Below are 142,187 nucleotides of genomic sequence, written 5' to 3'. Positions count from 1 at the left end.
ACTGCTCTTCCAGGAAGGGGAGTGGGGGACGTCTGCAGGTTCTTTGCTGACTTTATAAAACAGCATAGGTAAGGTTCCTGCGTTTGCAAGTTATTCTTAAATCAGCTTCCCCAAGAGTCTTATGGGGTGTTGGCAGATTTTGGAGAGAGGGGGTCAGTGTCCAGGTGGGCCACTCTTCTCTCAGTGCCAGCACCACACAAGAAGGCCACCAGAAGGGAGGGAAGTATCCCCTATTTATAGAGTGGAAGCATTTTGCTGTGGACAGAATGGACTCCCTCCTGGTGGCCACACCTAGGGTGCCTGCTGGAACACCCTTGAACGGAAAGTTCTGCTGTCACTTTTGACACCGCAGCGTCTGAGCCCTGCAGCCAAGCCCTCATGGTGTCCACAGCCTGCACAAGGGGGCCACTTCCTGATGTCTTCCTCCTCCGTTCTGAGGTGGGACTCCAGGGTCCCACAGTGAGTGCCTCTGCCTCACCGTCCTCTGGGGACAGCACGCTTGCCTTGAGGACACCTGGGCCACAAGACGAAGCTCTGCAGTTGTGACTGAAACAATAGCCCTATTTCCTCAGGTGCTGGGGCCCAGGGCCAGACACAGCCCTCGCTGCCTCCAAAGGCTCGGGACCCCCCACCTCACGGGGCTTCTGGCGCAGTGGCTGTCCTTGGTGTCCTTGGCTATGCCCACGTCCCTCCCCACAGCCTCCATTGTCACGTGGCCGACTTCCCCCTTATGAGGACGCGGATATCCTACAGGAAACCTCCCTGTCTCCCCAGAGCACCACGTCCATGGAAACAGGGCTGGAGCGGTCTGGAAGGTGCTCTCAGCTGGAGGAGACAGGATGTCTAGACAGACTGCACCCAGGGGGTCCAGCACAGAGGCGCAGGGGACCCAGGGGTTTCTGATCTTCCCTAAACTTGATGAAATCTTGAAAAGTAACAACAAACAACCAAAACCTCACCCCGCCCCGAGGACTCCATCGGGAAGGGAGCCTGTTTCCTCGCAGAGCCACTTGGCTGGTGCTCAGGAGGCCTGCCTGGGCAGCCATCCCTGCCTGGCCACTGGAAACACGCCTGCGCCGTCCAGTGTCAGCACACCTTGGCGCCCCGTCCACCCCTAAGGCTGCCCGTGATCCGGCTTCCCGTGGGTGGAATGAGTGCGTTCCACTCCAGTCCCTCCTGGGAAGAGCTGGCTTTGGATCCGCCAGGAGCCCTCCCACGTCTCCACCTTCACGTGGACATGGCCAGCGCCTCTCAGTGCCCTCTGCAGGCACTTCCCATGGTGGAGCTGGTGGCTCACACCCCGCCATGCTTTACAGGGGAGGAGCCGGAGGAGGCCTTGCCTGAGATGGACAGCAAAACATGGCGAACCCTGCCAAGGGCGGGTGGGCTGCTGGAGCAGCTGGTGGTGGGGGGGAGCAGCTGCTGGGGTCATGGGTCGGGTGCAGGGAGTGGTGGCTGCACAGGATGCAGCTGTGGGCGTGGCTGGGGGTGTGGCTGGAGTGTCCCTGGTGGTGTGGCTGTTTGTAGCTGATGGGCGTGGCTGGTGGGTGTGACTGAAGTGTAACTGGTGGGGGCTGTGGGCGTGGCTGTGGGCGTGGCTGTGGGCGTGGCTGTGGGCGTGGCTGTGGGCGTGGCTGTGGGCGTGGCTGTGGGCGTGGCTGGAGTGTCCCTGGTGGTGTGGCTGTTTGTAGCTGATGGGCGTGGCTGGTGGGTGTGACTGAAGTGTAACTGGTGGGGGCTGTGGGCGTGGCTGTGGGTGTGGCTGTGGGTGTGGCGGGGGTGTGGCTGATGGGTGTGGCTGGTGGGTGTGACTGAAGGGGGGCTGGGGGTGTGTCTGTGGGGGTGTGGCTGGAGTGTGGCTGGCAGGGGTGACTGGTGGGGCATGGCTGCCGGGGTGTGGCTGGTCAACCTGGCTGGGGGTGCGGGTGGTGGGGTGTGGTGTCCACCCAATAGTTCTTTCAGCTTTTCTGTGTTTACCCCCCACCCCCTTTTTTCCCCCAAGGAGAAAGCGCTGCAGGAATACAGGGCCAAGCCAAGAGGCGCGACGGAGCCGGAGCCCAGGCAGCCTCGCTCGGTGCAGTTCTTGTTCACCGTGCAAGGTGCCAAGGTGGCTTTTAAGACTGAACCAAATCCATGCTGCAAAACGTCGGCAGCCCACGGGAACTGAGGAGCCGCCGTCGACCACCAGCCAAGTGGCTCTGCGAGGAAACAGGCTCCGCTTCTAGGTGAGCAAGGAGGCACTCGGTGGCCCTGTCCGGGAAGGGTGGCCCAGCCCCCGCTGCCTGTGCCAGCTGTGTCCACGGTAGGCCTCCTCTCCCACAGCTCCTTGGCTACCGCCCGAGCCCACTGTCCTCCCTCTTGCACTCTCCAGCCCCCGCCGGCACCTCCTTTCCCTCGCCCCGCTGCAGGCCACGCGCTGCGGGAAAAGTGACCCTGGGTCTGCACGTCTCCTGGGTTCACTTCTGGTTTTAATTCCTTGGATTCACAGAGCACTTTCCTGCGATGAGGGCAGGCACCTCACAGACACCGTCTAATGGATCTTCCTGGGTGATGGGCGTCAGTGGGGAGGCCCCAGCCACCTGGGAGAAAGCAAATGACTTGCATGTGCTTGAGGGGTGGGTGAGGGGCCAGAGAGAGAGCCAGCCACTCCCTGAGAGAGCATCTACCCCCTGAGTCCTCCTGCGTACCAGGTGCAGCTGAGCAGGGACTTAGAGCCTTCTGGCCTGGGAGGACCTCGCAGCTCCCACTGCAGCTCCACCCTGCGCAGAGGAGAGCCCAGGTAGGGTCACGTCCTGCCCCAAAGCTGATCAGGTGGTCAGGCTGTGCCTGGCGAGGCCCTTGTGCCCAGCCTTGGGCCCCAGAGCGTGCTGTGGGCAGGTGCTGTGGGCCTCTGGAGGCTGGGCCTGGTAGGAGGTCCTAGGTTCCTGGGGGCGTGACCTCAGTGGACCCAGCCCCTTCTCCCTCTCACTTCTGGCTGTGGAGTGATGGTTCCGCACCACCCGGCTCCCACCCTGAAGAGCTGCCTCGCCAGGCACAGACTGGAGCCTGCACACCTTTTCTTCTTGCATTAATTCTCTCTGGTATTTCGCTGTGGTGACAGAAACTAATACAGTACTACTCCAACACAGTCCTGTGTGCCACTTTTGGATGAGCCATTTATTTCCTACTAACTAATTTAAAAAGGCACAGCCAGCCGGGCGCGGTGGCACACACCTCTAGTCCCAGCTCTCTGGGAGGCTGAGACAGAAAGATCACAAGTTTGAGACCAGCCTCAACAACTCAGCCAGGGGCTTTCCTTAGCTCAGGGCAATTCTGCCTTTCAAGAAAATTAACTTGGAAAATTTACTTAGAGCCTAAAAGCCCAGGGAACCTGAGCTCACATCCCTTTCCAGAAATATCAGCACAGACAGAACTCATCCTGGGGACATGGACCCTGTCCTGCCACCCAGAGCACAAGAGTGTCCTCAGAAGCTGAGCACAGCACCGTGGGGGCCTGAGCTGCCGCCAGGGGCCTGGGTACCTGGCCTGCGCTTCCCCCGCAGGGCACCTTGAGCGCCACAGGACCTTGCCAGGCCTGAGTGAACACCGAAAGGGTCCTTTCCAGGCTCCCTCAGCCTCTTGGGGACTTCAGGGTCGGCCCAAGAAGCCGGCTGGTTGCTGTCCTGGAACTCCTGCTGGGCGGCACAGGCCAAGCTCACAACACCCAGAGGGGCTGGAAGGACATCTTTGGGTTCCCTAGCAGAAGGCACCGACCAGGGGGTCCGTGCAGAGACACTGTGACTCCACCCTGGCGCACAGGTGTTCCCAGAGCATTTCCCGCTTCATCTTTCAGAATGAAGATCGAGGAAGGGTTCCTGTGGGACGCTCCCTTTGTCAACGTCCCCTCACCCCTCCGTCTACCCCTCTCTGTCTTCAGGTGCACGAGGGGACATGACCTCTGCACACCCACACACCAGTCCTGGAGCTCCTGTGTCACCAGCCTCCCCTCCTCTGTGGTTCCACCAACTGCCCCTTGCAGGCCCCGCCTCTTCTCAGCCGGCTGACCATCCCAAGTCCCGGGTTGCTGTTCCCTTGCTTCATTTTATGTAATTCTGCACTCATGCACACTCCCGAGGAGCCTGTGTGTCATCGTGTCTGACGCCCTGGGAATGGTCTGCGCTCTCAGGGGTGCAGATTCACCCTGGCCTGCCCTGCTGCAGGGCCTCCATCCCCCACTGCACAGTGCCCCTGTGCGAATAGAGGGTTAGGAATCCAGGTGGACAGCGCTTTATCTTCTGCAAGCAGACCCCTCAGCCGGCCAGTGTCACGGGTGCTGGCGGCAAGTGGGACCTGAGTGGAGTGAAGGGCCCCGCTTCACGGGCTTCAGCACTCTTGCCCCCGAGGCCACGGGGAGTGTGGCTGCCAGGTGAGTGCCTGCACACAGGGGCCATCGAGGGAGGGGCCTGCCCCGAGGCCACGGGGAGTGTGGCTGCCAGGTGAGTGCCTGCACACAGGGGCCATCCAGGGAGGGGCCTGCCCCGAGGCCACGGGGAGTGTGGCTGCCAGGTGAGTGCCTGCACACAGGGGCCATCGAGGGAGGGCCCTGCCCCGAGGCCACGGGGAGTGTGGCTGCCAGGTGAGTGCCTGCACACAGGGGGCCATCGAGGGAGGGCCCTGCCCCGAGGGCCCTTGACTCTTCTAATAGGCGAAAGCATGGCCACTGTGTTAGTCAGCTTCTCAGCACGTGACCAACCACCGGACAAGAGCAACTTAGAGGAGAAGACATTTACCTGGGCTCATAGTTTGGAGGCTAAGGTGAGGCAGAACCCGTGGGCATCCTGGAGGAAAGCTGCTCACCTCAAGACAGAGAGGAGGAGCCAGGAAGACAAGATACTGTCCCAAAGGACACACCCCCAGTGACCCACTTCCTCTGCCACACCCCACCTGTCTGGAGTTGCCCTCCAGTAAGTTTCCTTCCACATCATTAATCCATTGGCCCCTGATTAGGTGAGGCTCTCCCAATCTGATCGCTTCGCCTCTGTACATTTCTGCATCGACACAGGAGCTTTTGCAGGACAGAGGTTTTCCTGCCCAGACCCTAACAGCCACCCTTTGCTCCAGGGGGAGAGGCATCTCTGTCTTCCAAGGCTGTGTTCCCTGTGGACGCTCTGTAAGTCAGCCTGGGGCACAGGGAAGTCCGGGCCTGGCCTGAGACCTGCAGGAACTTGAGGGGCTGTGGGAAGTCGTCTTCAGCATCACCACTGATGGTTCTTGCTCTTCACTGAGGCGGGCAGAGCCACCGGGAGAGAAGCAGGGCTCGGAAGACAGATGTCCATTCAGGGCTAGAGGATATCAGTCATCTGGCTCTCACCACTGTGAGGGTGGAGGAGCTCTGGTGTGGGCAGGAAGGAGGAAGCCGTGGGCTCCTGGGTTAGGGGATGAGGGCACAGAGGTTGCCAGGGTGACGGGCTGGGCTGGCCTAACGTCTGCCCACTGGGCAACTTTGTCCTGAGGCAGCTGTGCCACATATCTGATGGGACGGAGGCCTGCCCATGTGGCCAGGCTGCAGAGTAGCAATTAACTGATGTGACAGCATTTCATGCTGTGCTGGCTCAGCCGCAAAGAGGGGCCCGGCTTTGGGAGTGAAGTTCTCGGAAGAGAATGCTGGCTTGGGGTGCCAGGGTGGGGGGGTCACCATCCCTGAGCCAAGGCAGCTTGGATGTTCAAACTCTGTCTTGCAGGTGGAGATCCCTCCGTTAACAGTGCCCTTATTTCTGGGTGGCTGAGCAGGCAGATACCCAGGAGCCCTCCTGGTGTATCCCGCAGGCACGGTGCTTCTTGGCCTTGGCTGGCCCTGAAGTTACTGGGGCGGTATTGTAATCCCTGCGCCCATACAGATGTGCTCTACAGCAGAGGGCTTTACAGAACCAGTGCCAAGCGAGCAGAGGCTTTGCCCCAAACTGCAGACAGAGCTCTACAGCAGAGCTCTCCACCCAGCCGCCCGCAGGCAGAGTCACCAGAGACGCTCACCCCAAACTCCACGTCAGGCCGCCCCCGAGGGGTGGCATCAGAGGGCCTGGGGGTGGAGTTCTGGAGAGGCTGGTTTCAAAGCTCCCCGTGAGTACCACAGCTCTCACTTGCTGTCGGCTCAGGGCACAGCCCTGGCTGCATGGGCAGGGGAGGGCGCGGGGAGGGTGGGGGAGCAGAGCCATCTGTCAACCTACTCTCCAGCCAGTTGGCTCTCCAGCCCCCTCCTTATTGCTGTAGGCAAATTAGGGTCCTGAGGTCCCCAGAGCTAACTCCCTGCCAGGAGCCAACCCCCTGCCAGTCTCCTCAGTATTCAGCAGGCAGCTCAGGCTCCTCTGCAGCGTGGTCCGCGGTCGGTCTAGAGGGTGTGAGCTGCACTGAGGAAACTTAGACTTGGCCGCATCTCCAAGAATCAGCCCTGGGGTCTTGAGGCCCCCTCCCCCGCTGCAGTTTCGGAGGAGGACGCCTGGGCCTCTTCCCCTGCCTCTGTCCTCCTCAGTTGTGAAGCTCTCAGTCTAGCTCCTCCTTCCCGCATCGTGGCCTTTCCTGGGGTGTACTGTGGCGTCTCAGCTACTGGGGGACGGGCGGTCCCGGGTCCCTTCCATCTTCCTCAAGGTGATGCTGCTCACATCTGCAAACACCAGGAGATGTACCCAGCCGGGTCCTGATCAGTCACACACAGTTCTTGCTGCTGTAGGCAGCTCCACGCCTGTGTCCACCCTGCAGAACAGTGGCAGCTCTGGGATCCTGGGCTGGGACCTCAAGGAGGATGGTGCACTTGGGGATGGAGGCATTTGTCATCCACAGCCCCAAGCCATTGCCCTTTGGCCTCCTTGTGCCCCACCTGGCAAGCTGGGGCCATGATGGTGCTCAGGAAACTGGCAGGACAGTGGTCCCCCTTACTTGGACCAGTGCTGTGCCACACAGGGCTGTGTGCGGCTTGCATTGGGGTGTGTGGAACTGGACAGTTACCTGCGAGGTGTAGACAGGGTTGCTGTTGGCAAAGCAAGGAGACTGCAGATCCAGGCTGCTGGGTGTGCACGCCCTGCCACACGTGAGCTGTGTGACCTCAGGTGGCCCCAGATGCCTCTGGCTCCCAGCATTGTCATCTGTAACTGCATACTGGGCGGCTGTTGTGGTGCTGGCTGTGTGGGAGCAGAGTCTTGCTCTTTCACTGAGCAGAGAAGACAAGATCTGCTTGTGCGGTGCTCACTCACCCACAGCCAGAGAGGCAGAGCAGAGCCGCTCCCTGAGCTCCTCTGCCTACCCGGGGGGAGCTGTGGTGGTGAGGCTGGCTCTGTCCCCCTGAGACAGCCCATCCTCCTGACCGGACAGGGAAGCCACCTTGGCTGGGGCTTCTGCTCAGGCGGCTGGAAGCATGTGACAGGGAGCTGGTTTCCTCTGCCTCATCAAGATCTTAAAGCATAAAGGGAAACCCGGTTCTCCTGATTCTGCACTGCAACTTGGCTCATTTGCATAAGTAACTGAGAACCATTGAGCACCACTTGACAGAAATGGCTGGCCGAGGGCTGCAGGAGGAACAGAGCCCTGGTGGGTGAAGAGGAAACCGTCGATAGGAAGGACGGCCACTAAAGGCTGAATCGGGGAGACAAGCCTGAGCTGCAGGGGTGCCGGCCTTCCCGCTGGAGAAGCACAGCTGCAGACTGCCTTGGAATCCACCAAGGGACTGCAGCGGCGTCCCGCGGGCTCTCCTCTGAGGGTGCTATTTCCTGAAGGTTCTTGCCTTTGGAGTCACCTGTGCTCTGTTAAGGCCACCATGCTTCCAGGCTTTCCGTTTTCCTGTGCAGATCCCCAAATCTGGGATAGCTGGGTTGAGCCTGGGGTTCAGTCCAGCTGAGTTCTTAGACGTCGCTTAAGCACTGGCTTGGACATTTTGTCCAGCGGGACACCCACATTGTGCCTGGCTCTTGCAGAGACACCCAGGAGCTGGTCTGAATCCCAGTCGCCCTCAGAGTCGGAGACAGGTGGCTGCAGGTCTCAGAGAAGTCACCACCAGCTCGCAGCAAGGCCCAGGACACCTTAGCTGTTGGAAGGACCTTGTTGAGTCCTGCCTCCTCAGAGCCTGGGGTAAGGGACTTGGGGTCCCTGAACCTCAGAGAGAGGTTGTCCAGGAATGAGACCAGCATTGGGCCTGCAGCCAGGCTCCTGCGGGTTCTGTGCCGGGAAACGACCTGCAGATCTTCAGGAAAGAGCAAGAGAAGAGATACCGGAGGGGCCTGCTGATGCTCAGGTCTCCTCCTCGAGGGTGGGCCAGCCTCAGCAGGCCACGTCCACTCCATCCAAAGCCTCTGCAGCTTTGACTGCAGCTCTCTGCTCACCAGAACCAGAGCTGCAGAGTCATGGGCATGTTCTCGATGATACTCAAGCAAGCACTTCGTCAATGTCATCAAAGATGGAGAAGAGCTGAAGGCTTAGAGACAAGGAGACTGAAGCAATGTAGGAGCCCAGAATAGATCCCATACCAGAGGACAGACAGCAAAGGACACCATGGGGTGAATGAGAAAAGTGGGACACGCCCAGCAGATTAGATGGAGACACTGTATCACGCGACATCACTGAACCTGACACTGCACTGTGGCTATGTTGGGGAATATCTGTGGTCATATGAAATACGTACTGAAATAATCAGAAGGCAAATGTTTACAGGTAAATGAGGTATTCAGAGGCCACAGGTACGTAACTTGCTCTCAGACAGAGGTCATGGGGACATAGATATATTTATATATACGAGGTTCAAGAGAAAGAACCCAGATGCCAAAGCAGACAGGGCACATGTTAACTGTGGGTGAATCTGAGCAGAGGGTATTTGGACATTCCTCCCGCTTTCCCTGAAAACTCTCGGTAAGGCTGCAAGTTTTCCAGATAATAAGCTCCAGACTGAATCGTGACCTGCCCATCGAGCACCCTCTTTCCCAGTTGCACCCACAGATGCACTTCTTTCTCGTATTTTCGGGTTTCATCTCAAACACAGAGCAAGGCTGGTGCTCTTGTCCCATTGCAAAGTTAGCTTGGGGTAGGATCTGGTGACAGAACAAGAAACACATGTTGGTTGCTGCCCCTGGCTCCTGACAGCATCCGCATGCCCTGGACTTTCCCAGGTGACTGCAGCCCGTGTTGTTTTAATGAGGTGGGTTTCACTGGGCTCCTGGTGGGGGCCGGTCACCAAAACCAGCTCACGATTAGCAGCTCAGCTTCTGCGCCGCCCCATCCTCTGGGGAGTGGGGGTGAGGTGCTGGAGCTGGAGCTGATCTTCATGCCCATGTGGTGAGGCCTCCGTGGAGGTGTCTGAGCTGCAGAGTTTGTAGAGCACTTCCCAGTGCTTCCACAGGGACCTCTGTCCTGTGACCATTGGACCTCACCCTGTGATTTCCTCACCTGGCCATCCATCCTCACAACAAAGCAGCGATTGTAAGAGTATCCCTGAGTTCCGTGAGCAACACAGAAAAATGCCAAACCCGAGGAGGGGGCCAGGGGCCCCCCATTTGTAGCCCTGTGGGAGTAAGCTGAGGCCCTCGATGTGGCGGGCCTTGGAAGCAGGGCCTCTGGTAGGGCTGAGCCCTTGCCCATGGGGGTCTGCACTAACTCCAGGCAGCTACTGTCCTGCTCCAGTGGGGCCCTGGGTGCAGGGTCAGTGTGAGGAGACCCACACCTGGTTCCATGGGTTCTGTGAGAGCCGGAGAAGCCAGGAGTGTGGACACAATAATGTAGAGGGCTCAAGGGGGTGAACTGAGGGTCTGGCATAGTTCAGTCTTTTAGTTATTTATTTTTTTGATTTCTCTAGTTGTTGATGGGCCTTTATTTTAGTTATATGTGGTGCTGGGAATCGAGCTCAGTGCCTCCCACATGCTAGGCAAGTGCTCTAGCACTGAGCCCCGCCCCAGCCCCTAGTTCAGTCTTGTCGAGGGGTCTCTTTAATGAGCCAGGTGACCTGGCAAGGGAATCGGGTAAGAGCTCGGTGTGGTCTTCCAGAGTTGCACTTGGGGTAAAGATGGCAAAGGTTGTGCTTGCTTTTGAGGTCCATTCTGACAAACTTTGCCTTTTAGTTAAATGGATTAGTACATTAATATTTATAATATTGTCATGGAGAGAGTTAGGATTCATCATCTGTGTGTTTTGTTGTGTTTGGTACCAGGGATTGAACCCAGGGGCACTTGATCACTGAGCCACATCCCCAGCCCTTTTTATTTTGATTTCGAGACAAGGCCTCACTAACTCACCTAGGACCTTGCTAGATTGCTGAGGCTGAGATCCTCCTGCCTCAGCCTCCTGAGTCTCTGGGATTACAGATGGCTCCTGGCTCATTGTTTGTGTTTTGGTGGTTTTTTCCTGTTTTTTCTTTTCTACCTTCTTTTGTATTATTTGAACACATTAAGGAATCTCATTTAAATCACCTATTAACTCTCTATTCACATCTGAATCTTAATTGTTGTGGTTGCTTTAAGGGTTAAATGATACTCAGCTTCCATGCTCTTTACCTGGGCCTGGGCTCGGGCCTCTGGGCTGTGAGAGGTCGAGCTGTGCCAGAGCTGCTGCTGCTCCAGGTGCTGCGCACCTGCCCGTGCTGCTCCTGCCTGGGGCCACCCTGCACACTCCGCCGGGGCCGCCTCCTCTTTCCTGAGGGTCTAGTTACTTCCTGCCAGTGGGCTGGCCTGGCCACAGCTCAGGCCGGCCCAGGGAGCAGCTCTTCACAGTCATATGGACTGAGGGTATGGACAGTGGTCACCTGCACGTTCTAGCAGTAGACACTTGGATATTCGCGTGCAAAATCAGTTCTCCTGTGAATGATGATGGTTTTATCTCTTCACTTCCAGTTTTCAATTTATCATCATTGTTATATTTTTGGCCTTCCTGCCAAAAGCCAAGTGGAAATAGTAATTGTAGACATACTCTGGTCTCAGAGTAAAGGCTTTTAAAAAAATTTTATTATTAAGTAATGGATTTGCTACGTTTGTTCTTTAAATTATTCTTTCTGATTAAAATGTTCCCTTCTATTTTTAATTGCTGAGAATTTTTTATCACAAGTAGATGTTGAAGATTGTCAGATATCTGCTCCTTTGGAGATGATTGCTAAGTTTGACACCTTTATTCCATTACTGTTGTGAATTATATTATTGATTTACAATGTTGAACTTGCATTCCCAGGATTAATCCAGGAACTTATCACGAGGTTTTATTACCTTACAAGAACCGCTGTGCATGGCTTACCCTCTTAAAAGGCTTTGGATCTAAGGGTGTCAGGGGGATCTGCCCGGGTGCCTGTACTTGGCAACGTCCTTCAGAGGCTCGGTGCAGAGGACATGGGTTCCCAGGTGAGTGGGTGCCAGTTCCCTCCTCTCCTCTCTCAATGGGCACATGAACAATTGTTTTGAGTCCTTAAATTTGTGGAAGAATCCATGGAGAAATCATAATATTTGGACTTGGTTTTGTGAGCAGTTTTTTAGATCATGATGTCAATTTTTAATAGAAAAAGGCTGTTGGGTTTTCCTTTGTCCTCTGTCTGTTTGTAAACTGCTCTGGATCAGGTTGTATGTTGGTGAAGTCGTCGGGTGTGCTGCAGGCAGTGGTCGACAGCCCCTCTGCTCCTGCTCCTGCCTTCTGGGAGCTGTGGCCAGGTTCCATTGTTCAGTTCTGACGTTGGTGATTTCTGTTTTATTTGAACTATTTATTTTTATCCATCTTGCCAATTTCTCATGTTTGCTTTTTACAATCACGTCAAAGAAACAGTCTTCTCTTGCTGATTCTCTTTATTTTGCTCACAACATTGATTTGTGCTCTGGTTTCACGTTTTCTTTTCTTTTTTGTGGGGGTTGGGGTGCAGGGTTGGGTACTAGGGATTGAACCCAGGGACTCAGCCACTGAGCTCCATCTCAGCCCTATTTTGTATTTTATTTAGAGACAGGGTCTCTCTGAGTTGCTTAGTACCACGCTGTTTCTGAGGCTGGCTCTGAACCCACAATCCCCTTGCCTCAGCCTCCCGAGTCACTGGGATTCTAGCATGTGCCACCGCGCCCAGCAGGAGCTGGTGTTTATTATTATTTTTAGGGGCGATTGAACCCAGGGGTGCTCTACCACAAAGCTACACCCACAGGAGTTTTTAAACTGTTTAAATTCTGAGACAGGGTAAGTTACCGAGGCGGGCCTTGAACTTGGGGCTCCCTTCTGCAGCTTCACAGGTGCTGGATGACAGGCGTGGCCTCATGCCCTGCCTGCCCTGAAGTCATCTTGCTGTTGCTTGCTCCTGTGGCTTACAGCATCCATCCTTGACACCTGACCACTAAGGAGAATGAACGAGGCCCTGTCCCAGACAGTGCAAGGGGCTGAGATGCTCCTCCAGGGGACACACTGCCCACACAGCACATGGTCTTCCTGCGTCCACCTCACACATCCTGAACGCCATGCTGCAGCTGGCCCTGTGGTCCCTCGTCCAGGCTCCACACAGGGACAGGCTCTCCCTGCGTCCACCTCACACACCCTGAACGCCATGCTGCAGTTGTCCCTGTGGTCCCTCGTCCAGGCTCCACACAGGGACAGGCTCTCCCTGCGTCCACCTCACACACCCTGAACGCCATGCTGCTGCTCGTCCATTCCCAGAGGCCCGGGTCCTAATGCCACCCTGTGCGAGTGGGCTGACTTTGGGTTCCTCCTCTGTGGTGGGCACTCTGGAGTGTGTTGAGCTGTGGCACAGGCTTGGGGCCCATGCCCACTCCCACAGGGTGGTGTCTGTCTCTAGCAGGGTAGGGAGCCGCTGCCCAGTCTGGGCTGCAGGGGCTCTGGCCCTCGTGGTACTCGGGCTCCTTTGCCGTGTCTCAAGGCTGGTGCCCTCGCAGGAGACCCAAGGCTGAAATCTAGTTTTCCTTCTCGCTTTGCTCTCTGCCGCTGACCCTGGGCCTGATGTTCTGCATAGTCTGTCCTTGGGAGGTGAAGCCCTCCAAACCTGTCTTGGGAGCCTCCTGACTTTCCGGTGGCCTTGAGCGGAGGTTGGCTGACTTGAGCTCCTTGTTTCCTTTCAGGGCTTCTAAAACCAGCCGACAGCACACCCTCCACAAGTGCTATTTCCACCATTCCATTCAAAACCACAGTGACCGCGGAAGCTAGTGCCTGCTCCTCGCCCCACACAGCCCTGGGAGAACCATGGTGCATCCCTGCCAGAGAACACAGCCACCTGTCGTGGGCTGAAGGCCCCCCATATCCACACTCCTTTGGGAAGTAATTAGGGATACAGGGGTTGTGACAGTGGGATTAGTGTCCCTGTAAGCAGAGGAAGGGAACCCAGAGTGTGTTCTCTCTTGACTATATGAGGACACAGAGAGATGCCACTGCCTGTAAGCCAGGAAGGGGCCTCACCATGAAGACTGGCACCTTGATCTTGGGCTCCCTGAGTCCAGGACAGTGAGAAATAAATTGAGCTGTGGTGTCTGTTGGGCCAGCCTGAGCTAAGACACCACTGCACCTGGGCACTAGCCTGAGACCCACAGGTGCAGGCTGAGTTAAGGGTGGGAGCAAGATTCCTGGGGGTGGAGACAGGGAACAGGGAAAGGGGACTGGCCCGGGAGAACAGGAGAAGGGCCTGGGGAGAAGAGGGGAGGGGCCTGGGGAGAACAGAGGAGGGGCCTGGGGAAGAACAGGAGAAGGGCCTGGGGAGAAGAGGGGAGGGGCCTGGGGAGAAGAGGGGAGGGGCCTGGGGAAGAACAGGAGAAGAGCCTGGGGAGAAGAGGGGAGGGGCCTGGGGAAGAACAGGAGAAGAGCCTGGGGAGAAGAGGGGAGGGGCCTGGGGAGAACAGGGGTGGGGCCTGGGGAAGAACAGGGGAGGGGCCTGGGGAGAAGAGGGGAGGGGCCTGGGGAGAAGAGGGGAGGGGCCTGGGGAGAACAGAGGAGGGGCCTGGGGAGAAGAGGGGAGGGGCCTGGGGAGAACAGAGGAGGAGCCTGGGGAGAACAGGGGAGGGGCCTGGGGAGAAGAGGGGAGGGACCTGGGGAGAAGAGGGGAGGGGCCTGGGGAGAAGAGGGGAGGGGCCTGTGGAGAACAGAGGAGGGGCCTGGGGAGAAGAGGGGAGGGGCCTGGGGAGAACAGAGGAGGGGCCTGGGGAGAAGAGGGGAGGGGCCTGGGGAGAACAGAGGAGGAGCCTGGGGAGAACAGGGGAGGGGCCTGGGGAGAAGAGGGGAGGGACCTGGGGAGAAGAGGGGAGGGGCCTGGGGAGAAGAGGGGAGGGGCCTGGGGAAGAACAGGAGAAGAGCCTGGGGAGAAGAGGGGAGGGGCCTGGGGAAGAACAGGAGAAGAGCCTGGGGAGAAGAGGGGAGGGGCCTGGGGAAGAACAGGAGAAGAGCCTGGGGAGAAGAGGGGAGGGGCCTGGGGAGAAGAGGGGAGGGGCCTGGGGAGAACAGAGGAGGAGCTTGGGGAAGAACAGGGGAGGGGCCTGGGGAGAAGAGGGGAGGGGCCTGGGGAGAAGAGGGGAGGGGCCTGGGGAGAACAGAGGAGGGGCCTGGGGAGAAGAGGGGAGGGGCCTGGGGAGAACAGAGGAGGAGCCTGGGGAAGAACAGGGGAGGGGCCTGGGAAGAAGAGGGGAGGGGCCTGGGGAGAAGAGGGGAGGGGCCTGGGGAGAACAGAGGAGGAGCCTGGGGAGAACAGGGGAGGGGCCTGGGGAGAAGAGGGGAGGGACCTGGGGAGAAGAGGGGAGGGGCCTGGGGAGAAGAGGGGAGGGGCCTGGGGAGAAGAGGGGAGGGGCCTGGGGAGAAGAGGGGAGGGGCCTGGGGAGAAGAGGGGAGGGGCCTGGGGAGAAGAGGGGAGGGGCCTGGGGAAGAACAGGAGAAGAGGCTGGGGAGAAGAGGGGAGTGGACTATGGAGAACAGGGGAGGGGGCTGGAGGGAACAGGGGATGGGCGTGGGGAAAACAGGGGAGGGGCTTGGGGGAACAGGGGAGGGGCCTGGGGAAAACAGGGGAGAAGCCTGGGGACGACAGGGGAGGGGCCTGGGGGGAACAGGGGAGGGGCCTGGGGACGACAGAGGAGGGGCCTGGGGAGAAAGGGGAGTGGACTGAGGAGAACAGGGGATGGGCCTGGAGGGAACAGGGGAGGGGCCTGGGGGGAACAGGGGAGGGACCTGGAGGGAACAGGGGAGGGGCCTGGGGACGACAGGGGAGGGGCCTGGGGACGACAGGGGAGGGGCCTGGGGACGACAGGGGAGGGGCCTGGGGAGAAAGAAGCAGCAGGTTAGCTGCCAGCCCTACAGAACGTGGCGGGCTCCTGAGATCAGCCTCCATCCCCTGGTGGCAACGGTCATGTGGGGAGTGCTGGCCCTCAGGGGTCCAGGTCCATACTCCATGGCTCTGCATCAGGAGGGCCTGGAGGAAAGAGGGAGAGTGCAGGGTGTCTGGGGTGGGTAGGGGACTCATGACAATGACTTCAGAGCCAGGATGAGAACCCAGAGAGAGTGGAGGGGAGGCAGGGGCAGCACAGGTGACCTGCCATGGCCTTTAAGATGTGGCCCTGGTTCCTGTCCCCTTGGGTCTCAGAGTTTACCACCCAGCTCTGCTGGGGCCCAGCATTCTCAGGAGAACTTTCTTTGTAGCATTCTTCATAACTGGTGGCCTGTTCACTGTCAGCTGCTTCCTTATCTCGAGTTCAGGGAGCCAGAGACGGGCTGGTATTGTCCACCAGGCACAGGCGGGCGCTCGTGTGCTGAATGGCGAGGTTCCAGCTCCTGACTCCTGCCCCCCTGCCCCCGGCCCACCAACACCTGTGGGAGGCTCGACCCCCTCTTCTGTGTGCTCCCCACCTGGTGCTCATGTTTCCCTGCCCCACATGGGAATGGGCCTCTTCCTCCAGCAGACCAGGTGTGAGGACCAGACTGCCCGGGGGTGCTCATGCTCCTGGGCGTCCCTGCCCGGGCTCTGATGTGCACCTGCTTCCTGACCTATGCACCATGTTGACACCGTGTGCCTGTCAGCGTGCCTGGAGCTAAGCATGAGCACATGTTGATGCCTGGGGCTAGTCAGCACCTCCGATCCTTCCGGTGTGTTCTCCCTGGTTACTGCAGCCCCACTCTCCATCTGTGAGAACCCGCTCCACGGTCCCCAGGCATGGTGACTTCAACCCCAGTGCAGGTGCTGAGCCATCTCAGAGCTGTTCACACACATCCGTGAGGAGCAAGGGACCAACCCCCTGGAGCTGTGCTCCCTTCCTTGACTCTGCTCTTGTGACTTTGTCAGACCCTCTCCCCAGGTCCCGCCTGCTATGTCCCCTCAGTGCAGCCAGGCTCCCCGTCGTGACGCATGCCATCCTCTCCCGCATCCTGGTTTCCCCTTACTCTTTGCTGACCTTAACGCATTCCACCAGGGCTCAGTGCACGAGTTGGCCATGCCTTAGGGTGTGTTGGGTGTGGAGAGCTCACGCCCAGGGCTCATCTGACCTCAGCACCACTCCCAGATGGTGGGAGGAGTGTGGCTTCGCGTCCCACTCGGTGTTTGGAAATATAAACAGTGTGCTTGTCACAGCACAGGAAGGAGCAGCCGTAAGGAGGGACAGAGCCCAGTTCCTTTGTGCTTCCTGGATGTGTCCTGCTGTTCAGAGTGGACCACAGCAAAGCGAGGGAAAGGGTGCATGGCAGATCTCCTGACGTGCTCAGGAGAGGTGCCAGCCATGCTTCCTGAAGGCGTCCTTTCCCAGCACCTCCAATGCTCGGAATCGAAAACGACCTTTCGATGAGACAGGGATGGCAAAAGCATCACATCACATCACAGTGCTTCTAAATGCTAGCGTTTGGGGGTTTTTGCAGACTAGATATTTGACAGGTATTTGGCTGGCAGAGGTGGGCAGCGCAGGGCCACCAGGGCTAACTCCAGGCCCAGAGGAGGCCTGAGGCCAAAAGGGATGGATGCCCTGAGACACGGCCACCTGGCTGCCCTGCAGCCCGGGGCCAGGGCCATCTTCCTTGTGCACCCATTAGCACCTCTGCTCCTCCTTCCACCTCTAGGGTGCAGCCATGTGAAGAAGTCCCAAGGCAACTGGGAGCCCAGCCTTCTCCTGCTGCCCTCCCACACTTGGACAGAGGTCACCTCCAGAGTATGGTCTCTAAACTGCTGGGTCATGTGGCTGAGCAATGACACCAGAGGTGTGTGACATGGCGCTGGCCGAGCTCGCTCACCCCTGGCAGGACATGTACAAAGCTGCATGCTGGCAGCCGAGCCCTGAGAGGCCATGCAGAGCCTGCGGACACTTGCGACCCATTCTCTTCCCAAACAAGCAAAGTGCAGGTTGGCTTTTGTCCAGAGGGTGTGTTCCGAGGCCAGGCTTATCTGATCCATCAGAAATGACAGCTGGTCCCCGAGCAGGGCACCAGCAGTCGGGAGCCGGGCACAAGCACCTTTTCTTCCCCACCTATTGTTTTGCGGCCTGTTTGGTCTCAGGCTCCATTTTCCCCACAGCAGTTGGGCATCCACTGAGTAGGCTGCTTCCTAAGGCAGGCAAGTCCCTGGAACTCGCCACTTCCCGTACCAAGGCGCCTCAGCACAAGGAAGATGGCCCTGGCCTCGTGCCCTCCTACTGTCCCTTGTGATTACCCGCAGTTCTGCTGTCTCCCAGTGGCATTGTTTGGTGAAAACACTCCTAGAGTCCTCTCTCAGCTCTGGGAAGTGGGACAAGAGCTCCACTTGAATTCCTCGTGATAAATGCTCCGTTGGATATTAGCAAATGTCTCCTCCAATGAAGGCTGGTGGTAACAGTTCTTTAAACACAAGTGTTTACAGTAACACCCAGAAATCCATAAGATGGAAGCAGTTGTCTCATTAATAGTTGGTTTTCGAAAATTATTTCAAGATGTAATCTAATATAAAATTTATCTTCTTTAGAGCTAGGGTGACCCCTTGCTGGAATATCTTTTCTTCACAAAGTGATCTTGATTTCACAAATCAACAGCAGTAGCTCAGCTTTGAAGTTCAGCTCCCCTCAGGACAGGTCTCAAAGCCAGAGGCACTGGCTTCCTACAGCTAACAAAACATTCCTGGAGCAGGGGCTTCATGCCGAGATGCCCCCCTGCCCCCCCCCCCCCCCCGCCGTGACACCATCAGCAGGACTGATGGCTGGTGTGGCCAGTGTGGCTGTAAACAGGTTTTCAGTCTGCTCCGGTGGGTGCGTTCTGCATGGGGGCAGGTTGCCTGGGAAGTCCCTGGTGCTGCTGGGGGTCTGGGTGCCTGTGAGTGCTCCTACCTGCTTGTTCTGAGTTGTCTGAGTGAGCTGCAGTCCTGTCACTCCCTGGTCACTGCCCTGACACCACCACTAGATTTGTTAACGTGGCATAGACCATGGCAGGAAGGACCCATGGTGCCATCCACCCAAGCTCTCCTGTAGCAGCAGGAAGATGGAGAGTGACTTCCAGACCATCTTCTCGCTGTGCTGGTGGAGCAGCCTGAGATCTCCGCCAGGTGGGCCTGGGCTCCAGTCTCAACCCAGCTATGCACAGGGTTGCCGGCTGGTCAGACCCCTTGTCAAGTCCGACCTCTTCATCCACAAGTGGGAAACATCGTGTGCACTCGCAGGTGACGTGAGGGACAGAGGGTGCATGTGAAGTCTGCAGGCAGAGTCTGCAGGACCCAGCAGGCACTCGCACGGCCAAGGTGGCCAGGCGGCTCAGTGCCGTAGACAGGCGGGGAATGGACAGGCAGGGGAGGCGTGCGAGGAGTAGCTTCGGACCATGAGCCCTCGTCATTCCCTTTGCCAGGGGAACATCAAAGGCTCCTTAGGTCTTCTGTGTCCCTGTGAAACTCTGCATGTTCTTGGTCCTATGTCCCCAGAAAGAGAGGGCACCCCCAGACGACAGCAGTGGCTAGGGGTATGGGGTGCCCTCTTAGGTCCGGATTGAGACACTGACACATGCTCTTCCATTCGACTTGCTCCAGATGCACCAGGTGAGAGCCATTATGTCTGGGTTTGCAGGTGAGGTGAGTGTGCAGGGGTTTCTGACTCTGTATCTGAGCTCTTCACCTTCTCTCCCCTGAAGGTCCCTGATACTGGTCAGTTAGAACCCCAAGTAGGCATCAACTGTTCTGGGAAGGATACTTTAAACAGGCCAAATGAGGGACCTTCTTAGCAAGGTGGGGCAGCAGGGCACTCAAGGTAGACCACATCCAGTGCTCAGGAGCTGTTGCTGTGCTGCTGGGCTTAGCTTGTGGGTGACTGGAGGACAGGACCAAGCCTGGGCTCTCTTTGGAGTCCTAGCTCCGGCACAGGGTCTGGTGTATTGTAGGAGTCAATAGACAGACCAGTACAGGAAAGGGCGGTTTGGAGGGAACTCGGGGAAGGGTGGGTAACCTGGCCAACAGCAATCAGGGGAGGAGTCGTCAAAGTGAACCCAGGATTTCTGGAATGATGAGGGAAGGAGGCAGGCACAGGAGGCAGGCAGAGGGGCCGTGGGGCTGGTGCAGAGAGGTTGAGCTTGAGGTTGACAGCAGCCTCGGAGAGAGCGTTCCAACTCAGGAAGATGGAATTGGAACCCAGTGTCCTGCTGCGGTCAACAGAACGCCAGCAGAATATTGCTGAGCTTCAGCAGGAAGGACGTCGCGAACAGCAGAAAACATCATCACACCAATTTCTGCACCCGGAAATCTATATATCCTTTGATTGCCAAGCTTGAGAGATAGATAATAAAGCCAGGAAACGTCTAGAAGGCAATTAACTCTCAGGCACAGAGAGGTCCTTCACAAAAAGATTAATAGAGGAAAAATTCGACTTTTCAGCCTGAAAATAGAATAAAAAAGTGTTTTAGGGAAACGTGGAGGCTGGTGGATCAGACACGGCTGCTGCTCACTCCTGAGCAGGCGGGCGCACCCCTGACGTCTGCAGTTAGGCTCCCAGGAGAGGATGCCACCTGCCTCTCCCTGCTGACACAGGTCCCAGGAGACCCCACAGGCGCCCCCCCACACCACGCCAGGCGCTTGCAGCCTCCATAGTGTGCCCTTGCGGTCCGCACGTTGCCCTCGAGCAGACCTGGAGGGACCGCTGCATCTGTCACCCATCAGTGGCAGTCACATTCTGAAATAAAAGGTGTATCACGTGATGCACTCATCAATCAAAATGTGAAGTGTGTCACCCCAAAGACAGAGTGGAACCAACACCTCAAACATTTACCTGTAGGCACATGTTCAGACACTGTTGACCAAACAAGAACATGGATCCCTCTTGAAGGGCCAGTAACGCGACTATCAGTAAAGCGCATTCAGACTGCCGATACCCTAATGCGCATAAGTGGAAACTAAAGTGGGAACAGCCTGTGTTTACGACAGGTCGACTAGGTAAAATCCAGATTGCGTCCTTCTTCAGATAGCAGGTGGTTCTGGCTTCTCTGAAGTGCTGATGGCCTGCGTTTTGAGCTTCGCTGGTCCCAATACTTCTTGGGACACACAATGCACTGTCTCTTCATCATCACGAGAGTGTTTCTTTTATTTTCAACAAACTCATTTTAACTATGGATTTGTTATTTAGATGAGCTAATCAACTTGATGATGTGTCATCAAAACACAGTGTTGAAAAATGAAAAGAGAAACAAAAAGAATGGCCGCCTTGGATCTCAGTACACACAAGGCATCTAATTGAAAAATCAAGGGGCAGCTTTCCACAATGTTACTGGGCCCGTCTGTCAGCAACAGAACAATCTAACTCCCTCCTGGAATTCCGGAAGCTCTTTCTGACATTGCTCCTCCAGCCTGGCTGCAGGCTCCCATTTGCCGGTGGCTCCCTTTTGTTGTCCCTCAGCATTTAGAGGGATCCTACTCCATCGTACGGCATGGGCTCCGTGGCGCCAACCAGAGTTGGTAGCTCAATGGAGACAGTCTGGTCTTTCCAGGAAAATGTCTTTCAGCCGCAAAAACGAGCTTTGAGCCCATGACTAGTCAGAGACACTCCCTCCTAGGACAGCCCCGTCTGGGATCAGGAGGCACCACCTGGAGGAGGAGCAAACCTACTTGCTCCATGGAGGTCCAGCTGAGTCTGTCCCGGGCAAGGTGGACAAGAAGCACACGCAGAACTCTTGGGCCCTGGAGGATACAGTACTCCTCTCTCTGCCTCTTCCATCGCCCATACCGAAGCTAAGAATTTGGAGAACTTTATTAGGAGTGGGCCTCGCTCCAGGAAGGACCCACAACATCTAATTACCACCAGGGACTAGGCCAGCTGCCCAGCATTGGCTCTTCTGGCCATCTGAACCTGGGCATGCGTTTAACCTTTTTGGGCCAGAGGCCCGCATCTTTACAGTGGGGACAAAAACAGTATTCACCTCATGGGATTTCGGTGAGGTGAAATAGAGAAGACAGGCAAAGCAATCAGAGCGCAGCAGGTGAGACACCCAGTTAGGACTGTACGTGCATTCTCCCAAGTAAGAACCGTGATTCTTGACTTTTTAGCAATAAAGAATACAGCATCACTTACACAAATAGAGTTCTTAAAACGGCTTTTAGAAAAATATGGACATGGCAGAATGTTATATTTATTATTTTTATAAAATTCAATGAATCTAAGTTATTTTATAAGGCAGCTCAATAACCACCAGCCCTGAAGATTTAGAAAAATCAGGGCTGACATTGAAGGTGCATCAGAAAGACAATCCCAGTGCTCAGCCCAACTGACCAAGACCATGGTGCCAAACAGCATTGAAAGGAACCTTTGAATGATGGCAACAGAGACCACAGTCATGGCCCTGTGACATTGAGCTTTTTGGTTGATGGCGTGCAAGTTCAGGACGATAGAGTAACTCAGGCAGTGGGTGTGGAAATCACACCACCAAGTGTCTGATGGCAGGAGCTTGCTCTTTCATTCCATGCCCTCCAAGGACCAAAGGTGGAGAGAGGTGATCAAGGGCTCCGTCCTTGGATTCCAGGCTCCAGAGCGGCAGGGCGAGGGTGGGGGCTGGAGGACTTGCCTGTTTTGCACATAGGAGCATCCTCAGGGCAAGCCCCAAGATAAGAGGAACCTTCCCAGGGCTCTAACCAAACCAAGCTCCTCACAGTGAGGACCTGGGGCAGGAGCGCTGGCTGATGCATGTCTTAGCAGGTGACCTGCTCTTTCTCCTCCTGCCATGGAGGTCACGCAGAAGGTCACAGTCCTCCAGGACTCTCTTTTCCACCTTGGCCTGCAGCAGGGCTGTGTTCACACAGTCTGCAGTGGCATGACTTCCAGCAAGACAGACAGTGGGATCCCGCCAACAGGAGTGGACTCAGCCTCTGGACTGGATAAAGCCACCGCCCAGAGATGGCAGGAGAGTGTGGCTCCCTACTCAGCAAAGAGTAAAGGAGTGAGCAGGCGGGGTCGGACCACAGCTGGGGAGACATTCCTGGCACCACTGATCCTTCAGGGAGTTGAGGTACTCAGGTCACTCAGAGGAGATGGCCAGTGGACTTGACTCCTGCCTGTGAGTTCAGTAAGTCCTGCCTGAAGTGATGGGAGAGCATGAACATCAGGGTCCCTCCTCACCCTGGACGGTGGTTTCTCTACCCTTGAGTAGGAAGGTCCACTCGGAAGGCATCTGGGAAAACTTTGGCAAGGTAGCTGGGCTTTGCCAAGACTCCTCTGTAGTCTGTTTGCACGAGTCGAGGAGGCAATTCAGATGACAAAGTGCTCACATTTGGTCTCTTACAGACTGCAGTTTATGAGTAAAGCAAGATGCTTTAGGTCATGCAGAGGGACATTAAAGGTAAAATGTCACACTTCAGCACACTCCAGCAGAAACCATCGTTGGTTGCTTCTGGCATGTCAGGGTCCACCCCAGACAGCAGCCCTATAGCCCCGAGGAAATGGTGAGAAGACCCTAGAAGTAGTCTCTGCTGAAAAAAAAAAGGAGACCAGAAAGACAGAGCTATTGGTGGCAAGTGGCAAGTCCGAGGGCAGGACTGCGGCCTGCGGAGTCATAAGACGGGGCAGAGTGGCTGGTGGTGGGGATCCCAGACTCCAGGCCTTCACTCAGGTTTGAGGAGGTGATTTATGACTTTTTAAAGAAAGCAAGCATGCACTGTCCACAGTAAGCAGATCCACGCAACTCCTTGCCCTGCAATTAGTAACAGGAAGTGGTAAGAGGATTAAGTAAATTAATTGGTGATTGACAGACAAAATACCATCAAGGAGAGCTGGGATTTTGACCCTTCGAGATCAGCAGAGAGAGCAGCTGAGCCCCATGGTGTACTGCTCATGACCTCATCCAAAGAACAGAGCCCCGTGCTGGCTGGACCCTGGGTGCTACAGAGATGACCTGTGGGACCTCGCAGGGGAGGCCACCTCCATCCCCATGGAAACGGTGTGCCTCTAGACAGCTGTTCTTTTCAATGTGAAGAAATAGCCATTTGCAAGCTTTTGGTTTCATGCCAAGCAGATATCCCACATCACTTATGTATCTTTACAAGGCCAAAATCTGGGGTAAAAGTATCCCTTCTTAGCCTTGCAAAGTGCTTAAGAATGCTTTTATTAGGCCTTTTAGACAACTGTATTTCTAATTTCCCCCAAGTGCGTTTTGAATCACATTTGATAAGACCTCATTAACTTATCCACAGCAAACCCTTATTGAAGAGCAATAGATCAATCCTGGGGTTGGTGTCAATAAAACATGGCCTCTGCCCCCGAGGAGCTCACAGTTGAATGGGCAAATTGCACCAAGAGAGACGAGGCTTGCAGGGAGGGCACACCCAGCCTGCCTCAGAGGAGGAGCCTGGGCAGCCTTGAGCTACTGCAGACCCCAAGGCTTCCCCCGAGGGCCCCCAGCCGTGGAGGCTGCCCACCGTCAGCGGATGACCGCCCCAGCGTCCTCATAACGCCATGGGTTGGGGGAATACAGGAACACAAACAGTTAAGTGATGGCCTGGGGTGAAAATCTGAGAAACCCTAGTACTTGGGGAATGGTCAGCAGAAGAAGGAACCGTTGGTCACTGGGTCCACAGAACCAGGACGCTTGGATCCCCGCACCAAGAGATATCAAGTGGCTGCACACAGTCCAGGGCTGGGGTGCTCGAGGTGGAGGCAGGCTTTCCACCGGGCACTAGGCACTCCTGGTGAGCCCGGGAAGGCCAGCAGGGCAGCTGCTTGAGAACAGGAGAGGAGAAGGGGCCGGGCAGGGTCCCCATGGCACCGTGGGCAGCGAGTCTGTCCATCCGCCTGGCGGAGACTTGACCCCTCAGCACCCCTGCCCTTGCAGAGGTGGCACTCACTGTGGCACTCACTCACCCTGCCCCCTGGAGTGGACAGGACGCTGCTCTGGGTGGGGGTTGATCTGCTGGCCTATTTAGGGGTGAGACCCTTGAGGTTTGCTTCTGAGTCACTGTGGCGAGGTGGTAGGCCTCAGGTGGAGCAAGGACTGGGGACGAGGTTCAGTGTTAAGACCCAGGGCTGGCCCCTGGTGACACTGCCCAGCAGGTGCATGCTGAGAAGCATCAGGCACCTCTTCAATGAAACACAAGTCAGGACAGAGACAGGAAACACAGGCTGTGGAGAGCAAGCCAGCAAAGAAGGGGGCGGGAATGGGATGCTTGGTCCCCGGTAGGGGACAAGGTGGAGAGAGGGTAGACTGTATGCCATCCCAAGAGGCAAAACTGGGTGCACACTGAGACCCCTTGAGGAGTTTTCCAGAATGATTCTCCTGGGCCCAGCTCCCAGGGATCCAGACAGTGCTTTAAAAAATGGAAGATTCCCAGGGGCCTGGCCACCTCCAAGTGGCTCTGCAGCTGGTCAGTGTGGCCAGCTCTTCCCCCTAGGAGTGCTCGGAAGGGGGTGCCTGTGAAGTGCTGGTGCTTAGTAGGCACACAGGGTTTCCTCTCCATCTCTTCTCCCCCTTCCACATTGTTTAAATATCTTTTCTTTTCAGCTGCCTCCCCTCAATTCTACAAGCCTTGCAATACATTTGTCCTTGTTTTTCAATGTTGTGTCCTATGAGATCATTGAAAAAGAAAATCATTTTTTAACCATCATTTTATTTATTTTGCCAAAATTGCACTTTTGAGTCTATTGTTGGCAGGACGGCAGCCTCGTTTCTGAGCATCACCGCACACTTGACGTTCGCGTTGAGGAAACCTGATATGAACCTCATTCCACCCTGCTCGGATATTGATTTCATATCAGAGGACCATTTTCTCTTCATCTCAACCAGATGCTAAAAGGAACTTGAGGTGGATAGCAAGGACATGCCCTGAGCCAGCTGCCGCTCCCTAACTTAAAAAATGGGCAACTTTTCCTTCCTTTGAAATATCTTGTTGCCAAATATATGTGCATGTAACTGCTAAGGGACAGCAGGATGCTGAATGATAAGAGTGGATCAAAGGGCACCTTTCAGCTATTTATTGCATGTGTATCCTCCAGGGATGTGTCCTTCAAGCAGGAGCAGAGGACCAAGGTCGCCGTCCATCAGTAGGTGGAGCCATCGGCGCTGGTCCAGGCAAGACCCCCGTGAGCACCGACAGCTGGAAACACATGAGCGGCTCTGCTTCTTTCCTTCTGAGTCTCCACGTCTTACTTGTTTTCTTTTTCTGGCATTGTCGAGGGCCTCCAGGGCCACCCCGTTCAACAGCAGTGACGATGGAGAACGTCTTGACTTAATCCCCTTGAAGAGGGTGTCCCGTGAGTGTTGCGTCCTCTGCATCAGGGCTCCCTTTAGGACTGTGTCTAACACGATGTCAAACATTGGCTCTGGAGTTGAGGTAAGATTCGTGCCCTGTGCTGTGAGCTGGAGAAGCTTCCTCTTCCTTCTGTGGACCAAGGTGTGTCCCAGGAAAACAGTTCTGAGTCAGAGGTGGGCCTTGGTCCCCACAAAGCCCCCCTGCTTGCTGTCATCAAACCAGCCTCCGTCGACATCCACAGTTCCAATTTCCATTGTCACTGATGAAATCTGTGCCATGTGCAACTTCAATAAGAGCAGCTGCCTCTGCTGAGTCTGCTGCTCGGCTCTGGGTAAAGTGTTTGAGCTCATCCATATTTAAAAAATTTTTAGTTGTAGATGGACACAGTACCTTTATCATATTATCTCTTTATTTATTTTTGGTTGGAGCTGAGGCTCAAACCCAAGGCTCACATGTGCGAGGCCAGCCTCTACCACCGAGCCACAACCCCAGGCCCCATCCACATGGTTCTATGTTGGTGGTTCTGTCTTCCTGATGGCCGAGGAGAATGCCATTAATCGACCACACCACAGCATGTTTACCTGCCGTCCTCTGTGGGTACTTGGACGGCTTTCCCAGTGAGGAAAGCCACTGTACATGTTGTTAGTCTGTGTTCTCACTTCTCCAGGAGCAAGTAGCAGGGTCATGGGGCGGTGGGGACGGCGGGGGTGGGAGGGGGTACAGTGTTTTGCTTTATGAAAAACTGACCCATTTTTGAGGTTCCTGCACCATTTCACAATCCCAGTAAGACAGGGCTCCAGCTGCTTCGCATGCTTGGCAGCACCCCGTGCTGTCCATCTCGCAAGCCTGGCCATTCTCCTGGGTGTAAGTCACACCACATTTCTGTCTTTATCGCCTGGCCTCAAAGATGAGGGATCTCCAGCCAGCTCCATGCACTTGTGCGCCTGAGTGTGAGTGGTCTGCCCTGGCCTTTACTCTGGCTGCCGGGGTCTGTGTATGTTTGTGTTTTGTGTGTAATGCCGGTGGCCCTGTCCCTGTCCTGGCCCTGAAAACACACAACAGCTTTCCCGATGGCTTTCTGTTCTAGGTTAAGCTGGTGTCTGCCTGGTCTCAGGATTTCCTCTCCCTTTCTGCCTTGGGTTACTGTGGCCTTCTTTTTCCAGCTCCTTCACTGGGAACCAACGCTGCACCCTTGACTTCTTGAGGGCTGAGAACCCAGGCTGCCAGCCTCTGGTCCCCGCTGCTGAAGCTGCGCCCTGCAGGTTCCTCACTGCACTTTCACTTTAAGGCCGTTGGTGTGTTTCGAATTTCCCTGGGCGATTTCGCCTGCCCTCGGGTTTTTAGTTTCACAAGGTGGAGAGCTGTCTTCTGGTTGATCGGGCTCCACTGAATTCACAAGGGTGGGTTGTGATCCTCCTGCTGGTTCCCGCGGCATGTGGTCAGACTGTGCTTGGGAAGGACCCACCTCTGTTGTGAGGCACGGCCACGCGACACCTGTTGGGACCCGTGGCGTTGGTTCCTCGGCGTCTGGCTGGTTTCCTGTCCACGAGGTCTGCCCCTGCCGGGGAGCAGTGCTGAGCTCTCCACCTGCCATTCGGATCTGGCTCTGTCCTTTCCAGCTCCATGGGTTTGGTTCCCAGCGTTCTGACGCTGTTTTCTGCCATGCGTGTGTTCAGGATCACGTCTTCTCGTGGACTCAGGATCAGGCACACACCCTCCTCCCCTAGTCGCTCCTTTGCTCCGCAGTCTCCTTGCTCTAACATGACCACAGCCTGGACTCTCGCCCTCGGGATGTTTCTGGACATCTCTTTTTCTGTCCTACTCTCTCAATCTCCCCAGCCATTACGTGTGGAGTGAGTTTCCTACAGACAGCGTGCAGTGGGGCTGTGCCTCTCCCTCCTCTGCCCACCTCTGTCTTTTGGCTGGTGTATCTAGGTCACTTACACCTGAGGTGACTGCTGATCCATCAGGGCCTCCATCCATTTTCCTTATCTGTGTCACTGTCCTCTCTTTCTTGCCTCGGGCCATCTGATCATTTTTAGAAACCCACCTTATTTATTATAACATCTTTCCAGCACGCTGCTGCTGTGGCTGGCTAGTGGCTGCTCTGGTGTCGGGTGTGTGTGTGTCTCTGTGGGCTGCTGAGTGCCCGTCTCACCACTGCAAGGCTGGTGGGACTCTGGCTGTCCCTCATGCCTTTTACCAGTGCACTTTACATGCTATCGTCCACGTGCTCACATGTGTCACACACCCTATCTGATGGAGTCGCAACTGCTGCTTTCACTACAGAGCGTGACTGAAGAGACTCTTGCAAAGGGCCGTTTGTCACTGTCCCCTGGTTTCTGCCACCCGGTTGCCAAGGCCCCCTTCTTCACTCTCCTTCTGTTGGCGTCAGCAAGCCTGGGTGCTGAGACAGCCCTGGTGCCCTGTGCTGGGTGGCACCTCCTCACCCTCATTCCTGGGCTTGCTTTGCCAGGCTTTGGGCTTGTGCTGACGGTTCTTCTGTCTGGAATGAGTTTCCTCCTGGCCCTGGTCTCTGCTGAGGCTCCAGTGTCATCCGAGCTGGTGTCGCCTCCCCGGCCATCAGCCCACGGCTGTTCCTGAGGTTTCATGATGTGTGTTGTTGTGGGCTTGCTGTTGTGGGTTAGGGTTTGGTTTCTTGCTTTATCCTAATGCTGTTCTCTTGGTTTCTTGAGTCTGTGTTTTTGTGACCTTTGCCAAACTTGCTGAGTCCCAGCTGCAGTTTGCTTCCCCCTCTCCTTATGGGACTTGAGTTTATGAACGTAGCTCTTTTGCTTTCCTGCGGCCTAACCCTGAAGCTGTTCAGTTTTGCTTGTTTGTTTTGTAGTCCTGAGGACTGAGACCAGGGTCACCTACCACTGGGTCATATCCCCACTCATTTTATTTTTGTTTTGTTTTGAGACAGCATCTTTGTAAAGTCGCTGAGACTGGCCCTGATCTTGTGATCCTCCTGCTCAGCCCTGAGTTGCTGCATGACAGGTGTGGAAAGCTGTGTCCAGCTCTGTTCATTCTCTTCCAGCTGTTTCTCTCTGCCGAGCACACGGCTGAAGGCTTTTGTCTCCCAGTTTGCTGGTTCTCTTCTCTCCCATCTCCACCATTGAGGGGTCCAGCAAGTTTCCATTCCTGTCATTTTTTCAATGCTAGAGTTTGTACTTGATCTTTTAAAAACAACTTTTTGGCCAAGATGTTCTTTTTTTTTTTTTTTAATTTGTATCAAAAGAATTCCTGATTCTCCGTAGAAGCACATTGGTGGGTGCTTCGGACGCCCTGTGTTTGTCCTGCCCGGGTTCCTTCTGTGGTGTGTGGACTGTCTCCCTGCTGGAGTCGTGCTCCTGCTTCTGCTGTCACTCGGCCCTGTGCACAGCAGATGTGCTGCTTGGAGACAGGCAGAGCTCTGTCTGGGCTTCTGTGGCTGCTGGAGGGACTAAACCAGGGCCTCCACATTGGTGCCTGGTAGGCAGGTGCTCCTGAACCCAGCACCCCTGAAGCCCCTCTGTCTGGGGGTGCGAGGCCTGCCTGCCACTGCATGCCTGCTTGGAAGAGCCACGATGGCAACGACAGGTTTGTTTCCAAGGCCCTTTGTCAGGACGCGCCATGTCACCAACATGGGTGAAGCACGTTTGTGCCCTCACCCGATGTCAGATTCCATGAATAGCAGTGAATTCACAGGCGGCTCTGCTTCCCTCGGGGCAGTTCACTGAACACTAGTGGCTCACCGGCTGTCATAAGCCGACACTCACAAGTTCTTTTATTCCAATCTTAATTTCTAATGCCTAAACACTCGGCTCGCGGGAACTTCACACAACGCTATAGAAAGAGGTCACAGGAAGGCCAGGAAGGGTCAGAGGAGCTGCAGGAGGCTGGGCCCAGAGCACAGCAGAAACCAGAGTGCAGTCAAGGAGTCACGGCAGGTGATCCCATGAGGATTCCGACGACCACTCCTCAGAGTTGTCAAAGCAGTCTGTTTCAGAGTGTCAGCGGGAGCAGCTGTGTGGTCATCACAGGCAGGGAACCTGCACTTGGCTGAAGACCAACAGGACAGGAGATCACAGTTTCTTCTCAGTGGCGATTTCCCTGGGCAAGGCCTGTGATAAGAGAGCAGGTGACAAGGTCAAGGGCTTCTCATCCGGTGAGGTTGGTAAGTTCCCAAGTCTGCTTCTGATATGACGTGACATGTCCACACGTCCAAGTGCTCCTGAGTCAGTTTCATAGGTTGGCAAATGTAAGGTAGTTATCAGCTTGTGCCTTGTGATGCTTACTTACTTATACAAACAGGTGTAGACGGATCACACCTTGGCACTTGGACTCAAAATGGAACAGCTCATGGCAAATTACTCTTTTACAAAAGGGAGTAACTTAGGTTTAGGCAGAGCTGAAAACTGCTATTCTGCACACGATGGAGTCACTAGAGCAGGCACAGCCTGAGAGCTGCTGTTCTACACACCATGGAGTCACTCAGGGCAGGCACAGCCTGAGGACCGCTGTCCTACACACCATGGAGTCACCAGGGCAGGCACAGCCTGAGGACCGCTGTTTTACACACCATGGAGTCACTCAGGGCAGGCACAGCCTGAGGACTGCTGTTCCACACACCATGGAGTCACTAGGGCAGGCACAGCCTGAGGACCGCTGTTTTACACACCATGGAGTCACTAGGGCAGACACAGCCTGAGGACTGCTGTTTTACACACCATGGAGTCACTAGGGCAGACACAGCCTGAGGACTGCTGTTTTACACACCATGGAGTCACTAGGGCAGACACAGCCTGAGAACTGCTGTTCTGCACACCATGGAGTCACTAGGGCAGACACAGCCTGAGGACTGCTGTTCTACACACCATGGAGTCACCAGGGCAGGCACAGCCTGAGGACTACTGTTCTATACACCATGGAGTCACTAGGGCAGGCACAGCCTGAGAACTGCTGTTTTACACACCATGGAGTCACTAGGGCAGACACAGCCTGAGAACTGCTGTTCTGCACACCATGGAGTCACTCAGGGCAGGCACAGCCTGAGGACTGCTGTTCTACACACCATGGAGTCACTAGGGCAGACACAGCCTGAGAACTGCTGTTCTGCACACCATGGAGTCACTAGGGCAGGCACAGCCTGAGGACTACTGTTCTATACACCATGGAGTCACTAGGGCAGGCACAGCCTGAGAACTGCTGTTCTACACACCATGGAGTCACTAGGGCAGGCACAGCCTGAGGACTGGTGTTCTACACACCATGGAGTCACTAGGGCAGGCACAGCCTGAGGACTGCTGTTCTACACACCATGGAGTCACTAGGGCAGACACAGCCTGAGGACTGCTGTTCGACACACCATGGAGTCACTAGGGCAGGCACAGCCTGAGGACTGCTGTTCTACACACCATGGAGTCACCAGGGCAGGCACAGCCTGAGGAATGTTGTTCCCCACACCATGGAGTCACTAGGGCAGGCACAGCCTGAGGACTGCTGTTCGACACACCATGGAGTCACTCAGGGCAGGCGCAGCCTGAGGACTGCTGTTCTGCACACCATGGAGGGACTAGGGCAGACACAGCCTGAGGACTGCTGTTCTACACACCATGGAGTCACCAGGGGAGGCACATCCTGAGGACTGCTGTTCTGCACACCATGGAGTCACTCAGGGCAGGCACAGCCTGAGGACTGCTGTCCTACACACCATGGAGTCACTCAGGGCAGGCACAGCCTGAGGACCGCTGTTTTACACACCATGGAGTCACTCAGGGCAGGCACAGCCTGAGGACTGCTGTTCCACACACCATGGAGTCACTAGGGCAGGCACAGCCTGAGGACCGCTGTTTTACACACCATGGAGTCACTAGGGCAGACACAGCCTGAGGACTGCTGTTTTACACACCATGGAGTCACTAGGGCAGACACAGCCTGAGGACTGCTGTTTTACACACCATGGAGTCACTAGGGCAGACACAGCCTGAGAACTGCTGTTCTGCACACCATGGAGTCACTAGGGCAGACACAGCCTGAGGACTGCTGTTCTACACACCATGGAGTCACCAGGGCAGGCACAGCCTGAGGACTACTGTTCTATACACCATGGAGTCACTAGGGCAGGCACAGCCTGAGAACTGCTGTTTTACACACCATGGAGTCACTAGGGCAGACACAGCCTGAGAACTGCTGTTCTGCACACCATGGAGTCACTCAGGGCAGGCACAGCCTGAGGACTGCTGTTTTACACACCATGGAGTCACTAGGGCAGACACAGCCTGAGAACTGCTGTTCTGCACACCATGGAGTCACTAGGGCAGGCACAGCCTGAGGACTACTGTTCTATACACCATGGAGTCACTAGGGCAGGCACAGCCTGAGAACTGCTGTTCTACACACCATGGAGTCACTAGGGCAGGCACAGCCTGAGGACTGGTGTTCTACACACCATGGAGTCACTAGGGCAGGCACAGCCTGAGGACTGCTGTTCTACACACCATGGAGTCACTAGGGCAGACACAGCCTGAGGACTGCTGTTCGACACACCATGGAGTCACTAGGGCAGGCACAGCCTGAGGACTGCTGTTCTACACACCATGGAGTCACCAGGGCAGGCACAGCCTGAGGAATGTTGTTCCACACACCATGGAGTCACTAGGGCAGGCACAGCCTGAGGACTGCTGTTCGACACACCATGGAGTCACTCAGGGCAGGCGCAGCCTGAGGACTGCTGTTCTGCACACCATGGAGGGACTAGGGCAGACACAGCCTGAGGACTGCTGTTCTACACACCATGGAGTCACCAGGGGAGGCACATCCTGAGGACTGCTGTTCTGCACACCATGGAGTCACTCAGGGCAGGCACAGCCTGAGGACTGCTGTCCTACACACCATGGAGTCACTCAGGGCAGGCACAGCCTGAGGACTGCTGTTCTGCACACCATGGAGTCACTCAGGGCAGGTGCAGCCTGGTCTTTGCACCTCCCAGTGCTAATGTGGTCTGCTTATGATTTCACCTAGATTCAGAATCTTAGTGGATATTTATGTATTTGTAGGTAGAAGAGTGAAAACCCAACATAGACATGTAGTAATATATATATAATGTGTTGGGGGAGACCCCAATTTCTAAGTGAATGCCAGACAAGAAGGAGGCCAAGGGTCCATGCCATGAAAAGAAAAATGAACCTAGTTGTTCTGGGAGGTGGGAGGAGACAGCGTGTGACCGCTCCGTGGTTCTGGGAGGTGGAGGAGACAGCGTGTGATTTCTTCCGGGGCAGCAGTTTGCTGGCACAGTCTGTGCCCCAGCTGTGCTGTCTGTCCAGCTCAAAGACACTGTCCAGCATGTGAGAGGTGCTTGTCCAGAGACTGGGCCCAGAGCCTGTGCTATCTGTGAGAACGTGAGGCCTGGAGGGCACTGGTGACTCCTCGTCTACCGCCACCCCTTTGGGCAAGCGTTACTGGCGCTCGGCCTGCCTCGCCACCCTCGGTCTGCACTCTCGCCTCCCTGCTTCAGGCAGGTGGGTCTTTTGCTGGGCCAGTGGGTCTCTGCCCCTGAACTGTCTCTGCACTCAGGCCTTTGCTACCTCTCCATTCATCTTTGACCGGCTTTCATCCATGAAAGCAGCGGCATATACGTGGCGCTATGTTAGGTGTTTTTAAATCAGGCTCAGTGTAACCAAGTGAATCTCTCTGTTAGTCTTTCAGTTAGTCTTTCCTGTGTGCTCTTTGAGAATTTCATATATTGAAATCTAGTGGACCTTCCGTCACCTCTTACAGCTGCCATTTCCAAGTGCTTGCAGATATTTTTTTGAATATTAACGACAGAGTACCCTCAAAACACTGCGAGGTGAACATAATCATTTCTGTTGTAACAGTTAGAAAACTGAAGTTCAAAGCTGTCACTTCCCGGGACTCACCAGCTGGTGAGTTGAACCCAAGGCTTTCTGGAGGACTTAGCAGGCTACCATCTCCAGCTTTCCCTGGAACAGAGTGGGAGGGTCTTGTAGGATTTCTGAAAACAAGACAGAGGGTCCCAGCAAGGCAAAACTGGGGACCCGTCGGAAGTCTCGTTTCTAGAATGATGAAAACCCTACTAACGGTCTGATTCTTAGTGGGCTTAGTCTCTGAACCAGGTGACCTGCTTTAATTCCAGCTGTCCCTCTTAGGGTAGCAGTTGAGCCCTGCTGGCCAGCAGAGGGCAGCACAGGCTGGCTCACAGAGGAACTGGCTCAGCCACCAGGGTGGAAAATCCCTTGGTGTGCCGGCTGCAGAGCACCTGCTGGCCTTGCCAGGTGAGGGACGCCCAGGTGCTAGGGCTCCGGCTCAGGCATAGGAACAGCCGCTCCTCTCCTCTAGGTTCCCTGGAGAAATAGTTGAGAAAATTCTAGATCAATTGCAGATTGTCTCAAGCACCAGGTTCCACAGCTCCCTGGAGCGTGGGGTGGTTTTCGTCTGCATCAATTGTATCAAATGCCTGCTTCTGAAATATGTCTGACTGTGGCAAGAATCTCAGATGATTTCCTGGAGGCAAAAAAAAATAAATCCAGGGAGCTCTTAACGCCATGCAGCACATGGGGGCTTTGGGAAGACCACACCCCGCTTCTTATAGGACGTAAGACACAATATAAATAGCAGCGTCCCAACACTGTAGAAATTAGCTGGCAAGATGGTTCATATTCAGTTTATGGTGACCGTTATCTCCTAATTTATTAATGAGTGTTAAAATAAGAGGTATTAGTGTATCCTGTGCTCCATCATTATTTAGATAGAGGTTTAGAATTAAATTCCTGTTGGTAATTCTAACTTCCATGAGCCTGTTACTGATGGGTGGGAGCCACAGGGGCAGCGACCACCTGACAGAGGCAGGATTCCAGCTCCCAGGGCCACTTACTACCATGGGGCCATCGGCAAAGCTCTCCCATCCCTGGCCCAGCACAGGGGCCGCGAGGTCTGTGTCCTGGTTTTGCTGAGGACCTGTCTGACTTGGAGCCCCTCTTCACGGGTATGCATACCCCAAAGGTGGACACTGTGTTGTTGAGGCTGGTTGAGACAGCCTCTCAGTGAGTCTGACATGTGCCTTTGTGCACTGGACACCCACTTACTGACCAGTTAGCCATGCTGTGGAGTACTCACACTGCTTTGTGCTGGCCACACAGAAGGGCAGCAGCGGAGCTGGGATCAAAGCTGACATTCTGGCTCCAAACTTCAGGGCCGGGCTGGTTGCATTGGGGGAGGACAGCTTGGAGGCAGGTAAACAGAAGATGTGTCTGAAGCAGAGGGTGGGTGTCCCCACTACCCTGGCTCCTAGACCGGCTGGCAGAGAACGCCATCTTCCTGGAAGCATTCCTGACAGGACCTGGAGTGGGTGGACAGACTCAGGGTCTGACATGGGCTTCGGCCAAGGGCTGGCATCTGGAGCTGCTGTTAGGATGTGTGGTGTTCATTATGCATAATTGAGAAAAGCTTGAAGACAGGCTGGATGTTCAAGAGTGTGAAGAGGGAGTTGGTGGCTCCGTCGTGGTGAGTCACACGACAGGGTGCAGCACAGCCGTCGTCAGGCTCCAGGCTGCTGTTGAGCATAAGGGAGGCTCAATGTTGTGGGCAGGACCACCCCGTGTCTTGTGCACACCGCCCGTGAGAAGGACTGAGTGTGGCTGCAGGGCTTCAGGAGTGCCGTCTGTGGGTGCAGCCAGCCTGACTTGTACCCTTTGGGCTATTTTGTGGTTTCCTAATTTTTTAATGTACAATTATTATCTTGAGAGCAGGAAAAATTACTTTTTAAAGAATTGTGTGTCTATGTTGACAGTAAAATGAAAATAAATTAGTAGGTGAATATTTTAAGATGTCCAAACTAAAAGGTCCTAAAAGAAAATCTTGAAAATACACAAGAATGCATGCATTGAAAGTGATAAAAGGCCATAATATCAAAACGTTAAAGCAAAATGCAGTAGAACCTAATAAGAACCTGGTGGGGAAACTAGATCAAAGGTTTTAAATTTGACTCAATTGTTGTTATGCAGGAAAATGCTGGACCCTGTGAGTTCACCACTGAGACACTTTAAAAATCCTAGAGACAAAACTTGGGCTGTGGCATTTTTCCTGGACCTGTTGTGACATGGCAGGGTGACAGAGAAGGCGGAGGCGCTGCAGGGAGAACCAGGGCACTGGGGCAGCTGCACAGGAAGGTAAGCCCAGTGCAGCCTCTCCTCCCGCAGTCCTCCCTTCCCTCCTCCTGACCACCAGCTCCCTTTCTCCCACACACGAACATGGGTCCCACCCAGTAAGACGGAAGGTCAAGGGCGGTCGGCTTCTGCGATTGCTGTTCAGGATTTTATATTGCATTCTCAATGGCTTCTGAGTTTATAAAACCAAGGAAAGACTCTGCCAATAATTAGAAAATGGATAATTAAGTAAAACTGTCAAAAAAGAACAAAGTTTTATCCAGCTTTAGGTGGAATACGTTGTGTGGAAGAACTCACAGATAACGCAAAGACAGCCCTGAAAACCTCAGAGGAGACCTGAGACACACATTCTGCAAATCCAGGATGGCTGCTGGAGGGCCTGGGCCCTGGGGAGGAGACCACCGCTCTCACTGACGGAGTGCCTGGAGTCTCTCAGGGAAGTGTGTCCACATCTTATGCAATGGATCCTTTAGCCTTTCAATAAGAATATGAAATCCACAGATACCTCAGGCTTGGTTTCCCAGCCGCAAAAGCAGGCTGGAGGGAGTCATGCGATTGCTCTTGTCAAGTAGCAGAGGCACTGAGTGCGGCCTTTGGACTCAGGGTTCTCTCTGTGCTTTAAACTGTGCGTCAGTCAGCTCTCCACCCCTGTGACAAAACACCTGAGCAAGACAAGTGCGAGGAGCCAAGGGTTAGCTCAGGTCACAGAGTGACAGGTCTCAGTCCAGGATCAGTTGGCCCTGTCACTTTGCACCTTTGGTGAGACAGATCATCATGGCAGGGAACAGGTGGTAGACCAGAGCTGCTCACTTCATGGAAGCTGGGAAGAAAAGAGAGAAACAGGAAGAGAAAAGGGGCGCAGGGACAAACCCCTTCCAAGGCACACCCCGACCCGCCATCCAACTAGGCCCCATCCCTAAAGCTCCCAGTAGCAGTGCCCGTGGGGACCAAGCCATCAACACACGAGACTTGGGGTGCATGCTAGGGGACCACTGGCACTCCGGTCCTGCTGGGGAGTCACTCTGGGTGGTGTCACATTTTCATCATGCATCAAATGTTGATGTTAGCCTGGAGTCGTGCAGAAATACTGCTCGTGCCATTTCACAGTGTCACTGTGTGACGCTCACGGTAGGGGCATTTTCTGGGTTCCGATTCTGGGCACCCCCCATGCAGACTCCCCTGCATATTCCAGCTATATCTTTAAACAATCATCTGAGCTAATTCTAAGAAAAAATGAACAAACAGCAGTGGTTTTGTGGGACGGGTCACTAGTCCACCCTGCTGTTTAGTGAGGCATATCAACTGTAAAAACAGGACGGAGCAAATGTTCGTCTCTGCCGTGCAGAGATGAGCTGGGGTCTGCTGCCACCAAGGTGATTCATAATGTATACTCACAGAAACAAACGGAGTACAATACCAGGAGAAGAAAGAGCTTCATTCAGGAGGCTGTGGGGCTGTCTGACCACTGACCGAGGAGTTTGCATCTGAAGGTTCTGCAGTTAAAGAGCCTGACCCTCCTTTATTAACTTGGCTGAAGCACTTGTTCACGCAAAAGGGAAGTAAGCTCTCTAGTCATCCGGAAAACTAATTAGCTTCTTTCTTTCAAATGCCTTATCAGATTTCTCCTTGGAAGCTTTCCTTGACTCCTGAGGACTAAAGGGCTAAAGACCTTTGAGAGTGTTATCAAAACGCATTAAGCAACCACATCTGGAGGAGGCACAGAGCTGGGAGGTGCGACTGGGGGTCTCACCGGGGGTTCGGCCTGGGTCTCCCCGGCCTATGAACATAAGTGTGTTCCTGTGACTTCAGATGGCAGTTTCTCTTCTGTAAAATGGGGAGAGTAAGACTGACCTTAGGAGGCCGTTGCCAAGATGAGGGACGTAACTGGGAAGGGATTGATCCTGTGCAGCAGCGCTCACGATTTCTGCAGAAAGAGAGAATGTGTAAGATGGCTGTGGAGGCACAAGGGAAGGGAGGACCCCGGGCTCCAGGACGCAGCGTCCTCTGAGGTCATGGTCCTGAGGGCCAGGTGGTTTGATCTGGACAATGTCTGCCTCCCAGAGGCCTGACAGACCCCACTAGCCACATAGAATGTTTTGCGGTGAAAATCACACAGTGCTGTGCGACAGGCCTGGTCCAGCAGCAGGCTTTTACAAAGCTTGGTGGGTCCTGAAAGGCGGGAACACTGAAAATCACTGCATGTGCCTGGCCAAGGTGCGGTGAGGGCAGGGTCTGGGGGCCCACCCTGTGGGCATTCTGTGGCCATGGTGGAAAGCCAGTGTGCTCTCTTTAGATGGTACTTTAAAATTAAGGCACCTGCACAACCAGAGAAGCAGAGGTCCAAGTGAGCACTGGGCCTAAGGCCTCAGCCTGCCTGGGGACTGCTCTGGGCCTAAGGCCTCAGCCTGCCTGGGACCTGCACTGGACCTAAGGCCTCGTCCTGCCTGGGGACTGCTCTGGGCCTAAGGCCTCGGCCTGCCTGGGGACTGCTCTGGGCCTAAGGCCTCGGCCTGCCTGGGGACTGCTCTGGGCCTAAGGCCTCGGCCTGCCTGGGGACTGCTCTGGGCCTAAGGCCTCGTCCTGCCTGGTAACTGCTCTGGGCCTAAGGCCTCGGTCTGCCTGGGTTCTGCACTGAGCCTAAGGCCTCAGCCTGCCTGGGGACTGCTCTGGACCTAAGGCCTCGTCCTGCCTGGGGACTGCTCTGGGCCTAAGGCCTCAGCCTGCCTGGGGACTGCTCTGGGCCTAAGGCCTCGGTCTGCCTGGGGACTGCTCTGGGCCTAAGGCCTCGTCCTGCCTGGGGACTGCTCTGGGCCTAAGGCCTCAGCCTGCCTGGGGACTGCTCTGGGCCTAAGGCCTCGTCCTGCCTGGTAACTGCTCTGGGCCTAAGGCCTTGGTCTGCCTGGGTTCTGCACTGAGCCTAAGGCCTCAGCCTGCCTGGGGACTGCTCTGGGCCTAAGGCCTCGGCCTGCCTGGGGACTGCTCTGGGCCTAAGGCCTCGGCCTGCCTGGGGACTGCTCTGGGCCTAAGGCCTCGTCCTGCCTGGGGACTGCTCTGGGCCTAAGGCCTCGTCCTGCCTGGGGACTGCACTGGGCCTAAGGCCTCGGCCCGCCTGGGGACTGCACTGGACCTAAGTGCTCGTCCTGCCTGGGGACTGCTCTGGGCCTAAGGCCTCGTCCTGCCTGTGGACTGCTCTGGGCCTAAGGCCTCGTCCTGCCTGGGGACTGCACTGGGCCTAAGGCCTCGGCCTGCCTAGGGACTGCTCTGGGCCTAAGGCCTCGTCCTGCCTGTGGACTGCTCTGGACCTAAGTGCTCGTCCTGCCTGGGGACTGCTCTGGGCCTAAGGCCTCGTCCTGCCTGTGGACTGCTCTGGGCCTAAGGCCTCGTCCTGCCTGTGGACTGCACTGGGCCTAAGGCCTCGGCCTGCCTAGGGACTGCTCTGGGCCTAAGGCCTCGTCCTGCCTGTGGACTGCTCTGGACCTAAGTGCTCGTCCTGCCTGTGGACTGCACTGGGCCTAAGGCCTCGGCCTGCCTGTGGACTGCTCTGGGCCTAAGGCCTCGTCCTGCCTGTGGACTGCTCTGGGCCTAAGGCCTCGTCCTGCCTGTGGACTGCTCTGGGCCTAAGGCCTCGTCCTGCCTGTGGACTGCACTGGGCCTAAGGCCTCGGCCTGCCTAGGGACTGCTCTGGGCCTAAGGCCTCGTCCTGCCTGTGGACTGCTCTGGACCTAAGTGCTCGTCCTGCCTGTGGACTGCACTGGGCCTAAGGCCTCGGCCTGCCTGTGGACTGCTCTGGGCCTAAGGCCTCGTCCTGCCTGTGGACTGCTCTGGGCCTAAGGCCTCGTCCTGCCTGGGGACTGCTCTGGGCCTAAGGCCTCGTCCTGCCTGGGGACTGCTCTGGGCCTAAGGCCTCGTCCTGCCTGGGGACTGCTCTGGGCCTAAGGCCTTGTCCTGCCTGGGGACTGCACTGGACCCAAGGGCTCCGCCTGCCTGGGAACTGCTTGCCTGCCTGGAAGCCAGAAGGGCAGTGGGGACAGCCCTGAGGGACAGGTGCAGAAGGCCCATCCAGCCAGCCGGCCCTCGGAAGTCAGTGCCAAGGTTTTAAAAGAACACGAGGAAACACCAGGTGCTCACAAGATGAGAGGACAATGGACCAAACGACTCCTTGCCTCCCAATTTGTCCACCTGCTCACGACAACAGTCCCCATAACCACCTTCCAATACCTAATTGAGGTTTTATCCTTTGATCTGATATCAGAACAAGAAATCATCCTAATCTCCAAAAGTTAATATACATTTGTAAACTAATTGTGATTTGAAAGTCCATAAGTCTTAGTCAGTCTATCCTTAGACCCTCTTGACGTTGGTCAAGTTGGGTATTGATCACCAACTAATCACAAAGTTTCCGATTATCCAGGCTAAATGCATTTTTCACTTGCAGGGTTAGACGTGACATCAGAGACAGAACACAGGGAATTCTAGCAGGACGCCATACCAGGCAGAGGACAGAAAGACTAGGGTGAGGAACTGACAGCCAGTCGATGCCATCCACCTGAGACCTCACCTCTGCCTGATGATGGGTCCCCTCTAGGAGGCACCTCCTGCCCACGGACACAGCGAGAGGCCAGCAGGAGAGGAGATGAGAGCGTGGTCCTTGACCAGCCATCCACCCTGGACACTGTACCCGTCATGCCAGCCACAAGGACACATGTCCCCCCCCGTGTCAGTGGGCATCTTGGGGGACAGGCAGTCCACTCAGCGGCTGAGTGGACTCCAATCCCCTGACCCTCATTCCATCAGGCTGCCACACTCCTAGGTAGAGTTATGGGCACATGTCGTGTTCCCAAGGCCATTCGTGAGCCCACAAGCCAATCCAAAGGCCAGCTGACCATTGCATGACCTGCCAGGGGTGCTGGGCCAGAAAGGGCAAAGTGGCCCAAGCACATGCGCACAGACCCTGAGGCTCTGCATGGGCTTTGACTTCTCCCCAACGCTGGGCCCAAAGAGCTGTGCTACCTTCCACTCCATGCCACTTGAAGCTCTTACCCCATCGTACCAAGGCCCAAACCCTGATCATTTGGGCACATTCAGTCCCTAGATGACCCGCATTCCCCTTTCTTTGGGGGTGCCTCACGTTCTCCCTCTTTCCCTCCTGCAATAGCCTGTTCTAATTGCCATCTCCGCCTCGCTGTCGTTGGGTTTCTGAACCAGGGTAACTGCTTGTCTTTGGCCTCACAACCAAGGACCGAGGATCACAGGACCCTCAGCCTCCGGGAACAGAGCCATAGTCCTACACTCTTCCTCTGCCAGAAGACTGGAAGAGCAGGAGCTATAGACATTCGTTAAGAATACTGCATACACATTGTTTCATTAATCATAACGACTATACCACCCTAGCAGGAGGTGGTGTGCTGGGGTGGGAGTAGGGCCCAGATCTATGGGCTCTGTCCCATCTGCCCCAGCTTTCTGTAAATCTAAAATGGCACAAAAAGCACCTATTAATATATGTTGTTGAGGGCCACAGCCAAGTTGGGATGACGCATGGCATTTTTGCCAGAAGTAGAGGTTGAAAGGAGACACTAGCGAGCCATTAAGATGATAACTTTTGAGTTCTGGCGGAGTTCCCGTTGAGTTCTGCTTGAGCTCTCGCGGGGATTCCCGGAGAGTTCCCATTGGTTGGGGAAGTGCCGGAGGAGGGATTTTTCTCGTTGCTGGTTCCTGGAGAAGCTGCGTGGCGTTCGGGAGAATTCCCGGAGAGTGTGTGTGGAGTGTGCTGGTGGAGTTCAGAAATAAAGTTTGTTCCTGCTTCAGTGGCTCCTGATTTGTGCCCAGCCAGACTGCGGCATTCGGCGGCCCGTGCGGGGAACACCTGAAGCTCGGAGGTAAGTGAAATTGCTCGCCCCTAAGGGAAGGCGAGAGAATGGGTGACCATTTCAAAAACCAATGTGTTCTTGTTTTGATTTGTTTTGTTTTTGTTTCAAGCTGCCTATCTCTAGAACTATCTCAAGGAAACTGGGAAAAATGGTTGGCTCAAGGTTTGAAGTTGTTTGCCCCTGAGGAAGAGATAGAAATAGACCACAAATGCACATGTCAAGAAAATAGGAAAATTGACACAACGATTTTTTGTTCCGTTTTTGTTTCATTCTGTTTCAGTTTTGTTTTGTGTTATCTTATTGGGTTGTGTTATCTTTATAGTAGATTAGAGATTAGTAAAAAACCAACTGAAAGAGTGTTAAGTAAATGGTTAGAGGTCCAGACCATGGAGAAAGACATTTTAGATCAAGCAAAAGAGATGGTCTCTAGAGCTAGCCAGACAGAGGAAGAAAATTTAAAGGAAAAGGGGCTATTAGGGAAAAAGCTACAACAGGAGGCTGCTACTAACTCCATTCTATCACCAGAGGGCGTAATTCAACCAACAGCTCCACCTATGGAGACAGCTGAGTGGCCCTCAACCCCTGTAGTTGATAGAAGGGATCCTGAGACAGGACGTCAAAGATTAGCATACCCTGTACTTGAGCAGGCAGGAGGGCAGCAAATTCACCGTGCTTTAGATTTCAAAACAGTGAAGCAGTTACATATGGTCCTCAAGCACCCTTCACTGTAGCATGGTCGAATCCATTACCAACTTGGACATGACGCCAGCAGATTGGGCTAGCATGTGTAAATCTGTCCTAAATGGAGGACAATATTTGTTATGGAAGGTAACCAATGAGGAATTTTGCACAGAGACAGCTAGGCGAAATGCAGCACCCGGTTACCCTCAAAGAAATCTATATATATTGTTAGGAAAAGGAACTTATGAGGGTCAAAGGCAACAAATTGAATATGATCCTGCCATATATTCACAAATTGCTGCAGATGCGGATAGGGCATAGAAGACTTTACAAGGACATGGAGATTTACAAGGTCAATTATCTAAGATAATACAGGGAGCTAATGAACCTTACACTGAATTTGTAGATAGGCTTATTCAAACAGCTACCAGAGTTTTTGGGGATACAGAACAAGCAACACCATTAATAAAAAAAAAACTGGCTTATGAGCAAGCAAATCGTTGGTGCAGAGAGGTCATTAGACCATGGAAACATGGAGATTTAAACACATATATTAAATTTTGTAGAGACATTAATGAACAAGGGCAAATCTTGGCAGCTACAGTACAAGAGGCTTTAGATGCCAGGCCAAAAACATGCTACAATTGTGGACAAACAGGACATTTTAAAAGGAATTGCCCCATAGGAGGAGGGTTTAACAAAGCTAGGTATCAAAGGAGTAGAATACCGGGTATTTGCCCACGATGCCATAGAGGGAGACATTGGGCTAATGAATGCCATTCTCAAACCACCATAGAGGGCACTCCGTTGTCAAAAAACGGACAAGGTCCAGGTATTTATCCACGATATCGTGGAGAAAGGCCTTGGGCTGCATTGCCAAAAAATGGACAGGGGGGCCCAATGCTCCGGGGCCCATGACCACAAATATACAGGGCACTGGAGGAACCCAGAAACACCATGGAAGAACCCAGCGACACCATCAGGGTAGTGTCCAGGACACATTATCCATCAGATCTCTCATCAGACGAACCAGAGGGAGCACAGGGTTGGACATCTGCGCCTCCGCCAGAGCAGTACTAACTCCAGAGATGGGAGTTCAAACCATTCCCACAGGAGTAAAAGGATCTCTTTCCCAAGGAACAGTAGGCTTATTGTTAGGACACAGTTCTTCTACTCTAAGGACTTATGATAAGTCCTGGGGTAATTGATCCCAATTATGAATAAAAATTATAGCTAGTTCTCCAAAGGGTATATCAGTAATTTCACCAGGAGATAGAACAGCACAGTTATTAATATACCCAGCCTACATGATAAATTTTCCAGTAGTAGTATAAAAAGAGGTTCCAGGGGATTAGGCTCCACAGGTGTAGATTGGGCTATGCTTTCTTTAAATTTAGATTCTTGCCCAATGCTAAAACTAAATATTCAAGGACATGAATTTAATGGGCTACTTGATACAGGTGCAGACCTTAGCAACATATCTCATCAAGAATGGCCAAAACATTGGCCATTACAACAAGCCACTCAAATGCTTCGAGGCCTAGGAGTGGCGACTAATCCCCATAGAAGTGCAATGGTATTAGATTGGAAGGATCCTGAAGGATGTGAAGGAACTATACAGCCATATGTATTGGATCATCTTCCTATAAATTTATGGGGACGAGATGTCCTAGATCAATTATGTTTGACATTAACAAATAATATCAATCCAAATGCGCCCACTATTAGGGCTAGACAAGGTTTTAGGAAAGAAAAAGATTAGGAGAACAAGAACTAGGTATAGCAGCACCAATTCAAATAGATCAAGGAATAGATAGACATGGATTGGGTTTTCAGAAGGGGTCAATGAGTCAATAAAAATTACTTGGAAATCATAAAGACCAGTATGGGTTCCTCAATGGGCCCTGATTAAAGAAAAGATACAAGCAGCCCATGACCTGGTCAAACAACAATTAGTGGAGGGACATATACAATCTTCCGTATCTCCCTATAATAATCCCATTTTTGTCATCAAAAAGAAATCTGGTAAATGGAGATTATTGCAAAATTTAAGAGCCATTAATAATGAGATGGTTATTATGGGACCTGCTCAGTCGGGGATTCCTCAATTGTCTGCTTTGCCAAAAACCTGGTACGTTTTAGCTATAGATATTAAAGATTGTTTTTTTTTCAATTCCAATTCATCCTGAGAATAGTCCACGTTTTGAATTTACTATCCCTGCACTAAATCATGAAGGTCCTGATCAGAGATATGTATGGAAAGTACTCCCTCAAGGGATGGCTAACAGCCCAACTATGTGTCAAATATATGTTAACAAAGCAATCCAGCCACTTAGAAATCAAAATCCTGAACTACAAATATTTCACTATATGGATGATGTACTATTAGCACACAAAGATAAAAACACATTGCTAGAATGTTATGCCACACTTAAAAACTTATAATCTAGAGATAGCAATAGATAAAGTACAATTAAATTTTCCAATTAATTATTTAGGAGTTTTATTATCCTCAACCATGGTCCATCCACCAAAAATTCAAATACAAGTAGATCAACTCAAATCTCATAACAACTTTCACAGGTTATTAGGAGACATAAATTGGATAAGGCCTTATCTAGGCATACCAACAGGAGAGTTGGGACGTTTATTTGATATCCTAAAAGGTCCATCAGATCCAAATTCACCCCACATGTTAATGCCTGAAGCAAGAAAGGCATTAAAAATTATTGAATCAAGAACTATGTAATGTTTTGAACAACAAACAATAAAAATTAATTTAAAAAATTATTGAAACATATATGGAAAATATGCATTTGGAGAGAATTGATATAAGTTTGCCTTTATTATTTATTGTACTACCAACAAAAATATTCCTACAGGAGTATTTTGGCAAGAAGGTCCATTATTGTGGATACATTTATCTTATTCTCCTAACACTATTCTTACTAGGTATCCTGAGGCTGTAGGACAATTAATACTCAAAGGAATAAAAGCAGCAAAGGGAGTGTTTGGAATTTCTCCCAATAAAATTATTACTCCATATACTATGGATCAAATTGATGAGTTAGCTAATGAGTTAAATACTTGAGCAATAATCATGTGTAAATCTAATGTTTCATTTGATAACCACTTACCATCTAACCCTTTGTTGTCTTTTTGGTCTTCACATCCTGTAGTTTTTCCAAAAATGACAAGAAAAGCCCCTATCATGAATGCTCCAAATATATACACTGATGGGTCAAATAATGGCACAGCAGCAGTAGTTACCCCTGATCAAACTTTTTCATTTTAATACCCAAACAATCAGCTCAAAAGGTAGAGCTTAATGCAGTATTACAAGCTTTTGTGATGTTTAAAGATTCTGTATTTAATTTATTTTCTGATAGTCAGTATATAGTTAATGCTATAGTATCCCTTGAAGATGCTGGTAGGATTTCCCCTTCCTCTACTGTTTTCTCTTTGTTTTCCACTATACAAAATCTAATCTGGGACAGAAAAGATCCATTCTTTATAGGACATATCAGGGCACATACAGGATTGCCTGGAGCCCTTAGTTTGGGCAATGATTTAGCAGATAAAACTACACATGACATACATATTTTTTCTACACTAGAAGAAGCTACAATTTTTCATAAAAGGTTCCATGTCAATGCTAATACTTTACAAAAGCATTTAAAAATAACTAAGGAACAAGCTAGACAAATAATCAAACAATGTCAAAATTGTGTGACCTTTTTACCACAAGTTAATCTTGGAGTCAATCCTAGACAATTGAAACCTAACCATATCGTCACACACTTGCCAGAATTTGGAAAATTAAAATATTTGCATGTTACAGTTGATACTTCTTCTGGATTTTTGATGGGCTCCCTTCATGCCGGAGAAAAATCTAAAGATATTATAGCTCATTGCTTACAAAATGTTGCCACTGTGGGCGTTCCAAAACAGTTAAAAACAGATAATGGTCCTGGTTATACTTCTACCTCTTTTAAAGAATTTTGCTCATCATTTGGCATTACTCACATAACAGGAATCCCATACAATCCACAGGGACAAGGCATAGTTGAAAGAGCTCATCAAACTATTAAAATGTACTCAGTAAAGCAAAAAGAGGGAATTGGAAAGGGGTATATATCCCCCAAAGATAAACTTAAAATAATCCTTTTTACTCTAAACTTTTTAAATTTGGATTCATCAGGGTTTAGTGCTGCAGAAAGGCACATGTGTCCAAAAAATGTACATAAGCCTAAGGTACTTTGGAGGGATATTCTAAGAGGACAATGGAAAGGACCTGACCCAGTGATTGTCTGGAATAGGGGGTCTGTTTGTGTGTTTCCACAGGGAGAACAGCAGCCGATTAGGATTCCAGAGAGACTAACCAAAGCGATTTCTACAGACCAAAAAGAAGATGATTTGACTCAAATCCATAACAGCTGATATCCAGAGCTCCAGCTTGGCTATTCTTACATCTGCAACAGTGATTAACCAGGATGCTTTTTCAATATCTATTTTATTATTGCCCTTTCCCACATCATGAAGTTCTATTTTATTTTTTGATCTCATAGAGACCTAGGTTAATGTTTTTCTGATCAGTTTTATTTTTTGACTGTGGAATTTTAAAACATTGCAATGGGGATTTCACCTGTGCAAAGCTACAAGGCCTTTACTATTGTCTTATGTGTTGTATGTTATGTGTGCACACTTGTGTTTTGTATTGTATGTCTGTATGTGCGTATGTCCATATATCATATATGAGGAGCGCTCATGAAAAAATGGATCCGATTTTTTTTTATTCATGTGATTTAAATGGTTTAATTTAAATTGGTTAAATAGCTGTTGAGGATTGTTTTAATATGTGAACAAAAAAGGATGTTAACATATCTGTTTGTTTACTTTCACCTTTCCTTTTCATTATATTTAATAATTCTGTTCAGGATAATGTAAATTGTTCAGAAAATTGTTTTCTTAGTATCTGTTGGAATGTTACATAATTTTTTTTTTTAGCCATCATTGCCAGAATTCCTATCTTCATCCCAGTGCTGGTGAAGACAAAGATAAAACCAAACTACAACTTCTTTGATAGTTATCACAACAAACTGTATAAACTGATACATCAATAAATAATAACTCAACAAGTGATGCTCAATCAATGAGTCGATTTACTTTGGGAGGAAATGGACATATTAATGGATTCCTCTGCCTTGAACTGCTGGCAGAACTTGCCTGGACTATGTATCATTTGTATGCATTGTGAACTATCTGTTGATACAACAAATTGTGGTAGTGCTGGTGCATCTTTGCAGATGGTGTCATCGTTGGTACAATTTTTCCAAAAAGAGCTGTTATTTGGCTTGGTGTTGTGGCATTTTGCATCCTACTCCCTTCTGCTAGTGATGGTCTAAAATTTGGGGGCCAACAGAGGTGAAGCAAAGAACCTCACCCCCCACTGGTGCAAAGGCCTATCCACAAGTATGGCTATATGCTGGACTGGTAGTCAGTGACGGGTATGATCCAATTGCAGTGGTACCAACCTAAGACAGGAGGCTGACGCCTTGAGGTTAGCTCATCCTATGACAGGTAAGGACCATATGTAGTATTGGACAGCCTAACAGGCACGGTCCCTAACCACATTGCTTGTTGTTTGATTAAACAGAAGGGGGAGATGTTGAGGGCCACAGCTGAGTCGGGATGATGCATGGCATTTTTGCCAGAAGTAGTGGTTGAGAGGTGATGCTAGCAAGCCATTAAGATGATGACTTTTGAGTTCTGGCGGAGTTCCCGTTGAGTTCTGCTTGAGCTCTCGCGGGGATTCCTGGAGAGTTCCCATTGGTTGGGGAAGTGCCTGAGGAGGGATTTTTCTGGTTGTTGGTTCCTGGAGGAATCGCAGGGCATTCGGGAGAATTCCCGGGGAGCGTGTGTGGAGTGTGCTGGTAGAGTTTAGAAATAAAGTTTGTTCCTGCTTCAGTGGCTCGTGATTTGTGCCTAGCCAGACTGCGGCAGTATGTTTTTAAAACAATGACGAAGAAATGTCAAAGAAAACAATAAAAAGAGTTTAGATGATCAAATCTGGAACAATTTGAGCAGTAAAATAAGGCAGCATTAGATTATAACTCAAAGGGGCTGGGGATATGGCTCAAGCGGTAGCGCACTTGCCTGGCATGCATGCGGCCCGGGTTCGATCCTCAGCACCACATACAAACAAAGATGTTGTGTCCGCCAAATACTAAAAAATAAATATTAAAAAGTTCTCTCTCTCTCTCTCTCTCTCTCTCTCTCTCTCACTCTCTCTTTAAAAAAAAAGATTATATCCCAAAGAATATCATACATATCCCTTAGTACATAGAGACATGAATAAGTCATCAAGTAAATAAATAAGAGAGACTAGAACAGATGTCCCAAGCAGAGAAATTCCAAATACTTGATGTGGACGCTTGGTCTTGAAAGGACAGGTGCACACCCACTCAGGCCTGAGCTTGGGCTGGCTGAAGTGCTTTCCAAAGAGCACAGCACAGACAGGAAGAGAAGTGATGGGTGGTCCCTCCAGCCAGTGGTCAGGAGTCCACAGTGGCCAGTTCTCGGATAGTGCGCACCCTGGACAGGATATGAGGAGGTCCTGTGGTGCCTTAGTGGGTTTGGGACAGCTGCACTCATGTCATTTGTGAGGTATTTTGGCTTACCTACTATCTCAATATTTTTATCTTGTCCATCCTATAAGTTGTTCCTTTTAATTTATTTTTTGAATTGAAGATGCAGTTTATACTTGTGTATTTTACTCTTCACTAAATGTGTAGTTATCAGTATTTTTACTATTCATTGAGTGGCTTCCCTAGAAATTACAGCAAATATTCTTTATGTATTGAAGTATATCATAAATTAGAACTTTTCAGGGCATTTCAGAGACATTGGAAAACTTTAACAGAGTTGAATACTCCAGTTGTAGCGAGTCTGTGTGTGGTGGTGGGGATGGAACCCAGGGTCTGGCCCTGAGCTCCATCTCCCTGAGCTGTGAAATGCTTTTGCTATGCAGTTTGATCTCATGCATGTTAAACCTAAGCACAGGATTGCTCTGCTCATTCACATTCACCATATCTTACACTTTGGACGCTTTGTTCTTTCTTCTGGTGCATTTACTTATGCCGGAGGGATTCACGTTCTTATTTAAGATGGATCTTCTGGTGACAAAATTTACATTTCCATTTTTCTTTATTGGGGGATTGAACCCAGGGCTTTGTGCATGCTAAGGATGCACTAAGCTCCACACCCAGTCTATTTTTCTTGGAAAAATAAAACCTCTTTATTTTTCTTAAACCACTGGGCACAGTGGTGTACACCTGTAATGCAGCCCCTCAAGAGGCTGAGGCAGGAGGATCTCAAGTTTGAGACCAGTTTGTGCAATTTAGCCAGACCCTGTTTAAAAAATAAATAAATAAGCCTAGGGATGTAGCTCAGTGGTAGAGTGCCCCTGGGTTCCATCTCCAGTGTATACATATATAGTGTTTTGCTGAGTGAGGGGGAAGCAGGTTATGTTTTTTTCTGAGTGACTCCAAGTGTGTGGAATAGTAGTCCTCAGGCTGTGCCTGCCCTGAGTGACTCCATGGTGTGTAGAACAGGAGTCCTCAGGCTGCGCCTGCCCTGGTGACTCCATGGTGTGTAGAACAGGAGTCCTCAGGCTGCGCCTGCCCTGAGTGACTGCATGGTGTGTAGAACAGCAGTCCTCAGGCTGCGCCTGCCCTGAGTGACTGCATGGTGTGTAGAACAGCAGTCCTCAGGCTGTGCCTGCCCTGGTGACTCCGTGGTGTGCAGAACAGCAGTCTTCAGGCTGTGCCTGCCCTGAGTGACTCCATGATGTGCAGAACAGCAGTCCTCAGGCTGTGCCTGCCCTGAGTGACTCCATGGTGTGCAGAACAGCAGTCTTCAGGCTGTGCCTGCCCTAGTGACTCCATGGTGTGCAGAACAGCAGTCTTCAGGCTGTGCCTGCCCTGGTGACTCCATGGTGTGCAGAACAGCAGTCCTCAGGCTGTGCCTGCCCTGAGTGACTCCATGGTGTGTAGAACAGCAGTCTTCAGGCTGTGCCTGCCCTGAGTGACTCCATGGTGTGTAGAACAGCAGTCCTTAGGGTGTGCCTGCCCTGAGTGACTCCATGGTGTGTAGAACAGCAGTCCTCAGGCTGTGCCTGCCCTAGTGACTCCATGGTGTGTAGAACAGCAGTCCTCAGGCTGTGCCTGCCCTAGTGACTCCATGGTGTGTAGAACAGCAGTCCTCAGGCTGTGCCTGCCCTAGTGACTCCATGGTGTGCAGAACAGCAGTCCTTAGGGTGTGCCTGCCCTGAGTGACTCCATGGTGTGTAGAACAGCAGTCCTTAGGGTGTGCCTGCCCTGAGTGACTCCATGGTGTGTAGAACAGCAGTCCTCAGGCTGTGCCTGCCCTAGTGACTCCATGGTGTGTAGAACAGCAGTCCTCAGGCTGTGCCTGCCCTAGTGACTCCATGGTGTGCAGAACAGCAGTCCTCAGGCTGTGTCTGCCCTGAGTGACTCCATGGTGTGTAGAACAGCAGTCCTCAGGCTGTGCCTGCCCTAGTGACTCCATGGTGTGCAGAACAGCAATCCTCAGGCTGTGCCTGCCCTCGTGACTCCATGGTGTGTAGAACAGCAGTCCTCAGGCTGTGCCTGCCCTGAGTGACTCCATGGTGTGTAGAACAGCAGGTCTCAGGCTGTGCCTGCCCTGGTGACTCCATGGTGTACAGAACAGCAGTCCTCAGGCTGTGCCTGCCCTAGTGACTCCATGGTGTGTAGAACAGCAGTCCTCAGGCTGTGCCTGCCCTAGTGACTCCATGGTGTGTAGAACAGCAGTCCTCAGGCTGTGCCTGCCCTAGTGACTCCATGGTGTGTAGGACAGCAGTCCTCAGGCTGTGCCTGCCCTGAGTGACTCCATGGTGTGTGGAACAGCAGTCCTCAGGCTGTACCTGCCCTAGTGACTCCATGGTGTGTGGAACAGCAGTCCTCAGGCTGTGCCTGCCCTAGTGACTCCATGGTGTGTGGAACAGCAGTCCTCAGGCTGTGCCTGCCCTAGTGACTCCATGGTGTGTGGAACAGCAGTCCTCAGGCTGTGCCTGCCCTAGTGACTCCATGGTGTGTAGGACAGCAGTCCTCAGGCTGTGTCTGCCCTAGTGACTCCATGGTGTGTAGGACAGCAGTCCTCAGGCTGTGTCTGCCCTAGTGACTCCATGGTGTGTAGAACAGCAGTCCTCAGGCTGTGCCTGCCCTAGTGACTCCATGGTGTGTAGAACAGCAGTCCTCAGGCTGTGCCTGCCCTGAGTGACTCCATGGTGTACAGAACAGCAGTCCTCAGGCTGTGCCTGCCCTAGTGACTCCATGGTGTACAGAACAGCAGTCCTCAGGCTGTGCCTGCCCTAGTGACTCCATGGTGTGTGGAACAGCAGTCCTCAGGCTGTGTCTGCCCTGGTGACTCCATGGTGTGTAGAACAGCAGTCCTCAGGCTGTGCCTGCCCTGAGTGACTCCATGGTGTACAGAACAGCAGTCCTCAGGCTGTGCCTGCCCTGAGTGACTCCATGGTGTGTAGAACAGCAGTCCTCAGGCTGTGCCTGCCCTAGTGACTCCATGGTGTGTAGAACAGCAGTCCTCAGGCTGTGCCTGCCCTAGTGACTCCATGGTGTGTAGAACAGCAGTCCTCAGGCTGTGCCTGCCCTGGTGACTCCATGGTGTGTAGAACAGCAGTCCTCAGGCTGTGCCTGCCCTGGTGACTCCATGGTGTGTAGAACAGCAGTCCTCAGGCTGTGCCTGCCCTGAGTGACTCCATGGTGTACAGAACAGCAGTCCTCAGGCTGTGCCTGCCCTGAGTGACTCCATGGTGTGTAGAACAGCAGTCCTCAGGCTGTGCCTGCCCTGAGTGACTCCATGGTGTACAGAACAGCAGTCCTCAGGCTGTGCCTGCCCTGGTGACTCCATGGTGTGTAGAACAGCAGTCCTCAGGCTGTGCCTGCCCTAGTGACTCCATGGTGTGTAGAACAGCAGTCCTCAGGCTGTGCCTGCCCTAGTGACTCCATGGTGTGTAGAACAGCAGTCCTCAGGCTGTGCCTGCCCTGAGTGACTCCACGGTGTGTAGAACAGCAGTCCTCAGGCTGCGCCTGCCCTGGTGACTCCATGGTGTATAGAACAGCAGTCCTCAGGCTGCGCCTGCCCTGGTGACTCCATGGTGTGTAGGACAGCAGTCCTCAGGCTGTGCCTGCCCTAGTGACTCCATGGTGTGTAGGACAGCAGTCCTCAGGCTGTGCCTGCCCTAGTGACTCCATGGTGTGTAGGACAGCAGTCCTCAGGCTGTGCCTGCCCTAGTGACTCCATGGTGTGTAGGACAGCAGTCCTCAGGCTGTGCCTGCCCTAGTGACTCCATGGTGTGTAGGACAGCAGTCCTCAGGCTGTGTCTGCCCTAGTGACTCCATGGTGTGCAGAACAGCAGTCCTCAGGCTGTGCCTGCCCTGGTGACTCCATGGTGTGTAGAACAGAAGTCCTCAGGCTGTGCCTGCCCTGAGTGACTCCATGGTGTGCAGAACAGCAGTCCTCAGGCTGTGCCTGCCCTGGTGACTCCGTGGTGTGCAGAACAGTAGTCCTCAGGCTCCACCCTGCTCTGAGTGACTCCGTGGTGTGCAGAACAGCAGTCCTCAGGCTGTGCCTGCCCTAGTGACTCCATGGTGTGTAGAACAGCAGTCCTCAGGCTGTGCCTGCCCTGGTGACTCCATGGTGTATGGAACAGCAGTCCTCAGGCTGTGCCTGCCCTGGTGACTCCATGGTGTATAGAACAGCAGTCCTCAGGCTGTGCCTGCCCTGAGTGACTCCATGGTGTGCAGAACAGCAGTCCTCAGGCTGTGCCTGCCCTGGTGACTCCGTGGTGTGCAGAACAGCAGTCCTCAAGCTCCACCCTGCTCTGAGTGACTCCGTGGTGTGCAGAACAGCAGTTCCCAGGCTGCGCCTTCCCCTGGTGACTCCATATTATAAAGCAGTAGTTTGCCATTAGGTACTGACCTCCCTCCCTTCTTTTTTTTTTTTTTTTCTTTTTGTGGTACTAGGGATTAAACCCAGGGGCATTTAACCACTAAGCCACACCTCCAGTCCTTTTAAGTTGTAAATTTTGAGATAGGTTCTCACTAGGTTGCTTACAGTCTCACTAAGTTGCTGAGGCTGGCCTGAAAACTGCCATCCTCCTGCCTCAACTTCCTGAGCCAACAGGATTACAGGCACAGGCCACCGTGCCTGGCTAGCTACTTGCATTTTGAGTTTAAGTGCTGAGGTGGAATGATTCGCCACCTTGTTGTATACCAAAGAATCAGCATCTGCCTGGCCCAACCATAAGGCACACACTGATAAATAAATTGTGTGAATAAAATCACCATGTATGTTCTTACCAATTAATCAGAAGCAAGGAGATGCACGGGCATGTCAAACTCCTATAGGAAAAACCAGACCGTGGGCTCACTGGCTCACCAGACCACCAAATGAAGCAGCTGCACTCGAGGTCCATAAGAGAAGGAGCAGCCCAAGACTGGGCAGGTGCATCTCGACTCCAATAGCTGGTCACTAGTCAAGAGCCTTGCCCAGGAAAATCAACAGAGCAACACACTTCAGCAAAGTGCAGCTTCTCCTGCCCATGATGACCACGCACAGCCGACTCCAAGCTGACTTGTCAAACTGCAGTCCCTCTGCACCCTGGCCTCGAATACACTGTTCCTGAGCCTTGAGACCTTTGCACCCTGAACATGTTCTCTGGCTGGTTCCTCATCGTATCTGACCACCTACAGCGACTCTGCATCCCATCTGCTCTCAGTTCAGCCTCCTGAACCCCTGTGGCTACCTAACCCCTGTCCCAGCTTTTCTGTGACCTATTTATATAATTGACTTAAGTGCAATTTGTGACTTGAGTGCTGCAGATATTCAAAATCAAGCTTGGGATAAAAGAACCCGGGACTGCCTGGCGTACGACGATCAGGTGATACCAGTACTCCACGAACTGCCAGGGGTAAAGGTGCGGCCTGTGGGTCTCTTGCTCTCCTGCAGACCTCCCCCTCATTGCTCAGTGGAGAGGCACAGTGTGCTGGTCTCTATGATGGAAGGCCCCTCCCCTCATTGCTCAGTGGATAGGCACAGTGTGCTGGTCTCTATGATGGAAGGCCCCTCCCCCTCATTGCTAGAGGAGAGGCACAGTGTGCTGGTCTCTATGGTGGAAGGCCCCTCCCCCTCATTGCTGGAGGAGAGGCACAGTGTGCTGGTCTCTATGATGGAAGGCCCCTCCCCTCATTGCTCAGTGGAGAGGCACAGTGTGCTGGTCTCTATGGTGGATGGCCCCTCCCCCTCATTGCTCAGTGGAGAGGCACAGTGTGCTGGTCTCTATGATGGAAGGCCCCTCCCCCTCATTGCTCAGTGGAGAGGCACAGTGTGCTGGTCTCTATGGTGGAAGGCCCCTCCCCCTCATTGCTGGAGGAGAGGCACAGTGTGCTGGTCTCTATGATGGAAGGCCCCTCCCCTCATTGCTCAGTGGAGAGGCACAGTGTGCTGGTCTCTATGATGGAAGGCCCCTCCCCTCATTGCTCAGTGGAGAGGCACAGTGTGCTGGTCTCTATGGTGGAAGGCCCCTCCCCTCATTGCTGGAGGAGAGGCACAGTGTGCTGGTCTCTATGGTGGAAGGCCCCTCCCCCTCATTGCTAGAGGAGAGGCACAGTGTGCTGGTCTCTATGATGGAAGGCCCCTCCCCCTCATTGCTAGAGGAGAGGCACAGTGTGCTGGTCTCTATGGTGGAAGGCCCCTCCCCCTCATTGCTCAGTGGAGAGGCACAGTGTGCTGGTCTCTATGATGGAAGGCCCTCCCCCTCATTGCTCAGTGGAGAGGCACAGTGTGCTGGTCTCTATGGTGGAAGGCCCTCCCCCTCATTGCTCAGTGGAGAGGCACAGTGTGCTGGTCTCTATGGTGGAAGGCCCCTCCCCTCATTGCTGGAGGAGAGGCACAGTGTGCTGGTCTCTATGGTGGAAGGCCCCTCCCCCTCATTGCTAGAGGAGAGGCACAGTGTGCTGGTCTCTATGGTGGAAGGCCCCTCCCCCTCATTGCTGGAGGAGAGGCACAGTGTGCTGGTCTCTATGGTGGAAGGCCCCTCCCCCTCATTGCTGGAGGAGAGGCACAGTGTGCTGGTCGCTATGATGGATGCAGAGAGCTCCACATGGCAGTTATTTTCTTTCAGCACTTCAGAAATAAAATTCCATTTTCTTCTGGCTTCTATTATTATTTGCTGGAACGCTGGCTGTTGGGACAGTCTTGCTCCTTTGAAGGCCATGCTCCTCTCCTGGCAGCTGTGCCCTCTGTGCTCCTGGCTCTTGGGGACTTGTGCAGACCTGCCTGGCAGCCGTGGCACCGCTGGATCGCGTCTGTCTATTGTGGAGCCCTTGGCCATTCTCCTCAGTTAGCTTCTGTCTACTTTCTTCTCCCTCTGAGTCCCAGGTGCACGAAGATGATGCCTCCTTGTCCCCAGGTGTCCTATGCTCTTTTCCCTGTGTGAGACCTCCTCTTCCTTGCTCTGTTTCTCTTCACTTCCTTCTCTTTCTGTTGTTTCTGAACCGCTCTGACGCTCACAGTGTGGTTTCTTATTTCATTTATGTTTTTTCCCAGTTCTGTTCTCTAAATTCTCCATTACAAACTCTCAGTCCTCTGACTTCCCGTGGGCAGCTGTTTATGGTGACCGTGTGGAACATGGCAGTCTACCTGGGTCTGCTTTCCCTTGGTTTTCCACACCACTGCCTGTGCCCTAGAATGCCCAGAGGGCGTTCATCCTGGCCACCAGGAGGCTCCTAGGAAGGCTGCTGATGAGCTGGATGTGTGGTGCCGACTGCTGCAGGATGGCTGCAAGCCCCTCACCCTGAGGGCTGGCCACGCTGACCTTTCCAGACATGCATCTGCCATGTGCAGGTCTTTCGTGGAGCATCCACGGGAGTATCTTGTTCAGGTTTAAATTTTCAGTTGTGTTTGTTGGCCTCGTCATGTACTTGACAACTGATCATTTGTTAACACAATTCCTTTATCCAACACATGCTCTGCAAACGTCTCCAAGCCTGTGGCTTAATTTTCATTCTTTTAACACTGACTTCCAAAAAAGCAAAATTGCTTGATTTTATGAAGTCTAACTTAATTTTTATTTTTATAATCCAGGTCTTTTGTCTGTTATAAAAAACATTCTGGTTAACTCAAGATCACAAATATCTTTGTCCTGTTTTCTAATCTTCATTTAGAGGTCTCTGAATTTTTGTTTTACAGTTAGATCTATGAACATTTTGATTATTTCATGTCTTTTCTTTATCGACTTTGCATCTTCATTGAAAATCAGTTGACTGTGTAGACAACTATTCCATAAACAACTATTCCTTTCCATTGACCTCTTTATCTCGAAGCCAGTATTATACTAGCTCGAGTAGGTAGCTTAATAAATAATAAGCTTTGCATGAAGGTATAATAAGCTTAAATATTCTATATCTAAGTAGCATAGTCTATTCTTCATCCTTTGTATTCTTGTATTAGTCTTATAATCAACTTCAGTTTCTACAAAAAACTCTTCTAGGATTTTGAGTGCAAAAATAATCTCCCTCTCAGACTGGCATGCTGAAGAATTTTACTGCCTTCTGGTCCATGAGTATGGCACATCTTGCCATTCGTTTAGGTCTTCTCTGATTTCTCCTAGGTATTTTCAGTATAGAGTGTACATGTCCTGCACATTTTTGTCAGATTAATCCCTATTTAATGCTTTTGATGTACCTGCAATAGTATTTATGAATTTAAGTTCTTCTGCTGTTTATTAGCATGTAGAAATAGAACTTTAGCTTTGCTATCTCACTAGCTGCCTCCAGAAGCTTTCTGGTAGACTCCACGGGATTTCCAATATAGACTGACGACAAAAAAAGAACAGAACAAGATGCTAGTAATGTCTTCCTTTCCAATATGGAAGCGTTCGGTTTGTTTTTCTTATCTTCACGTCCTGGCTAGAAACTTCTCTGATGGTGGGACAGTGGGACTTTGGGGGAGAGTATTGAGGCTTCCTCTCCTACATACTTTTTAACTTTGCTTTGTAGATGTCCTCACCAGGTTAAGGCACTTACCCTCGATTCATACTTAACTTGGAGGTGTGTGTGTGTGTGCGTGTGTGTCAAGAATGGAGCCAGGTGCAGTGACATCTGTGCTCCCAGCTCCTTGGAAGGCTTAGGCAGGAGGATCCCAAGTTGGAGAACAGGCTGGGCAACTTAGCAAGCCATGCCTCCAGATACAATAAGAAAGGGTTGAGGATGTGCTCAGCAGCTTACACGCAGGTCATCTCTGCGTTCAATACCTAGTACTTCAAAAAAAAAAGGATGGATGTCAGATGTTTGGTAAAGGGTCTGCATTGATTGAGATGATCTAACAGTTTTTCTGTATATTTTTAATAATATTAATTACATTGAGTCTTGAATGTCAGCCTTACGTGGCTGGGTGTATCCATCAATTCAGGCTGCCATAACAAATCACCATGGGCTGAGTGGCTTAAACAACAGAAATTTATTGCTTCCCAGTTGTGGAAGCTGGTAGTTCAAGTTCAAGGTGCGAGCAGGGTTGGGTCTGGGGAGGCCCCGCTTCCTGGCTTGCAGAGAGCCACTATCTCACCTCATCTCCATATCTCATACCCTGTCCTCGGGGTGTGTGGGGCAGAGGTAGAGTGAGCTGTCTGTGCTCTGGTTCTTCTTATGAGGACATCAAGCCTATTGCTACTGTCTTATGGAAATCATAAGGAGATTCTCAAGAAATTAAGCACAGAACCCCTCCCACCCCGTGTGACCTGATGTCCCTCTTCTGGGTCACCACCCACAGGAGGTGACAGCACCAGCTCGTGAAGACCCACACTCCCAGGTTCACTGCAGCTCCAGCCACAAAAGGCAGAAATGGAAACAACCTAACTGCCCCAACGACAGAGATACGTTCCATATGGTGGAACAGAGTCAGCCCCGCAAAGAGCCCTATGTGGCCATTTGCCACAAGTGGCCGAGCCTGTAGGGCATTATTCCAGGTAAAATGAGATAAAGAAAGAGAAGCATTACATGATATTACTTAAATATGAATTCTACAAAGCAAAATTCCAGTATACAGAGATAGTAAACAAACTGTGGCTATCAGAGGTGGGGGGGGGGAGGAAGTGGGAAGGTGTGGGCCAGAGGACACTAAGTGGCAGATGTGTAGGTGACCAAGTCTGTAGGCCCAAGTGCATGGTGAGGAGCACAGGAGGTGAGGCTGCTATACATGGGTTGGACATAACTCTGTTAGCCTGGCTTTTGCATACACGACCACGTGAATCTGCATCATGTGCAACCACGAGAGTAGGATCCTAAATAGAGTTAAACAATTCTATGTACGTAAAATTTACCAAAATACAGTCAATTGTTATGCATTACTAAAAAGAACAAATTAAAAAGATTTTAGCTGCTCTTGCCATAAAAGAAAGAAAACGGGGTAACTACGTGAGCAGATGAGCACGTTGATCTGCATCACCCAAGTAAGCGCTTTACTATCTACAGGTGTCCCTCCCATAATATCATGCAGTCCACCTTAAATATACTCAATAAGCTTTATTTTTAAAAGCCACTAGTTCCATATGATTGGGGCCCCCTCCTATGGCATCGTTTAACCTAATCTCCTTTTTAAAGGCTGCATCTCCCAACACAGCCACATTTAAGGTCAGATTTCAGTGTATAAAGTGAGCGGCACAGTTCAAACCCTAACACTAGCACAGAGCTCACTTGCTCATGTGTTGATCTTTTTACCAATCATTCAATTTGATTGGTTAAAATTTAGTTTAGCATTTTGGCATCTAGGTTAACAGGGAGTGGAGGCTAATTTTCTTTCCTACAATGACTTTTTGGATTTTGGTGTAATTCTGCCCTTGTGGAGTGAGTCAGGGAGCTGTGAGAGTCAGCTCTCCATTGTTGTGACAAAACACCTCAGAAAACTTAAGAGGACGGAAGGTTTCTTTTGGTTTAGGAATTAAACCTGTGGCCCCTGGCCCCTTGCTTTGGGCCTGCAGAGGCAGAGAGCACCAGGAAGTATGTGGTGGGGAGAACGCTCACTTCGTAGCAGCCGGGGAGCAGAGTGAAAGCAAGAGGCCCTTCAAGTGACCTCCCCTCCTCCCACTCATCCAGGTCCTTAAGGTTCCACCACTGTTAGAGTCTGTAAACAAGTCAGGATGGTGCCTGGTATTTTGCCAGGGGGAGTGGTTTGTGAGGTGGCGCCAGGGAGCCATTAAGTGTGGAGACTCCTTATTGGTTGACTGCTGTATCTAGTTTATGTTAATTAAGATAAGCTGTGTGGGATGTATAAATACCTCTGTTGTCCTACAATAAAGGGCTCCCACTCCTGCCGTATCAATGTACACAAGTTCTTCGTCACCCCCTGGTTAGTTTGCTGCAGCCGAACTGCGGCACACCACCCGCCAATGGCACCAGGGACAGGAGACCCAGCCTGTACACCTTGCCTCCAGGGTACATGTGAGCAAACTGCAGCAGGAAACATTCCTCACCTGTAACCTTCTGGGAGAGCCTGTGCGAGCTGGTCCATAGCTGCTGGTTCTCAGCTGCGGGTGAAGGGCCATGCAGCCTGCTGGCCTTTCTTTTGTTAAGCCCCGTGTCCTTGGCAGCTCCAGGGTTGCTCAGGTTATCTTTTAGCTGCAGTAGCCTGTGTCTTGAAGGAGCTGGTGCAGCACAAGGCACTGTCAGCTTTGCCATCACCTCCACTGACACCCTCTGGCACCCCCAGGCCCTGGGGCGACCCGGGCTTTCTCATTGAGTGCGCAGATCGGTGCATGTCCTGGACTCAGGCTGCGGCAGTGGTCTCCCTGTTTGTGTAGCTGCAGATTTTCCTGTTTTTAATTTTCATTTTAATTTTTTAGCCTGGTTTCTTAGCTCTTGTCCCTGTTTTTGCATAACATATGCACAAGCCCCAATTTGGACAAAGCCAGAAAAATTTCATTCTGTTCCTGGATCTGTGTGTGGGCTGGATTGTAGTCACGGCAGTTTCCACATATCCTCTGGGTTTGCTGTTCTGTCAACGTCTCTCACATGGCTTCCTTGTCAGCAAGATATTTATGGGAAGCTTATCTCAGACATTACTCTGTGTGTGTTCATATGTTATGGTTACATGTGAGGCATCCCCCAAAAGCTCGAGTGTGAGTCTATGCAAGGTGTAGAGGTGGAATGGTCAGATTATGAGAGCCTTAACCCGATCAGTACATTAACCCCAGTAGGGATTAGCTGGGTGGTAACTGTACGCAGGTGGGGTGTGGCTGGAGGAGGCAGGTCATTGTGGGTGTGTCTTTGGGGTTTATATTTTGTCCCTGGTGAGTGGAGTTGCTGTTTCCTGATGCCATATTCCCATCTGCTCTCCTCTGCCACACATTTCCATCATAATGTTCTGCCTCACTCCTGCCCAGAGGAATGGAGTCATCCATCTACAGACTGAGAACTCTGAAACTGTGAGCCCCAAATAAGCTTTTCTTCCTCTAATTGTTCTTGTAGGGTCTTTTGGTCACAGCAGCGACAATCTGACCCAAAACACAGAAGACAGAAAGGGGCTGTCTGCACGGTGGTGGGAGCTGGCAAGTCTGAAATCTGCAAGTGGGCTGTCAGGCTGGTCACACGGATCAGCTGCCTGCCACAGAAGCCCTCTTGTTTAGGGGAGGTCAGTCTTTTTGTCTTGTTGAGGCCTTCTGCGGACCAGATTGGGCTCCATCCTGCTAGGGAGGGTGATGTGCTTCATTCCAAACCTGATGCCTTATTCTCACACATGCCCAGAATAAGTCTGAACCAGTATCTGGGCAATGTGGCCCAGGCAGCTGACCCACAAAGTTAGCCATCACAGCATGGAAAGTCTGGCCTGCACTGGTACCCAGTGGGACCCCAGCCTTGGCTAGTGTGCCAGGGTGTTCTCCTGCCCGTTGGCTAACAAACCCTTCCTCTCTGGAAGAGCCATGGGTTTTAATTTCTTGGCCCAGTGGAGCCTGCTCTCTGAGGACCACCATGGTCCTCGCTGACCGTGCTGTGTGCTGGAGCTGGAGTAGGCCAGCCAGAGGCCTGCAAGTGCTCTGGTGGATGGCTTCTCTCAGCATTACCTGTCTGGTAGATTTCTAGGCCCCGACTTGGCTGAATCTACCGCCTCACCCTGCTTTACACCATGTGTGTGCAAAGGCGATGCTTCGGCCTCACTCGCCTCTGGAACTCCCTCTTGCCTCTTGCAGCTTTGCCGTCAGGCACTTACACATTTACAAACTGACCCTTCGGTTATTACAGAACCACCTTCTTTGCCTCTGGTGAGACTGCCCGTCTTGAAGCCTGTTTTGTCCAATGTCAATGTACTGTTTGGCCTTGAGAAACTTGGCTGCTGTCATGGTGCTTCTTTCCTCCGCCCACTTCAGTTCAATGTTTGTCTTTATATTAGGAAATACCTTATATTTAGCACATAACTAGGGCCAACTTTTTAGAATTTTTTTTTGTAGTTGTAGATGGACACAATACCTTTTATTTATTTATCTTTATTTGGTGTTGAGGATTGAACCCAGGACCTCATCCATGTAGGCAAGTGCCCTACCACTGAGCTACAACCCCAGCCCCTAAGGCTAACTTTTTAAAACCTACTCTGACAGTCTCTGCCTTTTTTTTTTTTTTTTTGAACTAGGGACTAAACCCAGGCGTGCTTTACTGAGTCACATCTCCAGCCCTTTTTATTTATTGTTTTGAGACAGGGCCTCACTAAGCTGCTTAAGACCTTGGTAAGTTGCTGTGTCTGACCTTTAATTTGCAATCCTCCTTCCTCACCCTTCTGAGTTGCTGGGATTACAGGTGCACAATGCCCAGCCAGTCTCTGCTTTTAATTGGATGCTTCATTCCATGATTTTTGCTGTAGTTATTAGTATAGTTGGATTTAAATACCATATAAAAATTGGTTTTCTGCTCATCTTCTGGGATTTTTGTCTGCCTGCCCTTTCTTTCTTTCTTTGAAATTTCATTTTAACTTTTACTTATGATGAGAATAGCCATGCTGGTTGTTCCTGGACATCAGAAAAAGGCAGGTCTGTCTCTGTAAAGTGGCTGAGTAGACCACTGAAGATGAGTATTCTGGATTTCATGTTTTAGCCAATGTCTAAATTAATCCTCAGGGTCCCACTTTTCAATTAATCAAGTACTCTTCTTCTTTTTTTTTTTTTTTTGGTGGGGGTGCTGGGGATCGAACCCAGGGCTTTGTGCGTTCGAGGCAAGCACTCTTATCATCTGAGCTATATGCCCAGCCCCCACTTTTCAATTAATGACCTACCTTAATATGAGATGTGGCAGGATTGTGCTCAGTCTGCTTCCTACCCTACTGCCAGGTAGGTTTGGGTCTGTTCCTCAGTTCTGACTACTTTGCAGGTGCAAAAACAAGAGATTCTATTAGAGCTGCTATGGGAGCTCCCTGGCTCTGTGATTGTACCTGGGGTTAGAAATGCAAAGACCAAGACCGGAATGCACTCCTGTACTGTCTGTCCCAACTCAGTCTTTGTAGTCGTGCTGCTACATAAATACCTGGCTGGAGCAGCTACTTAATTTTTCAAGGTCTTCCTATCAACCAGCAGCCACACAAAATAATATAAACCACTTTGACATTCCATGTCATTGATTACCCACGTGTCATTGATTACCTGTCAACACACTGGAGCTTAGACTTGTGAGCAATCCAGTCCTGGAATGCCCTCTTAAGGCTTGTGAATGCTCAGAGTCACTCCTACTACCAAGGACTGTGCTGGGTATCAGCCCAAAGCGGAAACCACACAGGGATTAAACAGAACTGGTTAGGAGGGTGACAGAAGCAGGGGGCTGGGGCTGGTGAGATGAGCAGGCAAAGCCCCTACTGCTCACAGGGCAGGGAAGACAGTGCGAAGAGCTATTAGTCACCATAGTGACATTCTGGAAGCTTCTGATGGAGCAGTCTCCATGCCACGAAGTATAGGCTGACAGTAAGATGTGGCCCGGGAGAAAACATCTCAGCCTCACAAAGACAGTGTGCTATGAGCGGGTCTCTTCTTCCCCCCAGGTTTCCACGGCTGGCTTCCTCTGGTGGAACCCTGCAGGAGGCCAGCGTTCTCTCCCACAGAGCAGGGCAGGGCAGGGCAGCACGGACAGTGGATCTAGAGCAAAAGGCAGACGACGGCATGTCCTCCTCTGCTGCCCCATCCGCCCCACCAGGCAGTGATGATTCGCTCCACCAGGCTGTGACACCATCCCCAGGTTTAATGTCGAGAACACGCGCTCTGTTCGCTGACAACGCTGCCTGGGCTGCAGACCGTGCTTGGCGGGAACGCCGGGGTGACGCCCCAGCTCTTCTCTCGGAAGCGTTCCTGGTCCACGCAGCCCGGTCTCCCGACCTTCCCTCAGGTAGCTGGACTTTAGTGCACTGGCCCCGGGCGCCTAAAAGTGCCAGCGAGGGTAAGCAGCTGGACACACCCCAAACGCCCCGTGGTCACTGCCTGCTCTGCCCCCGTACGGATCCAAGGACAGCAGTTAACTGGGGATGGGGTTCGCGGCTGGTGATTCTACCCCTCAGCTCACGCCCGCGACCCCCGGCCTCTGCTTAGGAGGGGCGCACCCACGGTTAAAGGCCGTGCACTCCTCAAACAGTTTCCATCAGAAGTGTGGAGCCAACCTCCGCCGGCGCAGTTTGACCGCGCACGCAGACTGCGGGCTGCAGCCGGAGACTCGGCGCGCGGGCGGAGGCCCCGGGACCTGCGGCGGGCGAGCAGCGCACGCGCGATGCGGCGGGGCCGCGGGGCATTATGGGAAGCGCGCGCCTTGGGCCGCTTCCGCGAACATGGCGGCGCCGTAGCCGGGGCCCAGGAGCCGGGGGCGCGGGGCTGCCGCCGAGCACAGTACTGGCCGACGATGGCGACCCCCGACCAGAAGTCGCCCAACGTGCTGCTGCAGAACCTGTGCTGCCGGATCCTCGGCCGGAGCGAAGGTACGCGCGTCCGGAGGCCGCGGCGCGCCGCTTGGAGACGACCGGGGTCGCGGGGCAGGGCCGAGCCTGGCGGGGTCGCGGGGCAGGGCCGAGGGGCGTGGGGGCGCGGGGTGCGGGCGGCGGAGCCGGGCCGGGCCGAGGGCCAGGGTCGCAGGGCCGCCTTCGCGCCCACGGCGGCCGGGCGCTCGGCGGAGAGCGCGCTTCCCCGCGCCCGGCTGCTCCCGCCCGGTGGCGCGGGCTCGGCTGTCCCGGGGGTTGTCCGGGCGGAGGCCGCCGAGCACGGCCGACAGGTCCCGGTGCAGCTGCAGACCCGCCCGGCTGAGCGCTCCGGGGGAAGCGCAGGACGTCACCTCCCGGCCCTGTGCGGGGAGACCTCTGGCGCACCGCGAGGGAACGTCACAGGAGTTGAAGCGACGTGCCACTCGGTCCTTAGGCTCCGCGGCGTGGAGATGAGCCGTTCTGAAGGATGGCTAAGCCACCTAGGTTTAAAGACCGAGAATACTCGTTCACCTTCTTTCATGGTCTATGACAACTAACGCGTGTAACTTGTGTAATGCTCTTTGGTGACCCAAGGGACAAAGGATGAATGATTTTGTGTCATTCCTATTTGACTTCATCCGGTTCTTGCTCCACTTGGCGTCTTTCCTGGACAGTACCAGGTGCTGGAGCTACCAGGTTACAGACAGTCAGTCTGGTCACAGGTCCCACTTTCCAGGGAGGCGACTCAGTGTCAAGAAGGGATCAGTGGAAAGTGGCTGCGCAGAGGGGAGGGAAGCCTTCGTGAGGCTGAGGGGAGCACACTGTTCCAGCCCGGAGCCCCTGGTGGTCTTCGGTGCAGAGGCGCATCAGGAGACGTCAGATTACTGAGGTGGCTGCTTATGGCTTTCCCCCTTGAACTCATGTTTTCCTTTTCTGTCAGTGATTCCAAAATGTTTTCTTCCGTGGATAAACCACACATTTATACCTTGTCATCATCACAACTGGATTTTAAAGTTGTTCCTCATGAGCTAGAGTGACATTTCTAAACTTAAAAAGTCTTTATATTGGGACTTTTTGATTGACCTAAAAGTTTCACCCCTTCTAGGAGATGGAAATGCTTCAGTGAAATTCTGCCCTCTTATCTGCTAGTGTAGATTGTGTCTGTGTCAAGAGTCAGTAGGCTCTTCGTGAGATCCAGAGGGGCTCTTGGAATCAGATATTTCAGGAAGCCATTCTCTGCTCTGTCTTGGACATTTTTGATATTGATCATTGCACGGTATGCTACTACTTACTACAACATTTTGTAAATGTATTTAGTAGCTCACCTTATTCTGTCTTTTAAACTTCTCTGTCATTGAGCAAAGAGCAATATTAATTACTGCCTTTATAACTTGACATCTAAAAAATTTAAATTACTGGGCATTTTGTCTGCTAACTCCCCAGAGCATTTAATTGCCTCATTTTCTAATGATATATTGCAAACACTTGGCTTTATGCTCTTGAAATATGTTGCTTTTTAATACAGTGAAATCAAGACATAAGAGATACTTTCTACTTTTAAGGTGAATTTCCTATTAAAGTTTCATAAGGCCTTTTTTTTTTTTTTTTTTTTTTTGCTACTGGGGATTGAAACCAGTGGTGCTCAACCACTGAGCCACATTCCCAGCCCATTTTATTTTTTATTTTGAGACAAGGACTTGCTAAGTTGCTGAGGCTGGCTTTGATCTTGAGATCCTCCTGCCTCAGCCTCCCAAGCCACTGGGATTATAGGCATGAGCCACTGCATCCCTCCATAAGGCATCTTAAAAAAAAAAAATGTGTACTTGGCTTCAATGGACCTTCAGAAGCCAATGTTGCTTAATGATTTTATAAAGTTAACATAATCATTATTTCCCATGTGTCAGTCAGCTTCCTGTTACTATGAGGAATACCCGAGGTAATCGACCTATAAAGAACTTTATTTTGGCTTCAGTTTTGGAGGTTCTAGTCCACGATTGGTTGGTTGTGTTGGTCTGTGGTGAGGCTGCTCATCACTATCCAAATGCGTGCTGGAGCACACTGCTGTCTTCAAGGCTTTTAACATGGGCCTTTTGGGGACATTCAAAATCCAAACTGGACCATCACTTTCCCAACATCTAGCACCTGTGAATTTGCTTGAAACAATGTACTGCCAGTGATGTGAAGACCCTACTTCCACATCCCTGCCCTGCTGGAGTGCATTCTACTTGTGTCTTTGAATAGGCAGTGTTTCTGTCATGGAATCAGTGAGGTTGGTGGTGGCATGCTTCAGCTGTGTCAGAGCAGCTCTTCTCTCATAATGCTGTGTAAGCCTCAGTGCTGCTTACCTTGTACTCTTCAGTTGTCCCATGGGCAAAGAGAAATTTTTGTGGGAAACAGACCCATCTGCCATGTTGCTTGCAACTAAAACAGGGTCACTCTAGGGGAACTGGGTTGTGCGAAATAACCACACAAGAGTCAGAAATACATTTTTCTTTGGGGGTGCTGTGACGGCTTCTCTGTCCTTAAGGGTCCGCAGAAAGAGAGAGAGAGTGATTTCCAGTGCTGACCCCTTTTATTGAGGAGAAGCCATTCAAATGAGGCAAGGGGTCAGGTTTCAGGGGGCTGAGTCTAGCTTCATGATGTCTGCTGTCAGCAGGTTGACTGACATCCAGGTAGACCACACCCAAGGGCAGAGTGAGAGAAGGGGACACACAAAGGGCATTTCCATGGAATATTCTGTCCCAGACAGAGCAAGGGGAACAGGTGGCCATAGCTCGACCCATGGGGCTGTAGGAAGGTACACATGAACACACATTTGGTTGTATTATTTCTACCCTCAAGATCCGGGTCTACCGTCTTCAGCAACTTAAGAGTAGCCAGATCATCGGGGGATGACTGACAGAGCCTCAACCTATCAGGAGGGAAAGTGCTGGCGCGTGACGCGACGGCCTCCCAAACCTGTCTAGAAGCAGCAGCAGCACTGGGAGAGGAGGAGGATTCCAGACCTTATTTTATGCCTGTGGACCTAGAGGAAAACAGAAACTCCAGATTCTGAGCCCTGATCCACAACTTTTCACCATATTTATAGGTTATTTGGCCCATCATCTTAGACTCATCCCATCATTGTGTATTTTTCCTCTTTTTTTTTTTTTTTTAATTCCTATTCTGTGTGGCTGAAGGCCTTGTGCAGGGTCTTTAGCATGAAGGATGCTGACAGAAACAGGTAAGAAGAGAGGCTCTGCCCAGGCACCTGCTATATTTCAAGAGGGAGTAGTCAGATTCCTGGAGTAGTTATTCACAATCCAAAAGACAGGGACCCTTGGTTAATTAGACTTCTTGGAGAGAGGCTGAGAGAGCGGAGTGGAATTGACCTCTTCCCCAGCATTGGTTTCTTACCATAACGTTTTTGTAATTTCATTTCACACGTAGGTTTGGTTTTACTATCACAAAATAAAGGGGAGTTTACCTTAGATTAGCATGGCAACATGAATGTTCAGGTATGACTGTAGTGTACAAAGTATCAAAGTAAGTAAGACCCCTATGAGTCTACTCCCAACTGCAAGGAGTGTTTTCTTGGTGGACCAGTGTCAGGGACAGAGCTGCTGTTGATTTCATGATTTTCTAAAGTGGTAAATGATGTGTAATGCGTAATCTTGCTTTTGAGTAAAACCATGTAATCTTTCTTTTGAGAATATGATAATTATACTCTTGGGAAAATCAGTGAGTGTTAAATGAATGTTGAAACATATATTAAAGGTAAATTGAAATATTTATCAAATGTCTAAATGGTCCTCCGCATCAGTGGGCTTTGGGTCCACAGATTCAACTGATCACTTTGCATTTGTACTGAGTATGTCCAGATCTTTTCATCAATTCCCTAAATAATACACTGTAACAACTGTGTAGAGCATGTGCATTGTTTAGGTTAGTATACATAACCTACAGATTAAAGTATATACATAGAATTATTTAACTATTATGTTGTAAGTTGTTAAAGTAAGTCAATATTTAAAATTGTCATGGCTTATAATATGGTAACCCTGGATAGGTGTGACCTACATAGACAAAAACTCTTCGGGGTCCTGAATCTAGAGATTGTAAAGGGACACTGAACCCAAAAGCTTGGGTACCACAGGTCCAGAGCAGCGTTGTGTGTTAGAGCACTATGTTTCAACCAATGCTGGCACCTCGGATCCCACAGGAGCCTAAGCAGGTTGGTTGGTGTGCGCAAGGGAATGGCAACCAGGCAATTGTGGAGGGCACAAGCATTTTACTGAACTGAACATTTGTTATTTCTTCATCCTGAGCTTTCTATGTGGTCCCTATCAGCTGTCACTGTTGGCCCCCTGCTGGGGACCCTGCTTCTGGGTGTCCCTGCTCCTGGGTGTCTCTGCTCCTGGGTGACCCTGCTCCTGGATGTCCCTGCTCTTGGTTGTCTCTGCTCTGGGTGTCCCTGCTATTGGAGACCCTGCTCCTGGGTGTCCCTGCTCCTGGCTGTCCCTGCTCCTGGCTGTCCCTGTTCCTGGGTGTCCCTGCTGGAGGCAGGTGCACTGTGCGTTTGCATCTGGGGGTGGCTATCGGCCCTCCTCCCACTTGAATCCCCAGTGTCCTCATCGCAGCCCTTCAGACAGGTGTGTGTGCAGAGCAGAGGCCTTGTAATCTTGAAGGTCAGTTTGTCCATTAAAAAAGTCGATCATAACTTTGGTTTATGATCATATAATCTTGATCAAAATTTTGGTAACCTTTGACACATGCTAAAGATTTCTTCTTTTTGTTGCTGTTTGTATTTCTATTTTCCTGAGAGGACTGACACTTTACTCTTACGTGTGGTACATCTGGGTTAATTTTCATATGTGGTGTGTTGTAAGTTGAGGTTTACTTTCTAATTTACGAAAAACTTTAAAAAAATGTTTCAGTTGTTTTATTCTTATCTTTAAGACTAAGGAGTTAAAATGGAGGTTTAAAAAAATATCGACAGCATGGACCCACTCCAGATCGGTGAAGACAGGATTTGTGAACCAAAACCAAAATGCAAACAAACCGCGGCAGCATCGACTTTGTTTTAGAGTGATTTGGGGGTGGATAAATATGACACACGCACAGTTCCCCAACGCCCTGCCGCGCTTCCTGCTTGGACACTGCCAGCAGGGCTGCAGCCTCCAGTCTCAGAGAGCACTTCCACATGAACAAGTCTGTGCTGTGTTTGGGCTGCTTTCTTACCCTCCTGCCGCTGGCATTCCAGCATTCCTTCTCATGGGCCACATGGCTTTCGTCCTCAGGTCTCTCTGCGCTCCTCTGGACTCTGTGGATGCTGGGGTTTCTCAGAATCAGTCTTTCTTTTCTTTCTTTTTTTCTTAAAATAATGATTCTGACAGTATGTATGTATTTATTTATTTATTTATGGTACTGGGAATTGTACTCAGGGGCACTCGACCACTGAACCACATCCCCTGCCCTATTTTTTATTGTTTTATTTAGAGACAAGGTCTTGTGGAGTTGCTTAGTGGCTGGATTTTGTTGAGGCTGACTTTGAACTTGTGATCCTCCTCCTCAGCCTGCTGAATTGCTTGAATTACAGGCTTGAGCCACAGTGCCCAGCTGATTCTGACAGTTTTGAAGGTCAAGGTCATTGCATAGAATGCCTCAGTTCTGGTTTGTCTGATATTTTTCTCCTGGGCTGACTGGGTCATGTATTTTTGGGAGAAAGCCCACAGAGATGAAGTACATTTGTGGTACTTCATCTAGTAGGGGAGACTGTCAGAGGGCCTGAGCATGTTGGTGTCAGCCTTGATCGCTGGGCTGGGCATGCTTCCTCCTTACAGTCCCTCCCGCCTTCTGTCCTGAGCCCTTTGGAAGAAAGTCTTAGGTTCAGCCTGCACCCCCCCCCCCCCCCCCCCAGTGGAGAGAGTTGTGCTTTGCCTTCTTGAGGGTCAGTATCTTCATAAATGATTTAGCCCTCATTACCTCTTGAGTTTCTGTGGGATCAGTGCCAATATTCCTTCCCCTCTTTTGTTTTTGTATTTGCTTCTTGTTTTTCTTGGTCATTCTGGTAGAGGTTTATCAATCCTATCTTATTTTTTCTTTCTTTTTTATAAAGAACCCAACTTTTGGATTTGTTATTTTTTTTCCTTCTACGTTTGTTTTAAATTTGTTTGGTTTTGCTCTAAATTTTAGTATTACCTAATGCATACATTGAGTTTAGTTTGTCCTTTTTTCTGGATTTTATTGTGTAAACTGAGGTCGTTGATTTGAGATCTCTCTTTTATGTCTTCCTTATTCTTTCATGTTGTAAATCTCCCTCTAAGTGCTGTAGTATTATATGTTTAGAACATTTTGTGATACATTGTATTTTCATTTTCTGTGAATTTTCTGATTTCCTTTGAGGCTTTCATTTTGGCCCATATTTCATGTGCTAATTGACCTCCAGATACTTGGAGATTTTTCATATACCATGTTATTCATTTCTAGTTTAATTCTGTTAGTGTTGCAGATTTTGCTTTGAATAATATCTAGTTATTTGGTGTTCTAAAGGTGGTTTTGTGATCCCTAATTTGGTCTGTGCTGACAGATCCTTCCCGTGCACACAGAAGAGCAGTGTACTGTGTCCTTGTCAGAGGCATTGCTCTGAGTCCCTGCTGCTCTGCGTGGTTGTTAGAGCAGTGGGTTTCCTCTCCCCTGTTTGCTCCATCCTGAGGCAGGCCCCAGTCTCTCCAAGCATATTTGAGAATGTGCTTCTCTGTCTCCTCTGTTGCATGTGCCTCCTGCGTCTTATGCTCCCTCCCACTCCCTGGTAGGAGTGTGTACCTTGAAGATGTTGTCCTAGTGAATTGGCTTTTTATTGCTGTGCAGTGTCCTCCTGTGTCCTGATGAACTTTCTGGGTCTAGTTTGCTTTGCCTATTGGTTCCTACCTGGTTCATATTTGTTCTGAACAGAGTTTGAGCGATCTGCCTTTTCTTGTCCTTTTATTTTTAACTGCCTTTATTATGTTCTGGGTGGTTTCTTATAGGTGACATCTAGATCTAATGAGTCCCCTCTGCTGTGTCCTTCCTTCACTCAGGCTCCCGGGATGCTTGGTCATGTAGGTCTAGTAGGGGCACAGCTTTGTCACAGCACTCTGAGGGACTGTGGTGGGTGGGGCATGATGGTGTTGGTTTGCCAACCTCTGCCCTGCTAGCCGCTCCGTCTGCCCTGTGGTGGCCATCTTGAGAGGACAACAAGCTCCTGCCCCTTCGGAGCCTCCCTGGCACTGTGGAGGGCACTGTGTTTCTTCTTGGCATCTGTTCCCAGTCCTGGCTGACCTTGCATTTGACTTCTGCTGCCTTCTTGTCAGTCATGCACCTCTTCACAGTTTGTGAACAGTCTTGGACTTCATTTCTGCCACATTTCTTTGCCCTTGTGGTCTATGCCTTTTTAAATAATTGCCTTATTCTCAGATTAGTGGTATTTCTGAAGGTGGTGGAGGCCAGCGCCATCTTTGTCTAGGGGTGTTGATACAAACGGCTGACTGTTGGTGGGTGAGCTGGCTTTCTCTGTGTGCCACCTGGGCGCTGCTCAGAGGCCTTCTCAGACTTGCTTCCCAGGTCCTGTATCTGGACTGTGGCTTTTTCTGCTACTTTTTCGTGTGATGATCGATCCAGTTTATTTTTTAATCTAGAATTTTTCTGACTCTCTGGTCTGCTGCTGTCTCTCCCCTCTTTTTGATGAAACTCTGGTTTATTCATTCATTCATTTCATTATAATTTAGTAGCTTTTCTGTCTTCTCAGCTAAGATCTTGGGGAAGGTGGAAGGTAGACTTGTGCACCTAGTGTGCTTTCTTGACCTCAAGGCTGGGTGACTGAAACGTGGCCTATTAGTCATAATTGTTGAGAGCCACGGCCAGGTCAAGATGGTGCCCGGCATTTTGCCAGAAGGGGCGGCTCCTGCTGCCCTGGGTGCCCGCTACTTTTGAGTTCTTGTGGAGTTCCTGTTGAGTTCTCGTGGAGTTCGAGTGGAGTTCGCGGGGGTTTGGGGATAAAGTTCCTTCCTGCTTGAATCTACAAGTGACTCGTGACCTCCCGGTTATTTGTGCCCAGCCAGACTGCAGCATTTGGTGGCCTGTACGGGAATGCCTGAAACATGGGGGTAAGTGAAACTACTCGCCCCTGAGGGCAGGGTGAGAGAATGGGTGGCCATTTCAAAAAACAATGTGTTCTTGTTTTGATTTGTTTTGTTTTTGTTTCAAGCTGCCTGTCCCTAGAACTTTCTCAGGCAAACTGAGAAAAATGGGAGGCTCAAGGTTTGAAGTTGTTCGGCTCTGAGGAAGAGATAGAGATAGACCAGAAAATACATTTCAAGAAAATAGGAAAATTGATACAACGAATTTTTGTTCCCTTTTTGTTTCATTTTGTTTTGCGTTATCTTGTTGGGTTGCATTATCTTTATAGCAGAAATATGAAATTAAAAATTAGTAAAAACCAAACCAAAAGGGTGTTAAGTAAATTACTAGAGGAAGGAGGCATCTCAGTAAAATCAAGAACAATTAGGGCATACGTTAAGATGATACAAATGTGTAGCCCATGGTTCATTAAAGAGGGGCTGTTATTTTTGGAACCAACATGGTGAAGATTTAAAAAGGATAGAAAAGGAAAGCCCAGGAACTCTGCCAGTTGGCACATTACCGTTATGGACGTTGGTACAATCTTGTTTGCTTAGTCAAGGAGAAGACATATTAGATCAAGTAAAAGAGGAAGTCTCTTGAGTTAGTCAGACAGGGGAAGAGAGTTTAGAGGAGGAAAGGCTATCAGGGGACAAGTTACAATGGGAGGATGCTATAACACCTTTCTATCACCAGAGGGCATGGGTGTCCAACCAACAGCTCCACCTATGGAGACAACATATGCTGAGTGGCCCTCAACCCCCGTGGTTGATAGATGGGATCCTAAGATAGGACCTCATAGATTAGCATGCCCTGTATTTGAGGAGACAGGAGGGCAGCGACTTCACCATGCTTTAGATTTCAAAATAGTGAAGCAGCTGAAAGAGGCTGTAACAACCTATGGTCCTCAAGCATCCTTCACTGTAAGTATGGTCGAATCCATTGCCAACTTGAACATGAGGCCAGCAGATTGGACTAGTATGTGCAAAGCTGTGCTAAATGGAGGACAATACCTGTTATGGAAGGTTGCCAATCAGGAATTTTGCACGGAGACGGCTAGGCGAAATGCAGCAGCCGGTTATCCTCAGAGAAATCTAGATATGTTGTTAGGAGAGGAACCTTATGAGGGTCAGCTGCAACAAATTGGATATGATCCTGCCATATACTCACAAATCGCTTCAGCCACAGGGCAGGGAAAACATTATAGGGGCATGGAGATTTACAAGGTCAATTATCTAAGGTAATACAAGGAGCTAACAAACCTTACGCTGAATTTGTAGGTAGGCTTATACAAACAGCTACTAGAATCCTTGGGGATGTAGAACAAGCGATGCCATTAATAAAACAACTAGCCTACGAACAAGCAAATAGATGGTGCAGGGAGGCCATTAGACCATGGAAACATGGAGATTTAAACACATATATTAAATTATGTAGAGACATTAATGAACAGGGGCAAGCCTTGGCAGCTGCAGTACAACAGGCTTTAGGTGCCAGGCCAAAAACATGCTACAATTGTGGACAAACAGGACATTTTAGAAGGAGTTGCTCCGTAGGAGGCGGGTTTGACAAAAACTGTATGATCAAAGGGGTAGAATACTGGGTATTTGCCCATGATGCCGAAGAGGGAGACATTGGGCTAATGAATGCCATTCTCAGACTACTGTAGAGGGTATTCCGTTGTCAAAAAACGGACAAGGACCAGGTGTTTACCCATGATATCGTGGAGGGAAACATTGGACTCCATTGCCAAAAAACTGACAGGGGGGCCCAATGCTCCGGGGCCCACGACCACTAATATACAGGGCATTGGAGGAACCCAGCAACACTATCAGGGTAGTGCCCAGGACACATTATCCATTAGATCCCTCGTTGGACAAACCAGAAGGAGCACAGGGTTGGACATCTGTGCCTCCGCCAGAGCAGTACTAACTCCAGAGATGGGAGTTCAAATCATTCCCACAGGAGTAAAAGGACCTCTTCCCCATGGAACAGTAGGCTTATTATTAGGACGCAGTTCTTCTACTCTAAAAGAACTTACGATAAGTCCTGGGGTAATTGATCCCGATTATGAAGGTGAAATAAAAATCATAGCCAGTTCTCCAAGGGGTATATCAGTAATTTCACCAGGAGATAGAATAGCACAGTTATTAATATACCCAGCCTACATGATAAATTTTCCAGTCGTACTATAGAAAGAGGTTCCAGGGGATTAGGCTCCACAGGTGTAGATTGAGCTGTGCTTTCTTTAAATTTAGATTCTTGCCCAATGCTAAAACTAAATATTCAAGGACATGAATTTAATGGGCTACTTGATACAGGTGCAGACCTTAGCATCATCTCTTGTCAAGAATGGCCAAAATATTGGCCATTACAACAAGCCACTCAAACGCTTCGAGGCCTAGGAGTGACGAATAATCCCCATAGAAGTGCAATGGTATTGGATTAGAAGGATCCTGAAGGATGTGAAGGAACTATACAGCCATATGTATTGGACCATCTTCCCATAAATTTATGGGGACGAGATGTCCTAGATCAGTTAGGTTTGACATTAACAAATAACATCAATCCAAATGTGCCCACTGATATGGCTAGACAAGGTTTTAGGAAAGGAAAGAGTTTAGGAGAAAAAGGACAAAAGTATTTAGTGGCACCAATACAGATAGATCAAGAAATAGACAGACATGGATTGGGTTTTCAGGAGGGGTCACTGAGACAATAAAAATTATTTGGAAATCAGAAAGACCAGTATGGGTTCCTCAGTAGCCTGACTAAAGAAAAGATACAAGCAGCCCATGCCCTGGTCAAACAACAATTAGCGGAAGGACATATACAACCTTCCATATCTCCCCATAATACTCGCATTTTTGTCATCAAAAAGAAATCTGGAAAATGGAGATTATTGCCAGATTTAAGAGGCATTAATAATGAGATGGTTATTATGGGACCTGCTCAGTCGGGGATTCCTCAATTGTCTGCTTTGCCAAAAACCTGGTATGTTTTAGCTATAGATATTAAAGATTGCTTTTTCTTTCAATTCCAATTCATCCTGAGGATAGTCCACGTTTTGAATTTACTATCCCTGCACTAAATCATGAAGGTCCTGATCACAGATATGTATGGAAAGTACTCCCTCAAGGGATGGCTAACAGCCCAACTATGTGTCAAATATATGTTAACAAAGCAATCCAGCCACTTAGAAATCAAAATCCTGAACTACAAATATTTCATTATATGGATGATGTACTATTAGCACACAAAGATAAAAACACATTGCTAGAATGTTATCCCCCACTTACAAACTTATTAGAAACTTATAATCTAGAGATAGCAATGGATAAAGTACAATTAAAATTTCTAATTAATTATTTAGGAGTTCTATTATCCTCAACCATGGTCCGTCCACCAAAAATTCAAATACGAGTAGATCAACTCAAATCACTTAAAAATTTTCAATAGTTATTAGGAGACATAAATTGGATAAGGCCTTATCTAGGCATACCAACAGGAGAGTTGGGACGTTTATTTGATATCCTAAAAGGTCCATCAGATCCAAATTCACCCCGCATGTTAACGCCTGAAGCAAGAAAGGCATTAAAAATCATTGAATCATATATGGAAAATATGCATTTGGATAGGATTGATATAAGTTTGCCTTTATTATTTATTGTACTACCAACAAAAAATATTCCTACAGGAGTATTTTGGCAAGAAGGTCCATTATTGTGGATACATTTATCTTATTCTCCTAACACTATTCTTACTAGGTATCCTGAGGCTGTAGGACAATTAATACTCAAAGGAATAAAAGCAGCAAAGGGAGTGTTTGGAATTTCTCCCAATAAAATTATTACTCCATATACTATGGATCAAATTGATGAGCAATAATACTTGAGCAATAATCATGTGTAAATCTAATGTTTCATTTGATAACCACTTACCATCTAACCCTTTGTTGTCTTTTTGGTCTTCACATCCTGTAGTTTTTCCAAAAATGACAAGAAAAGCCCCTATCATGAATGCCCCAAATATATTCACTGATGGGTCAAATAATAGTACAGCAGCAGTAGTTACCCCTGATCAAACTTTTTCATTTTTAGTACCCAAACAATCAGCTCAAAAGGTAGAGCTTAATGCAGTATTATAAGCTTTTGTGATGTTTAAAGATTCTGTATTAATTTATTTTCTGATAGTCAGTATATAGTTAATGCTATAGTATCCCTTGAAGATGCTGGTAGGATTTCCCCTTCCTCTACTGTTTTCTCTTTGTTTTCCACTATACAAAGTCTAATCTGGGACTGAAAAGATCCATTCTTTATAGGACATATCAGGGCACATACAGGATTGCCTGGAGCCCTTAGTTTGGGCAATAATTTAGCAGATAAAACTACACGTGACATACATATTTTTTCTACTCTAGAAGAAGCTACAAATTTTCATAAAAGGTTCCATGTCAATGCTAATACTCTACAAAAGCGTTTTAAAATAACCAAGGAACAAGCTAGACAAATAATAAAACAATATCAAAATTGTGTGATAATTAATCTTGGAGTCAATCCTAGAGGACTGATACCTAACCATATTTGGCAGATGGACGTCACACACTTGCCAGAATTTGGAAAATTAAAATATTTGCATGTTACAGTTGATACTTCTTCTGGATTTTTGATGGGCTCCCTTCATGCCGGAGAAAAAACTAAAGACGTTATAGCTCATTGCTTACAAAATGTTGCCACTGTGGGCGTTCCAAAACAGTTAAAAACAGATAATGGTCCTGGCTATACTTCTACCTCTTTTAAACAATTTTGCTCATCATTTGGCATTACTCATACAATCCACAGGGACAAGGCATAGTTGAAAGAGCTCATCAAACTATTAAAATGTACTTATTAAAGCAAAAAGAGGGAATTCGAAAGGGGTATATATCCCCCAAAGATAAGCTTAAAATAACCCTTTTTACTCTAAACTTTTTAAATTTGGATTCATCAGGGCTTAGTGCTGCAGAAAGGCATATGTGTCCAAAAAATGTACATAAGCCTAAGGTACTTTGGGAGGATATTCTAACAGGACAATGGAAAGGTCCTGACCCAGTGATTGTCTGGAGTCGGGGGTCTGTTTGTGTTTCCACAGGGAGAACAGCAGCCGATTTGGATTCCAGAGAGACTAACCTAAGCGATTTCTACAGACCAAAAAGAAGATTTTTTGGCTCAAATCCATAACAGCTGATATCCAGAACTCTTGTTTGGCTATTCTTACATCTGCGACAGTGGTTTTCCCACAGCAGGAGGCTAATGAATAATGAACACCATTAAGGCCTATTTCAGATGTAAGAAACCTTGGGGCTTGCTTGTGGGAATACCTTCAGACCCATATGCAAGTTACAGGAAGAAGGATGGGATATCAAAAAAAGAGTCAAACCCAGGTGGTAACCAGGATGCTTTTTTCAATATCTATTTTATTATTACCCTTTTCCACATCATGAAGTTTTATTTTGTTTTTTGAGCTCATACAGACCTAGGTTAATGTTTTTCTGATCAGTTTTATATTTTGACTGTGGAGTTTTTAAACATTGCAATGGAGATTTCACCTGTGAAAATCTACAAGGCCTTTACTATTATGTTATGTGTTGTATGTATTGTGTTATGTGTTGTATGTGTGTATGTGCATATGTCCATATATCATATGAGGAGCGCTCATGAAAAAATGGATCCAAATATTTTTTTTTATTCACTGATTTAAACGGTTTAATTTAAATTGGGTAAACAGCTGTTGAGTACTGTTTTAAAATGTGGTTAACAGTTCTGTTTGTTTACTTTCACATTTCCTTTTCATTATATCCAATTGTATTCAGGATACTAAATTGTTTAGAAAATTGCTTTTTTTAGTGCCTGCCAGAATGTTACATAATTTTTTCTTAGCCATCATTGCCAGAATTCCTATCTTCATCCCAGTGCCGGTGAACACAAAGATAGAGCGTGACTTAAAACTAAACTATAGCTTCTGTGATAGCTATCACAACAAACTGTATAAACTGATACATCAGTGAATAATAACTCAACAAGTGATGCTCAATCAAGGAGTCGATTTACTTTGGGAGGAAATGGACATATTAATGGATTCCTCAACTTTGAACTGCTTGCAAAACTTGCCTGGACTATGTATCACTTGTATGCATTGTGAACTATGTGTTGGTGCAGTGAATTGTAGTGCCGGGTATCTTTGCTGATGGTGTCATCGGTGGTACCACATCGGTGGTACATCGGTGGTACACAACACCATCAATTGGCTTGGTGTTGTGGCATTTTGTATCCTCCGCTTTCTGCTTGTAGCAGGTTGTTTATGGTGTTTGTGTAAAAACCACTATCCACAAGTATGGCTAAATGCTGGGCTGGTAGTCAATGACGGGTAAGATCCAATTGCAATGGTACCAACCTAAGACAGGAGGCTGACGTCTGAGGTCAGCTCATCCGATGATGGATAAGGACCATATGTAGTTGGACAGCCTAACAGGCACAGTCCCTAAGCCACATACTTGTTGTTTAATTAAACAAAAGGGGGGAGATGTTGAGAGCCACAGCCAGGTCAAGGTGGTGCCTGGCATTTTGCCAGAAGGGGCGGCTCCTGCTGCCTCAGGTGCCCGCTACTTTTGAGTTCTTGCGGAGTTCCCATTGAGTTCCCGTTGAGTCTCACGGAGTTCGAGTGGAGTTTTCGGGGGTTCGGGAATAAAGTTCGTTCCTGCTTGAATCTACAAGTGGCTTGTGACCTCCTGGTTATTTGTGCTCAGCCAGACTGCGGCAATAATTTGCACCCTTTGGCTTCTGTTTCAGCTGATGTAGCCCAACAGTTCCAGTTTGCTGTGCGAGTTATTGGCAGCAACTTTGCCCCAACTGTTGAAAGAGATGAATTTCTGGTAGCTGAGAAAATCAAGAAAGAACGTAAGTATTTTTTTTTTTTAAGTGTTACATGCTGGCTTTTGAAACCAACATGATCTGAGTTTTGGAACCACAGCCAACCCATGGCTTTTCTCTTCCGGGACAAAACGTGGGGGACTTGTTGCTTGGTGTCCCTCCTTTCACATGATTTATGGGTGTAACTGAATATCTAGATTCATTTATTAATATGAAAATTAACAAGCTGTTTTGATTTTTATTTTAAAAATTGACTATTGTATTTTACTCTAAAATGATGAAATATTGCTGTGTATCTTAACAAAATGTTTTGTAAGGGTAGTTTTTAAGTCAGGTAAACTTGTCATGAATGTTGTACTTTATTGTTCTTAGAATTTAGGATTCCAAGGTATTTTTACTTTCCATCCTTCTTTTCAGGTAGGTATTATTAACTAGTTAAGTTGATGTTTGCCTCACTGTTAATTAATATTTGTAAGTAAATAGACTATAAATGATCCCACTGTTTCTGTTTAGCAATTTTCACATCAATGCTTTGACTCCAGCCTAATATTTTCCATGTTTTATAAGTATCAGAGAGTTTGTCAGAGCTAAAGTATCACTCCTTTGTGTTGTTTTAGCATAGATGAAATAGTGGGTTTTGGTGTGTGATGAACATGCCTGATTTCTTTCCTCTCTTTTCAGTTATTCGGCAAAGGAGAGAGGCAGACGCTGCATTGTTTTCAGAGCTCCACAGGAAACTTCATTCCCAGGTACGCGCACGTGGGAAGAAGCTGCGTTGGCAGGTGTGGCAGACATGGTGAGAGTCAGCCCATGAGTGGGGAGGCCTTCCTAGTGGACGGAAACACTTGGACATTTTGGTGGTATCACAGCAAGCTTTTCTATGATCACTAATGACTTAATTGTAATAATGTTCCCTGTATTTTTTTAAATATTTATTTCTTATCTGTAGTTAGACACAATACCTTTATTTTATTTATTTTTATTTGTTGCTGAGGACGAACCCAGGGCCTTGCATGTGCTAGGCAAGTGCTCTACTGCTGAGCCCTAGCCCCTTTCTAACACCCCCTGAGTGAATTTTAGCTGGGTTTCATGTGAAGTTGCTTATGAAGATGAATGGAGCTGGACTGAAAAGGACTCAGAGGCTCTAGGGTTGTGTCATAGTCTTAATGACACTCTGACTAGGCATGCTGGTCCACACAGCAGTAAAAGCTCACCTCGGATGCGCTTTATTGTGTCCTAATTTGTACCTTTATAGGGAATAATTTAAAAAATTTTGAATGTTTTGTGATTGGGTACTGACTCTTGAAAATTAATGGTTTCTCTCATCTGATATATATATATATATATATATATATATATATATAAATGTTTATTTTTTAGTTTTAGGTGGACACAATATCTTTATTTTTTTATTTTTATTTTTAATGTGATGCTGAGAATCGAACCCAGTACCTCACGCATGTCAGGAAAGCGCGCTATCACTTGAGCCACATCCTCAGCCCCTAACCTGATATTTTTATGAAAGACTTTGCCAGTAAGATGATTGAATGAGAGGACTGGATGTAGCTCAGTGGTAGAACTCTCTCCTACTATGCAAAAGGCCCTGGGTTCAATTTCCAGACCTGCAGGGAAAAAAAATTATAGGTCAGATTTCTGACTATAAAGGAACTGAGTTCACTAGCTTTCTCTGTCCTTTTGTAGAACAAAAAGTGAGTTCAGAGAAGTTTAATGCTTTGTTTCACAAATGTGAAGTTGAAACGACAAATTGTGAAGTTTGGCATAATGTGACTAGTAACTAAACTCTTATTTTTGAATCTTCATCTCTCTACATATATTGTGTCCTAAGACAAGCCTAAATGTATGTGCTGTGTGAGCATTTTAATTCCAAGAGGGTATCTCAGAGAGGCTGGTTGTGCCCTTAGCACTTGGTTTGTTCAGGATAAACAGCGAGACAGTAGGGTGGGAGAGTGTTCTCATTCCTTAATTCAGATCATTTTACTTGGATTCACGGTTTTAAGTGTACTCTTTCATCTTTGATAACATTTACAAAGTGAGAAATAGGAAATATTTTTGTACATGCATTTCTAGACAGATTGTTTCTAGCAGTGATATTATTTGTTTTTCTTAAATCTTTTTTTTTTTTTTTTGTAAAAAATTACTTCTTGGTGTTGGGTGTTAGAAAGATGTACTATCAGGTATCACGTTCCTGAGATGCTTAGCCTTGCTGGGATCCCCACCTGGAGGATCTCATCCTGTGAAACCTGTGTGTCTGTTGATGTAGGCCATTGGAAGAAAACATGTTCAGGAACTTTGTGATTTAAAGTGGTGGTTTTCCGTTAGTTACACATGACAGTAGAATGCATTTTGACATATTATACATAAGTGGAGTATAATTTCTCCTTTTTCTGGTTGCACATGGTGTAGATTCACACTGATTGTGTAGTCATATATGTACCTAGGGTAATAACATCGGATTCATTCTACTGTCCTTCCCATACCCCCTCCCCTACCTTCACTCCCTTCTGTCTAATTCAAAGTCTCTTTACCACCCTCCCCTCCCATTGTAAGTGAGCATCCACATATTCGAGAAAACATTCTACCTTTGGTTTTTGGGATTGTCTTATCTCGCTTAGCATGATATTCTCCAGCTCCATCCGTTACTGGCAAATACCATAATTTCATTTTTCTTTAAGGCTGAGTAATATTCCATTGTGTATATGCAATCTACTGTGTTGTATAACTAATGAGGATAAATTAAAAAGTAAAATAGTTGTTTCCCAGAATTTTGTTTGGATTCGATGTTTGTTTCTTTCTGAGCATCAATATTCTGAAATGGTGACTGCCTTCCTAGGGCTAGCCCAGAAAACTAACTTGGGTGATTTTTTTTTTTTTACATTGTGTGGCTGAAACATAAAAAATACCTGAAGATGGTAGCATAACACTAGTCATTCAAGTGCAAAGTAGCCATCCCATCTTTTTTCTAAAAATATCTGGCTCCAAAGTACAAATGTTGGTATTTTTTTCTGTCCTGTCTTCTCCGTGTGGGACCCTCTTCTGCATTTGCTGTGCCTGCCATGGAAGGAGAGTCTAAGGTACAGCTTGCTGTGGTGGTTTTTTAGCTCTAGATGAAGGAGGTTCCAGGTGTGGTGTGGGGACGTGGGACCCTGAGTGGGTATAGGTGTGACTGGCAAGGAAGGGCTGAAGACAGGGGAGTGGCTTGCTTGGGGAATAGAAGCACACTGCAGCTGGGACCAGGCAGGAGGAGGCCTCGGTGGGGGTGGGCGCTGCCCCGCAGGATGCTGCGCCAGCCATGCTGGTTCTGGTGGGGCAGCTGCTCTGGTGTTCCCAGATCTCGTGGTGTCTGACACATCTCATTTAAAATCTGAAGCTTGATGCCTGAATCGAGGCCTCTTGGATTCTGGAGTCCGCGGTGGCAGGGGTAGTTTAAAACATCCTTCTAGAGCTACGACTGTTTATGTTTGCACCACCAGGTCCCTTGCTTTCTGCCCTCTGGCTCCAGCTGGAGGTGGCTGAGGCCCCAGCCAGAGTGGGGAGGATGGAGGCTGTGCCAAGCTTCCTGGCCCGTGGCTTGGCTGTCTTCCTGCTCCTGTTTCCTAGTTACTGTCTTACTCCGTATACATCAGGTGCTCATTAGGTGCTCCTCAGCAGCTGACCCTGGCTGTTTGACACCTGCTCTTCTCTGTTGAAGCTGTCATTCACGGGTGCAGTGGCACATGCCTGCAGTCCCAGTAGCCCCGGGGGGTGGGGGGGCTGAGGCAGGAGGGTTGCAAGTCCAGGCCAGCCTGGAAACTTAGTGAGACCTGCCTCAAAATACAAAGAGCTGGGTGCAGCTTAGTGCAGCACCCTGCATTCAGTCCCAACACCCCCTCCTGCACTGTGCTTTTCCCCTCTGTTCACGAACCCCTCTTTCTGAGAGCGGGCGTCTGGACCTGCCCTTCGTTGCAGAGGAGGAGCTTTCCTATGGCCATGCCCCACTGGCACCTTCAGTCAGACGTTTCTTAGGAAAGGCCACTGGGACTTGCAGCAGGCATCCTCAGAACGGAGCCGGGCAAGGTTCCTAGTTGTGCCTCTGGGCATCCCTGCGCTTTCTCTTTTGTGTCCCCTCTCTGGTGTGTGCTAACTGTTAGGCTACTGCCATCTTGACTCCCGAGGCTTGTGGGCTGTTCCTCTCAAGTCATCCTCTTTTGGAGTCGGGCAGACCTTGGTTTGAATCCTGGCATGCAGCATTGTGATGTAGGTGGATTATGTGGGCTTGCTGTCTGTGTTTCTCTCATTTGTGGAATGAAGTGAGTACATTCTGTTGTGGCAGGAGGTGTTGTAGGTGAAGGACCTGCCTCCTGTGGACCACCTCTAAATGGCAACTGCTGCTATTGTCTGACTGCTCCGGAATCTTTAGAGAAGTGGGATCTGGGGGAGAGGTGGCCTGAGTGCTAGTGTTGGCCTGAGCAAGCCCCTGAGCCCCAGGTCAGGTGCCCTTCAGGGGGTAGTGTGTTCCCAGGTGGCTGCGGTCTTCCTGCTGCCTCTAGCACCTTGTGCACCTCTCCGTGAAGCAGGGTGTGCTCCCTATAGGAGGCCTCCGCAGGCTCCTGTGTCCTGCTCAGAACTCTTCACCCCTTCCAGCTTGCACTCTGACTACCTTCCTGTCTTTCCTGTGTGGCCGCCTTTTTGAGAGCCCTGGGTGCTGTTGTGTAACCCGCCTGCTTGCTGTAACACAGGCTGAGACTCCATCAGGGCTGGGGCTCTTTCTTTTTCTTGTTGCTCAACTGGGGAATTGGTTCAGTTTCTGGAAAATGTTTATGTAAATCAGTTTTATAAGTTAGTAATTTTAATACCTGGGATGAGCTTATTCTTCAAATAAACTTTCGGGAATGTTTTATATAACAAAGAGTCTGCATGGTCTGGCAGTGGGTCCCGTAGATGAAGGTGTCTGTGTCTAGCCTGTGTGTCCAGACGTGAGGCTCTGGAACAGAGGAGGTGCTGTGCACATTTGAGGTGAAGCAGGTTGAGGTTTGGCTGCCAACGGGGTTGAGGATCAGGATGAGTGGAGCAGGACTAGAGAAGAACGGGGCCCAAGGGCCAGCCCTTGTGCGGACACGGGGCCAGTGATCCTAGCAGCCAGGTGCTGCGCACAAGGTCCGCATGCTCCCGAGGCTTCTCACACTTCAGACCTAAGCGAGACGTTAATAAAGAAAAAACAACGCGTATCGATGGCATTTGTCCTATGATCACTGTTTGGGAGGTTCTTCAGATTTTTTCAGAGGAGACAATACTGCTATTCAGAAGTAGGGTAATGTCAAGATTCGTTCTTATTGGGAACTTTGGAGTTTGTTAACATGGTTAACATGGACCCAAGGATGTGATTTGGGAACATTATCTCCAGTTTCTGATGGTAGCTGTACTGATGACATGTGAAATGAGTACAGAGTGATGTCACCAGGGGAATTTTAAAATGCTTTTCTATTTTGGAAATATATTTAGGAGAGAGGAAAATGAAACTGAAAATTATATGAAATAGTTCTTTTAGTATTAATTTTTTTCTTAACAGGGAGTTTTGAAAAATAAATGGTCAATACTCTACCTCTTGCTGAACCTCAGTGAAGACCCGCGCAGGCAGGCAAACAAGGTGAGTGGCCCTGGTGTTGTGACGGTCTGTCAGGTTCGGAAGGAATCAGCCTCTACAGCTGAGAAGATAGCAGAGAACAGGGAGCTGGCTTGGCCATTGAGGTCAGGCAGTTTCTTTTTTAAGGGCCTTTTTAGTCAGTGTGCAGTTTCCTTAAGCTCTATTTTAGGATTATGTTCTTCTCCTGTAACAGTGTGTGGCGAGCTTAAGTTGTGGTTTTAAGATTGGGCTTTGTGAGTTACCACTTCAGCACAGATGCATGGAAGGCCCAGGGGGGTTCCTTGTGCCTTTCTTCAGGTGTTGGGCATACTCCTCTTGACGTCCCAGTGGGCTTCATGCTGTCACACGGCTCCGTCATGCCTGTGCTGTATGTGAGAGTGCCCTGGTCCAGGCCAGAAAAACTCGTCCTGCAGACGTGAGAGTGCCCAGGCTGAGGAACGGGGTGGGGTGGCTGCACGTCTCTCTAAAGCCTCGCTGGGCACTGTGGGATCTTCACCAAGTGAGGTCCAGACTGCAGCCTGGCTCACGTTTTGCTCAGCCTGGAGTGGGATTGAAGTGTTTGGTCATCAGACGTTGTGGTGGTTGTGGGGCTTTAGAAACTTGTAAAGCTTTGTTAGTTCTGGCTATTAAAAAGCATCTTGCTTAAATTATTTAATAAATGTGAAATTCAAATCTAATTTCAGCAATGGAGGAAGGGGCATGCCAATGCCCTTTCAGGTTTGGGAGAACCCATCTGTGGTCGCACATCCCCTCATCTCAGTGCACTTCCGTTTCAGGTGTCCAGCTATGCCTCGTTGTTTGCACAGGCATTGCCGAGAGATGCTCATTCCACTCCCTACTACTGCGCCAGGCCTCAGTCCCTGCCCCTGAATTACCAGGACCGGGGCACCCAGGCGGCACAGAGCTCTGGCAGCCTGGGCAGCAGTGGCATCAGCAGCATCAGCGTGTGTGCCCTCAGTGGCCCTGCACCTGCGCCCCAGCCTCTCCTCCCAGGGTAAAGCATGCTTGCACGCACACTCTCCTGGTGTAGGAGAGCTGGAGGTGTCCCGGGCTTTCAACCAAGCCTGATATTGCACCATAGGCTGCGTCTTCAGGTCGTCACCCTGGCCAGTTGTGTCGGGCTGGTGATGAGTAATACTCAGCAATAATTAATACCGTTGAATTATCCTCAGGCAGATGGTTCTGGCCAAGGTAGTGCCTAGGATCGGGGAACCTTGGCCCCCCGGGGCTGCACAGCTGTGAGGTAGCCTCTGGAGTGGAACATGCCATCCACTCTGGTTATGTTTTGAGGGAGTGTGAGCTCATGACTGAGAATGAGGAAGGTACCAGTGTCTTTAATGTGCCTTAAGAGCTTTGTTAAGATCCAGTCTTAAGGTTGTTTCTTGTGCAAGTAATCAGATGGCTTTGCTTTTTGCTATTGTTCATTTCTGGAAATCTCAGTAAAACAGATGGTCAGAAGTGGGTAATTTTCTAGAACAGTGATCAGGAATTAATATCAGATATATGGCGTTTCCCACATGGGCACAGTAGAGTCATAAATTGTTTTGTAAGATGAAAAGTCATGTCCAAGGATTCAGAAGACGGAACATATGCAGCACATGGGTCACACGTGAGCAGTGTTCTCTAGGGGCTTGCTCCACATCTACACACAGCCCGCAAGAGAGTGAATCTGAAGTTCTGGTCTGGCCCAGAGAGTAAGCTGACACTCTCATTTGTGTCTCAGGATGTGGAGTGGTTATTGTGATGATTCAGAAAGTCATACAGCTAACTTTTAGAATTAGTCTGCTAAGTCTGCAGCTGTGTTCACAGACACAGTCTGAGTGAGTGTTGTTGGCTTCCCCCCTTGAGGACAGGATCAAGCACAGCTGTTCCGGGACTGCCCTCCCCTGTCTGCTTCGAGCAGCCTGCAGGGCTGTGGACCTCCATCAAGGGCAGCGGAGCTGCTCGTGTCTTGCAGCCCTGGTAGGGGCACTTTTGTTGGGAGTGTCCGAGTGCATGTCGTTGGAAACTTCTGTCAGGTCCTTGGATTTCTAGGAAGCAGCTGTGAAGTGTTCTCAAGTCACTTTGCTACCTTGACCTTTGCAGCTTGCCCTCCATTTCTGCATTTTCCCATCTTCCAAGTTGATTGAAATTGTAAGGTCTTTTCCCAGGGAGCACCTTGAGGGCGGGAGGTGATTGGGGCAGGCAGATGGGCAGGTTCCAGGTGTTTAAACCCCTCTGCTCAGGAACTGTCGAGTGAGTGAAAGGTGGTGATCTTGAAGTAAAATTGGTTGAGAATTCCAAAGTGGTAATTCGTGGGTAATGTGTTTCAGGTAGTTTTAAAGAGAAGTGGTTGGGGAAGAAAGGTGTGTGTGCAGGGGTGGGTCCAAGTGTCCATGGGCTGGGACTGGTTGTGGTGATGTTCGATTGGGTGAAGTCATGGGGTCTCCCATCTCATAAAAGGGTTAATGTGATTCAGTGTAGCAACTGAAAGGGAATTTCTGGGATGCTTTTCTCCTCGGTGAGTTGCATGGTCACTTCAAGATATAAACCTTACTTTCTTTTTTCTAGACAGTCTCATCAAACTCTGGGAGTCGGGGATTGCCTTCGACAGCAGCTGGGGTCACGTCTTGCATGGACTTTAACTGCAAACCAGCCATCTTCGCAAACCCCTCCCTCAAAGGGTATCTCTAGTGCTGTTTCTCGCAACCTGACGAGGTCGAGGAGAGAAGGAGAGACGGGCGGTGAGTGAGGCGTCTAGCAGCTCTCTTCCCTCCCTCAGCACCTCTGTTCCCAGGGGTCTTTCCTTTGTGTCGTGAAGGTGCCTGATCGGGCCCAGCATCTTAGGGTGTCACCTCATGTCCCCTTTTTTGTCCTGCAACCCTCTGCTTCTCAGCCAGTGGTCACAGTCCTTTCTCATCCTGCTATCCCTCCTGGGAAGCCTCATCAGAGCTCTTTTCCTGTCTCATTCTGTTTCTCCTGGGCTGGCTACTCGGACCTCCACGTCTGAGATACATGAAGGTTGTCTGTCTCTGTCACAGTGCCAGTGCTTAGTGCAGTGCCTAGAGGGTGGAAGAAACTCGGTGATAGTTTGCTGGATGGTGAAAGGAATATCAGTGTCCTTCTTGAGGCACTACATAGAGCGGGCTTCCCCTCTGGTCTGCAGCCTGCTGCCTCTGAGGTTGCACAGAAGGCAGGGAAAGGACTACCTTGGAGCTGTGAGGATGTCCAGGAGCCTGTGGCCTTTGCAGTAGGCTCAGCCCCAAAGAGGTCTGCTGTTTAACAGCAGCTTGCACAGGCATGTTGCTGGTGCTTAGTATGCCAGCGTCTTGACCTAGTCAGTGCTGCTTTCCACTCCTGACCCCTGGCCAGTGCCTTTAGCCTGTGTTCTTGACAAAGCCAAGAGTGGAAGTGGACTTGCGAGGTTTCCTTGATTAATCCAAGAGAATTAGGAGATGGTCAAAAGAAGAAAGGGCAGGGGATGGGTGGAGACCGCCTACTCTAAACCCCGACCTGGGGGTAACTGCATTGAATGCATAGCATTTGGTTGAAGAGAGAGTTGTTTTTAAAAGAATCCTGTTCAGACTGTGTGTTGCTTGTGAGAGACACAGTGGACTCAGGGTGGAGGGTTGAAGTAAGTGGATGGGAGGCACCCATCTCATGGACACAAGCCGCACAGACGTGTGCCTGTGTCTCTGTCTTGGACTTCACTGGGCAGGACCGGAGCTGAGGCAGAGGGCCTTTTCCTCCTAAGGAAGACATGGGGTCCCAGTCCTGTGTCGTCCTCCCCCTGCACCCCCTCCCCGCGCAGCTTCATGTGCACAGAGCGTGATGGCAGAAGCAGAGAGAAGAGAGACTGACCTGCAGTTACTGCTGGAGAGGACTGACAGGTGGCCCGGGTAGCAGCCGCGTGCGGTTCAGATAGGACTTGAACTCAGCTTGCTGCAGGTGGTATTCGTAGCACATCCCACCCACTCTTGGACGCACGCCCTGTGCTCTGTTGGGCTGGCTCTGGGAACACTGATCCCAGGTTGTGTCTCTAGGCCTCTTTCTCCTGCACCGGTTATCTTGGACTGTGGGTGCCTCTGCCTCCTTGTCCTTATTTTGGCCCTGTCCCCCAGTTTGACTTATGTTTGTTCAAAGGAGTCACGGCGAGCAGAGGCTTGTTTGCACTGAGAGCTACTTTTCAGTGGTCTGGCAGGACCCAGGCTGGAGTGCGTGTTGTGCAGGGGACCTGCGTGGTAGAGGTCACCTCTGTTGGTTGTCTCCTCTGGTTGGCTTATGCTGCTGGCCTGTTGGTCACATGGAGCTTTGTCCTTTAAAGTGGGCACTTCATGGAAGAGGGGCTCTGTTGCCTTTCAGAAGGCCTATTTTTCCTAAACTCACACCTTTTCATCTTAAGCTTGTTTATTGAGTTTGTAAATGTCCTGGTGGCAAATATGTAACCCAGAGCTAATCATGTCATGAAATTTATTTCATCTTAAAATGTGTCTGTTAGTGATTACTGTCTTTAAAAAATCATTTTACAGGTGCTATGGAAATTACTGAAGCAGCTCTCGTGAGAGACATTTTATACGTCTTCCAGGGCATAGATGGCAAAAATATCAAAATGAGCAACACTGAAAATTGTTATAAAGTGGAAGGAAAGGTACGGTAATGAGTGATCTAGTTTAAATATTCAAAAAGAAAAAAAGTGTCATAAGTCCAAATAGTAAGCTGTTTCCCTTCCAGGGTGCTCCTGGGGCTTTATGGAATTGGTGCACCAGGCCGGTCGCACCGGGAGGCCCTGGCCTTTTCCCTGTCCCATCCGGCTCCAGCTTTGGGCAGTGCTTTCTTCCTTTCCTTGGGTTGGCCATGTGGCTGCAGCAGTGCAGTCAGAGGTGCTTGAAGGACAGAGGGTCAGCTTGGCACTTTGCCGTTGACACAGGATTCTCAGAGGATCAGTCATGGCCACAGACAGGCACCGCACAGGGTGACGCCACAGCTTCATACTCCCTCCAGGGCTCCCCGTTCCCTGCTGGCCCTGTGCTGTCCTTGCCCTCTGTGATGGTGCGTTAGTACTGTTCGCTTTCACATGCTGAAGCCTGAGAATCATACTGTTAAGAGTACAAGTGGTCGAGGAGAGTGATAATGAAGACTCCAGTATTGGTTCTTCATTTTTAACTTCTGATGTGTTTCCTTTTCAGGCAAACCTAAGTAAATCTTTGAGGGACACGGCAGTCAGACTTGCTGAGTTGGGATGGTTACATAATAAAATCAGAAAGTACACTGACCAGAGGAGTCTGGACCGTTCCTTTGGACTTGTAGGTCAGGTATGTTCATTACTGTTAGCTTTGAAAATGCTTAAATCTACTTAAGGTCTGACTGTGGAAATGGCTACGAGGAGAACCCTTTTCGAGGACAGCCCCCCTGGTGGTCGGTGATGGCATCAGTCAGGGTGCATGTGCTCAGGGAGTGGAAAGCATGCCAGGCGTACACAGAAGGACCAGCCGCTGCTGTAAAGGGCCCACAAGTGGTAGGCCTGCGAGCAGGGAGCCTGGGAGGAGGGCCTGCCCCGTTGCTGCTGCCACTGCTGAGCAGCAGCTCCCAGGACACGGCTGACGTGACGTGCAGTTGTTCTGGGCAGCACCTGCGTCCATGTCTGCGTGCTGCAGATTCTGGTGCTGGGAGCCCATGGTGCCACCTGGGACTATGGTTGGACTCTGCAGAGGAATACCAGCTGCCTCCCCCTGCCGCCCACAGGAACCTGGCAGGAAGCAGCAAGTGTTTTCTTACTTGTAATTGGACACAATGTCTTTATTTTGTCTATTTATTTTTATGTGCTGCTGAGGATCGAACCCAGCGCCTCGCACGTGCTAGGCAAGCGCTCTACCACTGAGCCCTAGCCCCAGCCCCAGCCCCAGGCCCAGGAAGCAGCAAGTTTGAGCATGTTTCCACAGGCCCTCCTACTCTCAGTGGTTTAGCAGAAAAGATTTTGCCTATAACTTGATTCTTGGGTAGTGATCATTACCAGTATTACCTCCAAAAATTTACTGAGAGAATCACAAGGCGGCTGTGTACTGTAAGCCTAGAGTGGCACCGTAGCACAGGTGGTGAGGAGCAGCATGGCAGGGTGGCATGGCTGGTACTCGAGATTGACTGTGCTCAAGAAGTAGTGACTGATCTGGTTAGAAGAATGGTTGATGCTCTGGTTAGGGTGATCTTATGTGCCAGTTGGGGGGTCCTTGTTATGTGGTTAGTACCCCTTTTGAGTCTAGAAGTGTCTGGCTCTCCCACACAGGAACCTTAGGACTCTGGCAAAGGGGCCTCAGCTGGCTGCAGGCTGCCCTCTGAACATGTGGTGCTGAAGCACTCCTGGGCTTCACAGTTAACTTATGTGATCCTGTTCATACTCTTCATGACTGGTGGTGATTGGATGGTTTCTTGTGGTCAGGATTTTTTTCTCTATTTCTTAAACTTTTGGGTGTGTGTATGTGTGCCTGCCCTGAGGTGCTAGGTGTCGCCTTCCTCGCTACAAAAACACTCAGGGTCACTCCAGGGGAACTGGGCTGCACAAAATAACCACACAGGAGACAGAGATACCTTTTTCTTTGGGGTCTTGTGACGGCTCCTCTGACCTTAAGGGTCTGCAGAAAGAGAGAGAGAGCATGTGCTGAACCCTTTTATTGAGGAGAAGCCATTCAGTGAGGCAAGGGGTCAGGTTTCAGGGGGCTGAGTCTAGCTACGTGATGTCAGTAGGTTAACATCTAGGAAGGCCACACCCAAAGGCAGAGCAAGAGAAGGGGACACACAAAGGGCGTTTCCATGGAACATTCTATCCCATGCAGGGCAGAGGGGTAATATCACAAAAGAACAGGTGAGCGTAGCTCAATCCATGGGGTGACACGCCTATGTCTGAAGATGCGTCCTCAACCTTTGGGACCAGGGCAGTGCAGGGTCACTGTGAGATGTAGTGACGGTCAAAGCCTCTTCACTCCAGGATGGAAGGCGCGAATCATTCCGAGTGGCTCCCACAGCTAGGGCAGGGTTTTGTACCATGTAGTTCTGGGCCTGAGTAAATGACATGACTTTTCCTTTGTGGACATTGCCCAAGGAGATGGACCCTCAGTTCAGTAAGCACCCGGTGCCCACCCTGCATCCGGTGCTTCCTTCCTGATCTCATTTGCCTCCAAGGAACTGATGCCACCCAGGCTTGGGACAGTGGGGTCTGGCCTTAGTTGGGAGCCAGGACTTAACCCTAAGGTCTGTGATTCCCCAAACTGGAGCATTTATCTTGAAAGTCTCTTTTGAAATGTTTTGTGTTTTTAAAATCAGTATTTTAATGTTTGTTTTTAGAGCTACAGACATGAAAGTATTCTTAGCAGTTCCCAACCCACAAAGCATAAATATAGCAAAATAAACCCTATTTTGTGTGATTATAATTGTTTTAAAATATGCAGGGATATAAGGAGCCTGTGTGTTCAAGAGAACAGGCTCTTATCTGTTGCAGACTGTGTCTGGTGGGCCGCTGTGGGAGGTAGAACTGCCCCAGGGTGTGCTCTGTCGTAGCCTGCAGTTTGTGCCCATGGTCTGCTCGCAGATTGTGTGCGGGTGCAGGGAGCCTTCCTTGCAGCGCTGACAGTGCCGTCTTGCTGTGGCCCCTTGCCAGCCATCAGTGGGACAGAGGTTCAGAGCTGTGGGTGGGGAGTGAGCAGTGCAGGCCAGAGCACAGCTGGGTCAGTACTGAGTTACCACTCTTTAAATTTTGCCAATTAAGAAACTTAAAGTTAGGTTTCAACGCTAAAAATCTGAGGGGACATGGCCTAAAGCAAAGGCTCTTTGAAGTGACTGCCCCTTCAGCTTCTTGAAGGCCATGCTGCAAAGTCCACGCTGTCTTACTAAGGGCTACCACTTTCCTGACATGTGGAAGGGCTCACTATGGGGTCAGAACTGTGTGAGGACATTGGCAGAAGCAGCATTGAGGTAGAACTGCCCCAGTGTGTGCTCGCTGCCTCTGCTCTGGCCCTGGCCTCTCCAGGGCCAGGGTGGGGGTGGGGGCAGGGGCGGGGCACCTTGGTGACTCTCTGCTCCCCACAGAGCTTCTGTGCCGCTCTGCACCAAGAGCTCAAGGAGTACTACCGCCTGCTCTCTGTTTTACATTCCCAGGTAAGCTGTTTAAAAATTTTTTGATTTCTTCCTGATTTGAAGAGTTAGAAAATTAAAAACACATAGACAGTTTTTTAAGTTACTTTATACAATACTTTTAATGATTGCATTTTGTTTCATAATATGATTTGTTAGGTCCAAATGGCTATAAAGTCTCTTTGTATTCTAGAGCTCATTAATTGTTAATTTTCAGGGTCTTGTCTATCATTTAAAGACCCTCTGTCCTTGAAAGTACTATCATTTTTTCAAAGGGGACCTTTGGTTTCATCACAAGTGTAGTTTCTTTGTGTTCACTTTGTACTGTTTAGAATTAACTTAGAATTTGTGCCTAAACTTTTCCATGTTGTCTTTCAGCTACAGCTAGAGGATGATCAGGGGGTGAATTTGGGACTCGAGAGTAGCCTAACACTACGGCGCCTCCTGGTTTGGACATATGATCCTAAAATAAGACTGAAGACCCTTGCAGCCCTGGTGGATCACTGCCAAGGTGCTTCTGTGTCTGTGTGTGCCTAGATGTGTTCTAGTGGAAGATCGTCTGCAGGGCAAGCCATCGGTGTGCTTTAGTACCCTGACCCTTTGCATCCTAAGCTGCCAAGAGTACCTTCATTGAATGCAGATTAATAGACATGGTGCCTACAGGGAGGGCGACTCGTGGCCCGTGTGGTCCCTGTGTGTCCTTGTGGAGGCTTAGGATGTCCCCGAGGTGAAGGCCAGGAGGAGAGGTGTCACTGCATGTGTTCTGGATGCCAGGACCCTCCTTTGCTCCTCTCTGCCTGGCCTCTTGTTGGTCAGCCTCCCTGCCTCTCCCTCGTCCTCATTCCTCTGAGGCAGGGTTCTGCCCTGTTCTCCACCTGTATGGTGGCGTTCTTGTGTATGTGTCCAGCCGAGGCCCTCCCAAGCTCTAGCCTCTGTAGTTTTGGCTGCCTGCTGGACATTTTCCCCTCACAGTTTGTCCCAGATTGGCCAAGACCCTCTCCTTTCTCTTTTGTGATGTTGGGATCCTGGTAGTTGTTACATCCTAGGCTTCTTAGGACTTGATGGGATGTGAAGAGCCAGCCATCTGCCCCTGGTAGGAGCTCCCCACACTCCACCATCTTCTGCTATATAGCTTTCAGGACCTGAGCTTACATGTCTGAGTCCAGGTTTATCACCATGCAGTCTGTGCCCGCCTCCCTCACCTCCTGGCACTTCTCAAAAAGGTTTTTGAGCACAACAAGTAAAACTCTGCTGTTGGTCCAGTTACTGCATACCTCCATGGCTGGGTCTCTGCAGCATCCTCCTTTCTCTTGCAGTCCCCCATCTCTTCTAGTATCAGTCGGTCACCTAAGTCCTGCTGCTGTTCTCTACCTGTCTGACCTGCCCTCTTCCCATCTTGGTGGCACTGCTGCTGTGAGAACCACTGACAGATCCTGGGTCCCAGGCTCACCACCCCTGGTGCACACTGCAGAGCAGTCTGCCCACAGCAGTGACGCAGGGCAACATGAGCCGCTGTGTCACTTGGGAAGCTTCCTGCGCCTTTGCTTCTGGACCTGAGTTTGCCACTTGCCTGCTTCAGCCTGCGCTCAGGGCTGCTTTGTCTGCATGGAACAGGGTCTTAGATGGTGCTGCTGCTGGTTAAGGTGAAGAAAGTGAATTGAGACTAGCGTAGTGAACTCCAAAACAGTGTAGAACGTTAGTTTCTTAGAACTTTACATCATGCTGAATTACAATACGATGTGTGAATCTTAGTGTGGCTCAGTCAAGAAGGCATGAAAAGCCATGTAAGATCTAGATTTTGTCACCAGTCACTTGTTGCTACTTTCTGAATTGAAACACTTGTTAGCAGTCAAAAAGAGGGAAACCACTGATGTTGGGTGAAGCCCTGGGCAGGGTCTTGATGTCTTGGCCTGACGCATTGCTTATTGCTGCTGTGTCTAGGAACCAAAGTGGTGTAGACCGAAGAAAGCAGACACGCTTTATCTCAGTTACTTGGCCATCTTTGGTTAATGTTGAGTGACAGGTTTTTCTGTGAAGTAAACTTGGGTGTTGTGTTTTCCCAGGAAGGAAAGGAGGTGAGCTGGCCTCTGCTGTCCATGCCTACACGAGAACGGGAGACCCCTATATGAGGTCCTTGGTGCAGCACATTCTGAGCCTGGTGTCTCATCCCGTGCTCAGCTTCCTCTACCGCTGGATCTATGATGGGGAGCTTGAGGACACTTACCACGAAGTAAGGAGGGGTGTTTGGTGCCGAGGCTGGGGGCGAAGGGTACGGATGCTCGGGGCGAAGGGTGCGGATGCTCGGTGACTCCTCCTGGTTCCCCACCATTTCCACTCCCTCTGAGTGGGACACACCATACTTCACTCAAGTGCCATGAGCATTTTGTGCTGTGCCGAAAAGATAGTCTTGCTGAGCAGCAGAGCTGAGTGTGGTTGGTGGGAAACTGCTCTCCAGCTCCAGGAGTGAGAGACTCAGTGAGTCGGCCCACTTGCCTAGGCTTCTGTCGTGTGTCTGAGTGGTGCAGCCTCCCGTGTCTATTCACTGTTCCAGGAGACCCCTGGGTGCACTCACTTTGCCCACCTGTGGTGGGCTCTGCAGCATCCTCCTTTCTCTTGCATCCCCTATCTCTTCTAGTATCAGTCGGTCACCTAAGTTCTGCTGTTTGAAGGAAGCAAATTAATTGTATAGTGTATATTTTACCTTTTGGAACTATTGTCAATTCTGCTATAATGCAGCATGTGAATTCTTAAAAATCACTACTGTGCAGCTAGGCATGGTGGCTGAGGCGGGAGGATAGGCAGTTCAGAGCCAGCCTTAGCAACTTGGCCAGACCCTAAGCAACTCAGTGAGACCCTGTCTCTAAATAAAATAAAATAAGGGCTTGGATGAAGCTCAGTGGTAAAGTGCCGCTGGGTTCAATCCCTGGTACCAGAAAAAAAAAAAAAATCATTGCTATGCAAAGCCACACGATAAAAACCAAAGGGCTTTGTGGGAAAATAGGGTGAGGATTGTCACACTCAAAAACGTTTTCAGGAACATTAAGAAAGCAAAAGCAGGAACCTAAAAATAATTTACACCTGTTAAATGGTTAAGAGATACATGAACCTGCAGTAAGTACGGCATTCACCTTGGAACAGCTCTGATGTTTGCTGTGGAAGAGGGCATAGGGCTTGGATCCATCTGTTCTGTGAAGTGTTGGGGGCTTTCTGACACACAGTGCACCTAGGAGGAAGGAAGGGGGCCGAGGGCTGTCTGTTTGTCCTGTGGCTCTGGCTCTGCCTTTGGCTGCCATCCTCATGGCACGAGGTGCCCGTGAGCAGATGTGAAGCTGTGCCGCCATTGCCGTTGTTTTTAAGACACGTTCTAGAGCAGAACCAGTGGTAGATGGAGCTCTGTGCTTTGGAAGCCTGTGGTGGGCAGTACGTGGGGGTGTGTGGTGCCAGTGGTCAGTATGCCTCAGCTCTCTGATAACGCCGGGAGGGCCTTTGTATTACCATGTGTTACTCTACCACATGAACAGACCAGTATTTACTCAGTAGCTCTCCTGTTGATGGAAATTGTGTTTTTTATAGCTTTTAATCTTAGGAACATTATTCAAATGAATGTCCTTTTTTGTGTCTCCCACATTTCTTGGAAGTAGGTGTGGAGGTGGAACTCTGGCTGGTGAGGATGCATGCCTTAGGTTTTGATTCTGCCCTTTTAAGCCCTCAAGTGAGTGTATCTCAGGTTCAGCATCCCTAATTTGAACGTTCCAAATCTGAAATCTGAAACTGAGTGCTCTCATGATGCCACCAATGGAAAATTCCTCACCTGGCCACGTAACAGTTCACATGAAACAGGCACTCTGTATGCTGTCGACAACGACCTTCATACTGTCCGCACAATGCATAGGAAACATAAATGAAGTTAGGTGACACTGGAGTCCCATCCCAAGGTACCTTATGTATATGTAGACATTCCAGAGTCCAAAACAGATCCAGTGTTCTAAACGCTTCTGTTCACAGGCACTTCAAACCAGGGCCCCTGGGCTTCCTATTATTAGCTTACATAGGTGTTTCTGAGTGCAGTTAGGCCGGTTGGCTGTGCAGGGAGTGTGTTTTGTATTTATAGTGAACTTTAAATCCTTTTTGGGTCTGTTCTGGAAAATGTTATGAAGTTGTTTGTTTAGTTAAGAGTTTCAAGTGAGACTTAAGCTTTCAGGATTAAAGGGGTCTTATATTCTTGGGCTGTTCAGTTCTTATCCAGTAAGTTGGGAGGTAGGGAGGAACTTGCAAGTGTCTGCCTTTGCTTTGTTTTTGGTAGAGTTAATGCATTTGAATTCCTTTATTCTCCAGTTACAGGATGAAGTGAGTTTTGGATGGTGTTTTCTATGTAGTTGAGGTGGTGCATACCTGTAATCTCAGTGACTTGGGAGGCTCAGACAGGAGAATCATGAGTTTGAGGCTAGCCTCAGCAATGTACCAAGGCCCAAAACAACTTATAAAAAGGGCTGAGGATGTGGCTCTGTAGCAAAGTAACCCCCCCACCCCCCACCACAAATACCCCTGAAACCAAAAGAAGCCCTGTATAGTTGATTATTTAAAATGCTTGTTAAATCTTCTGACCATGATCACAAAACAAATTATCTATACTTTAAAAGTATGTCATTTTTGAGTTTAGGTTAAGAAAATGAAAAAATGAGTTTCTTTTTAAGGTGTATATATGTGCAGGGCCCAGGTTCAATCCCCAGCACCAAAGAAAAAAGTTCTGTGTGTTCAGTTTTGAGGCTAGCTTTTTATTACCCATTAAAATTGTACCTTACAGAACTAAGAGGTTATTTTTTAGAGCAATCTTTAAAAAGATTATGAAAAAACTTGAGAATTTTACGACTATTTATTGAAGAGTCTCTATCTAGTGATTAATACATGGATTCTAACCCAGCTCCGGGCGATTTCTGCTCTCCCGAGCCCTTGAGGTGCAGTGCCTGGGTTCCTTGCTGAGGCCTGCCCTGCCCAGCCCTGCAGGCCATGGACGTGCTGCTCCCTGCTTGTCCTGCTGCCTGCCAGGCAGGCCGTGCTGGGCTCTGGCCTGGCCGCCCTCCTCATGGCTCTGTGCCCTTCAGCCTCCCTTCCGTCTCCAGAGGGGTGTGGTGGCCACCCTTCTGGGGTTCCATGTGGACGAGGTTTGAGCAGACAAGTGGTGAGCGTGTAGATGTCACCTGAGTGAGGCAGCCCCAGCAGAATGGTGGGTTCCCCGAGTCTCTCTTGTCCCTAAGTCGGCGGCCTTTCTCTTTTCTGTTTGTACATCTCCATCACCCTGAATTTCTGGAGAACACTACGTTGATACATGTTCATTTAAACTTTTGATGAGCTTTGGAAACATTCTCTTTAGTTGACTCTGATGTACTCACTGAATGAAACTGGTAGTTTGTAGAGGGTGTGTTTGATGGTTATGTGGCTAAAATCTGAGAATTCTCCTTCATTTCCAGCATAGGTTAGTATGTCCTCAGTCTGGCTACTGTGAGGTTGAATTTCTGTAGTCTACAATTGACCCTGATGGTGATACAGGAGCTTATAATCTTTTATTTCCTGGTAGATTATTGGATGTCTGCATAAAGAAATGCTACTTTTTGTAATCAAAAGAAAGATAAAGACATCAAGAAAGAACTTGAAAAAAGGGAGTAGGTGTAGAGGTGGAAGCCGGAGCTGATCAGGGCATTACTGCAGTGAGAAGAATCGCTAGCTGCCCTGCTCAGCAGGGAGGTCAGGTGAGGCCATCCAGCTGGGGGACCAGAGGAGAAAGAAGGAAGGAATGTGAGCGGTGCCCAGGAGACTGCGGTGCGCAGATCTCACGCTCTGCTTTGCACATCCCGAGTCGGCACTCTCAGTGGAACAGGGAGGGTTTTTAGGTCATTTTAAGAGGCTGCTGTAAGACAGCGTGGGAAAACGGTATGCCAATGTCTTATAAATGAAGATACGAAGATCCCCAAGAGAATACTGGAAAATGGAACTCATGGCATATATCAAAAGGACCGTACCCCTCAGCCAAGTGGGGTTTACCCCAGGAATGCAAGGGTCCGGCCTAGAGCCGACTGTGTGACACCACACTCAGAGGATGATCAGAGAAGACAGAAAACACCCCCCGCCCCACCACCATTGGGGCTAAAGGACCAATTGAAGAAATCCAACATTCTTCACCTTAGGAACGCACACACTAACTAGAAAGGAGCTCAGCCAGCAAAGGGCGTCTATGAACTGTCACAGACCACGAGCCTCTGGGATCAGGAACAAGACGGGGTGTCTGCTCCCACCACTCCTGTTAGCATTGTGCTTCAGGTGGGGGGAACAAAACATCCAGGTCGGAAAGGAACCAGTAAGTGCTCTCTGTCCCTGATGGCAAGGTCTTGTAGATGCCAGCCCCACACTGTGAGGGTACCTGGGCGAAGGAGCCTGAACCTCTCATCTAATTGCTCCCAGCAGCAGGTGTGAGATCAGTAGCAGGAACCAGCTGTACTCCTGTGCCCCAGCAGTGCACGTCCACATGGGAGACTGAGAAGATAGTCACACGCAGTAGGACCCCAACAGGCAGGAGGCCTGGGGTCAGTTTAGCCAAGGAAGTGCGTGTCTTGAGCCTGTGCATGCTGTGTCTGTGAGTTTGCCGCCTCCAGGACTTTTGTTGCACGAGTGTCTGGGTGTGTGTGTGGGTGTCCCCTGGCATGGTCACTGTGGTGTCTCCGACGGGTGTCCTGAGAAGCAGTCTCACCCTGGCCTTGGCCTGCATGACTGGTGAGTGAATCTTCAGAGGTCTGTATTGATGGATCTGATTCCTAGAAATCAGTTGCTTACTGAGAAAATCTCCCTCTTTGTTTCTGTGTTTAGTAGGGGAGCCTTGGTGTTTCTCCAGCAGCGAACGACATACCTTGGTATAGTTAGCTTTATTTTCCCTTGATTCTGTTAGGTTTAATAGTGAAAATTCAAGACCTTGAGTGGAAAAATGCATCAGTAAAGTAAAAGCTTTGTATCTGTATTCTGACCTTGTTTTTCCTCCCTTGCTGCATCTCTCTCTCACAGGGTTAATTATGTTCTGAAGGGCCCCGTCTTTGTGTTCATACTGGCTGTTTGCCGGTAGAGTGACTGCGTGTTCCTTTGCCCCCAGAGGAAGCAATGCGTTCATGACTTCTGAAGATGACCGGATTGTCTGAGCTTTTTATAGCTGAAATTAAATTTTCTTATTGTTCACGCTGATAAAAATCCGGTTGCACTCCAGCTACTAGGATGAATTAGTGTGTTGTCCATAAAAGCTAGCTCTTCTGTTCAGGTGAAGAGCAGAGAAATACAATTTATGCAATTAATCTAATCTGTTGAATGGCAGGCTACAGAGCATGCACAGCACAGTGATTGGGTAACCCTGGAGATTATTCATGGTGGATTTTTAAATTTCCAGTGGAGATAATTTAAGTATATGTTAAGGTGATGATAGTCCACATTAGAGAACTGTTTATTTCTCAAAGCAGTTATGAGTTGTGTTTTAAATTAGAAAGGTAATGTAAATCAAAAAGTCTAAAATGGAAAGGTCCACGAATGCTTAATCGTTCAAGTTGTGCTAAAGATAGGAAGTCTTAGCTGACTCAGTGGGGTGGCCCTGCTCTGCAGTCAGGGAAGCCTTGGTCTCGTCCTGCACCTGCGTGCAGAGGGCTGGCTGTGTGCGGCCGTCGCCATCACACCTCTCCTACCAGGACCTTGGCATTGCTGGAGTTCTATCCCCTGGGTCTTCTCCCTTGGTGTTCCTGCCAGAGACAAAAAAGCCTTTGACCTAATTGCCTTGAGAAAATGATGTTATTAAAAAAAATACTGGAAAATGTGTTCAGTATTGGATGGAATTACTTCTTTAATTAAACAGTATTTTTTCCTGATTTAAAAATATTCTCAATTTTAAAAATCTGGGTTATATAAATAGAGATACAATAGATTATATAAATAGGTAAATGGAGGTAGTTAAAAATTCATTAGTAATCTCATGTACAAATATGTAGGAATATGCCATTTTTACTGTGTATTTGTGTACCATATCACAATTCATGTTTTATAACTTGTTATTTTTTCCTTGTAGTAAATAATGTTATTTTATGCCAGTAAATATTATTTTTTCATACCATGGCTGCTTAGAATGATCTCTGAAATTCCTGAACAGTATACCAAACGGTATTGTGACAGGTACATTTTTTCCCTGGGACAAAGGTCTGTACTTTTCCTTAGATTCTTGGAAGGTCAGTGATAGATAGTTAAGAACAAACTGTTTTAAATCACTACATGATAGCTTTTTGTAATTCCTTTATGTTTTGCTTTCAGTTGTGTTTAGACATTTAGTGCCATACTGAACAGTGATATACCCTGACCAAGAATACTTTTTTAAAGTAATATAAGGATAATATTTTATTCAGAATTCATTTTTCTATTTTCATAGATGAAACTGGCTTATAATGTTAAGTTTTGATACTCTTTGTAAGGTGTGCTAGCGTCAGGCTAATGTCATGAAGTAAACTCAGGCATTCTGTATATTTTCTGTGGTCTCGAACATTTTCAGAGCATAAGAATGGTGGTTTTTAGCCAGGTGTGGTGGCACATGCCTGTAATCCCAGCAGCTTGAGAGGCTGAGACAGGAGGGTCATGAGTTCAAAGCCAGCCTCAGTGACCTAGCACAAGGCCCTAACCAATCCAGCGAGACCCTGTCCTGTCCCTAAATAAAATATATCAAAAGGACTTGGATGTGGCCCAGTGCCTCTGGGTTTAATCCCTGGTACCAAAAAAAAAAAAGAAAAGCCACCTTTTTTTTTTTTTTTTTTTTTAAAGTTAAGCAGGCCCTGGACCTTGCTCACAGCATCTTAACATTTCCAATTTCTTCTAATGAAATTGGGTCTCCTCTCTTGGTTTATTTTTGGTCCTTGCATTTTGTTAGAAGATCATTGCTCTATAATTGCTGATATTCCTTGGATCCATTTTGTGCCTGTGGACTCACTGTCCAGTCGGGGGTGTCATTCACAGGGCACTTTGGGATGGGTAGGCACTTGTGTGTTTCTGCCTGTGTGGGTTTCTGGTCTGACACCATGCAGCTGCTGTGTGTGGTTCAGCTGGTGCTGGGACTAAGTCCTCTGGGTCCTGTGCACACCACCACGGGTGCTGAGGTCGTGGTCCTGACTTCCCTCTTAGAGCAGAGTGGGCTCGAGGGGAGGCAGCACAATCTAGGTCCCAGGAGGAACCGAGGTGAGCCCAGAGGCCCTTCTGTGCCAGGAGGCCAGCAGGACTCCTAGAGCCCATCCAGCGTTAAGGACCAGGGTGTGGTCCTGGAGGCTCCATGTTCCCAAGCATGGAACACCAGTGGGAATAACAACCCTGTGGGTTCAAACTCTAGGGGCACTGGATACTGCTTTCCCTTGATAATACTAAGCAAACTGCCCCCACCCCCCATGGCCGGTCAAAGAATCTTCAGGTGCCCCTCACGTCTCTTGCTATAGCCACACGGCGTCCTTTCTTATCTGTTGATGCAGTTCTGATAATGCTTCCCCGTGCAGTAGGTCCAGCAGTAAAGAATCATGGCACGCAGAAGGAAGCAGATCCCTGCAACCTCTTGTCAGTTCAGAGTCCAAGGTTGAACATGGCACAAAGACTGAAGTCACATGGTGGAGAATATTCCTATGATCTGGAAGTGGGAAGATCTCAGGGAGACAGGAAGCCTGGAAGCTCTAGAGAAGGCAGGTGTTTAGGTCACAGGAAAATAGAATACAAATGTAACCAGTTTCAAACAGTTAACTTAGGAAAACTAGATTTGCAGGGTGTGGTAGCACGTGCCTGTAATTCCAGCAGCTCGGGAGGCTGAGGCAGGAGTTCAAAGCCAGCCTCAGCAAAGTAAGGTGCTAAGCGACTCAGGGAGATCCTGTCTCTAAATAAAATACAAAATAGGGATGCGATGGGGCTCAGTGGTAGAGGTGGTTGAGTGCCCTGGAGTTTAATCCCTGGTACAAAAAAGAGAAAAGAAGAACTAAGTTTGTGTCATGTAGTAATTTACAGCAGAATGTTATTGATAAGGGAAGGTAAAACCAGTAGAAAGGTGGGTTAAGGACACAAAAAGACAGTTCTAAGGAGGAAAAAAAGCAAGTAACGAAATTATGAAAATATGTTAAACTTCATTTGCTGTCAAATAACAGGACAATAATAATGTCACCTAAAGCACACAGGATGCAGAATGTTGGGCATGCTATTGGTAGGAGGGGCAGTAGACGGCTACTGGGAAAGGAAGTCTGGTACTGTCCATGAGAATTAGGCTACTTCGACTCAGCACTTCTGCTTTTAGAAAACATGTTTATAGAAACCAAGGCACAGGTGCTGGGCATGTGGCTGAAGGTGGAAGTATTCTCACTGTGGTGGTAGCTAAGCTGGACGTGATAGCAGTGCTTGGAGTTCTTCCTGATGTCAGCCCTCTGGGAGGCTGGAATGGGTGGGTGGGGGCGGGGAAAGTGGGCTGTGACTTAAATGGGAGGGAGAGGAGATCTTGGTCCTTTCCCAGTGCCACCTGGCTGGCTGCTGATGGCCACTGCACGTGTGCTCATGTGTGTAGGAGGGCCTGCCCGCAGGTGATGGTGTGAACTCCGGTGCTCTTATGAGCAGAGCATGTGGGTTCAGAAACCTGTGCCCCACAGTGCAGCCCTGTGAAGTGGAGATGGTAAGCTGGTTCTGGCTGAGCAGAACAGAAGTTGGTGCTATTGCCAGGTAGTAGAGCTTCTGCAGAGAGGGAAGCTGGTTCCCAGCTGCAGGCAGGGGCCTCCTGGATACTCAAAGTGAGGTTCCTGATTCTCCAAGAAGTAGTCTAACTTGTTTTTTTAATGCTCTTATTTGGGAAACATGTAATTCAAGTTGGATTTTTGTCTAAAATTCTTTATAAAACTAATTTTATTGGGTAAATGGGTAAGATTCTCTGTTATCTGGAGAATTTGCCTATAGAATAATTTTCTAGAATAACTTATTATTTGATGCTGCTTTTAGTTCAGTTTTTGCAATAATATCACTTTTTGATACTCATTGAACCTTTGCTTTCAGTTTTTTGTAGCATCAGATCCAACAGTTAAAACAGACCGACTGTGGCATGACAAATATACTTTGAGGAAATCGATGATTCCTTCATTTATGACAATGGATCAATCTAGGAAGGTGGGGAAGAAGAAATTTTTGTGACTTTGATGTTTTATTGCAATATATACTTGGATTATGTAACAAAACTAGTTTTCAGTTAAGTAAAATTTTTTTTGCATTTTAGGATTGTTAGTATTCTTAGAAGTATATGTTAATTGAATGCGTCACTATGTCAATGTGAGTGTTAATGTATTGGCTTTGAGTTCCTAGAATTTACTTGATAGTAGATCTGATGTTCTTGTTATGTAGTTTTTGATCAATCACCAATTTGTAACTTGTGACTATTTGTAGTATTTGATGATAATTTAAATTTCATTTAAAGGTAATCATAGGATATTTTCCTTTTAGGTCCTTTTGATAGGAAAATCAATAAATTTCTTGCACCAAGTTTGTCATGATCAGACTCCTACCACAAAGATGATAGCTGTGACCAAGTCTGCAGAGCCACCGCAGGATGGTATGAGTATGTTGGTGGTGATGATTGGTGGTGGTGGTGGTGGTGGTGGTGGTGATGGCATTGATGTGATGTGGGGATGGGGGTAATGATGATGGTGGTAATAGGGGTAAAGGTGATGTATTGATGGTGGGGATGATGATGTGGTGGTGGTGTGAGGACAGGGATGATGATGGTGGGTGTGGTGGTAATGGGGATGGTAGCGTTGGTGAAGGTACTGATGAGAATGATGGTGGTGAAGATGGTGGTGATGAGGGTGATAATGATGATGGTGACGGTGGAGGTGGTGGTGGTGATGATGTGGTGATGGTGGTGACAGTGAGGGTGGTGGTGATCATGTGGTGATGGTGGTGGTTATTTATTGCTTAAGATGTTCTTTGTTCCATAGGATTTAGAGATTATGTGGATGACTAACATACTGTTGAACACAGTTTAGATATATATATGTGTGAGTGTGTGCACGTGTGTGTGTATGATATCTGTATGAATGTTAATTCCTTTTTTACACAGAGTTAAATAGTAGGTATTGGACTAGGGTGTGGCTTTTTTATTCTGCTTAGTAATCTGTGTTATTCTTTCCCTAATGGTAAAGTGATAGGTGCCAAAATAAGAAAACAGGGTGAAATGTGACTGATGGTAGCCATGCTTTGGGACTCAGATGCCAGTTCAGAAACCAGCAGGGATTTGGCGGTGTGTTGTACTCACAGTGCTGTGCTAAATGTGTCCCTCCATTTCAAGTGTGACGATTTCCCCTCATTCGTCTGCCATTCCTCACTTCCATTTTACCCACTCGCTGCCTGCCCAGCTTTAATAGTTTCATGATATTGTGTGTGTGCCTAACTTGTTTTTATAGCTTTCCTGTCCTGGCTGTATCTGCTGTTCCTATCATCATCTCAGATGGCTCACAGAGTTTCCTTTGTATTGACAATGGGATACCAAACCCTAGGAGAAGATGGGGCTGGCTGTGGAAGTTTGGGAAGCACCTGCCTTGTGTTACGACAGCCAAGGGCAAGGCTGATGCCCTGGCCAGAGCGCCGAGGGGGTCGGGTGGGGCAAATGTCAGGCCCTCAGAGCTGGGTGTCTCACCCACGTGCATTTGCACACAGTTTTGTGGTCCCTCAGGTTAACTCCTGGATAGAGAGGTGCCATTCAGTGCAGATTTTGGGAAATGCCTATGTTTAAAAGGTAGAAGAAAGAAGAGCCAGGATAGCAATTGTGTTGGAGCTGTGGCCTTTCCATAGTGCCTAGAGGACCACCTGCAGAAGGGGCATGGGTAGCCCCTGGGAGGGACAGCGTCTCCACAGGCCTGGTTTAGCTGCCTCCGATGCTGCTGTCACTGTGTGCTGCTGCTGTAAGGCCACTGCAGCTGTTGCTGCCCCTGCTGCTCCTCTGCTGCCGCTGCCATTCTGCACTGTGGTTGTGGCTGTGCTGCTTTTTCACGGTGGCCTGGATTCCTGCTGCCCCCTTCAGACTGTGTCATAGCTAGTGTCTGTGGAAAGCCAGATTCTGCTGCTCAGTTTATAGCATAGTGGAAAGATAAGGCACAAGTCCCCAGAGACTGCCAACAGTACACATGTGGGATATGTCAAATTCATATTCACCTGTGAAAAAATTTCCAGATTATCCAAGTGCCACTAAAGAATAAAGAGAAATTTGAGAAGCTGGACCACAGGAGTGCTGGGACTTGAGGAGCCTGGGTCTCAGTTTTCTGACAGGCGCCCTGAGGGAAGATTGGTTAGTGTTCTGTGGTTTGTACTAGAATGAGAAATGCTTATGAGTCAAATAGCATGTGGTGAAGGCCTCCTGGGCTACAGAGTCTGCCCTTTTAAAACTGCATAGATGAACAGAAGCATCGCCTCTGCCCTTAGCATGAGGACCGTGGGAGCTGGTGGCCTGCTCCTGTGCCTGTGGGCCCAGCAGACCTCACTCTGCCGTCATCCGTGGCCCTCTTCACTGGGTCCTCGTTTCCTACTCCAGTGGGTCACTGGAGTGAGCAGTACCAGACTCACCCACGGGTGTGGGGAAGCACAGAGAATCGTGGAGTCTTCTGATACTTTAACTCAGCAGTGGAAGGAGACTGAAACTGGGAATGAAAGGCTTCGCCTCTCTTATTCCTGCTTGACCTTGAACATGTACTTCATCTTTTCTCAGGCTTAGGTTGTTGCTTAGCTTTGGGGTGGTTTTCTAGCCCGAGGGTACTGTGGTTTCTTAATGAAACTGAATGTTCACACTGGAGCTGCAGGATGTAATTAGCCTCATAAAAGCCCTGTGGTGTGTCTGTGGTCTCCACATTCTGTGTCCTTTGGAAGTACTTTCTCCCTGTTAGGAGCTAGGCTCTGTGGGCTACAGTCTGGTCCTCTCCCTGGGAAGTCTCCAGTGGGTTCCTGTGGCACTGTGATGTGGCTGCATGACGGTGATGCCCCGCTCTCCAGAGCTGCATGACACACACATATTCACACGGGGTTCTGCTCCAGGACCACTTATTTTCTGGGTGACTATAGAGCTTTAGTCAGACTTCACATGGCAGTGTGGAAAGTGACCTCTGGAATTAGGAGCAGTGCCATGTCAGCTCCTATTGTTGGTCCTGCAGTTGAGGTCGGCGAGTGCCCTCAGCTGTCTGGGTGCTGGTTTGCTTTCTTTGACTGCAACTCTATGGTGGGGTCAGCACTGCCTTCCGCACATTTGTGCCTCTGCTGTACTGTTCCGATACATATCACACGTGTATATGTGCTTCTCCCTTTGTCCTCTACAGCTGCAGATTTATTCACAGATTTAGAAAATGCATTTCAAGGGAAGATCGATGCTGCTTATTTCGAGACCAGCAAATATCTACTGGATGTTCTCAACAAAAAGTACAGCTTGCTGGACCACATGCAGGCAATGAGGCGGTACTTGCTTCTTGGTCAAGGAGACTTTATAAGGCACTTAATGGATTTGCTAAAGTAAGAAGTAAACTGCTTCAAGTGTTCTAAGTAGGCAGTACTTGCAGTGTGAAAGAGTCTGATACTTCTGGTGTGGAAGAATCAGTGGTATCAGAGGGAAAGCTTGAATTGTTACGGGGCACACATCTGTCAGAATCTACACAGATAAAATGGTGTCATTTTGGGGTTGGGGATGTGGCTCAAGCGGTAGTGCGCTCACCTGGCATGCGTGCGGCCCGGGTTCCATCCTCAGCACCACATACAAACAAAGATGTTTTGTCCACCGATAACTAAAAAATAAATATTAAAAAATTCTCTCTCTCTCTCTCTCTCATCCTCATCTCTCTCCTCTCTCTCTCATCTCTCTCTCTCTCAAAAAAAAAGAAATTAAATTATTAAAAAAAAAAATGGTGTCATTTCATGGGCCAGGGTCCTTTGGGTTTACTCTGGTGATCTGTAGGCCATCAGCCTGTGCGACGTGCTGTTCCTAAGAATCTGTGTTATTACGAGCACCGTGGCTGTGTCAGCATCCTGAGTGTGAGCAGTCAGGCAGAATCATAGTTAACTCTGGCTTCAGTGTGAAATTAACCTGAAAATGTATAATTTACACTGAACTTTGTATTCGTATTTTCAGCTATCATTGTTTTGTGTGAAGAGCAAAACCTTCCATTTTGCTCCTTTGGCCCTCCTTCGCCATCCCTCTGGAGTCCCATGCTGGTCCTCTACTCCCTCCCTAGAGACAGAGACGTCTGTTCCTAAGAGGACACAGACCCCAGGGGTGCAGTCCAGCACTCTTGGGCAGCGCTGGCCATGCAAGCGCTGAGGGTCGTCACAGCATAAGCCCAGTGGTTTTCACTCAGGCGTTTGTGAGAATATTTGGGGGCAGGGTGTGGAGTTCTCTTTAGGACATTTTAAAAAAAGATGAATGTCCCCCTTAGGACACAAAACAATAAGTTACTTTTAAATCCTAGCTGTCCCCATCAGATCTGCGGTGGTCTTGGGCCATGGTTGAACTTTATTTATTGTTTATTTAAGGGGGTACATCAAAGGCAGGGATAAGGTTTCAAGGGCGGAGTCTTGTGGTCAGCAGATTGATTGACATCTTGGCATGTGACACCCATTTGAGGTGCAGTGTGGGATCTTTGGCAGAGCTTGAGGCGGGAAGTTCACTCGCATTAGGTGGTCACTCCTTGTTGGGGTGCCACCGGGAGTTCTCAATGCCAGACTGATTCTTTCGAGAGGCTATTATGCACAGCAGTCCACACACAGCCACAGGTGGCTTGTGATTCTTGTCTGCCCTTGAAACCTTATACCTGTCTTTGATTTGCCCCCTTAAATAAACCACCAGAGTCATTTTGTCTTTTGTCTAGTTCCAAAACCCATGTGGACTAGCTCTATCAGGGACTTCACTTTCTGTAAATATATTTCTGAGTATCTGTGCTTGTTATTTACCGATTATTTGGAAATTTAAGTTTTAGGGTGGCTTGGATTATCCTAGGCAGGGGTCCTTCTCAGAGCTTGGCTTTAGGTGTCTGGTGTCTATGGGGAGTGGCCAGGTGATGCCCAGTGTTTGCCCATGTTTCTCAGGCACCCCAAGGCCTGGTATTCAGCAGCTGGCAGTACTGTTGCTGATGGCGGGTGTTTCTGAGCCCCTTGGAATTGCGGCATCCCCGTTTCTAGTAGGCTTGACTTCCGGAAGCCCTCTCCTGCCCTTGAGTGTCTGTAGGAAAGGAGCCATCTGTGCTACTCACAAGCCAGTCCTAAGTTTGAAAACTTTGCTGACATTTAAGCACTTTCAATTTAAGCCAAATGAAAATTGATATTCTGGGAATTTTAAATAAATGTTTTAGTCTTTAAAATAGTTGGCAAATCCTTTTTGCAATTTATGTCTTATAGCTCTTGTTACCATATTGTATTGGTCCCATTTATCTTTTCACTTTTTACAATTAGAATTTTACTTGTAAGGTACTTAGGGGTTCCTTCAAAGTCCAAGTAACATTTTCTTTAATTTTTACACAACATATTAAGACCGGAACTTGTCCGTCCAGCAACAACTTTGTATCAACATAACTTGACTGGAATCCTTGAAACTGCTGTGAGAGCCACCAATGCACAGTTTGACAGTCCTGAGATCCTCAGAAGGCTGGACGTGAGGCTGCTGGAGGTGAGCAGCGTGAGTGTGCCGTGCGTCTTCGTGGGTGTGTCCACGTTGGTGAAGGCCCGGCTCCTCTAGGCTCTCTAGGAAACAGCGCCGCCTGTTTCTTGGGGCCTTGACTCCACTTTAGCCTTGATACTGGTGATTACAGGCAAGTCACCTCCCCTGCAAGCCATGCCATCTCGGGAGGGGTGATTCACAGGGCTGGTGGGCCCAGAACAGATGGCACATCATGGACACTTGGTGGTGGTGACTGTTCTGCAGCAGGTTGGCTTTCAGCATAGGTGGGAGGAAGTGGCTCTGGCTGGGGCCTGGGTATAAACACAAGTGCGTGTTCGCTGAATGTTGATGAGAATCATGATAAGACTCCATTGGTTTTCTTAAAGTACAGACCTTTTGAGATGTGGAACCTGTCATGGGCCCATGGGCTTTGAACGTACCCTTAGTGTTCATTCCTAACCACCTGTAGAGCAGCTGTGGCATGCCTTGCCCTCACCTCACTGTTGAGTGATGCCACCCGCTCCGTGCTCTCGTGCAGCCAGACACCAGAGCCTTGTTACAGAGGGGGCCGGTCAGTGCTGTCTCTTGAAGCCTGGGCAGTTCTGCAGCAGGTGCCCTGAGTCTTTCAGTTGTCTGAAAATAACAGATGATAAACCAATGTCTGTTTCTGCTGATAGGTCTCTCCGGGTGACACGGGCTGGGACGTCTTCAGCCTGGATTACCACGTTGATGGACCCATTGCAACTGTGAGTTCATTCTGTGTGCTTGTCTAACAGTCAGCCTGTTTTGAATGCTAAACATTTTATTGTTTAAAATTGGCTTTTTTCTCCGTGAACATGATCCAAGTGATTGTGACGTGTAGGATATGTGCCCATTGAATGAATGAATACTTAGGCCAAAATTGTGTGTTAAATGTGTGTTAATGAGTGCTGAAATGCTGTATTATTTTAAGATTCCTTAAAAATATCATCCGTTCTATCATAGCTTTCAGCAAGTACTTAATAAATGGATTGTTCATTTTGTTCCATTATTCTTAGATTGTAGCAACTAATTTAGAATAATTTGAAAGGAACTATAAAGTATATTTTAGGGGAATTGTATTTTTACTACTTAGATAAAGTTTGATATGGAGTATTCATTTAAACTGATGAGAAAATAGCTGTGCTATTGTTCATAGTGCTTTTACCACATGTGAAGCGCCCTTTCTTTTTAGTTATCCGATCGTAAATGGTTGGCCAGGAGAGTCGTCATCTTAGTTTCTGCAATTAAAATGCCTCTTTCTGGTGCTCATTTTTCTTTATTCAGGCTTGAATAAATCCTCCTTGACCATGATATCTCTTTAAACTTAGTTCAGTCATTTTTATAGCTGAAATATTGAAGAAGGACATTGCATTTCTTTTATTTATTGGGACAAATATTTTGCTGAGAAGTAACAGAGTTAGACTCTAAGCCTTCTGTAGTAGTTCCTGTAGAGCCGGACTCTATGGCTTGTCCCCTCCTCTCCTGGGGTAAATCACACTGCCCGTGAGGATAATGTCTCTGAAGCTGCACCAGACTGGGCAGACTTGGCACCAACCACTTGTGTGTTGCTGGCTGTGAGCTGGGACTCCTGGCACAGGTGCCTTACTTCTGCCTCGCCTGTCTGTCCTTCACCAGAGGAAGCTGCCTTGGCTTGAACACCCTTAAGTTCACTTTTTTGTCATGTGCAGTTAGGTTTTTTCCTTTGACTTACATCCTAAACAGGGTTAGATAGTTAAAATGTACAACACGCTTGATATTTTAACACTCTAAGTGAGAGACTGTCATAGTATCTGCTTTGCGGGCTCATGTACGTTTCCTGCCATTTTCATAGCCTACAACAGGCTCCACAGTGGGGCGGGGGTGGGATTCCATGGTAGAGTGCTTTGTCCAACCCACATGAGGGACAGGATACCCTAGGAAGGGAAATCGCATTTGCACAAGCTCCAAGTGCCTTCGCAAATAGGCAACCTGAACCCAGTTTAGATAAGTGATGCCTTAGTTGTTTTGTAACATTGCACATCTTCCATGGAGTGTGCTGTGCACTCACACATGTGATGGCATGTTGTTGAAATCAGAGGTTTTCGAGCTCTAGTAGAAGGACAGAAGAAAAGCACGTTATGCCATAGTGTCATTTTAAAAACTGCATCTAGGACATTCCTGTGACAAGTGTTGATTCGTAGGCTAGCCAGTGGTGGCAGCAGTCTGGACTGCCTGATGCAGAAAGGGGAAGGGAGGGTCCTGTCGGTGGCAGCCCTGCCAGGGACCCAGTATGCGGGTGCTCTCCCGCACGTCTGGCCTTTGCCATGTGGTTAGCATATTTTCAGCTAAATCGCCATGACTGTAGCCACATTGGACTGTTGTAAGTATTCAACTGTTATTAGAAATTGAAAAAATGTTTATCAGAGTAAATTGTATGCAGTTATGTTATATATAAAGGTTACTAGGAGACTTATATTAAAAATGGTCTTTACAGTCAAGATTTTGAAGAGAATGGTTTTCTGTTAAACTTACATATTATTCTATTTATTTTCTGTTCTCAATTCAAGTTGGCATTTTTATACAGAATTTAATTATAGGTATATCTTCTAATAATTATGAAATTATATCTAATAATAGCAATTTGTTTCATACTGATTCCATGATATAAAATATCAATGAAATTTTTGGATAGATTTTATTTGGGAAATTAATTTGAAATTAATTTATGAAATTCAAGATTCAAGTTACTTTCCCCCTAAATTAGCCAAATATAGTTCACTAAACATGTAATAAAGTACTCTGGCTCCCCTTATTTTGAATGAATCCTAAGCTCTTTGTGTGACATTGGGTTTTATTTCATCTGGCAACTTAGAGTGCTGAGGCCGTCTGACTGCCCCGTGGCTGAGGGGACTGAGGGTTGGTGGTGAGGCAGGGGCAGTGCAAGGCCTGGTTCCACTTCAGTGCTGCCTTCTGCGCGGCGCGGCAGAAACCTGCGATTTCTGTCACCTTCTCAAGTTTCAGAGCTTTTTTAGTATTTCTCTGAAATCGATTCTGTAAGAGGAGGTGAACTGAAAGGCAGTGTGACAGTAGAACTAGAGTGTTGTGGTGCTTTCTTCATGTGAATTCAGTGCAATGTGAGCACCTTTTTTTTAGTTAATATCCCAAAGGAGTGGTGATTAAATTGCATTTAAAAAATGCAGTTTAAAATGTGTTAAAGGAATGATATGTTGTGCTTCATTTGTGTACGGTGTGTCCAGATGCATTCTATTGTCATGTATAATTAATTAGAACAAATTAAAAAAGCCCTAAAAAGTGTTAAAGGGCCCTTGCCCTATAGTATGTATTTGTATGGTGAAGAATCCTTCATTTACCACAATACTTAATCCAGTCACCTTAATTTCTGTAATTGCAAGACAGATGGTCTGGTTTTGGAGTACCTTCAGTGCAAGTTTAGTCACCTCTGCTCCAGCGCTTGGTCCTCCATCAGTGTGGGCTCCTGCCAGGTACTGGCACAAAGATGCATACGGGAGAATAAATAGGTAGTCCTTAGTCACATACTAAAACTAAGGACATCCAGCAGTAATGTTCTAGGTGTCTGAGGAAGAGGGACATGGGCGCCTGGGGGAACGACGTGTACCTTTGTCCTGGAGGATGGGTAGAGCTTGGGCAGGTGAGATGGGTAGAATAGGCCCACATACGTCACATTTAGATAAAGAGGAGGTGGACAAGGCCAGGTCCAGGGGTGCAGAAGCTCCCTTCAGAGCGAAGGCTGGCCTTGTCCCAGTGGCAGAAGTGGCCTGCCGAGCTGGCCATGTCCAAGTGTCTGTGGTGCGGGGTGGACACTGAGGCAGGCCACACTTCCTCTGCCCTTCCTCTGATGGAGGTGGACACGTGCTCCACTGCAGCACTCATGTTTGTGTCAGAAATATGTGGCTGTGGTCTGCAGAAGATCCTGTGCCACAAGTGCATAGCTCATCCTTGATCTAAGAAGTGACTTGTGGGCCGAGTCCCTGAGGGAAGGCCTTGTTTGGTCCCCACCAGGCGCTGGTGATGTAAATTCAGTGCTTGGGAAGCCACGTTTGTGGGCATCAAGTGGGGTATTCAAGTGATGAGTAGATCCATGAAGATGGCTGAGGGGCCCTTCAGAGTGGGGATTCCGCTAGGCCTCCCTTCCACCTTGGAGCTGCTGTTAGGTCCCTGCAGGAGCTGGGAGTCATAGCTAAGTGTCCACACGTAGTCTGGGCCTGGCCTGGGTCAAGGTTCTGATGATCCACTTTCTAGCCATGTCACCTTGAGCCCCAGTTTTCCCTGCTGCAGGGTGGGTCTAAAAACACCTGCCTTCTGCTGTTGGGGTGTGCCTGGCCTGTAAATCACTAGTGTCATGGCGGTTGTGGTGCTTTCCTTGAAATGCGCTGGTTCAGTGACTTGCGCATCTCCTGGAGTATGCTGGCATTGACTGAGTGTTTGTTGGCTCTTTGGAGGCTGGGACCTAGGTTGGTTGCAGTCTGCAGCGAGTGCCGTGACCCTGTCTCCGCTGTCCCCCAGGTGTTCACACGAGAGTGCATGAGCCACTACCTGAGAGCGTTCAACTTCCTCTGGAGGGCCAAGCGCATGGAGTACATCCTCACCGACATCCGGAAGGGACACATGTGCAACGCCAAGCTCCTGAGGAGCATGCCGGGTAGGCCCTGTGGGGTGGCCGTGTGGGCATGTACCTGCCCCCAGCCGCACTGTCTGGTTTCTAGCGACTCCCTGGAAACTGAAGTCTATCTGAAGTAGTCCAGCTGGAGGGAGCACTGTTTTCCTCTGTACTGTTTAGTGAAAGGGCTTGCTTGTAACATGAGTTATCTGGACATCGGTACAAATGAGCAAAGTGAGTCATACTGTTACTTTTTCAGATCATAAAAAAATATATTTTTAAAAAATCACATTTGTTTTTCACTGGTTGTCAACTGACCTAGTTAAACACTTTAACTATGTTGGTAGGCAATTTTGTGGGGGTTTGGGGTGCATTGAACCCACTCTGCCACTGAGCCACATCCATAGCTCTTTAATTTTTTATTTTGAGACGGACTCTTATTAAGTTGTTGAGGCTGGTCTGGAACTTTAAATGCTCCTGACTCAGTCTCCCGAGTAGCTGGGATCACATGTGTGCTCCACTGTGCCGAAACAGTGGCGGTTTCAAGGAAGGAAAGCCATTTAACAAGTCATTGACTCATTTAAAATTCACTTATTGTCTTATTCATGTTCTCTTGTGGAATTTATTTAGTGCATTATTTTTCCATAAACCAGGACATGGAAACGTCTACAGTAAAAATGTGAGGCGTCAGTCACGTTGTTCTAATGTCACGAATCTTGAATGACTTCAGTTGCTAATACTTGGGAAATCTTTGCTTTGAAATCGATTTGGCAAGAACCTTTGAGAAATTATTTTAGTCAATACATAGCTCTAAAGAAAACTAAAGTGAATAAGCCCTTGGGTTGGTGAAAAGCAGTTATTAAAAATAAAAAAGGAGTTGAAGATCTCGGTGTCTCTGCTAGACTCTAGAGTCCCAGACAGTGACGCCTGGGCAGGCTGCAGGCAGCGGGGACCTGCCTGGCCAGGGTCTCCCTGGGCGCCTGAAGCTACTGTGGAGAAGGGCTCGTGGTGGGTCCTCAGAGTAGCTGAGGAGGGGCAGGGTTCCAGAGATGGCCCTGGACACAGGCCCTGCTTGCCCTGTGTGCTGGGGTGCAGTTGCACTGGGCAGTTCCACAGGTATCACTGCACTGTTGTCCTGGCTTTTCCTGCGAGATGTTGCGTTCCCTGCAGTTCTGCTGTCCTCCTCCTCCGTTCTTGTCAGTAGGGTCAAGGAGTGGGTTCTCGGCCGCCCCCCCCGCGACCAGCCAGCGTCTTGCTGTGGATTTAGATGGACCCAGTCGTGCAGAGACTTTGCCCCTGTGCTGCTCTTCCTCGTCAGTATCAGCATCTCGGGTGCTTTGGTTTTAGGGATCTGAGCTCCAGAGCACCTTTAGGTGCTGATGGTGGGGATCGCATTTCTCTCACCGTTGCAAATGATCAACAGTGTTTTTTTTTTTTTTTTAAATATTTACTTTTTAGTTTTAGGTGGACACAATATCTTTATTTTATTTTTGTGTGGTGCTGAGGATCAGACCCAGTGCCTCATGCGTGCTAGGTGAGTGCTCTACCACTGAGCTGCAACCCCAGACCCATGTTTTGTTCTTCACTTGGAGACAAGTAATAAGTCTTCTGGCCTATTTTCTCTGTACGTGAATATGCACCTTTGGTGTCTGTCCGGTTAGTAACTGTACATGAGTGGGTCTTACCGTGCTGAGCTTGACTCTCGCTTCTCTCGCCAGTCCTTTCCTTTTGTCAGTGAACTTGTTCCAGAACCTTCTGACCACAGCATTGTGTTGCCTTGGCTGCACTGTTGTTTTATCACTGCAGACTCACAGGCATGGGCTGCAGCTTCACTTCTGTGTACTGCACTTGGCACTTGTGTTCCAGCCGTAGGGCACACGGTCAGGCTGCTTTTGGGAGCCTTGTGCCGTTTAGGTCACATCCCCACGAGCCCAGCTCTCACTCTGTGGAAGGTGTTGGTATTGCTGTTTCTGTTGACAATTAGATCTTACATTCAAGTGAATTAGGTTTTTGATAAGTCAAAGTTCATTTTAAATGTTTTATGCTTTTAAAATTACTGATGAGGGTGAACACTTTGTTTTTTCCTATTTGTCTTTCTTTTTCCAAAAAATTATTTATTGCCCATGTTCCTTTTGGGGGGGATTAATGTGCTTATGTTAGATTTTGAGAAGTATTTTGAAGTGGGTTGTGGCAAGCATCTTCATGAACAGAAGTTAACTGTGGTGATATAGGTGCGTCTATCCATTGCAACCCTGAGGCTAGTGCACATGGGGCCCCTGAGGTGCTCCTGAGAGCTCCCGTGGTGGTCCTCAGTGTGGAGGGTGGCGTTGCTCCAGCGAGCGTTCAGTGGCTCTCGTCAGGACCCGGCCCGGCCCCATCATGCCAGTGGGCAGTTCAGGGGAATTCCATCTGCTCGGGACTGGAGGCTTTCTTTTGTTTTTGTTTTTTTGGACAAAGAGAATAAACCAGGGCAATTTACCACTGAGACACATCCCAGCCCTTTTTTGGTTTTTATCTTGAGACAGGGCCTCACTCGGTTGCCATGCTGGCCTGGAACTTGCCATCCTCCTGCCTCAGTCTCTCGAGTGATGACTCCCTGGAATTACAGATGTGTGTCATGGCACCTGGCAGGGACAGGGTGTGGTGCTCTGCCAGGAGGACCGTACCTGTTTCAATTTAAGATTGTTTTCCCTGGATGGCAGAATTTTTATCTATTTGCCCTTCAGCTGTATAACACAGTTCCACTAAATGGTTTGTTAGCTTCAGTTAACCTAAAAGATACTGCTGCCTGTGGCACTTACTTGTATTGTGTCGTGTTTCGTGAGTCAGAGAACAGTGTAGACAAGTGAGCTCGTGGTCTCCCCCAGCCCTCTGTGTGGGGAAGGAGAGCTGAGGCTCCATCTGCTCGGAAGAGCATGTCAAAGTGGTCACTGCCGGTCCTGTTGAAATGGCATGCCCCTGATCTCAAGTAGGAGGAAGACTGCGTTCCTCCTTGTAAAGAGTTGTAACGACTGTAGGTGAGACTGATCTAGAAATTACCTCTCCCTTTGTTTTGAGATGTATTCATTCATACAAAAACAAAAAGGTTAGACACTGAGTATTTAGAGAACCACAGAGAATGTCAGTTCTCTACAATGGATAGGGATGGGGAGAACATTGGTTAGTGGGAGTTTATTGCTTACTTTTTAATATTAAGATAATATAATCTTACTAGCTTAGAAGAAATGTAAATGATAATTGTTTTTAAAATCAGTTTGTGTACTAAACACCAGTTTATCCCCTGCGTGAGTGATAATAAAGGGTACTGACTTCTCCTGGATTCCAATGCCGCTGAGTGAGACAGTGCTCCCAGCACAGATGGTTTCGGGGCGTGGCCATGTCCGACTGCTGACCTTGTCTGTCACAGAGGGAGCCCTCCGAGGGCTCTGAACCACTGGCCAGGTTCAGTTCTCCCAGCAGAGCCCACGGAGGTCTCCTAGTCAACGACTGTTTCCACTGGGGATGGGGAGTGGCTGGTTCAAGAGCGTGTAGTTACACGTCTGTGCTCAGGATTGACTCTCAAGTTTGCTTGAAAATAAAAATGGAAATCTTAGCAAGAAAATGAATAAAAAAATTAGTTAATATGAATGGAAGCTGTGAGAAGTGGCCTGATGTTTGGATTGAATGTTGGATATGAGATGCTTTCAGAATTGTCAGGAGGGCTAGGCTGGGCATCTGGTAGTGGCTCTGAAAGTTCAGGAAGGGGTGGCCCTTGTGGGGCTCTGCCCTATTCTCCCAGGTGCTTGTCCCAGGGTGCTCTCTCTCCCAAGCTGCAGGCCTCGCTGCCTGTACAGGGCTTCCAGAGATGCCCTGGGCCTCAGAGGGCTGCAATGCAAGGGAGTGTCTCAAGCCGGCACCTGCATCTCATGCGAGTTCAGCTGGGCGGAGGAACCTGAGCCTCACCTGGTGCTGAACGTGGAGGTCCTGGAAGGTGCAGCACACGTTGGTCTAGTCTCTGTGGCTCAGGAGGCTAGAGCGTGTGCCCGGCCAGCTGTCCCCGGCCACTGTCCCGCTGTGCCTCTTCCTCACCTGCACCGCTGCTGGCTCTCCCCACACTTCTCCTCTGGGTTGCACCTGTGCTCCACAGCAAATGGCAGCAAGGGTGACAGTAGCCACAGTGAAGTGGGGAGAAGTTGGGTGACCCGATGGTGTTGAAAGCTCAGGGCTAGCCAAGGCCTCGTTGCTTGGGTGACTTTTTTGGTTCACCTTTTACTTATTTTTATCACTTGTAAGGTGGCATTATTTTCAGGTCACGATTTCTCAGAACGTGTCTGAAGTGCCTTCTGCTGCCCACGAGGTGGTGCATGGCCTCGCCGCAGCTGTTCCTGGTGCACTGTGGTGGTGAAGTGTGTCTTGTGGACTGAAGCGGCCAGCCACAGTTGCAGCCCCTTGCCCCTGAGAAGAGTGGCTGTGGGCATGTTGAGTGGACAGTACTGTGTTTGCACAGGAAGCCTGAGCTTAGCCAAGCAGTAACCACTGTGGGAAGAGGGGCCAAAATTCCTCTGTTCCATGTTGAAAGCAAAGGACTATGCACAAGTGGCAGGTGCTGGTGTTGGGGAGAGAGTCGTCAGGTGCTCTGGTGTCCAGTGCCACGGCCCGGTTGTCAGCACCATCTAGTCCGCATGGTGGCTGCTTTCTTTCTGGAGACACTAATAGTGATGCGTCTCATGCAGATAGCACTGAGCCTTGGTGAGACGGGGTCTGAAAAGATGAGTGAAAGTTTTCCTCTGAAATTTCTTTGCATTTGTTTTTGTGTGTGAATGAGTCCTTAGATTTGTAATTATATAAACCTGGACTACTTCTGTGTGCCTGACTCAGGCTTAGGCACCAGCACACACCTGGGGCTGCCCGGTCCTGGCCGGCCAGTTCCCTGGCTGTGTGGCCTCACTCTGCCTGGGAGTGGGTGATGATAACATGACTGCCTAGCCTTCTCAGGATCACGTCTGCACACGAGTCCTTGGGACAGCACCTGGCTGTGAGAGCGACACGCATGTGCAGCTGTCACTGTGGTGCTTGCCTGTGACGCGGGGGCGTGCAAGCCGAGTGAGGAGCAGGGTTAGGAGAGACCAGGTGGTGAGAGATTTGGGAAACACCTTTGAATAGGTGGACTCAAGGAAACAGGACACATGCTCTTGAGTCACGTGAGCACGCCTCAGTGAGCACACTCTGAAGGGTGCTGCGGGAGACTGCTGTGCCGGGCACAGGAGAGAGGCAGGTGTTTGTAGAGAGAACAGCGCTGGAGACCTGGAGAAGGAAAGCAGAGAAGACGTGTTGACACTGTTGCTGACTTGGTCCTGGAACCCTCTTCAGAGGTGTGAGTTTGAATGGTCAGGGTACAGGTGGGTGCAGATCCCCATCCATTCAGTGAGCAACTGTGAGGTCTGCGTGGCGCCGCCCGGTTCTGGTAGCCAGTGATGGACATGGCAGAAAAGGAAGTTTGTTGCCTGTAGGATATGACAGACATCGAGATAGGAACTTAAAATACCTGATTTGTGATTTTGCTCTGGGAAAGTACTGTAGGAGTCAAAATGGGAGGCCTCAGACAGACCGGGTTGGAGGAGGCCAGAGGTGATAGCATCCACAGGTGTAGGTCAGGGGAGGGGCTGGGTGCTGACAATGAGTGTGAGCCACTGTGTGCAGAGTGGTGTGGACAGGAGCGCGCAGTTCGGGGTTAGAGGAGGAGGAGGTGGATGCCATGTCTGCACTGATCTGTGCACTTCCTGGTGGGGCGCGCTGCGGGGCTCTGTGAGGGCAGGTGCAGGGGCTGGGGCTTAGCTCTGCTCAGGCCTCAGGCCAAGCTGGGTGCGGTTGTTCTGGAGAGATTAGATCAGCATGTTAGATCAGATTAGATCCTAGAGCCTGGGTCTTGGGAGCCGCCTAAGAATTCTACTCCTGGTTGTGAGCAGGGGAGCCAACACTCCACACACTCTGCTTCCGGCCACAGCCTCCCCAGGCTTAGTCCCTAGAGCCTTCACACCTGCCTGTTCAGATTCCTGCCCATTTCATCTGGACACATGAGCCACCAGACTCAAGGACAAGGGAGTGGACTCTCCTTTCCTTTTCCACCTGGAACCCCCTGGCTTCAGTCTCCTCTGTGCCTGTCTCACTTGTGTTCTGCTGGGTACTCTAGGCCCCAGGACAGGTGCTTGCTGGGACAGTGTGACCTCGAGGCTCCGCAGCAGTTGTCACTGTGTGTCTGCTTCAAAATGGCTCCATCCCAGCTCTCTGCAGCCAGGTGGGAATCGCAGTGCACTTTCCAAACACCAGTTCAAGGTGAAGCTCTGGGTCAGCTGAGCTCGGGTTGCTTTCCGATCTCAGGTTTTCTGTGGCGCACTTTGCCTTGCTGGCCGTGTGTCCCTCCCTCTGCTGAGCCAGCGCTGCTGCCACAGCTGGCTGGGCTGCAGGGGACTCACCCTTCTGTGCTCAGCGTACCCACGTTTCTGGGCTTCCACACTCTGACTGCCAAACACTGCAGTTTAGCGACATCCCCTTTTCTCCCACCTCCGAGGAGCAGCGCCCACTGCCTGCGTGCCCAGCCTGGAGCACGGAGGGATCACAGGCCCAGGTATTGATGTCAGCATCCCCAGTGATCTTTTCGTTTCTAAATGCAGTGGCATTAATGAATGTAGAACGTAATTAGTAGTGAAGAAATTATGTATCCAAGAAATTCAGAGATTGTAACATAGGATTCATGATTTAATCCATATTTAATCCTACTTTCAGAAGGACTTGAAAACCAGAGAAAAATTCCTGCCTGAAAAGTGAAGCGTGTAAATCTCAACATAAATGTGTAGCTGGTCCTGAACTCTGACATGTCACGCAGATACTGTGGTACTGATGGGCAGTGTGACTCCATGGGAAGACCGCTGGGAGGATCTCTGTCAGTGCAGACAGAGAAGCGCAATGCAAACCTGAGCTTTCCCGGAATCGCACTTTTCCAATCTGTGTGGAAAATTAACTTGGCACTAAAAAATGGAGAATGGCTACAAAAAAAAATGTATGTTTCTGTAACAGACAAAGGGTCTCTGACATAGGGGAAGTGTGGCCTGCTTAGTCACAGATGGTCCAGAGACAGGGGAAGTGTGGCCTGTCAGTAACACAGGGTCCCTTAGATTGGGGGGGAGGTGTGGCCCGCTCAGTAACACGGGGTCCCCCAGACAGGGTGTGGGGAGGAGAGTGGCCCACTCAGAAACACGGGGTCCCCTAGACGGGGGCAGAGCAGCCTGCTCGGCATCAGCCTAAAGGCACATGATTTTGTCTGATTTTGTTGGTCCTGCGAAGCTTTCCCTGGGCAGCTGTCGGGAGAGCTCAGTCGACTGCGTAGCGGCCTCAGGGTGCTGGGGAGTAAGGGTGGTGTCACTGGGATGTGTCAGAACTCTGCTCAGGGGTCTGTTTCGCTGCAGGTAGAGAGGGTGTCCCAGGCAGACCTCAGGAAGGACACCAGGCGGCATATTTATTAGTGGGGAAACCCACTAGGCATCTGTGATAGAATGTAGAACGCAAGGAAACCCTTTATAAATAGCACCTGAACTATTTCACGTGACTTGGGCACCAGAGAGCTGTGTATCCTGGACACGTGGAGTGTTTGAATGGACACAGTTGACCACCAGGCTGTGGACACACATCACAGACCAGTAACTCAAGATGATGAGGCTTGGGCTGAAACCGAACCTGGAGTTGCAGATGGTGGCTCTTTCCCTTAGAAGCTTACCAACCCAAGAACGCCACTCAGAGCACGTTTTCTCTGCCTTTACAAGTTGAGAACGAAGTTGAGCTGGAATGGAGCTTATCTCTTAGTGAAAAGCACAGTCTCTGCTTGGGGCTTTCAGTTGGGCTGGAAACTGCACCTGGGCCTTGGACGTGTGTTTCCCTCGTCCGTGGACGTCCATCCGAGCAACGGGAGGATGTCTGGTGTGGGTGGCTCACTGATGAAGAGAAGCAGGTGGGATGCTGGCAGGGACTGTGGTGTGCGCAGAGGTGAGACTGCTCTGCTGGTGGAAGCCAGCTCTCTGTGTTCAGCTGTCTGGGCTGTGGCAGGAGCACTGAGGCACCTGTGGAGTTCTGTAAGAAGATCTTGTCTCATTTCACAGACACATCCCAGCTCTGGAGAGGATGCGCCGTGAGCCCTAGAGCGCAGGGTTCTTGTGGAATGAGACAGGCTGGCATGTGCATGCAGAGACCTACTAGACAGGCCACTGGTCAAGTTCCTACCTCCCCCCACATGTGGCCTGAGGGTCAGCGTGTCAGTGCTTCTGTGATTCTGAGCCCCAGAAAGGTGTGCAGTGTGTTGTTCATCGTGTCCCTCCGGATGCAGCTCTCTCACCTCCCTGAGTGTGGACTCTGCTTGTCTTTGAAGCTTTTTAAGCCTCCTCCGTGCATTCAGGGGTTTGTGCCTCTCTCTCACAAGAGGAGTGCTCGTGTGTCACGTCTGCGTCAGGATTCCTTGGCTCTGCTCTCGGGCCACCTGGCCCTCCAGTGTAGTAGAGTCCAGCTCCTGAGGCCCAGATTCCTAGAGCTGAGTGACATCTGCTTCTGCATTTTCTCTTGCCATTTTCCAAGCACGTGGCTGGCTCATCTCAGGCTGCACTCACTGTTACTGTCTGGGGATGCTGGGTTTGTTGTCTCTGTTTAGCAAAGAATTGGGAGTCTGGTGGGGAGTTTTGGCTAGTTCTTTTTATGGTCTGTTTCCTTTCCTTACCTCCTCCCTGTCCATGCTCTCCTCACTATTATTGATTGGTGCCTCTCTGTCCACGTGTCTGTTTTATTTTTTCTATCCGTCTCCCTGCTTAGGAGCGCAGGTACAGAAGTGTCTGTCTGGTTGGGACCCCGCCTGTGTCTGTGAGCACTTTCCTCAGGCAGAAAGTTGGCCTCATCAGAAGACTGTCTTGTGCTCCTTTGTTCTGGCCCTGCCCGGACCTCCTCCCTGGCCTCCCTGCTCTGGCAGCCTACGCCCCTGTGTCTCCCTCAGCGTGGCGTCAGGATCAGGTTGTAGGACTTGGTGCTGTAGTCTGTTTGCATAGCATTCGTGCAGTTTATGTACGATACTTGTCATTTGTTGAAGAGTTTGCATTTTATAAAACTTCAGGTCACTTCTCCCTCTTTCCTCTCCTGACCACATGGTGCTAATAAAGCAGGGCTCCAGAAGACCCTCAGGGCCCTAACCTTGGCCTGCAGAAAGGGGCTCCTTTCCTTTGGCAGTAGTGCCTCCCTGGGAGGCACCATCCCACATGGCTGATCACCTGTGCGTTTGTGTCCTGGAGCTGCTGGGATAAAGTATCACAAACTGGGTCACAGTTTTGGAGGCCAGAAGTGCAGAAGGAAGGTGCAGCCAGGCCAGCTGCTCGGAGACTGTCGGGATGACCCTCCTGACCTTTGCAACGGGGGATGTTGGCAGTCTCTGCCTCTGCCGTCACATGGACATCTTCTCCCCCAGTGTCTCTCTTTCTTCTTAAGGGGACACAAACTGGACTAGGGCCCCCTTGCATCCTCACCTTGTGTGATAGAGGGAGCGGTTCTGGCGGGTGCGTGGCCACTGTTACCGCATCGTGTCTGTTCTGCTCCTGCTCTGCTCTCTGAAGGAGGAGCAGCGCTGAGTTCTTGCACAGCTGCCTGCGTGACAGATCTGCGTCTGGCAGCTAAGTGAGGGCCTGCAGAGAGGTAGCAGAGGTGTGTGCAGCTTGCTCATGCAGCTGTCCTCTCACAGCCATTTTGCGGGTGGCCCCACCTGGCTCAGTTTCACATGCATTAGTGTGACAATGTTCTGGCGTGATTTTGAGCAGGAAGTTAAAAGTGCAAGCAGAGAGCTTTACTCCATGGTGACCTTTCAGCCTTGTGACAGTGTCTTCAGTTTCACAGGAAGCACAGAGGTCTGCTGTACCTTGACACCTTCACAGGCCATCTTCCTTGCAGGTGACACGGTCCCCCAGTCCTTACAGAAGTTCCTTTTTTGTCTCCAAATAGCTGGGGAGTAGTTACTATTCTGTGCATAGCAGACAGGCTGCTGTGAAGAGACTGTGAACTAGAGCTGTGCTTAGTCATGGCACTGCATTTGTATAACGCCAGCCGTGTGTGGTCTATCTGGTGCCCTTCCCACCAGGCCCTTCTGTCTGGAGGAGAGATGCACTACTCGAGCAGGCGCCCCGTAATGTTGCGTTTTCCGAGCTCAGAAATGAACGATGGGAGGTGGTTTCTTGCTATAGGGTTGGTTGCTAAAGCTGGGGCCTTGTTAAAACCATTGGCTGGCTGTCCTCGATGCCCCTTGTGATCACACTGTCTTCTCTTCAGAGCTCTCTGGGGTGCTGCATCAGTGTCACATTCTGGCCTCGGAGATGGTGCACTTCATTCATCAAATGCAGTATTACATCACATTCGAGGTATGCTGACTGTCCTGCTGACTGTAGTCTGAATTAGTAATGCAGACTCCCGCAACAGGAAGAACCTGGCATATCCAAAAGCCTGAACTTGTCATTTGCAGGTGCTGGAATGCTCCTGGGACGAGCTTTGGAACCGAGTCCAGCAGGCCCAGGACTTGGACCACATCATCGCAGCGCACGAGGCCTTCCTGGACACCATTACCTCCCGCTGCCTGCTTGACAGTGGCTCCAGGGTAAGGCTGACTGACAGGCCCCAGGGGGATAGCAGGTGCTAGACAGAGCACCTTAGAATCATATGGCCCCGCCACGTCGTCGGCAGCAATTCAGTGATGTTTGAGGCTCACTGTTTCTAAACAGAATAGGAAGAGAGTGGGTGGAAGAAGGAAGAGCATGCTGTGACGTGCCTGAGGCGGATGGAGCATGGCGGGCAGGCTGACCCCTTGTAGTCCAGAAGGAGATGTGTCCTGAGCCATACTCCGCTGTGGGAACACACGGTAGACCACACAAGGCGCCGAGAGAACAGATGGCCAGTGGCGTGTGCCCAAGTCCCAGACAGTGTGCAAAGGAAGCAGGAGCCTTTGCGTTAGGGTGCTGCTTCTCTCTCTTGTCTGTTGCAGTGCTGGGTGGACCAGTGCCCTTGACGTGGAGGCGAGTGCTGCGCTAAGGAGCACCTCCCAGCCCTGTCACTGTCAGTCCAGGGACAGTGGTCTCACATGGGCCTTCACTGAGCCAGTGTCTGGCTTCATACATTGAACAGACTGCCTGACGAGGGCCCTGCATTCCCACGGCCTTAAGCTTTTGCAAGCTGTCTTCTCGCGGGGGCTCCTGTTCTGGGGTGGCATGTTCCCTGTAGCAGGTCTCTCTGGAGGTCTGGTTCCACTCGAGCCTGGGCAAGGAAGAGAATGCTGCTTTACCTGCAGCAGATGAGCTGCACAGGCCTTAAGCCTCGGTGCCTGTCTGAGGTTAAGTGGCCTCTCTGGCACCGTCACAGATAGCCAGGGTTGCTCCCAGAGCCTTTGTGCTCACCTCAAGGTCCTGCTGTGGGGACGTCCTGCTTTACAGCTCTCATTTTGCCTGGACGTCCGAGTGTCTAGATTGGACAAGCATAGCTGAGAAGACAGGGTTTTGATGACACTAAACTTCACTACTAAACAACTATTGATCACATACCTAAAACATTTCGAGCTCAAAGAGTCTTCTGTAAACAGTGTCTTAGAAACATTCAAGTAACAACAACGGTTTTCTAAAGTACTTGGAATATACCTAGTAATTTAAAGCGTGTTATTCTAAAGGGTTGCTGGCTTTGTGACCCCTTTTACCATCAGGAGACCTATTCTGTTGGGTTTCGGGCTGTCGGGCGGTGTGTGTGTTGTCTAGAGGGTGTCAGGAACACCCTCAGCACACGGCCCGCTAAGTGGCTGTGGCTGGAGAGCATGCAGTGCCGTGGGAGGCCTTGCTGCTGTGGGCCTCAGTCACAAGCACTATTAGCAGGCCAGGTGGCCACAGTCAGACAGATGAACGGATCTGCCAGGGACAGGCCAGGGCTGGACTTCCACTGCATTGCTCGACTGTGGCGCTCTCCCAGTTTAAATGGCATACTGGTTTTCTTCAGCAGATATGCAAGAGTGAAGTTATGTGATCTATGTGGAATGTTCATCATAGTGACTGGCACACAGTTGTTGGCTGCTACTTGAAAGTAATCAAAAGCCATATTGTGTGCACATGTGCAAGCATGTTTTAAAAAGGTATTTACCATCACTAGGTCTAATGCTTCTGTTGGATTGGTGTGAGAATTTGCGAGAATTTGCATGGAGAGCTTGATACTTCTTCAGATTAGTACTTAGTTGCTATGACAAAATACCTGAGGGGGTGACTTTAAAGAAAAGAGGTTCATTTAGCTTTGGGTTCTGGAAGTCTAAGAGCATGGCACCTGCTGGGGCTTGGCTTCTGGTGACGGCCACATGCACCTTCAGTTCCTGGAAGGAACTGCAAGGGCAAGTGGTGTGTGTGGAAGAGAGGGACGTGAGAGCTGACCTGCTTCAAAAGAGCCTGCTCCTGCCATGATGAGTCTGGTCTCAGGGGAGACATTAATCCCTCTAATGGCCTGGGCCTCTCTTAAAGGCCCCCACAACTTTACACTGACAGGTTGGGGACCAGGTCTCCAACACTGGCATTTTGGGGGGCAAGCCATCTTCAAACCATAGAAGTTTTTTTTGTGTGTTTTAATTTTTTTTAAAACTGTAAATGGACTTTATTTATTTACATGTGGTCCTGAGAATGGAACCCAGTGCCTCGCACATGCTAGGCCTGCACTGTACCATTGAGCACAGCTCCAGCCCAAACTGTAGATGATTTTAAGTGCAGAAGTAGCGTTTTGCCAGTACCTCATGCAGTGCTGATAAGTAGTAGGTATTTGGTGAACGAACACTTGGAGAGTTTGGGCTGATGACTTACTTGATAGTATTGTCTTGGTCCATTTTCTGGACTGTAATAGAAAACCTGAAATGGGATGATTTGTAACTAATGGAGGTTTGTTTTGGCCCATGATTCTGGAGGCTGCAAGTCCAGTGGCGTGGTGCTCACATCTCTTACATCTGGTGGTGAGGGGCTCGTGCTGTGTTGCAACCTGGTGCAAGAGCAGCTCAAGTGGGCACGGGTGGGAGGGACAGAACACGAGGGGTGTATTTGGTTCAGGAGGACTCAGGCCCGTGAGAGTGGGTGCTCAGTCCTGTAAGACACCTCCAGTTCCTACAGAGCAGCACGGTCCTCTCCTCATGGGACCTCAGGACCAAGCGCCTCTCACAGCCCCTCCACCTGCAGCACTGCTAGGCTGGGGACCAGATTTCAGCGTGAGTTCTGGAGGGGACAGACCACATCCAAACCAAGTGTCCTTCTGTCTCACTAGAGATTCAGGAAGCTTAGCAGCACGTCAATGTTCTTGTGATTTAAACAACAAAAAAAAAATGGTCATATCTTTTTAGGTACTTTTAAACCAACTCAGAGCTGTGTTTGACCAGATTATTGAGCTTCAGAATGCTCAAGATGCAATATACAGAGCTGCTCTGGAAGAATTGCAGAGACGATTACAGTTTGAAGAGAAAAAGAAGCAGCATGAAATTGAGGTATGGTTTTCATACTAGGGGGTTTTCAGTCCAGTGATGAGCTAACTTCTTGCCACAGTAGTCCCAAGTGGCAGCCAGTAATTTTCCTGTTGTGAACGTGGATGTAAGAACCCAAAGTATCATCAAACTGTGACATATGAAAAGGGAAATGGGTTCTACCACATTTGGGCACAGTCCCAGGGTACAAAGCTCTTTCATCATTCTAATAAAAATATCATGGTTCACATTTGCAAATGAATGAGAAAAATCCTTTAATTCCAAGCGAATCTGACAAAGCATTTGCATGGGAAATCTGCAGCAGAACATTGTGCTCGACAGTGAGGTCTGGGGACCTTTCCCAGAGACCTGGGTCCAGGGCTGTGGCTGTGTTGCACTGAGGTCCTCCAGCATTGAGCTGAGGAGAGGAGCACACGGGGAGAAAAGCTCCCTTCTTTTGCCGAAGCTGGTTTGGGAGCTCAGAAGTCTGAGAAGATTTTCAGGTGAGTCACTGAAGTGAACAAGTGCCTCTGTCAGGGTGGCTGGGACAAGGTCAGCCTGCAGCAGCCCATTCATTTCCTTCAGCAGCAATGGAGTCCTCAAAGAAATGCCTTTAAAGGATTCTGAGATGCTGCACAGTCTGTGGAAGCCCCATAGACACATCACAGGTAGCAGGCCAGCTGAGGTGTGCCGGCCCCTGTGGCTGTCCCTGTGCTGAGTGGTTGTAGCAGGGAGCCCATGGCCCGGGCCTGAGAGTGCCAGGAAGAGGCACTGTGCCTTCTGCTGTGTGGCACCTTAAGAGGCAGCAAAGGGCCAGTGAGGAACGGCCTGTGCAGTGGAGAATTGGACACAGGTGGCCCAGTGCCTTTTCTGACCCCAGGACTGTGGCTTTGCCTTGTCTTTATGATGATATTGATTAACTAATTCCAAGATATATGTGGAAATAAGACTTAGGGAAGAGTCAGCTGAACAGGGATCAGCATGAGTAATTGAGGACTCTCACACAGCTGTCCCCGCATCTACAGACTCAGCCTTCTGCAGGTCGGAAATGTTTGGGAGAAAAAAATGGCACTGGTACTCAACACTACAGCCTTCTTTCCTTGTCATATCCCTGAGACAACGAGTGTGACCACTGTGTGCTTAGCACCTACATGGTGTCAGGTGCTGTAAGTGTCTAGAGACAGTTCAGAGTGCGGGCAGGTGTGTGCGTGTCCTGTGTGAGCACTGCTCTCTTGATAAGGACTCGAGCATCTGTGGATTTTGGTGTCCACTAGGGCTCCTGGCACTGTCCCCCATAGTTATGGATGGATGAGTGTATACTCAAGACTTACAATGAAGTGATGGTAATTAGAAGAATGATACCGGCTGGAGGAGAGATCAGTGGAGCAGAATCATCCAGAAATGGCCCCATGTGTCCAGAGGTGGCACTGAGAAGAGCAGGCAGGGGCATCAGTCGACAGCGTTAGGGAGCTTCTTGACCTTTCTGTGCACGCACACACAGGAGCCAGGACAGGGTTTCACACCTAAGTGCAAAGGTGAGGTACTAGAGCTTCAGAGGGCATAAAGTATCATCGTGACCGTGAGGGTAGGAGACCTTTCAATTGGGTGATCATAAAAGAAGTTACGTTGATCTTACATTGCAGTTAGTCACATCTGTCATCAGCACGTAACATCAGCACATACCGCCAGCTCAGCTGGAGAAGCTGTTTGCATCCACACAGGTGTAAGCTCATCCAGAATGCGTGAGCGCAGCTGCAAGTCCATGCGACGACCCCAGGAACCATGTGCCTTCAATTGATGAGAAATATCCGTGTTAACCACCAGTAACTCAAGACTAAACCCCAGTCATCTGTACTGCACCCAGGCAGAATGGCTGACCTTGTTTTTGTTTCCTGAGCTTTTCTTTTTCCTACCTTTTTTATTGGAGCATTGTAGCTGTGCATGATGGTGGGGTTTGTTCCTGCGTACTCATATGTGCACACAAAAGGCCAACGTTTTGAAGACTGACAGTACCCACTGTGCGTAGGTGGAGCCAGTGAGAACTTGGCACTGCTGGTGGAGGGTAGGTTGGAGCAACACTTTGGGATGTGTGGGCAGTGATGTATGCTGGGCCTGTGAGCATCTGCCCATTGCCTCACTCCTGGGGGACCCCTGCAGCTCTGCAGCTGCCGGCCCCATCCCGCTGGGTCAGGCCACATGTGTGCATCTCCATGTGACGAGGAGGCTGTAGGCTGTTCACGGATGAGCTCTGTACGTCTTTTTATGCTTTCTGCTGCAACAAAGGAGCATGTTTATATTTTAGTGTAGGGTCTAGAGTACTCCTCCATGTAAATTACTAGAAAGAGATGAGTTCAGTAATACCTGTACATTGCTGGTTGAAAAGGCATTTATTTAAGTTACCACTGATTGGAAATTACCTTTTTAAAAATAGAAGTAGGTGGAAATGTCTCTAGTAGAATTGCCTCAATCTCAGGAATGAATTAAGCCTGTCCTAAGGGACATGGCGGTGCCCCGCCTGGGGTCCACTCTCACCTGTGTTGTCAGGAGGATGTCAGGCTGTGCATCTGTAGTCGGGAAAGACGGGCAGCTTGGGTGAATCACACAGGTTGTTGCCTGCTGTACAGGGTAATACTGTAGGTACTAAAAGCAAGTATTTATCAAGAAATTAAATTTGGTGATTTTGATTCTTCAGGGTCAGTGGGGGGTGACGGCAGTGGAGGAAGAGGAGGAGAATAGGAGGATCCGAGAATTTCAAGACTCTGTACCAAAAATGTGTTCCCAGTTGCAAATATTGACGCACTTCTACCAGGTGGGTGTTAGCATTTCCTGTAAATGACAGAAATTTCTCTTGCTTTCAAAGAACTGGTTCCCTCCGAATGGCTCTGGTTTGTATAGATTTGAGTGGTGGCTAGGATGGAGCCCCAGGGGCTCAGGGGCCTACTGGGAGACAGGTCTGAATGGGCTCCTATGGGGCAGCCTCAACAAGAAGCCCAACAGGGAGGTTGGCACTCGGGGCCTGTGGGCTGGTGCCAGACTGCAGAGAGGGCTGTTTCCAACCTGCCAACACCACACCAGACCACGGGGCCAGTAGAGGAGCTGTCCAGGCCCAGAGCAGATGCGCTTGTGCTGGATGGTGCTGGGCTCAAGATCCCTTCTCCACCCAGGCCGGTTGTCTGCTTCCTAAAAGTGGACACCTGGTGACTAGCTCTGTGCTGCTAAAATAAGGTAGTTGTGTAGCCACAGAGTAGTACTGTATGATCTAAAGAATTGGGCCAATTGCCCGTTTCAGAGAGAGAGTGGTCTAGTTTATGGTTACATATTTCCCTGATGGAGTTGATATAGATCTTAAAGAGTAATCTTAATTAGTCTAATCCCGATTTTGTTCAAATTGCAGTCTTAATCTTGGTAAATCATTACCATTCAAATTCTTTGACAGCAAAAGGCCGTTTCTCCGCTCTGTCGTACTGAGACGGTTGGGTGTTAGGTGCTGCTTGTCACAGGAAGCCAGTCTCTATCATTCTAGTGGCTTTCCTGTCACCTACACAGACACTGGAAACTTGAGCACACTGCAGACTGTGTGTGCCCCAGGTGGGTCCTGTGTGGGTCTGAGTGCCTGCGCCCGCCACTCCAGCCTGGCAGAGGGGTGGCCACAGAGAAGACTGTAGGGTGGCGAGGCCTGGTGCCTGTGTCTCTTTCCTGTGGAAGGCTCTTCCAAGACAGCTGAAGCCACAGAGGTGAAGAGCAGCCCCTTACAGATAAGCTTGTGCTGGTGGTGTAGTCACAGTGGAACCGCACAGGGACCCTGTGACCCTGAGCAGGCGGCTTCTTGTATTAGATTATGGGACAGCTCGCGTCCCGTTGTGGCCTCTTCACAAAGCTCCTTGGCAGAGGTGATGGCGTGTCCCTCCATGGCCTCGAGGGGAGCCTGCTCTCCGGCCCCTGTCCGGGTCAGCTTGCATGTTTTCAGCCTGTGTCCCCTCAGAGCTCTGTGGTGGACGTGCTTGCAGCCTCACGTGGGGAGTGAAAAGCCAGCACTGGGTTTAGATTCAGAGCAGGAAGGATCGAGTGCTTCTACAGGATTTTGTTTATTTTTGTACAACTTCAGGACCGAAAGGAAAAGTCTGTTGGTTTTTGCATTGCTAATTGTGTTTGTAAACTGGAGCTCCGGGTGCTGTGGCATTGGCGGAGCCAGCTCCAGGTTCCAGCCCCAGGTCCCTGATGCCTGCTGAGGGTACATTGCAGGCTCTTGGCAGAAGGAAGAACCAGCCTAGGGGCCTGGAGGGGTCAGGAGCTGGTGGGTGGTTCGCTTCTAAACGAATGTCCCACTGCTGTTGTCTCTCCAGGGCATCGTGCAGCAGTTCCTGGTGTTACTGACGACCAGCTCTGACGAAAGTCTCCGGTTTCTCAGCTTCAGGTTGGACTTCAATGAGCATTATAAAGCCAGAGAGCCCAGACTTCGCGTGTCTCTGGGCACCAGAGGGCGGCGCAGTTCTCACATGTGACGGGCGCCTTCTCCCGAGGAGCTGCGCAGGTTGCTGTGGTCAGCGCTGAGATTCAGTTCACATTCTGGGCCCTCCGGGCAGCCGGGAGGAGGCCCTGTGTTTGTGGCAGGGTGGCTGGCGGAGTGGGTTTTGTGCTGCAGTTGAGTGCGAGGTCGCTGGGTCGAAGAGGCTGGCTGGCGCTGTCTTCCCACTCAGAAGATGCCGGGGTGTTTTGGGCTGCCTAAGCTCTCTGTGTCGTTTATATTTGTCACTTTTTTAGAAACTTGTGTTTCTTTTAGCACAAGGACAGTGCCGTATTCATGAATTGAAATGGTAATGTCAAGGCTATTTTTTTAACATCCTCTTTAGAGGCAATTTTTGTTATCATAATGAAATTAAACTGAAAAAAGACGTCCCTACTAAGGTAATACACAGAGCATTTGTTTTGGTTTTAGTGCTGTGACATACTGACCCGTGAGAGCTTTTGTGTCTTAACGCGTTGCCTTCACATACGTCTGTTCTGAGTTTTTCTTCCAAAGTTACATTTTTATATTTAGTTTACTATTTCAGATAACTTCTAAAACAGAAGCAAGTAGGCACGATATAGAACAGAGACCTCAAACAGTGCAGCTAGATTGCTCAAGACTGTCAGCTGAAGCAGTGTGTAGATACAAATAACTCCAAAGTAAGAATTTTATTTTCAGAATCCTGACAAGCATTGGAAAGAAATCGACTTGGATAATGAAGGTTTCCTTTTCCTTTGCCTATTTTTTCATTGTAAATATTTATATACCACTGACCAGATGTTGGGGGGAACTGTTTTTGTAAAAATGTCATATCAGTTCACATAAATCTGCCTTTTTTATGTTGCATAAATGAAAACTTAGAGAATTAAAGGCAACCATCTTTCAGACGCACTGCTTATCTCTTAGTAGTCTGTGAAGAGATGGTCCCTTGCCAGGCCTGGGGTGGGGGGTTGAATTGGATTTAATGTGATGCAGCATAGGAATTATTTAATTTGTGAAACCAAGAAATCAGGCTGTGTGCGACGTCCAGTGCAGAACCTAAGGGACCCCCACTCTCTGCTGGGTGAGGAGTCCTCAGCTGATAGCCACCTCTGTCACTCAGGAGGTGCGAGGCTCAGTCCCAGAGTGGAGTGGCTCCTGGCGAGTGTCCTCAGGGCCTGCCTGCCTGTGCTCCAGTTAGCTCCCAGGCTGCTCCAGTTTGGTTTAAGCGTGGTTATGATAATCTGCTGTTTTTCCTGTCCAGCTCAGGTGTGGCTGCCACTGTTGGAAGTATGGTGTCACTTGTGGTATTCATATGCTCCAGTGGACGCATGGACATTAGGAGGACGTGTAGAGGGGCTGAGGATGTGCAGGCTGGAGGGAACCCTGGATCAGACAGCGCACTCAGGTGTGGATGGTTGGCAGGGCTGGCCCTGCTGGAGCCGGCAGGGCCTATGGGTTCAGCTTGGCGGGAGGGGAGAAGGGGCAGCTGGACAGACGAGCGTCACGTCAGGGAGATTAGCGTCTTGCTCTGGTGTTGGTGCTGGTGCCCTGCTGTAAGGTCGCCCGGGCAGCCTTGGACTGCTCTGCTTTGCTCTCCCAGGCTCTGGCATGTGCTGGTGTGGTTTCTGCATCCATGCCCCTGTGGCCTTCCCAGTGTCCACGGTGAGCTGCGCCCCTTTCCTTCTGGTACTCTTGTCTGTACTCACTCTTCCTCTCCCTGCCCGGGTGGTGGTGTGGCTCCAGGCCCAGCTCACTTGCTCCTCCTCTTCTGCAAGGTGCAGCTTCCCTGCAGAACCCGCCTCGTGGTGGCTGTGTGACAGGTGAGTGCTCGTGGGGTCGGCTCGTTGTCAGCCTGTCCCTGACCACACCCCCTTGCTGTGACCCAGCCACGCCGTCCACGGGGCACTGTCAGGGTCTTCGACTCATGTGTGGTTCTGTCCTGTCAGGTTTTCTCTTGACTATGGATATTGTTTCAGCTTCAGAATTTCTGGGAGTTTTGCTTTTTTCCTTTTCCTTTTTGAAAAAGAATAAAAGAAAAACAAAGGGGAATTGGCTGCACCGTGTGCCAGCATGTTGGGACTGTGGTATGTAAAGGGTGCTAGACAGGAGTCAGAAGAGCCCTCAGTGGATGGAGCAGTGCTGTGGTGCAGGCTCACGGAGGCTCCGTGTCGGAAGAAGACCACCTTGGAGGTGTGAGATGTTTGGTTCCCAGTTCAAGTGCTTTGGAGTACATGGTTTTGGGCAAACCATTTGAAAAAAATTAAGAGCTTTAATTCATATCCCAGGAAAAATTCAGATGGCTTGAATGGTTTAAAGGTGAAAGTAAAACATTAAGGCTGCTAGGAAAGTGCTGCTAGGATCTCTTGTAATCCTAGGGTGCCTATCACATGAGTAGCATCCTGTAGGACTGACCTGTGAAGGGAGGGGTGTCAGAGGTGACAATGAGAAGCAGCAGTACGGTGGTTGAGACAAACACAGCCTGGGAGCCTGGTTGCTGATAACAAGGTCTGTGTCCTAGTGGCAGCTGGCCCTGGGAATGACTGGAATAAAAAGCGAGTTCAGGCCCGCCACACGCACAGAGGAGGAGCACGGGACTCGTGCACATGGAGACCCAGGAAAGGTGTGTGTGCGAGGCTGCCTCCCGCCTCCCAGGCAGGGCGCTGGCCACTTACAGCGTCACCCCCTGTATGTTGCCCCACGCCAGCGCATGATTCAGTGAGGGCACATCTGTCACCCAGGCATCCTGGAGATGCCTGCCCCCCTTGCTGCCCGTGGCATCCCAGCTCCAGGCAGCCCGTCTGGTCTCCTGTTTTCTAGAATTCCACGAGTGCTGTGTCTGTGCCCGTGTCTGGCCTCTCACTAACCACAGGTCAATCTTGAGGTTCACTCTCTGCTGTTGCCTGGGAGAGCCGGTTCTGCTCCTTACCTGAGTCGTCCCCGGGATCAGCACAGCTGGCTGGCCATTTGCCTGTTGACCATTGAATGTTCCTGTGTTTTAATCTTGCAGTGAAGGTGCCAAGTGGATGGTCCCCTGGGCTGCATGTGTGGTGCCAGTCCCTGGAGATATGGTGGTCAGGTGCAGGAGGCGCTGGACTGCTGAGTTCTCAGTGCAAGGCTCGGTTGCTGCTCCTGGTGCTTGTCACAGTGGGCGTTCTCGTCTGTGGGGGTGTTATGTGGCTGTAGCTCACGTAGCCCTGAGCGTGTTGGAGTTGAACACCATGGGCAGCCTCTGTCAGGAGCCTTGGCCTGTGTATTTATTAGGTTGTTTTCCTCCTGAGTTTCCACAATCTGTTATGTGTCTGGGCAAAAGTCTTCTATCAGATAATTGCTTTGCAAATCTTTCCTCCCAGTGTGGCATATGTATTCATGTGTGTATACATACATGTACACATACACATGTCCACATACAGACACACACGAATGTACCTGTGTATGTCGTGTTGAATGTTTACGAGTCTATGCTCATCCTCATGGAGTGTTTGTTTACGTCCATGGCGAGCACAGCATCTCTCAAGCTACAGCTTGTAGAATTGGACAGTCCAGACTGATGCCGCAGGTGCCCACCTTGAGCAGAGGTGCTGTGCTTGCCTGTGTTGGACCCACAGGGCCTCCTGGGGCAGCGTGGTCCACAGGGTGCAAGGCCTGGCTATGCTCAGAGGTCGCTGCTGCCAGTCTCTGGGTCTGTGTCCGTCGGGGCCTGTGGAGCACTTGAAATGTGCCCATTCTGGACTGAAGAGTGTGGAGTGGGAGACACACTCCAAATTTCAGACTGTGTAGTTAGTATGAAGGAGGAATGTGAAACGTTCCCATGTTTTATTCACATGGATTACATGTTGAAGGGATAATATTTTGTATATATTTGGCTAAATAAAATATATTGTTGAAATTCTGCCTGTTCCTCCTCCTCTTTTTAATGTGGGTCCTGGTGATCTCACAGCTGTGGTACCCGCTCTGATTCTGTTGGATGGTGCCTTTCACAGAGGCCTGTTTCCTCCTGGAACCTTCTGGGCCCCACTTCATGTGGGGTGTGGGGTCTCCCTGGGCTCTGGTATTCCTCTGCACTGGCAGCAGGTGGACCATCAGGTGTGTCGTGGAACACCCCAGCTGGGTGTCGCATGATGCTGTTCCCATGGAGGACGGGATGTGGGTACTGGGAAGAGAGTGCCCGTGTCTGGCGTCTCACTAGGTGGGTGCAGGGTGTGCAGCTGGGGGCCTCATACTCCACTGGGCTGCCCCTGAGGAGGGGTCCCTACACTGCCACGTGGGCTGAGGCTGCATGTGGAGTGCAGTGCCCACCCCCAGCTGCTTGGGCTTTGCCTTTTGGGAGATGGGTGCCTTCTCCCGCGCACACCTGGTTCTTGAAACCGCTCTTGCCAGGGTGGATGTTTATTTTATACCCTGGGTCTAGGCCACACCTACATGCTTTGCTACAGAGATTGTTCTCGGGTGATGTTCTTGACTGTTTTGAGTGTCTGTCTTTCAGGGAATCGGTCCATTTCATCTGAGTTGTTGAATTCATGGGCATTGTGTTGATAGTATTTCCTTATCTTCTCAATAACAGTAGAATCTGGAATGATGCTACTGCTTTCATTTTTCCCCACAGTTTTTACTGGTGCATCAGGGTCATAGAAGCTGATGAGACGTGTCACACACCGCACGGTGCACTCCCCAGCACGTCCCCCTCTGCCTCCCTCCGCCTGCTCCCCTTCTCTTCATATTCCTGTTGTTTCCCTCACTGTGCAGAAGCTTCTTAATTTGATGCCTTAACTTGTGGCATTATTTCTTGAGTGTGAGGGTCTGACTGAAAAAGCCGTTGCCTGGGCCTGAAAGCTGGAGTTCTGACCCTGCGTTTTCTTCTAGTTGCTGCGTGGCTTCTGTCTGACTCTGAGGCCTCTGACCCACCTGGGTAGATTCTGGGTGGGTGAGAGAGACGCACCTGATTCTGGCCTCCACACGTGGAAAGCCAGTTTTCCCAGCCTCTTGTTAAAAAGGCTGTCTTCCCCAGGCTCTGCTTTGGCACCTGCGTCAAGCGTCAGATGCGTCCTCTGTACCGTCATGCACACTCCAGTGCCTGCCGTGTTGGCCACGGTCGCATCCTTTGAAGTCAGGTGTGGTGGTGCTTCCAGCCTTGCCTTTTTTTTGCTTAGAATTGCTTTGTCTGTTCTGGGTGTTTTGTTCTTGGAAATGAATTTCAGGACAGTTTTTTCCAGTTCTGTGAAGAACGTCATTTGGCATTTTGACGGGGATATTGCTTTTGGTAGCGTGGCCATTTCGACTATTAATTCTGCCTATCCATGGACTTGGGATTCGAGGGGGCATTTATTTATTTTTATTTTTATTTTTTTCTTCTAGGTTTTCCAATTTATTGAAGTATAAGTTTTCAAAACAGTCCCTGATGATCTGCTGGATTCCTGAGGTGTCTGCCGATTTCTCCTTTTTCATCTCTACTTTTATCAATTTGGTTTTTCTCTCTCTTTCTTTTGGTTAGTTTGGTTAAGGGCTTATCAGTCTTGTTTATCTGTTCAAAGAACCAACTCTGTATTTCGTCAGTCCTTTGTTTTTGGGTGGTGCTGGGGATTGAACCCAGGGCCTTGTGCATGCGAGGCAAGCACTCTACCAACTGAGCTGTATCCCCAGCCCTTTCATCAATCCTTTGTTTTTGTTTTTGTTTTTTTTTTTTTTAATCAGGTTCATTGATTTGGGCTCTGATTTTAGTTATTTCCTTTCTTCTGTGGTTTTGGAATTGGTTTGTTCTCCCTTTTCAAGAACTTGAGATACATTATCAGGTTGTTTAGTTGGGATCTTTCTGGTTTTCTTATGTAGGCACTTGGAGCTAAAAACTCTTCTCTGAGAACGGCCTTCATAGTGTACCAGAGTATGTTGTGTCACTATTCTCATTTGTGTCCAGAAATTTTTAAATTTCTCCCTCGATTTCTTTTATCACTCATTCAGCATTCAGAAGTATATTGTTCAATATCCATGTGTGTATGTAGATTTTGAAACATTTTCCTGTGTTGATTTCTAATTTCATTCCATTGTGGTCCAATTAGATGCAAGGAATTATATCTTTTCTTTTTTTTTCATTTGCTTTGTGGCCTAAAATATGGTCTATTTCGGAGTTTTCATGAGCTGCTGTAATGAAAATGTATCTGACTGATGTTGGATGAAATATTCTGTAGCTGTCTGTTAAATCCATTTGATTTGTACCATCTGTCAGGTTCAAAGAGTGTTTACTGAGTTCATGTCTGGATGTCCTCTCTTATGGAAAAAGAGGTGGGTTGGAGTCACCAAGTACTATTGTACTAGGGTCTGTCTGAGGCTTCAATTTGACTAGTGTCCTTTTTATGTAGTTAGTCGCATGTACTCTGGGGGGCATAAATACTTATTACATCTTCTTGTTGGATCGTTCCCCTTACCAGTATGAAGTGACCTTCTTTGTCTCTGATGATCGGTTTGGGTGTGAAATCCGCTTTTCAGCCATGAGAGAAGCTACTCCTGCTTGTTTTCAGACCCTGTTCACGTGCTATGTCGATTCCCACCCTTCCACTTTTAGCCGGTGGCTGTCTTTGCCCGTAAGATGTGTCTCTTTCAAAGAACATATAGTCGTATCTTGCTTTTTTATCTATTTTGCTAGCCCATGTCTTCTAATCAGAGAGTTGATACCAATTGCACTTGTTAATATTCCAGAGAGATGTTCATTGATTCCTGCCGTTTTGGTTGATATGTTTGATTTGGCTATGTTTCTCATTTGCTTAGCCACTCTTTAACTGAGGTTTGTTCACTTGTCAACTCTGGGTTTGTTTTTGATTTGTTGAAGTTCTCTAGTGCCAGTTTGGTTGTCATGAATTCTTTTGGTTTCTGCTTGTATTAGAGGTTTTAATTTTCTTCTTTGATTTTAAGTGATAACTTTTCTGGCTGTAGTGTTGGTGGACAGTTATTTTCTTTCAGTACTTGGAGCACATCATTTCAAGCCCTCTGGCTTTTGGAGTTTGTGCTGAGAAACTGGAAGTGATTCTGATTGTCTTGCCTCTAAATACGACCTGACCTCTGTCTTCTGAGGCTTTAAGAATTTCCTCCTTGTTCTGTATGTCAGGCATTTTAATTGTAATGTGTCATGGAGGTGCTTTTGACCTCATTTGTTTGGGATTCTGATTGCTTCTGTGCCTGGCGGTCCATCCCGTTCTCGAGGTTTGTAAGACTTGCTGTTACTATGTCCTCGAAGAGGTCATCTGTCCCTTAGCCTGCCTCTCACACCTTCCTCAGTCCCACTGATTCTTAAACGTGGTCTCTTAATGCTCCTGATGCTCCTAATGGTTCAGTTTAATGGTATCTAATGTTCAAGATTGGCCTCTCTGTCTTTCAGCTCTGAGATCCTGTTTTCAGTATGGTCCACTCTATTAGAATTCCAAGTGAACATTTCATTTGATTTATTGTGTCTTTTATTTCCCAGATTTGTTTTGGTTCCTATTCACTATTTCTGTCTCCATATTGAGTTTATCATGCACATCCTGTAGTGACTTCCTTACTTCATTCAGTTGTTTTTCTTGAAATTCACTGATTTTTTTTTTTAGAATGTTTCTTTTGAATTCTTTATCTGGTATTTCATCGATTTCAGTATCTTTTGGGTTGATTGCTGCTGGATCATGAACTTTTGGAGGTGTCCTGGTACCTTGGTTTTTCACTTTTCTTGTCTCACTGTGTTGGTTTGTGCATGTGCTGGGAGAGAGTCTCTTCTGCTAGTCCGCGTGGGCCTTCACAAGGCACCGTCTGCATGTCCACAGTGTCCTAGAGTGACCTGAATTGAGATCCACACAGTCTGTGTGTCTCCCCTCCCCCCCCCCTCTCTCTCTCATGGCAGTGGGTGTCTGTAGATGGGACCTGGGGGCCCAGCCCTCTCTGTTTCACCTGGGGCCTTTTGGTGGTTTTGTTTTTCTGTCTCCTCTGTTTTTTATGTTACAATGTAGCTGAGGATTCTCACTAATTTCTATGTGGAGCAGGGCACACTGTCTTTTGCCTGAGTGTAGTTCAGCAGCAGAATCTCTGTCCTGTGACAGAGCAGTGACCAGAAACAGTAGCAAACAATATATAGCAGTGAAGTCAATGCCCATTTCCTACTGTGACTTCTATAGCATTAATTACAACAGAAGGGAGAAACGGTGGCATCAGCTGTTGTTAACACTAAAAGCAGTAGTCTTGAACTAGATCTGGTTTTAAAGCACACAGTGGGTTTCAACTATGTTGTCCACAGCAGTAATAATTGCATCAACATTAATGGTGGGGGCAGGGGTTATATAAGCCAATTAATTTAAAAGGTGTAAAAATACAGTTTATTTAATTAAGGAAAAAGAAAATGTGCTAGGATGGTGGAAAAGAGTTTACAGTTTCAAAAAGTAAATAGAGAAAGTAGAAGAGATGTAGGATGTGATGGTTGTAGGGAATGAGGAGAAAAATAGGAGCAACAAATACAGAGAGAACAAGAGGATTTGGCTGTTAGCTGGAGAAGATAACAGAGGGAGGGACAAACAAACCACAATACACAAACCAACCTCCCTGACACTCACAGACAAGCAAGGAAAATGACTACATTTAAAAAATGCTAAGAATGAGAGGAAACAAATATGTATCTGTGTATGTCCCTGAACCAGTCAGCACAGCAAACATGCGCACGTGTGCGCGCGCGCGCACACACACACACACACACACACACACACACTCAGAAAGAGAAAGGCAGTGTGGCAGTGTTTGCTGTGAGCTCCCGTCTCTGCCGCCTGGAATGGCACTGCTCGGCTCTTGATGGCCTCAGGAAACGGCTCTCTCCAAGCACCAGGCCACAGTGCGCCTCTGGGTCAGCCAAGTTCAGAATGCTTTTCTGGTCACAGGGTCTTTGTACCAAATTGTGTTTCTGTGTTCTTCCTCCCTCTGGGGGGAACCAGCACCACTCCAGCTACTACTGCCACAGCTAGCTCATCTCCACAGGACTCTCCCTTCTCTGCTCAGTGTACCTGAATCCCTAGACTCTAAGATGCTCTATCCAGTGTTGCATTTAGTGAAATTCCTCTCTCTCCCAGCTCTCTGAGGAGCAGTGATCCTGCTGTTTGAATCCCAACCCCAGAGCAAGTAGGAATGCAGGCTTGCCCTGGCCGCCATCTTGAATCCCTGCTCTCCTCCTCATACTGGTGAATTCTGTGCCTCTCCTTGACTAGATTGGACAGACTGGTCACTTCTGTTGATCTTGAAAAAGCGGCTTTTGTTGTCCTGAAGTGTCCCTATTATTTTTTGCTCTGTTTTTCATTGATTGACATCCACTGTGATCTTTAGTATTCCCTTTCTTCTACCTACTCTGAATTTTTCTTTTTTTCTTGCAATGGAAGATGAAATAATTGATTTAAAATCTTTCTGCTATATCCTAGAAAGTTTTATGTGTCATGCTTTCATTTTTACTGATTTCAGAATACTTTTCCATTTCCCTTTTGCTTTCTTCTTTGAGCCCTGGAGTGTTTAAGTTTGTTGTTTGGTTTCCAAATATTTATGTGTTTTTCAGATATCTGTTACTGATTTCTAATGGATCTCCCTTGTGGTCAGAGAACATATTTTGTATAAAAATCAAAATTTTATTGGCACTTGTTTTATGCTGTGGGCAGGATTTATCTGGGTGATGGCTCTGCGAGCCCAGGAGAAGAGTGCCAACTCTGCTGTGTTCTGAGGCGGACAGGCCAGGCCAGGCCAGC

The 142,187-nt window shown here is 49.5% G+C and overlaps 1 protein-coding gene across 1 annotated transcript; it reads left to right on the top strand.

The window, feature by feature from the left end:
* Positions 1-64,208: 64,208 nt before the first annotated feature.
* On the top strand, positions 64,209-136,349 carry Tubgcp3 (tubulin gamma complex component 3). The gene is made up of 22 exons (XM_076872040.2): positions 64,209-64,364; positions 79,307-79,414; positions 80,069-80,136; positions 84,954-85,031; positions 85,805-86,022; positions 87,579-87,751; positions 89,537-89,655; positions 90,194-90,319; positions 93,084-93,152; positions 93,507-93,639; positions 95,192-95,358; positions 104,199-104,309; positions 104,640-104,748; positions 107,498-107,687; positions 109,695-109,830; positions 110,499-110,567; positions 114,367-114,502; positions 124,784-124,872; positions 124,974-125,105; positions 127,854-127,994; positions 130,663-130,779; positions 132,314-136,349. Exons 1-22 carry the CDS (start codon positions 64,289-64,291, stop codon positions 132,470-132,472), a joined length of 2,724 nt encoding a protein of 907 aa, XP_076728155.1. The 5' UTR covers positions 64,209-64,288; the 3' UTR covers positions 132,473-136,349.
* The last annotated feature ends 5,838 nt before the right edge of the window (positions 136,350-142,187 follow it).

This window comes from Callospermophilus lateralis, chromosome 12 (assembly GCF_048772815.1).
Source record: "Callospermophilus lateralis isolate mCalLat2 chromosome 12, mCalLat2.hap1, whole genome shotgun sequence".
Taxonomy (NCBI): Eukaryota; Metazoa; Chordata; class Mammalia; order Rodentia; family Sciuridae; genus Callospermophilus; species Callospermophilus lateralis.
This window is presented reverse-complemented; position numbering and strand designations above follow the sequence as displayed.

Bases quoted from the DNA above. Each gene is read 5' to 3' on its own strand.
- Tubgcp3 (XM_076872040.2), top strand. From the start codon at position 64,289: ATGGCGACCCCCGACCAGAAGTCGCCCAACGTGCTGCTGCAGAACCTG. The intron at 95,359-104,198 runs GTAAGGAGGGGT...CTTTGCTTTCAG, and splicing joins TTGAGGACACTTACCACGAA to TTTTTTGTAGCATCAGATCC. The intron at 124,873-124,973 runs GTATGCTGACTG...TGTCATTTGCAG, and splicing joins AGTATTACATCACATTCGAG to GTGCTGGAATGCTCCTGGGA.